Source organism: Stegostoma tigrinum, chromosome 16 (genome assembly GCF_030684315.1).
Source record: "Stegostoma tigrinum isolate sSteTig4 chromosome 16, sSteTig4.hap1, whole genome shotgun sequence".
In the NCBI taxonomy this organism is placed as follows: Eukaryota; Metazoa; Chordata; class Chondrichthyes; order Orectolobiformes; family Stegostomatidae; genus Stegostoma; species Stegostoma tigrinum.
Genome location: NC_081369.1, coordinates 14729624 through 14869084, shown reverse-complemented (window position 1 = coordinate 14869084; position 139461 = coordinate 14729624). Strand labels below are relative to the sequence as shown.

The following is a 139461-nucleotide window of genomic DNA, read 5'->3' as shown; positions in this document are numbered from 1 at the left end:
ATTTCTGGTAGTGCTAACTGCCGCCTTTGCAGAACCTAATCTCTGATTAATGATAAACTTCTGCTACAAAATTTTGTGACTATAATGTTCTTCTTTTGCAAGACCCCACCATTCATCCTTATCTGCAGAGACAACATTTCTAATCTCTCACATGCGGAAACTGGTCATTTAGCCCATTGAGTCCATGCCAACCATCTGAACGGTGCCCTACCCAGTTCCAATCCTTACCCTATCCCTGTAATCCTGCATTTCTCATGGGTAGCCTACCTAGCCTACCTAGCCTGCATATCCCTGACACTTTGAGCAATTTAGCACGGCTAATCCACGTGACCTCCACATCTTTGGACTGTGGTAGGAAATCGGACCACCCAGAGGAAAACCATGCAGTCGCGGGGAGAATGTGCAAACTCCATGCGGACAGTCGTCTGAGGGTGGAATCAAACCTCGATCACTGGTGCTGTGAGGCAGCAGTGCTAACCACTGAGCCACCGTGCCACACTTTGTAAAATAATCATTCGGAAGAAAGTAAGGGTGAACAGCTAGAGGGTTCAAGTGGCAATAACAGTTTAGTCTTGGGCATCCAAATGGAAAATCGAAGTTTCTTGTCTCCATTTTCATTGTCATTGAATTTTAATGGAAACTCATTACTTGCAAAGGAGATCTAATGGCATCTCCTACGATCAGACTGGTCTTTGCTGTTGCATACAATGCCAGCCACCAGCAGATTGTTACTGGAGTAGTTTTTTGCTACCAACCTCTTCGCTTGATGGAGTTTAAGCCTCTAAGGTTTACTGTGGTAGAGGAAAAGCCCTGTGAGTCCTACTGAGATGTTCCTGTCTGAAACAGGGTGTAGTTTGTTGCATGATAGCGATCAAGGACAACCTGAATGGGTACGCAAATAGGGAGGGTTTAGAGGGATATGGGCCAAATGCTGCCAGATGGGACTAGACCAGATTGGTATGTCTGGTCAGTACAGATGAGTTGGACTGAGGCATCTGTTTCCATGCTGTACGACCCTATAACTCAATTAGTTACATCAGTAAGGCAGTAAGAATGTTTTAAACAATCAGGATACATAGCATATAGGTTCCCTTTCTATGAGATCCCAAGCTGATCTGCATTTTCCACACCTAAATCCCATGACAATGTCAGATTGCATGGACCTCAATGCAGACTCCAACATTAAAACTTTCAGAATGATTACTTTATAACAACATCTCCTTCCGAGCTTTTTCCCTCACACATGTATTTAGTTATGTTATTACATTTACCATAAACTCACCCCTCCAAATCTTTGACTTCACAACATCACGTGATCAGAAAGTAAAGAAAGACAAATAAATGCAGGATTTTAATGCACTCAAATTCAGAATTACACTGAGGTAAAATTGGACCTAATGAGATTGGATTAGGAGACAGAATAAAGGAGACCAAGTTAAAGAGTAAACATGTACTATTTTTAAATCTCCAGTAATTGAACGTGCAAGGAATAAGATGATATGCTTGAAATAATAGACTATTTTCAGTGCCAGGGTGATTAGCTAATTAACACCTATCACATCATTTTAAGGAGATTTAGAATTGAAATGATTTGATTTAACCCTCTGTGAAGAGTTATGTTCCAATTGATTCCACAAGCAGAACAATTTCACGCTATTCAGGGTAGTTAGCAAGATGCTGTTTTTGTGACACTCACGTTACAGTGGTCTATTTCAGAAAGCAGTCTTAGGATATGTTAATTAAACCATGCATCACCCACTCAATCAGATTTGGTGGACCATTTACACACCCACAACACCAAGCTCCATCACTCTTACTGTGATTTTGGAAAATCTGGACCAGCCTCAGCGGTACAGCTAACCCTCGATCAGAAAACTGTATTGAGAAATGAATGAGTTGCTGATTGCTTCATGCAATTTGGTGGACAGGAATAGAGAGGGAGAAGATCTGAAAACATTCACCTGTCATTAAATCGTCTAAGCATTGGCAGTGTGAAAGCAGGATGGAAGCAAAGGTAAAAACTGATATTACTCTCTAATTTTGAGTTTTTAAAATATCATTCATATCACAAATAGTTTGTCAAGATTAATATTTCCAAAGGAGGAACACTGTCTATAAATGTGATATATAATAATAGCTCTGTTTTGTTGAGTCAGTAAATTGACAAAGGTCATCGTCCTCAATTTGGGAGAATCAGGATATGATACAGCTAATGTGTATTGCTTAATTACAACAGTCTAAGTGGCATTCACTCAATTAATGAACTGCAAGCCACTTCCAATTGAGGCACGATTAATTATTTAAACTCTGAAATGATTAATGTGTTGGAAATAATTCATTTTCATGAATCTATCAAGAGGAAACTCTTGTACTTTGCGTGGCTATAACTGGTAAAAAGTCAATGCACCACGATCTGAGCTGGGAGTAACTCTCCCCACATTTCTCACGATATCTGTAAAGATGACTGAACCGTGACACACACAGGAGAATTTCTTTATTTCCTTATCTGTGTCAATATTCTTTGTCACGCAGTACCTGGATAGAAATCAAAACATTAACTCACAACACATTTGCAGAAATGCATTTGTACACAGTATACTAGCTGGTTTTCTATAATCATGTGACCTCTACCTTTGCTGTAACTTGCTTTCTTTTTAGTATGTGGCAACCATCAAACAAATAACTTGAAATATGATGTCAGATATCCATCTGATATTGAGTTGAAATTCCAATCTGCAAGGACACCAGTTACTGCAAAGCCAGCATTAAAAAAACAATTAAAAGTACAGCCTGCACCTTTGAAGTGCTGGGTGAGTCAGAATGGCTGTGAATTTTCCACTCACTGCTGCTTTGGAAATGAAAGAGACAAAATTTGCACTTGGTGACAAAACTACGAAATTACCACGGAATTAAATTAAAAGACTGAGCAAATAAGAGTAGCAACCCTGCGATCAGTGCTGGAGAAGGAATGTTACAGGCTATATTGCACCCTAGATCTTACTTGGGAGCAGGAAATTCAGACTGCAGCCATTTTGAAGGCTCTGAAGATATATTTTGAACCCTTTATTAATATTATGTATGAATGGTTTGTCTTCAAAATCAAGCCTCAATGATAAAGGGAAACTATGTGATAGTACTAACCTATTTAGCTGAACATGCGCAGAAGCTCCGAGGTTGTCAGTCATCAGCTACAGACTCCAATTAACCCCAGATTATGGCTTTGGATGTCTCCTCAACTTCTTTAATCTTCTTGCCATCTCCAAGATTGGGAAAGTCACGCCCAATGGAAAAGAAGCATCTATCTCTGTTCAAGCGCCCATTGTGGGTGGGAACAACATTTCCTCGGAGAAGAAACATCACTCCAGGAACCGGCATGTAGCAGACAAACTGACAACAGCAATTTACGCACATGTCACCAAAAGATCTGGACCTGATAGAGACAATGGATGAAATGTGTGTTCACGGACTTACGAGAGTGTGACTGATTAGAATTCTTGAGGGTTTACTTGCAAATGATATTTCTTCTTTACTGATATGTCTTTAGGATAATTTGTACTTGCAATTGAGAGTGAATGCAAACTATAATCATGAAAGGGGTGTGTTTGGAGAAATACATTTCCTGGTTTTCCATATTGGCATAGACTTTGGCCTCCAAAGTAACTCACTTTCACCTTAGTTTGTGGCAGCCTTGAAGAATGCTATTTGAAACAACATACACTGAGTCTGTAGATTCAATCATGCCACTGTGGGAATTTTACTAAGGAAAACCAGACACTTACCACAATAAGAGAAGGAAATAAATCAAAGTCACTTGGTATATACTTAACAGACATGTTATGGAGAGCTGTATGGGAACAAGTCCGCAGTGCTCGGTCTTCAGCTTGAGTCCCATGGGAGGTAAGACAAGTAGAAAAACAAATTAGTAGAAAAAGCATTCCTGTCTCCACCTTTGTGCCTCTCCAGTTGCTACTACTCATATTCCATTTTCTCTCGCGGAATCTGTTTTCATCCTTTCTCTTTGTCCCCTCCATCCGAACTGTAAGATACGATGCAGTCTGAGTTCAACAAGCTCATAACTTTTCTCTCCTGAGAATGCATTAATATTATCACAGGGCAGGTCTCTTTCAGCATCCATTGCCCAGGGGAGGGGACTGTTTTTAAACAGTAGGACCCAGACTATAGAGGTTAGCTCCTACAAAGATCTGGGGGAAAGTACTGAAGCAATTGTTCAAAAAGCACATGACAAGACAAGAATATCACTCTGCCTTAACAGGCAAGGAAGGACAAATATGGAATTGGTTTTAGCTATGATTTCTTTTTATGTTATTAATGAAATACTGAACACACTGATTGAGTCGAATCAATGCCATGTAGCACACAAGCCATAAAGAACATTTGCCATAAAAGCTAGGAAAGCCACATCCGTTAGTTTGTCACAGCGGTTAGCACTGCTGCCTCACAGCACCAGGAACCCAGGTTCAATTCCACCCTCAGGTAACTGTATGTGTGGAGTTTGCACGTTCTCCCTGTGTTTGCATGGGTTTCCTCCCACAGTCCAAAGATGTGTAGGCTAAGTGGATTGGCCATGCTAAATTGCCCCATTGTGTACCGGGATGGGCAGGTTAGATGGATTAGCCATGGGAATAGGGGATTGGATCTGGGAGGAATGCTCTTTGAAGGGCTGGGGCAGACTCGATGAACCAAATAGCCTCATTCTATACCGTAGGGATTTCATGATTACAGGGCATATTTTGCCTAGGATTCTTTGTGAATAGTTTGACTCTAAGTAGACTTTTGATATGCTTTTATTACAACATGGCACCAGTTTCCCCCATTATTCACTTCAATCAGTAGTGCCATTGAAATGTTTGAAGGATTTCCTTTCCTCATAAAAACTTATTCACAAAACAGATTGATTTAACTCGCTATTTACTTTTATTCCAATCTATCTAAAGCTGTGCACGTATGTTAGGATCATGTTTTTGAATATGCTTGTCATTGAATATTTTTAAAGCGGAGGTAGATCAGTAGATTCTTAACCAACCAAGGAATGAAAGAGAATCAGGCATAAGCAGCAATGTACAATTGAGGGCCCAGCCAGATCGGCTACGATTTTAACTACAGATGAGTTGGGCCTGAGGAAGTGAATGGCTATGATTTCTGCTTCTAATTTGTACATTTGTATCTAGTTATTTTCATTTAATCAAAGAGAAAAACATAGGCCCAAACCTTTGTTAGAAATCTCAGTTGATCTCTCTTCAATCAAATCAAAAATATCAGCGTGGTAAATTCTTCGCCCAGTACTGAATATTCCTGATGTTCTCTGGCCATCCACAGAACTAGCAACGAATGACCTCAGGACCCTAAAACTTCATAACTTTGATAGGACTCCCAAGTAATCTGCCAGATTTAACCTTTTATGACATTTCCCTGGGAGCTTTGCTGGTGGGAAGATGAAAAATTTAAGTGGAGTTGCAGGACCATAACATTTAGCAGAGTCTACTCATCAAATTGTGAGTTTCCTACCGAATCTGCATATTTGTTCAGTGAAATTGCCATTAGCAACTTCAAGTTAACTGTCTAAGGATTATAGTACTATCTATTCGTACTCAAACCTTTATACGGTAAGAAGTCAATCAGCAGATGCTGATTCAGATATATGGGAGTATATTTTAGGTTGTTGAAAATCCTTGGCTTACCTATGAATATAATTTCTCTTACTTCCTACTGCACACTGAAACTAATTATGGCACAATTATGCAATCCTTACCGTAGCTGTCTCTGTCTGTACCTTGATACCAGGCCAGAAGAACAGTTTAATCAAATCCATGCCATTGCATCTGTACAACAGACATTTAAACTAGATTAAAAACCGAAAGAATTGTGGATGCTGTAAGCCAAAAATAAACACACAGGAACGGCTAGAAAAGCTCAGCAGGTCTGGCAGCATTTGTGGATAGAGATGAGAGTTAATGTTTCAGGTTGAGTGACGCTTCCTCAAGCCTGCTGAATTTTCCCAGAAATTTCTGTTTTTATTTAAACTAGATTGTTTCACTTATAAGCAATAGGCAGATAATTTATTTGAACCTTACTTAATAGCTCATCACTGAGTCAAATCAAGGAAGACTACATGTGTTTAATGAATTTCATAAGAAGTGATCATTGGAGCTGCAGGTTAATTCATTCACTCAGTATATCAAGAATATATTTGGTATATTTTGTACTTTTAATGTAGCACTGAAGGTTATAACAGTACATAGAATCCAATCAAGTTTGAGGGGTGACCTTATAGAGGTTCATAAAATCATGAGAGTCATAGATAAGGTGAATGGCAGTGGTCCTTTCCCTGGGGTGGGGCATTTTAAAACCAGGGCATTTACTTTTAAGGTGAGAGGAGAAAGACTTAAAAAAGATATGAGGGCCAAATTTTTTTTACAGAGACTGGCCTTGCCAACTACACCCACATCCCTGTTAGTACTTTTAAAAAATGTCCCGGAAGAAATGAAGAGAACTGTGTTTTGGGCAGCAAGTTATTATGGTCTAGAGGATGGTGATCCAAGATTAACTTCCAGAGGAGATTTGGATGCAGACTTTGAAGGTTACAATTCTATGAAGAAAGAGTAAGGGAGTTGGATGAATTGGACGACTCCTTCAAAAATCTGGCACGGACACAGTGGACCTAATGGCATATTTCTCTGCTGAATAGTGTCACAAAATAATTCTCGACAGTATGCTACAATGTTATAATTCTATTCATTAAGAATAAGTGTGGCAAAGAAAGCTATTTTTGAAGCTGTTTAATGATGGGGAACATGCTGCTCATAGATGGAAATCTGCAAAGACATTATGCAGTTCAGATTTAATAATAGATAATTTCAGATAACAGGAGCTCCTGCACCTTGCACCTGACCAATTTCATCAGTACAGTCGCTGTGAGAAACTTTTCAATCAGTCAGCTGTCAATCAAAGCAAACTAATGAATGTAAACAGCATGGAGCGAACATTACATTATATTACCAGCAAGTTTCCAAGCTACAGACAATATTATCCATGGTGATTTCTGAGAATAATATTAATGACATTATATTACACAAATTATAATCTTCCTTCCTGTGTGCAAGAGGTCTGGAATGACTCAGACTGGTCATAACCTTAATTAGTCCTAAATATACAACATAACTGATGCATGACAGTTTATCAAATTATAAAATGCAGATACAGAAGATATCTGTTCAGTCTGTATTCCAACTTTGCCATGGAGATTTTTGTTCTAATTCCATTCTTCTGCTACTCCACAGACCTTGTAATATTTCCGTTCTTTAAATATTTGTCTCATCTCCTTCTTAATTTGTGTAGTTGAATCTGCTTCAACTTATACCAATAAACATTACCTGTAAAAGCATACTTTGTGTTACCAGTTCTAAACCCCTTTCCCTTGATAGCAATATATTGGCAAGTAGAAATAATATTTCAACACTTTCTCCGCCAAATCACTTCTGAATGCTCAGTCTTTCTATTGGCACTGAGCAGAGTTAACAGATTTTACAGCCATAACCTCTCTAATTTGTCCCACTGAATCTACATTGCATGTATCATCATCCCAAAATTCTGCTTATACCCCTCACAATACACCACCTCTGCCCTCCATGATTAATTCTCACTTTTGGGGTTGAATTTGACTCTACTGAGTCAACCCATTGCCAATATTAGCTCTCAGATCTTCTTCCAATCTTCCTGTTGCCCTTACTGTAGAATAATGGTCACATTGAATCTGGGATATTGAAAGAACAACAAAGCATCCAGGATCAGATTAAGTTATACAATAGGCTGCCTGTCCAAAACTGCTTATCATTTCCACCCATATGCCTGCTTTGGTTGATGACGGCCCACTTATGTTGTGGAGTCATTTTCACTTAGTGTTGTCCTGTACTGTGCTGTTGATTTGGACTTCATACCCATTTATACGAAAGGATGGGTCTTAAATCACTCTTACTAAACAAAGAGAAAAAGGACTTTGCATGCTCAGAAACTTTCATGGTCAGAACAAGTAACCGTGACAAGGACCTGGGTGTGGGAAGCCCACCTTTGAAAGAGTAGCAGCTTTAGTTTTATTTTGTTGTTGGTGGCCCATTGGCCTCAGTCAGACTGTAGAAAGCACCAGTTCCAAAAGTTATATTCATTGCCAGCACGTACAGTTTTCTGTCATTATTTTCACCCTCTTCGTCATGTCAAGTATTTGTTCACTTTTATTTCTCCAGTTTGTGTGGGAGACATCACAATGAATGTTTTCCCCTCTCTCTCTCCACAAGATGCAGATCGACTGTCTGTGTAGGTTCACACCAATCTCTGCCTTGGGTTTCTTCTGTTGAGGTCACTCTTGGCAGCCAGGAAAAGAAGACCTCTCATTCTGGAAAGGGTTAATTATGGGTTTAACTTTGATCTGGAATGCACTGGTTGAAAGGGCAGTGGAAGCAGGTTTGGTAATAACTTTCACAGAATCCCGACAGTGTAGAAGCAGGCCATTCAACCCCTTGAGTCCACACTGACCGACCCGGACCCGGACCCTGTAACCCTGCACTTTCTATGGCCCATCCATGTAGCCTGCACACCCCTGGACACAATAGGCAATTTAGCATGGCCAATCCACCTAGCCGAAATGAAATTAGATGTATAGTTGAATACAAAAGGCATGCTCCATGAAAAGAGCAATACTGTGAACGATCATTCAGTGTCTGGGTGGAATCTATTAGGGGGCTGAATGATGTGCTTACATTGGATGGGATTTGAGCCAAGATCACATGAGAAATCCAGTGAGGCCCATCCAAATTATTAGGAGCAACTTGCTGCATATTTGATGCATCTCCCCATTGGCTAAGCAAATCTCTCTCTAGACAGCAGTGAATTGCCAATTAAGGAAGATTATTGCTTGTTTAATCTCTTAGTAATGTCACAACTCACTACTTTAATATTCAACTTTCTGCCTTACCGAAGCATGCAATGTCAAGAATTCTCGACACAGAAGTCAGCGTGGTTACCTAGTGGATTTAGCTCACTGCAGGTTTGAAGGACCCTCCATGTCACTTAGCATCAAATAACTTCTCGGGGAGAGGAGGGCATGATTCATAGACGTCAGCCTTTGCCCACAGACCCACGCTGCAAGGGACAGCAGCAGCTACCATCAAATGAGGCAGAGCTCATTGACTTGACCAGGCTGCTTGCAAAACTGCTCACTAGTTCTCACTCACTTAGCACCTACTTGTGTGCTCACTACTTGACGTGCCATTTTGCAAAACTTAAAGGCTGTCAGTAGTGTTGCATTGGCATATAGACAGGTTGCTTGGGCAGATGGGGTGGAGTATGGTACGTTGAAACATCATTCTAACACTGACAGCATGTGCCATATTTTTTCAACCCAAAGACCACATCAGAAAAGGGAATCTTCAGTCCCCTCAAACAGAGTGCTATATGGGTCTGAGGCCCCAGAACCATTAGTCATAGGCACTGCCCACGCACAGTCCAGGGGTTCGGTCACAATCGTTTGAGCACTCAGGTCGGCTAGTGTTAATGGATGTGTCACTCTGCAGTGCGGGTTGGGGTGGGGCTGTGGGTTAAGCAGTCTCTCAGAGGAATCACATACCATCACTCAGGGAGCTGCAAAGACAGTGGTCAGGGCCAGAGTCTGTCACATCTAGGGACTGCTCATCCAAATTGGTCAGAGGGTCGAGCGAGCACGCTGCTATGGTCTGTGCTTGATCATTGAGGAAGATGCAAGAGGAGTCCCGAGGGACAGCAGGGCAATCACTGCCAAATCTGGTGGGAGCGACAAGTCTGGGAGAATGCAGAGGAATGAATGGAGGCAGGGACGAGGATATATTCAATGTGTATACAGGATGTGCGGAACAGCATCAGAGGGCATGGTAGGACATGGGGAGGGGCTGGCCATGGCTAGTTACTGGCAGTAACCGTCAACAGGGCCTGTACATGGACAGCGCAGAGGAGAATGAGCATCATTAAGGTGCAATGTTGCGTTCAGTGGCAGTGAGGACAGCTGCAGGCATTTTTCAATCTGCTCAATCTCCCACTGGGGGGACTGGGTGGAAATGGGATAGTGCAAGGTGACAGGAGACATGGAGTGCCAGGATGGCGGGGTTGGGGGTAACCTGGTGACCAGACAGGGGCTGGTGCTGATGGTGTTTACTGTAAGCTGCATTCCCTGCCATCACTCGCCGTCCCCTTGATGCGAAATGCAACTGGAGAAAGGCCAGGACTAAACTCAAGGTAGGTGGAGCTGTGTCATTTTGAAGGAGAAAGTACAGCATCTACATCTGCTGGCATCAGGAGATCGAAAGGGAAAATAACATAAAGCAATGTATATGCAAACTCCAGCTACATTTCATTTGCAATAATCTACTTGCCCATTTGCAATGCAGGCAGAATGAAGGTGCTTTGGTGACCCAAGATGGATCACACTACGTCAGTGGTGCTTGCAAATCTAACATTATGATGTTGTGATGAGGAACTTGGCAGCAAAGGTTTAAAAAGAGATAAATGCTGCCAAAGGTGGCCATGACTTGCGAAATTTCCAAGGCTGCTGTGGGAGGAAGACAACACTGTTTCATCATATGTCATGTATCTCCAACAATGGACGTGGCTGAATTCAACTAAAGTTGAATGATCGATTCAGATCTGGCACGGAACGAGGGCTGGAGTGCAGCAGACACTCCCTTTCTGATTTAATACATTGGTCACTTGGGCAGTGCCAGTGTGGCACCTTCACCAAGTTGGTGCAGAATCTGTGACCAGGGCAATTTTGGAGAAGACAATGGGCTTTGGAAGATATGGTTTCAACTGGGTCTGAGGGGCTGTCCAGTACAGTCCAGACATAGTGTGCTGCATCATCCTGGTGTACTGTGCTCTACACAATTGGCGCAGGCAGTGAGGCAATGTGAGGAACTGGGAGAATGGGAGCAGTCTTCCAAAGGAGGGGAACAAACATATTGGGGAAGTGGAGGCTCTCCTTGTCCATGATAGAGCTCTCATGCATTGGGAGCTACAGACCAGACAGGACCTAATGGACAACCTGTTCCAGCCAATGAGAGTTGTGTACAATATAGTTAAATAGACATTGGTCATCATTCCAGCTTTTGATTCACAATGTCAGGGTGAGCTACAGTCTCTATTCATTATATTGTGTTCACCTTTGCTGACTGCAAATAAAAGCTTACTCTTTGGAATTGTTTAATTCCTTGCCTGTTCTCTGACTGGACAATGACATGGTTTGAGTCTATAGCAGACACTGAGGAGATAGTGGGGACTATTTAGACATGTGTAGATAAGGACAAGGAAGATTGTGTGTTCTATTGTTAAACAGGGGCTAGGATGAGAAAATGGTTTTGCATGTATTGTGAGAAACATTTCTTTGCTGCTAAAGTGCCATTACGTTGCCAGTGAGGGGCAACACTGGATTGTCAATGCTTGTCTGAGTGGCACGGGTGCAAGGGATGTCTGGGAGGAGTGAGTTGTTCCAGAATAGCATGTGATAAAATGGGGCTATAATCAGTGAGAGGGATGTCATTAAGGCAGGGTAGGGTGATTAATGTTTGGTAAGAGACAGCAAGAAATAAGACTGGATCTCGCAATAATAACAACATCCAAAAAACTTGACAACTCCCACTTAGCCAAAAAATTGTAAGACCCAGCCCTGCGATTCTGTGATTTGGGGTAAAATGTATTGAGGCAGCCCAAATCGTAACACCAGGAGATATACAGAACAAAATAGCTTACACTGGCACTTCGAAGAGAGTTCATGAAATCCTCTCTGTGGTTTATGGGGACTGGTAAACAATACATAAGCAACTCTGCCAATGTCGCATACTTTAGAACATTAATCATAACTTGAAACACTCTCATTGATACTTAATGGTGAACAATATACTGAGATTGCAAAGTATTTATTCTAGACTTCGATATAAAATTCAGCCTTTGGTATCAGTTTCGTGCGACAGTGTAATGGGTATTAAACATTCCATTGTTTAATTTCAAGCTCTCTCCATTAAAAAGAGAGTGTTAGTGCAGATAACACAGCCATTGAGAGCTTGAGGCTTCATCATAGGCAGGGAATTGACAAGCCTTGTCCTCTTTCCTCTGGCTGTCAAATGATGTGTGATATTGGCACAGGAAAGGGAACATGAGGGAAAGGTTAGTGGGGATCAGCACATCAATATCACCGATGACAGGCAGCAAAGTTTGAAGAAATCGTGCTGCAACTGCCTCACTCCTTTGAGCATCTAATTATCAGGAGACTGCACCTTATATTGTTTGTATGCACACAGCACTCAGAGCAAACTGCATTTGGACTGGGCTTAGCAAAGCTACCATTCAGTCAGAAGGTCTTTAGCTTCTGTCAGCATACAAACATTAGCCAGCAAGTGCTGCACATTGCAGGTCCTTCAACATAGGAGATGTCAGCATTGATTTATTTACTACAAAGCTGTGATTTTATTTTTGTTCCCATAACAAAAGAACAGTTCTGAAAAGAAAAGGGCTCAAAGACCCAGTGGATGCGAAGGTGACCTTCACCAAATAACACATACAGATTCAATTCAGAGCAATATTAAATAGCCAGGCCACTCATTGACGAAGGGTCAAAGTTTCCAAGTTAACTGTTCTGCTCCAGTTCATTCTTTCATGGGATGTGAGTTATGTGGGTTGGGCCAGCAATTGTTGTTCATCCCTAAACGCCTTGGAGATGGCGATGTCAGCTAATGTTTTGGATCTTTGGGGTCCAGCTAGTGCAGGTATCACCACAGAGAAAGTGTGACAGTGAAGAAATAGAGAAGTAGTCCCAAGTCAAGATGTGGTGTGGCTTGGAGGGGTATCTGCCGCAGCTGCTGCCCCAGACTTATAGATAGCAGAGGTTATGGATAGGTGTTGTTGGAGGAGACTGGAGTGTTGTTGCAGTGGCTCGTTTAATGATAAAAACTGCAGCCATTGTCTTTGGCAGCAGAAAATGTGTTTGTGCCAATAGGCTCCCTTAAACTGGATATTGGGTATTGTTGGCACTGCCCTCATCTAGGCAAATGGAAGTATTCCATCGCATTCTTGACTCGTGCTTTGCCTGTTCTGTTTAATAGTGGTCCCCTGGGGTGTGGATTCAGCTATGGGAATGTCATTGAATGTTAAGGCTGGATGGTCAGACCTCTCCTGCTGGAGGCACTGGGACGTGAATGCCACAAATGTAACTTCAGGCTGAATTTTGCCAAAAGTCAGTAATTTGTCAATTTTGTTCAGTTTCATGGGGGTTTCTCTCCCTTAATTGTAAACAATAATATTTAATGGCAGAACACACTCATGAGACCATAGGCCTAATCTTTCTCCTAACCTTTGTGTATGGTATGTTTTACAACATATTTTCCTGTTATAGAATACCCATGACATACAATTTATTATTGAAGCTTTGTTTGGTTCCTTATGAAGGAAAGAGAAGAAACTGAACATCAAAGGTGCCCAACAATAAGCAGCAGGAGCTGGACAATAGCCAAGCAGACATTGACAAACAGCAGGGGTGGAACCTTCCCAGCACATCAACAAAACGGCCAACAAATCCGGTTCAGAAATAAAAACCGGAGAAGTTAGAAAAATGACATTGCCTACATCAAGAACAAAACCAAAGGTTTAAACAGCAAAAGGACAACCTTGTTCTTGAGCAGGGAGTGACACATTTCCATGTATTTACATCTCACAAATATCTAAATCTCACATCATTTATATAGGGGTTTTCATTCTCCCACATGGTTACACATGGACAAATCCCAATGTGAAATTCAGAGCGAGTACCCAGTGGTTCCAGCTCACCGATAGCCCCTCCAAAGGCTCTGTATTGTCCAGCAGCCCCAGTATGTCTGGGCACACTCCATGGATAGTGACTGCTGCCTGTAACTCCCCATCCACACAGACAGAATCACCAGCACCCCTACATTCTTATGGCATGTGCCTGACTCAGTGAAAGGCCATGTCACTGCTTCCTGTCGGTGCCCCCAGCCCCACCCCTTAAAGTGGCCGGGCAGCAGTGTGACACGGTGTATTTGAGTTTGCTCATTTAGTGCTCACTCACTCCGTACCTACTTGGGTGCTCACAGCATCTCCGACTTGACTTGCCTTTTTTGCATTTTGCTGCGTCTTTCGGACCTTGCAGGGTCATCGTACTCCGATCTGGCCTTTTAATGCAGACACAAAGCCTGGCAGCTTGTCAACCTTTCCAGCAATGATCAGGGTGGGCATGTTATGTTATGACACCGTGCAACATCAATGGCACATCTGCACTATTTGTCAGAAACATGTGCAACAAATACACTGAAGGTGCTTCATCCAATTAGCTATTCCTCTAAGTCTGACAGGAGCAGTCTTCAGTCAAATCAAGGGCAACTGTCATCTGTGAGGGGATACTATAAGTCAAAGACATCAGCCAATATCAGCTCAGCAGCTGGGATAAGGTTAGTTGGGTGATCAGGATAGGGGTTTCATATCACCACAGGCTGGGAAGCGGACATTGATCATTTCTGAAGGTCCAGTATAATTAGTCTGTGCATTAGAGGTCACTCAGTCAGGAGATCAATAAGGGGTCTGGTCACGTATGCGTTAAGATTAGACTTCTGGTTCAGTCACTGGGGGGGGGTACAGTCAGCACCAAATAATGACCAGCTGGGCATTAGGAAAAGGATAATACTCCAGGACTAGACAGGATTCTAACACGTCACAGCATTAAGAATGCAGTTGTGTTGCTATTACAGTTGATCAGAGAGGTGATTCAAAATAGCAATAGATTTATGAAGGGGAGATTCTATTACAATTAAGTGTCATCCTTGCCATCTATGTGCCCTCAGGAGCTTTTCCCTCTTGTTTCCCTCCCACCAACAAAACAATGTTGAATTCAACAACAAGGCCATAATGTCTGTCCTCTATTAAGATTGCAACATCCCCGTGCCTCCTCAGCCCTACCTGCCTCGTTTTGTGACTAGTGGCTTTGCTATCAGCAGTGCAGGTGCATTTTCCTTTACTCACTCCTAATGTTTATACCTACTTTACAGCCCTATTGCTCCTTTACCACCATTACTACTCACATCGCTTTTGCTTCCCTCAGTTTACAGCATAAAAAAAATTTTCAGCCTTCTTCAGATCTGAAGAGTCCTACTAATCTTGAAATATTATCACTGTTGTGCCCGCCACAGATGCTGCTAGGCTACTGAGTTTCTCCAGGTAATTTCTGTTTTAAATTCAGATTTCCAGCATCTGTAGAATTTTCATTTTTATTATGCATATTAGGTACACGCTTGTTAGGAAATGGGGTCAAAAGCTAAGGGAGGGTGAGTGTCAAAACATAAACATATCAGACATGATCTTATTGAATGGCACGGTAGGTAACAGGGCCCTGAATGCTTCTTCTCCTAGTTCATATGTTCTTGTTAGTTTATTTTCCTAATCTGATTTTATCCACTATCCATCTTGGATTTTGCTGATTTATAAAGAAAATAAACCACCTATACTTCAGGCATCTTATTCTTCTTGACAACATTATAAACTCCTTAATTTAATATAATCATTATTTTTAGTGACGCTCAGAAGGATCACCTTTTCCATGAATTTCTTATGTCTCAATGGAATATATATTTCTTGAAGTGATGAGATTTTAAAAAAATGTTTGCCATTGTTTTTTCTGCTCTCATAGATCAGGAAATCTGATTAAATGCAAACTTGCAGTATAGCGAAATATACAAATAATGATGGTTTACTCTGATATCAAATAAATAGATCAGAAGAAGAAATCATAGAAGAGAAATAAGATTGATCAGATGAAGAGAGCGGTCCTAGACAGTACGTTTGAGAACTGCATTCAGCAGCCTGTAATGCATGGATGAAAATAAAGCATGTTAAATGTAGCGGAGACATGAAAGAGACAGTTCATCAGAGTCTTCTTCTAAGGTAAACCAATGGCCTCTAAGGATGTATGTGGAGATGGCCACAGCTCAGAGATAGACACATCTTCCCAACTATCATTAACAGCATGTTAGCCTATACCTGGAGTAAAGCATGCCTTCCATCACTCACCCCTCATACCAATGTAACAATTAGGTTACAGATCTTTAGTTTTGATTAGGTATGCTTCTCTTCAACTTAATGAACAATTCTATCAAATTATGATCATTCTTCTCCTTTGCAATTGCACATGCATTGTTCTAAGAAGCGTGTTGTCCTTTAATTCTTCCCATGAACACATCCTCCAAACTACAGTAATAAAGACCAAAAGAACTGCAGACGCTGTAAATCAGGAACAAAAACAAAGTTGCTGGAAAAGCTCAGCAGGTCTGGCAGCATCTGTGGAGGAGAAAACAGAGATAACGTTTCGGGTCCGGTGACACTTCCTCAGAACTCAGATCAAACTACAGTCTCCAATTTGATGTGTCCAGTCCGTCTGAAGATTAGTGTCTCAATATTATTGTATTGCCTTTGTAACAAGCTCCCCTCATTTCTTGATTAATGATCATCTATTGGCATAACAACTGTTAAAGGACTATGAACTATTCCCATCAATATTTTCCATCTTCACCCATACTTTCTACTATTGATCATCAAAACAAAGATCTCCTTCCTCACTAATATCCTCAAGTCATTCTTCGTTATCTGGGTCTGGAGTCACATGTAGGCCCAGACCAGGTAAGGATGGCAGTTTCCTTCCCTAAAGGACATTAGTGAATCAGATGGGTTTTTCCCCCTGAAACAATCAGCAATAGATTCACAGTCATCATTTGATTCTTAATTCCAAATTTTTATTGAATTCAAATTCCATCACCTGCTGTGACTGGATTCAAATCTGGGTCCCCAGAACATTATCTGGGTCTCTGGATTAAACAGCCCTGTGATAATACCGCAATGCTATTGCCTCCCCCGAGTGCACTAGATTTCAAAAGAAACTGTGTTCCTTCTCACATTCTATCCATACAGTGACACAGCACTACATCTTGACCTACCTTCCAAGTTTAAGAAATTACCCCTCACCTGACCTTTATGCTTCTCCCGAAACAGCCAACCTATTTTTAATTTAAAGCTCTGTCTTGAGTCATAGCATCACTATTTCATTTACCAGGATACTGGTCCTAATCTATATTAAGTCAAGCCCATCCCAAGCAAACAGTGGTCTTTCTCTTGTATTGGTGCCAGTGCTCTAGTCTGAAACCCCAGTCTCCCACAGAACTCTATAAGTGACATGTCGAACTCTGTGATTACGCAGTGCGGAGCTGGAGGAACACAGCAGGCCAGGCAGCATCAGAGGAGCAGGAAAAGCTGACGTTTCGGGCCAGGACTCTTCCGTGATCTGTTTCCCTCATGTCCAGTTACCACACGGATCAGGCAATAATCTGGAGATTATTAGTTTTCACATTCTGTTTAGCAATTTTGACCTGTGGTCCTCAGATTCATTTGTCCCAACACTATTCCTCATTCTACCTATGGTTGTTCATTCTCACATGAACCAGGATACAAATGGATCCAACGAGTCCTACTGTTTACTCTTTTCCAGACACTAAAAGAGATTTTTTTTTTAATCCCAGCACCAGGAACACCTGATAAGGGTTGGGTTGAATATTGTTACTCCCCTGTCGCTACCATATTCCAGTTTTGTCCTTCACCATCAGTTCTCATCCACAGTACTTGCAAGTATCTCAGAGTTGTTAAACAACATGAAAGGTTGAAGCTTCACCAATGAATTCCTGGATCCGACTATTTACCTGGCTCAGTCACATCTTCCCATCCCCGACCGCTTACTGAACTTACACAATTAACTACCCTGAAGGGAGTGGCAACCTCTTAGTTTGAAGTAGCAGATTGTGCTTTTATTCCTTGGTATGTTAGAAGGACTACAACTTGGATGTGCCCACATGGAATGCCATCAACATTGAAAGAAATGAGATAAAAGGAATTGTGACAGAAAGACAGTGAAAAAGGCGGGGGGGGGGGGGGGGTTGTGTGAAAGACGTGGAAGGATGAAATAGAGAGTGTGGAAAAGAGCAAGAGAAAACGAGAGTGATGCATTCATGTTTAACTGCATTAGCCTTGCACCTTCCGGTTGCCCAATATCAGCCTTGTCAGGAATAACACCTGGTATCAGTAGCCACATTATTGAAAAGGTTTAGAGAATCCACCTCAGTACTCAGAAGATGGAAAACAGCTGAAACAGTTTGATAGTAGCAATACATTGTGATCTGTTACATGCATTCTCTCCTGCTCCACTAAAGGTACGGGGGTGCGGGGGAAGCTTGTTAGAATAGCTCCAACTCTTGCAAGTTATTTGTACTAAGCTGAAGTGTCAAGTAGTTACCATAAAAGATTCTCAGAGAATCTGGATTCCAACTTCCCTGGCTGCTACCCCAGCCTCAATCAGGAACCTTGTGCTGTTGGAATTCTCCATAACCCCAAAGTTTGTTTAGCCTCCACATCCTGAGACTAAAGCAGATTGTACCCTCTATAAGAATATTCCTCTCCCACACAACTCTCCCCTTTAATATCCTGCTACGCCATCATCATTTCAAAGGCTAAACTCTCCAATGTGCTGCTATGTGTTTCTCTCCAAACTCTAGGCTGAGCCTGTTGCATGAACAATCTGTACCACTGTTCATTGTGGTGTCCGAGCTGTGCTGTTCATTGCACATTTGTGCCACCATCCTCTTCCAGGGCCAGGATCAGTGGGGCCTGATTAATCTGGTGCAGTAGACAAAAATCACAGGATGGCCTAACAGGAAGAGACTGTTGACTTGAGCAAGATGTAGTCTACTGCATGCTAGCAGCTCTATATGAAGTACACTAATGTGATAGGCATTGTCACAGAGACCATGTGGTAGACCCAGATGCTAAATCTTTATCACTCAAGATTCAAAACTGTTCTTTCTGCAAAACCAAATATTATCATATTGGATGGTGCTTAAGGCACTCCTTAATATTAATGCTTTCAGATCCTTAAACCCTTAAGTAACAGATTGAAGGTTTTACAACCACATTTTTGACCTGCTCTTTAAGACCATCAGCCCATCAAGTTTTTTCCATTATTCAATTATATCACAACTGATCTGATAATCTGGAACATCCTATATTTTCTCCGTAATCCTTGACTCCCTGGCTGAAGAACAACCTGCCAATCTGAGACTTGATTATTCTTAATGACCCAATAGCTCTTTGCAGGAAAGAACTCCAGATTCACTGCCTTCTGAGAGAGGTTCCTCATCTCTGTCTTAAATGGTGACCCCTTATTCTGAGATGATGCAGTGTGGTCCTAGATGTTCCCATGAGAGCAAACAACCTCTCGACATCTACCCTGTCAAGCCCCCTATGAATCTTGTATTATTCAGTAAGGTCTCCTCACATCCACCTAAACTACAATGGGTACAGGCCAACCCACTCAACATCTTCATAAGATAATCTGTTCATACCCAGAACCAACCTAGTGAACCTTCTCTAGGCTACCTCCAATGCCAGCATATCTTTCTTTAGATTAGGGGACTAGAACTGTTCTCTGTATTCCAGCTGTGGTCAAACTATAGTTTTAGAAAGACCTCCATACCTTTATGCTTCATTTCCTTTGCAATAAAAAGTCCCACAATCTGTGTGAGGTGATGCACTTTGGTAGGAGAACCGGAAGGCAAAGTACAGGGCTAATGGTAAGATTCTTAGTAGTGTAGATGAGCAGAGAGATTTCGGTGTACATGTACACAGATCCTTGAAAGTTGCCACCCAGGTTGGCAGGGCTGTTAAGAAGGCATACAGTGTTTTAGCTTTTATTAATAGAGAGATCGAGTTCCGGAACCAAGAGGTTATGGTGAAGCTGTACAAAACTCTGGTGCGGCCGCACTTGGAGTATTGTGTACAGTTCTGGTCACTGCATTATAAGAAAGATGTGGAAGCTTTGGAGAGGGTGCAGAGGAGATTTACTAGGATGTTGCCTGGTATGGAGGGAAAGTCTTACGAGGAAAGGCTGAGGGACTGGAGGCTGTTTTCATTAGAGAGAAGAAGTTTGAGAAGTGACTTAATTGAAGCATATAAAATAATCAGAGGGTTAGATAGGGTGGATAGGGAGAACCTTTTTCCTAGGATGGTGACGGCAAGCACGAGGGGGCATAGCTTTAAATTGAGGGGTGAAAGATATAGGACAGATGTCAGAGGTAGTGTCTTTACTCAGAGAGTAGTAAGGGAATGGAACGCTTTGCCTGCAATGGTAGTAGATTCACCAACTTTAGGTACATTTAAGTCGTCATTGGATAAGCATATGGACGTACATGGAATAGTGTAGGTTAGACGGGCTTGAGATCGGTATGGCAGGTCGGCACAACATCGAGGGCCGAAGGGCCTGTACTGTGCTGTAATGTTCTATGTAATCCCATTGCATTGGCTTCTTCAACCTCCAGCAATGTCTCCAGGACCTCTCTCAACATTTTCAAATCTCTCCCTGGCCTTGGCAACCTTTCTTCATTGTCTCCTCCTGTCACATTTGCTTTTGTTCCTGGTCATTACGCAGTGACCTCAATCTCTCCACACAACAGTGTGTTTGTTCAGTGAGTAGAGCCGCTGGAATACTCCTCCCATCATCTCACCCCTCCTCCCAACAGTTGTAAACACCCCACCCCACAACCAACCATTCTTACTGCTCTCCTTTTCAACTAGCCTCTCCCATTTCTCTCACTTCCTTCCTTATTTAATCACAGAGTCCTACAGCAAGGAAACTGATCCCTCATCAATGCTGACCAAATTTCCCAAATTAAACATGTCCCACTTGCCTGCATTTGGACCATATCCCTCTGAATCTTTCCTATTCATGTTTGACAATTTTTTGACAAGATGTGCAAGCTAGGTGGAATGGCTATGCTAAATTGTCCATAGTGTCTAGGGATATTTAGGGTGGGTGGACTGGCCATGGAAAAGTGCCATCGGTGTCCAGGAAATGTGCAGGCTGTAAGGAAAGTCATGGGATATAGGGATATGATGGGGGTTTGGGTCTGGGTGGGATACTCTTCAGAGGGTCTGTATGGACTTGGTGGGACAAATGGTCTGCTCCACACTGTAGGGATTCTATGACATACTTGACAAATAAGCCTACAAATTCAGAAGACCACATAAATGCAAGCTGAATAAACATCAAATCATCTTAGTTAGTATTAGAAGGATCTTCAGTACCTCGGTAACATTTCATAATTAAGTTCAGGGTTGATTCCAGCCAGAAACTAATGAAAGAATACAGTTGGAACATGGAATAGATTTTGTCTAATTACAGAAAATCATACCACATGCTGCTAATGTTGCATGTTAGCTACTTAATTGAATATAGTTCAAAAGCTGGTTTCCAAACTTGTCATCGCTGAACTGGTCTACACATGTCTTGCCTGCATTTACCTCCAAGTCATCTTTATTAAAAAGGTGGGCAAAGAAGACGAGAATCTCCTGCTCAGAGTTGCAAATTGTTATTATAAATCTTTGGTCAAGCAAATGTTCTCTCTTTGCTAACTTGTAGCATAGCGAGTACTTTCAAATCCATGTTCTTGCTGTTTCTGATGTCTTTGGTTCCCAATCCCGGGGTGCAATCCTCACTCAGCTGCTCCCAGGACCAGGGCAATGGTGGTTCAGGGAACAATTGCCCAAAGAAATCAGGGTCCAGTAGCCAGGAAGAAGGTTCATTATGAAATTCATGGAACATTGCAGGCAGATCAAGCTTGCTGATTGCAAGCTTCAGGAAACACATTTTGCGTGCATTTGCACGTCATGCAAACTCATTAAAAAGGCTAGCTCATCAAAATTAAGATTCCCTTCTCAACTGAGATTTTCCATGAGTGAGTGAGTCATATTCATGATTTTATATCAGACGGCTGCAGCAGCAGGGAAGATATTGGAAAAGCTGCTGCTTTGCCCTCATTGCGCAGCCTTCAACTAGAGTGTGTCAGGATTGAGATCGAGTGGCCATAATCTCAGTTGCATAGGGCATGGAATATAATCAAGGGACAGTAATGGGCATGGGTCAAGGAGGCTGGCCAAGGGTGTAATCTGGCTTACCAAGGTAAGTTCAGAATGTTTAACTGAAGGCACCCATCCTGAGAGCCCCAATGGTGCTCTGGGCTGGTAGAAACATTTGGATACCATTTAAGTATGATGCCAGGGCCTTAAGACAACAGCACTGGCATTGACTTCCTGTTCACAGCTTGATACACTGCCCACACAGATGTGACAAGCTGAGAACTGGGTAATGACAGAACGGTTACAGCGCGGAAGGAAGCCATTTAACCCAACCTGTTTGCTTCCACACCCGGTGTCAGACTAACACCTACTTTCTCTGATCCATGTCTGTTTTCAACAACTCAAAGTGACCGGCTCTTGATGGCTTTGGAGTCCATCAGAATCTTCATATGTAAGACTACTGAGCCACTGAGGAGAGGGGGTGGGCAGCATTATAATCCAGGGCGAATCATTTCCTCCCTAGTCAAGGGCTGATATGGACAACTGGAGACAAGTTGGGCACTATCCGCAAGCTTGCACAGAATGTGGGTAAACCAGGTGAATTTCCTTCCCACTCCCGCTGAAATACCTTCCCGTTAACGTGCGGAGATTTCGGTTGATGAAAAGGGGAAGAGATTGCCGGAGTGCTGATGCAGGAGATGGCGAGGGGGAAACAGAAAATGAGATGGGGAGAGGAAGCAGGGGCTCAGGACTGGAACCAAGAGTGTTCCACGTACCCCAGTAAAGGACAGGCATAACTAACATGTACCCATGGCCACATCTTTTATTTGTGGAAAAAATAAGTTCAAGGAAAAATTAAAGGACAAGCAGGCCCAGGTGGAAGAAACTGGTGGTGGATGGGATATTGCTACTTTAACACTGTGTGGTCTTTCTAAGAAGGTGCTGGCTGGCAGTCAATTTTGGAACAGTCACTTAGAAGATCTTGCAGCCCATGGGCTACTTCTATAACCAGTCACACAACAACTAAGATGCAAGATTCAAATTCATCAAGACAAAGAGTCTTGGATGTCCTAGAAGGAACTGCAGTAAGTGAGAGGACATAATTCTTTAATCACTTAAAACAATGCCTGGAGAACGTATCCAATAGCTGATATAGCTTACTGGTAGACTGGGGAGCAGTTCTCCAATTGTGCATTTCATTCAGCTCATGTGTGAGTTTTGCCCTGCCTTTAGTGCATAAAAGTGCAGTTACCAAACACTGACGGTACACAGGCCTATTTTAGGATGGTATACACCTAATGAAGAGGCATAATTTTTCCACAATCTTTCATGAATTTATCTTAGGTTTAAGAGGTGGACAAACAAATTACAATGTAGTACTTTACAGTATTTAAAAATATGTACTATTTTGGGAAAATTACTATTTCATATTCACATGTTAGTGCAGGGCAGCTTCCAGAGCTAACAGTGCGATATGTACAATGAAGGATTAGCATTTACAATAGAAGGAAGAGGAACACACACCAGACACTTAAAAGTCACACTTCTTATACAGGTAATAAAACAGACCTGTGAAAATTAATCTGTGAACACTAGATTTTTTTTTAATATAAAGGTGACAATGAAGGAAGTACACTATTATGTACACACTTCAGTTATCTGCACCAGGGCAGATGTCTACAGTATGCTGTCATATAACGTACATGAGGAAATTCCCCAAACACTGAGTCTCATCAACTAATGGGTTCTCAAGACAACAGTGAGCTAATCTGTAAATTTGAAGGTGGGGTATTGGGTCTGTGCCTAAAAAGGGTATAATCACCGCATGCCTACCCATTTATGTTCCAACATGGTACAGCAGCGAAGGATTTCACAAGTTAGATGGTATAAAGAATGGAGAACTACTTTGAACTTTCTTCCAACTCAGAAAGAAGCACCAAATTGTATTTTACGTTATACCCGTTATTCCGTTATGAGAATTAAAGGGTTATTTTTCCAATTTTGCACTTCAGGTGGGGAGCTGGGTCTATGGATCAATTACTGTTGAGAGTCCCACCACCTAAACAGACAAGTCAGAAAATCACTGGCTTCCAATTTACATCCATGACAGACAGAGCTCCCCACTTTGGGAGTGCAGACAGAAACCAACCTTAAATATCCTTCCTTTCTAATGCCGTACCCCTAGTCTGTAAAAGATGATACATATTTACAACGATTGTGTGTAGATACACACAAACTATACAATTTTTCTTTTCTTAAAAAAAGTACTAAATTACATGACAACAGTTGAACTGTCCAAAGGAAAGGAGGTTTTCTTTAGAGTTCGGTTTGATCTTAAAGGATAGGGCTTTCTCACAGAGTGGGATTTGCAGAATCCGGTCCCTAATGTTTATGTTTTTTGACCGGGTAGGATCAAATTTATTCACAGGGTCTGCACTGCTGTCAATGCTTGCATTGTCGTTTGCCAACCCACTGTTCTCAGCCATCCAGTCAATCAGGTGCTTTGGACTTTCCACACTCGGGCCCTCGCATTTTTGTAGCCCCTGCAATTTGTCCTTGGCCAAGTCAGTGCTAGAAACGATGGGCTCAGTAACTCTAGAGTCTAGGCTGGCCGGACATTGCTGAGAATGCGGGCAAGGGTGGGCCTTCTGAACACTGACGCCGGCAACGTCTACAGGAGCTCTGATGATACCTTTGCTGGTGCTGTTGTTGTTGCTCTCATTCATGAGGTTGATCGGCCGGTTTGCAAAGTAACTGGAGAGCGGCTCACTTTTCCCAGCCCACCTGCTGCAGCAGAGTGGCCCCACTGACCCTGGCATTTCAACTGAGGAGTTCATCACCCCACTCTCCCGCTGGCAGCTCCACATCTCGTGAAACAGTTTGTTGCTGTCTATTTCGGTGTCTTTGCCGGGGCAGCCCAAGGTTTGCTGATTAGTACCGGCGCACGGAGCTTGCGTCACATTTGGCAAGGGTGTAGCTTTGACCTCCATCTCTGTATCTTCTTCCTCCTCTTCGTCTTCTTCACAAATCTGTTGGAGGACAGGCATGTTCTTTGGCATGACAGAGGTTTCCAATGATGAGCGAAGTAGAACCGTCATTGGCGATGGTGTCGCAGAACTATTCTGGGCATTAGTCACAATTTTCGCAATGTCTTTAGTGTTTCCCATCTCCTCCGCATCCTTCTGCTCAGCTCCCGGTTGTTTGTTTGGGACTGTGGTCGGAGTAGAGTGCTTTATTGAAAACCCATTGTGCATTTCAGGCAAGGGGCTACTGTCAGTGGCATCCATAAAGCTGTTTGCTGCTGTTGACAGCGATGGCCTGAAAACAGAAAGTGTACATATTTAGAATCTGCAAAGTCATACATGGACCGAGGTGCGCACGACCTGACTTTTCGCAGTTTGAGCTGCAGTTTGCAATGCAATAAATTTCTGAGGATATTACAGTAAGAGAATGAAAGTTCTGCATTTTTAATACAACAGTGACAAATGCATTAGGGTTATTCCTAGCCTAGCTGAGCACAGACTACATCTCCCTATCCCTTAATAAACCTTAAAGATCAGATAAATGCCTCCCATGATACCAATACAAAATGTCTCACTACCTGTGTTTACCACCCAACTATTTAACAGTGTGTTGTTAAAACAAGGGTGGTTCCTGTCCCATGCACTCACATTCAGCTTGTTAAAGGGAGATTAAAACCATTTTCAAAAGATTGGACAAACTCTACTACCAAGTGCAGCTACCAATGTGGAGATACATCCTGGCAATACATAAAGTAGCTCTACCAGAGGGCAACCGGCCACATGGCTCAGCTTGCAAGAGATAGAGTCCTGGTAAGAAGCAGTGATGGAGCGGCCGGACCTCTCACACCCCCTGCCCCACCATGCTCTAGTCCAGTCCAGGGATCAGCCATTATCCTGCTGAATAGCACAGTAGGCTCTAGGGGCCAAACGGCGTGCTCGTGTCATTTTTCAAATGGTGTTCTGGGGCATCCATGCTGTCCTTTATGTCCTGACAACCGAGGCCAGCTCTAGTTCTGCTCAGCTCTCACACACTTGATCCTCAAAGTGGGAGGTTTGGAAAGAGTTGCCCTTAGAGCTGTGTGTATCGGGTGAATAAATCTGACCTCTATCAGGAGGCCTGTCATCTATTTGCAAGTCAAGAATTTGAAACGCCATCAATACCTATGATATGGAGCAGTAATGCTACGTAAGTTGAACATGTGAACACTGCTAGTCCTTTAGTTGGGTCAGTTCATTGTTTGCCTCCTCATGGGATGAAGGCACTGGTCAAAAGCCATTTGGCCTCGATAACCAATAAAAACATCACATACTTTATAATCTGGCTGCAGGAGTGCTCAAGCTGAAGTTAAAAGGTTTCCCAATCCATTACCTGCATTGGACGTGTGCGCTCCAGTTATAGTCCAGATTAAGGTTGCGGCTGTGGGTGTGCTTTTCCTGCTTCTCCCTCAGTATTCTCTCTGCCAGCAGGAAGTAGCTGGCTGTGATGTGATTGTACTTATCCGCTTCCAGAGCCCTGTAACAAAAGTTAAGTCACAAGATGCTGAGTGAAAAATCTTCAGCCTAAACTATTACTTAGCTTTAGCCTCACTCCAATCAGTTTCTTTTCCCAAGTATGTACAGTCGGAGATTAGTTTAATAGACAGGAATGGGTGCCATTCTGCTGGAAAAGAGGAAGCTCGTGTGAAAGCCAACACAGCGTGGAATCTAGTCGCACAGTGGAATCAAATTTGAAACCTAGCACCAGACCAAATGGCAATGAAAGCTGCTGAATTGTCACAACCAACCAATGGGCTCATTGGTCTCATTTCGGGGAAGGGAACTGTCGTGATGTCAGGCAGGTGAGTTCCCTGATTGGGGTTGTTAACCTGGTCCAGTCAGGGAGCTCTGGAAGACAGATATAAACAGGAGTGTCAAGGGCTCTTCTCCATCTCGGAGCCAGCTCTGAGATAGCAGACTTAGTGTCATGTACCGTACATGTGTAAATAAAGGGTGACTTGCTGACGGGACACTGGCATTCATGGGGTTACTTCAGGAACCTGCAAAACCAAAGTAACCATGCCAACACACATCGGCCTGGTGGCATTATCGCTGGACTATTAACCCAGAGACCCTGATGATAACCTGCAGCTTCAATAAAGAAAACAATGCAAAACAATCCTTAATTTGCAAATATGAACACAGCTAATTAAACCTCCAACAACACCCTCTGAAATTGGGAACCTGTCCTTCTTTAGAACTAGCTGGCAACCTGTCGTAGGGATTTTGGTGTGGAATAGGCCAAGAACAGTGGAAGCTTGGGTGCTTGGTTATGAGTTGGTGAGAAGATCATTGGAGTGCTTCAGCCTGAAGTTTGCAAAAGTTGGAATAAAGCTTTTGGAGGAAGCATTAAGGAAGAACAGCTCAGGCAGGCAATATTAAATCAGGAGTCCATCAGCAGCACACATTAATCTACCAACAAATGCTGCATTTTCTCTTAATCTGGTGAATATGAAATAAGGTACACTCTGCTTCAGTAAAAAAATGTCATTGCATTACGCAGTGTGGAGTGTGTGTTACATATTTATATGTTTTTAGCCTGATTAATTAGTCTGGATAGGATCTTTTCCAGTGCAAATGATGCTGCAATTGAGCCTCCAGTTTTCACACGTTTCTGACATAAAATGAGCTCGAATTACAATTGTTTCGATGTGACCTTGCAGTACTCTCCAAAAGCACCAGGTGGCATCATAAACTAAAATTAGCTATGATATCATCCTTATTGATGGTGCAATATCTGGTAAAGATTAAATGACAAGGTCCTGATTTCTGGCAAAGTGGCCTAATGAATTATACAAAGCTGAAATAAATCCCCACTGTCCCCTTCCCAAAAGGCATGATGTCATCCTCAGAAGCTATCAAGAGGCCGTGGTTACTGAGCTGTAAAGTGCGATTAATGTTACCGACACTAACAAGGTCCAAGAGATGATCCAACATTATCAGCCCGTTATTGTTTCTAATAGTGAGGCCTAATGGTCGATGCAGTTTTCAGCCATCTGCTAGATCATGGCTACTCGGGCACCAGTCAGCATTCAAATTCTCACCTCTCCTGCTGCAGACTGAGGGCCGACAGATGACAATGCCACTTACACACACACAACAGAGAACTGGTGCAGAAATCCATTCAAATACAGTACTCAAGGCTGCCTGAAGCTGGGCATCGAATCTTAATCCTCACCCACCTACCCATCTCATTCCACATGCCTCAGTTAAATTTACTCCCGTTAACTTTACAATTAATTACATGCATCTCAAACAAACAGTTTGGTTTACTCAAATCCCACGTGTTTCTCTGAGGTCCCCCCCTCCAACCCCAAACCCCCATTTTATTTTAAAAATTCTCAGCATCAGTAAGGGGTCCGGTTCTGTCCAAGAAGCTGCGTCATGTCTATTCTTCGATTGTCAAAAAAATACACACACCTGCTGAACATTTTGTTCAGGCCTTCATTGACCGAACAATTCACTGAGCAGTTACTTGAGGAATATGTTAGCTCTTAGCAAGACAGCCTCATTAGAGAGAGCTCTCAGTCTGACTGCCTTGGAATCTGGCTCCCAACTGGCGTACCCATACACATACAACCACTAGCGGACCTCCCTGTGATGGCCACGGCGCTGCTTATCTGGCTCTAGCAAGGAAAAGGAAGAGGTACGCACTGAGTAACACATCGACTTAAACAAAATGGGGAAGTCTGTTGCAAATTTTGGATTGTAAAAGCTCAAGCACGTAAACAATGGACTGAGGAAACAGTTATCTGTAAAACCCAGCTCCAGGCTTTGTTTAACTGAAAATATCCAGACATGCAGGCGTGTTTGGGATGGTGGATAAGATACATGTTAAACTTCTTCCCCTTGATCGTTAACACTGACCTCTCCCAACAGATGTCTCCACAGCATTACAACAGATCTACTCACTCTTGGATCAGCTCCCTCTGTGCGATGTTGCCACACTCCATTGCCTGGATAATTATTTCATGCTCTTCCTCAGAAAGGCTCTTGTAGGAAGTGAGGGGTAGGCTCAGCTTCTTGGCCGGAGAAGGGTCAATGCCTTGGAGCCACGGATGACCCTCGATCTCCTCCAGGGACGCCCTCTTCTTGGGGTCCCTTTGCAGCATCCTGGAGATCAACCTGCAACCAGGGCAAAGAACAAACACTTTACCAGGAGGAACGACTTGCAAACCAAAAGGATTCGAGGAGACCTCGTTTGCACTCTGTTCACCGCAACTTTAAATTTCTCCCTCGGGAGAACACCTGCCTTTTGGGTCAGCAAAGGATGGAAACCTGTTCTGAGGAGGTTGTGAATAGGCATTTCAAGGAATACCCCAGAACTGAGTGTTACACTCCATGACAGCGAGTTAACAGCTGAATCTAACCACTCCCCACCTTCAGCTGATCTTGTCATCACTGTTAAAAATGAACTAGGTTTGAAATTTAAATAACAAGGTGTAGAGCTGGATGAACACAGCAGGCCAAGCAGAATCATAGGAGCAAGCAGTCTAGACCCTTCAAACCCAGCACCTGCAGTTCCTACTGTCTCTGGGTTTGAAATTTACACCAGCACAGCAGATGAGGATTTTGGGAGCACTGCTGTGAAGGAATGAATATTTGCAAAGTACCAGGACAGCAATGAAAGAGCTGCTAGGCTTTTAAAGGTGGACTGTAAATACTAATGGGCGTGAGATGCCAGCTTTCTGTCAGATTACATCTTTTGCAGTATTATCAGAGCAGTGCAGTCTAGAACAAACATCAGTTGCCTGAACCCTGGACTACCAGCAGTTGTTGTGATTACAGTAAATCCTGGAGAAATCCTGCTATTTGTATAAAACTGTCTCAGCTCCAATATCGTCCGCAGATAACCCAGTGCCATGCATCTCTCTGGTTTATTGATGGATGGTATTCTGGATTGCTCATACTGGGGTATCTGCAGGAAAGTCAGGCTTAGCTTTCAAGGTTACTTGGCCCAATAAATGAACCTACCCGACAAATGGAGACAAACTGTGTTCCCCAGAAAAAAACACACACACACACACACACACACACACACACACACACACACACACACACACACAGTCTTGTGGCGAACTTTGCGGCCTCCTAAACAAAGATGTGTCCAAAGTCAAGCGGCTAACCCTTTCAAGAAAGAAAAACACACCACTTCCGGCAGCAGTCAGGATCAAAACTGAATCTCTGTATCCTCCCTACCCTCAAACCAACCCCCAACCCCATTCCCCAAGCTCTCCACAACACCAAGAATAACCAGCAGTTTCACACCACATTCGTCTGGAATTCTGCACTGACATTCTTGACTTAATTATTATCCCTTTAATACAAGGCACCACTGACCTCCCTGTGTACAATGTACAAATGGGAATGTGTTGTTTAATACAAGAATCAGCTATAGGCAATGATAGTGATGTCAGGCACATTCTGCTGCACAGTAAATGTATAGAAACACATGGCATATAGTAATGCATTAAAGACAACAACAGAAGTGTCTCACAGTTACACAGAGTAAGAAAGAAAGGACGTTACATTCACAGAAAGGTATTACTCCTATGAATTCCCACAGAGCTCAGCAAAAGAGACAAGGTTCACCAGCTCTCAGTTGCAGAGATGCAAACAATGGGCTTTTAAGAGCTTTTGCAAATGGCCTAGCGCTAATTTTATCAATGCAGTGCATGGTGAGACCCAGGACTGGAAATTGCTCAATGCAACTCTCTCAGGGTTAATAAGTCAGCTGTTGAATTAGTGAAGTTGTAAGGTTTACAGTTGCTAATCATTAAATATTGACCTTTTGACTGCAGCTTCCATTTTCTGATGTGCAGTGCCAGCAGCTGGACTTGCTTAAGTAGACCCACAAACAGCACATCTCAAATTCATCTCCCATGTGAATACCAGGTCCTCAGTGACACATACAGACCCAACCACATGGTTATTTTCAGCTTGGTTTTGGGAATACTGAAGGACAGTACAAGTAATTTCACAGCAAGTTAAAGAGTGCAATGGGTTATTTTTCCATTTGTATCCGCATTCGTTCAGTACTTTGTAAAACCTGGGAAAATTAAGACGTTTGGCATCTACCTTTATACTGCTGGACTTGGCTCATGGCTGCAATCTCATCTCGGTCACAGGTAGGGAATCCTGATCTCATTCCAAACAAAACCAGCTAACGTGAAGAAATAGAACTATGAAGGTGATTGAACTGGCCATACTCCATATGTTGGACTTCTTAAAATTTCTGTAAACTTTTATTACTCCAGATTTTAGACAGATAGCCCCAAAGCCGTCATTTTACCAAAATGTCTTCAATTTGGGAGTTTGAAGTTCAGGTGGGAAGGCAGAAGCACACTTTGAATTACTGCAGTTTCTTGAAATGGAATATTTGCAAGTTGTCAGCCAGAGTGCCCAGAGGCCCTTACCTGAAATGATGGTCTTTTCCTGCCTACTCTCTAATAATCCACTGGCAATTGATACTGAAAAAGTCTCACATGATTAAGGAATAAAGTTCAAAAAAGGATTTGAAACGCAAAATCCCTAGGAGCAATTCCCGGTCTTCAAGAGAAAGAAGAAGAAACAAGTGGGATGTGCAGAGAAAGTAGGAACTGCAGATGCTGGAGAATCTGAGATAACAAGTTGTGAAGCTGGATGAGCACTGCAGGCCAAGCAGCATCAGAGGAGCAGGAAGGCCGACTGAAGATTTCTGAAGAAGGGTCTCGGTCCAAAACGTCAGCTTTCCTGCTCCTCTGATGTTGCTTGGCCTGCTGTGTTCATCCAGCTCTACACCTTGTTATCTTAAATGGGATGTGCATTTAGGTAGTATCTTTCACATCCTCAGAAGGTCTCAAGTGCTTCTTCGTTAATAAAATCTAATCAGTGTTGTAATCTACGTCAAGATGGCAGCCACTGCATACACAAGGGTCCACAAACAGCAACGAGTTCAATTATCTGCTACTTAAATGATGTTGATTGGAGACTAAGTGTTAACCAGAAGAACTCCCCCAAACTTCCTCAAATAATATTATAGGATACTTTGTCTTCCTGACAGAACTTGAAATTAATGTCAAAAAGTCAGCACTGCCAATACAATAAGCTTGGATTCTCTTGTCAAACCCTAGGATTGATGGTTGAACACACGACTGACTCACAAGCAAGTTTGCACCACTGAGTCAGAACTGACTCATAACGCTGCCATTCAGATTTTAGTCAGGATGTCAACAGCACGCTACAAACTGTTCTCAACCTGCCAAGTCGACACAAGATCAGACCCGCTGAGACGTTGCAAGGAAATCAGCTTTTCCCAGATTCCAACACCTCCAACATTCAAAGAATCTCTGCTAAAACTCTGAAATCCGCAGACGTACTGATTTAACCTGATTAGGTGGCATGTTGCATCAGGATTTCTGCTGCATGCAAAAACGGATTAGATAAGTAGAAGTGAGAACATGTGCTTAAAAGTAACTCAGGAATTCCACTATCTTGGATTCTAAAACCCGCCACTTCAGCATGATGCAGTTCTCACCATCCGTGTGAAACTGTAAATGTTGGTGATCGCAAACAAACAGATAACACGCATGGGCTGATCAATAAAACCCAGGTCAAATGATCACGTGCACACCATCTGATTTTGGCATGTTTATTGGCAGTTCTGAAAGAACAGCTGATTCCCTGTCATGGGGGTGGTTTGAACTTTCTTACCAAATGGAGAAAGTCACCATTGGGATAGAGAGCTGGCTGGAATCCAACAGAAATGCAGCGCAGAGCCTTTTGCCCATGAGTTCCAACCAGCTGCTACATCCTACCCAATGAGGACAATGAAAATGTTTTTCTCAAGTATCCCATGCCAATTTGAACCAACAGTAGAAGGCAGTGTTTGGTCAAAACTCCCAATAGACACTTTTCACATGTTTATTTTGGAAAGGAAGTTTTGCGAAGGCTTTTCAAACAAACAATTATTTTGCGATGATCCTCCTCTAACAGGACATTCCACAGAAGGGGCTTGAACATTTATTTCCTCACGAGTGCATACCAGACATTATTGATACTTTAACACGGGGAGCAAGTTACTGCAGATGCTAGAATCTGTACTGAAAACAACAAATGCTGGAGATCACCGCAGGTCAGGCAGCATTCATGGGGAGAGAGCAAGCTAATGTTTCGAATCTAGGTCACACTTCATCAACTCTAATGAACAGTCATCCAGACTTGAAACATTAGCTTGCTCCCTTTCTATGAATGCTGCCTGACCCGCTGTGATCTCCAGCACTTTAATGGGCTCTGGGTAGCTCAGTTGACTGAATGGTTGGTTGGTTGATGACTGATACCAACAGTGCAAGTTCGCTATAAAGATCCTGCCTTCTCAACCTCGTCCCTTGCCCAAGGCATGGTGCCCTTCAGGTTAAACTCACCAGTTTACCTCTCTCTGAAGACAGATCAGCCCTATTGCTCTCTGGGAGTATGACAGCATCACAGCCTCACTTTAAAGTTTTAAGAATCGTGCAATTTAGATTTTTGTTAGATTGTAAAGTGTTTGAAAGTAATTCCCCTCCTACTTTGAGATCATTGTTTTTCTCTCTTGATCATTTCCCAAATAGTTGGAGAGTAAGCAGCCCCAGTGAGGGCCTAAATGTCCCAGTCCCATGGGGAAGCGGGGAAAACAGTCCAAAACTCACCTTCGCCAGGGCATAACATCTAATGAGGAATTTAAGAAAGCGTTGAGATTACTCAATGCCTCAATCTGTTCTGCCATAAATAATGGGTGAGCTAACCTATTTGTTTATCTAACCTCGAATATACTCGCCAGAGCAAAAAATAACGCATTCCTTTTCCCATCTCCCTCCAACTTGTGAACTGGACTGAGGTTGGTAAACATGATGAATGTTAGATTCAATGTGGCACTCCTCAAATTGCCATTGCAGCGTTTTTTTTTCATGTTGTGTTGAAGTGGTAATTGAAAACAGGCAGGGTTTGTATACAGTATTTTGGCGCAGGAACACAGCTGGTTTGGATTTGCAACCTGCAGGCTATTGAACACACACCAGCCCCAGAGACCATTCTAAGTAAAGCATCGCACTCTATTGCGCCTTCAGTGGATTATTTGCTCAGTGTGTCCCCTTCATCTCTATCCTCCTCAGTACCGCATACTGTGCGCCGGCAGAAACTGAGGAAGATACACATTGATAACCACAGCCAGTGATACAACAGATACCTTCTGAAAATGCACAACAGCTCTCTAAGATACTCACTGAAGCATCAGACCGTCAGCTCTGATACACTGATGCATCCCCTCAGGCAATACATGCTTACTGACAGCTCCAGAAGACTGAATTTCAGACGATTTTATTTACACTGTAAGGCACGTGCTTTCCCTCGTCTTCTCCGGATCTCAGCCTTCAATGCAGCACAAAGGGTTAATTGCAGATACACAGGAGGCAGCCTACTTGCTGCAGTTCCCGGTACAACCCAGCATGTGATTCACCCGTTCCTCTTGCATACCCACCGCCCCCCCCCCCAATCTTGATTTTCAATGGCCAGTAGCAGCTCACTGGACACTACGGAAACTGTGAAGCATCTGTTTTGTCCTGGAATGGTTTCCAGTCCTCACTTGTCAAAAGCATCCCAATCCCAGTCGTGATACTTCCACACAACTCCTGGGAATGCAGTTTGTGCCTCCCCCGGTACTTGGAACTGAGGAGGAAGCTCGTGCTTATTGCACATTGGAGCCCAGCACCTGACAGCGTCGACCTTGTCCTGTATCTAGGCGATGGGGGAACCTTGAGCCCGACGGGGAAAGCCCACAGCTTCATACGCTGCACCTGACCCCCTTTTCATCCTGAATCATCGACAGGCCATCCTTCTAACTCGTCTACATGCTGCACAACCTCCAGTTAAGCTATAGTCTGGTGAAGTGCAATGCTACTGCGACAACAGATACCCCTTGCAAAAGCTAATGCACGCAAATACGTTTCCGTCAACAGCAAACACTTTAATCAGCTGAGTGCGTCCCATAGGACAGTGTGTACAGTTTTCTGTCAATTTGTAATGTCCAATATGAAATGAAGAGGAGACATATGTCGGACCATTTTAATGTCTCTTGCAGTAGCCTGTGACTTGAACCAAATCCAAATCAATTGTTCAATATCATTAATGAATTCACTGGTCCATTTACAGTTAAAGCTGGTTCTCCGAAATCCACCCCATCCAGGTTTTGGTACATGACATGATTCATGCAAACTAGGAAGGGTCCCAGGTTTAGATCATAATTACTTCACTGGTCTCAACCATAGCACTGGAGAAAGGTCAAGCAGTTGGTCTTAAACTCCCTGGAACTCAACTGTCATCAGTGAGAACTCTCACTCCCATCCAGTCACCAGTACTGGGGGGTGGCGGAGGTTCCTGCCAGGCTTGATAGAGATGCTTTCAAAATGGTGTTTCAAAAATCAAATAAATAGTCTTTCAAAAACAAAGTTGCTGGAAAAGCTCAGCAGGTTTGGCAGCATCTGAGGAGGAGAAAACAGAGTTAACGTTTCAGGTCTGGTGACCCTTCGTTAAGACTGAGATTTGGACAGCTCTTTCACTCCTCACACAGCACCTTTCCAACATGTGGCTACTTCCAATTAGAAGGACAAGGGCAGCAGATACATGGGAACACCACCACTTGCAAATTCCCTTTCAAGCCACTCACCACCCTGACTGGGAAATATAGTCACCACTCCTTCACTGTTGCTGAGTCAAAATCCTGGACCCAGGGCATTGTGGGTCTACCTATAGCACATGGACCGCAGCGGTTCAAGAAGGCAGTTGACCACCACCTTCTCGAGGGCAACTAGGGACAAGCAATAGATGGTGGTCCAGCTGGTGATGCCTACTTAGAAATTCAGGTCACAACTGAAGATTAACCATTTTATAAGTTGCGACATCCGCAGCTGGTCCCTATGCAGCAAGTATCTCTATAAAACTCAATTATAGAATTTTTAAAAAATATTATGAACCTAATATAGTGAGGGAAATGAAAATAAAATCCAAATGTTTACTGCTTGGCTAATGTAAATGGTATACAGCACAGATGACTATGTTGCTGCCTCAAAACATCCAGCTGACAACTTGCTGGTCTCTATGCCACTCACTGCTGCCTTGCTAAACTTCAGTCGAAAAGAACAGTTGGCATGTCAGGCAGGGCTGACTTGTGCCAACGCTTCCCCCACCCAGATATATCGATAAGGAGGTGCTGACGGGCTGAGATGCAAGAAAAATTGCAAAGAAAGAAAGCAGTGCTGAGTTATACTAGCACCAGGTCAGTCCAGACCAGCCAACCACCACACCTAATAAATGCTAGCATTCCTGGAGTTACCTTGCGAATTTGTTTATAACAACCAATGCACCAATTATACTAAAAATCGTTTCAACATGGTCCGAGAAATTTAAGTTATTTATCCATGGTGCCCTCCTCAAGACATCGTGTGAGCCATCAATGAACATTGTCCTTGTGTGTCGAGTGCAATAAGCTGTATCCTATTCTACAGCATATTATTTGTATTTACTTTCACTGCCTGGCCAGCGATCGCCAGTCTGTTCAATCAGGAACTGAGATACAGATGTGCACCACAAAGATCTTCCCTATGCAATTAGAAAAAAAAACAGCCAACACTGGTATTGCCACTAACTTTTGAGGTTTGATTTAGCCCCACGCCTGATGTGGCATGACATGGGCTTCAGGCACACCCAGATAATGATGAAATATTTTCATCCACTAGGAGAGTCAAAATAGTCAAAGAAAATAAACAGAATGCATGTCCTACATTTATATATTGCATTTCTTAACTTCAGCGAGTTCCTGAATGTTTTACAGATCTGCTTTCAATTATACAAAAAGTCAATATATGCACAGTAATTTCCCAGAAACAGAAATGAAATAAACTATCTGCTTTAGCAACAATGGTACAGGGATACTGTTAGCCAGAATACTTCCCTGTTTATCTTTTTCAAAATAATCCCACAGCATAATTTGTAAACTGGAATAGATGGATCATAGCACAGCACAACATTGCACCAGAGACAAGGCTATTATCATTTCTGTCCATTCTGTACCACAGGCAATATTAAACAAGGAAGTGTGATAATTATCTAAAGGAGACTTCAATCAGATTCTGATAAAATGGTGAAAAACTAGCTGATGGAGATCAATGTCAGCACATGTAAGGTGGCACATTTTGGTTAACAAAAGGTAATTCGAGGTAGGTATCACTGCAATACATGACAGTACATCACAGTGCACCCTGGTCCAACTCACTACTCAAAAGGAAAACAGCAGTCACTTCAACATAAACATATTTTATTCGGCAATAGAAACAATGCAGTACTAAATCAAAAGGCTGGAATACAGGAATTAACAATCTCATGAACACTTAATTTTCAAAACCTTCATGTAGGACGAATGAAATGCAACAGCTTTTTGAAGCCTTGATCTTAAAGCATCCGTGTGATTTAAATTATTCACAGTGCATTTGTTAAGAGTAAGTTTCCCAATCCTCAACTTAAAACTTGGAGGTAAATTTATAAACCAGCTTCAGTCACTTTTGAACCAAGGCATGACAATCTGTGTTAACCGTCTTCAGCACAGGACACTAAATTACCTTCCTTATTCATGTTCACAGCACTGAATCTTACTGTGGCCAAATACCTTTCTAACTTTAATGTGAGCAGTGTTGTACTTCCAATGTGAGAACAGCGGCCCCCTTGAATAGCAACATCACTGCAGTGATATGCAGCAAGACTAGCATTCTGCCCAAGAATGGCATCTCATCTCTTGAAGTGCTAAGCTACCGATGGTCGACACATCACTGCAAAAGAAGATTGTTGACGTGGCCATAAATCCTGCTGCGATTGATTGAGCAAAATACAGCACCAGGGATTAGCAGGTCAGCCTGAAGGACGACAGCACTGAGATGCTCTGCAATATCCTTTTCAATCCCCTATTCAGTGTTGCTACTTAGTCACAGTTTCTGTTACAATTTAAGATAATGCAGAGTTTTTTTTAAATCAAAACCCTGTGTAGCTTTGGAAATTTCATTTTACTTCTAAGATCCCAATCAGATTCTTTTTTTGAAGCACTGTGTCTCAGAGTTTCTCCTATATCATAGGACAAACTCTCTGGACCTTCACTGTCAATATTATAACAAATCCCTTGAATGCTGCAGCCTCAACTGCACAGAATGTCTTGCTCACTAAGTACGAAAGAATGAATCAGTGAACCGTTTGATGTTTTTACCCTATCTTCATAGCACTCAGACAAAAATAGGTTTTTCCATCATTGGTATTCCCATGTGATTTATTTTATTCACATCTCAGCAAGCTACCTTTGCAGATTATACACATCAGTGATGCTGCTGGCCACCAAAGTACTTTAAAAGAAGTGAACCATCTTTAAATAGTCTCTTCAATGAGATCAATTCAGCGTGATGGCTTCAGCTCAATGCATGAATTTGTATTAAATAGTCCACGTCTATGTGATACTAGAATTTAAAGACTAAGACCTCCGTTCTAATTAGAATCACTTAAGCTAAATAATAACAGAGTAGGTTGAGTGAACCCTGGCCCAAAATTGAATTGAAACTTGCAGCATAATTATGGGGCAATGTCAATTGAGAAGGAGCTCAAAACGCTCATTTTTTCTAGAGCAGAAATAATCAACAAATAATATATCCTAGCATGGTATAAAAACACACGTAAGTTTTGACAGTTTTAAAGTCACACTCAGTTTTTATGCCACATCCCGCCTTCCTCAGACCTACGCACTAATTCTATAAAGCCACTGTCGAAATCTTTAATAATGGAACTCTGCCTCCTGTTGCCTGAGGGTATTAGCTATGAGGACAGTCTGGACAAACGTGGTTCTTTTTCACTTGACCGTCGAGAGAGGAGGGATGACCTGATAGAAATTTACAAAGATTTTGAGAGGCATGGACAGAATGAATAGTCGGGTTCTTTTTCACAGTGTAGAATACTAGGGAACATAGGTACAAAGAAAAAGGGGGTAGGTTTAAAAGGGTGAGATAACAAGGTGTAGAGCTGGATGAACGCAGCAGGCCAAGCAGCATCAGAGGAGCAGGAAGGCTAACGTTTCAGGCCTAGAACCTTCTTCAGAAATGGGGGTGGGGTAAGGGGGTTCTGAAATAAATAGGGAGAGGGGGGAAGGCGGATAGAAGATGGATAGAGGAGAAGATAAGTGGAGAGGAGACAGACAGGTCAAAGAAGCGGGGATGGAGCCAATAAAGGTGAGTGTGGGTGGGGAGGTAGGGAGGACGGACAGGTCAAGGGGGCGAGACGATGCTGGTAAGTAGGAGATGGGAGTGGGGCTTGAGGTGGGGGGGGGAGGATAGGTGGGAGGAAGGGCAGGTTAGGGAGGCGAGGACAAGCTGGGCTGGTTTTGGGATGCGGTGGGGGAGGGGAGAGGGATGGGGTTTAAAGAAAGTGTGAGAGAGGCAAATATTTTACACAGAGGGTGCTAAATGCCTGGAATGTGCTGCTAGAGGAGCTGGCGGAGGCAGATACAATAGCAACGTTTAAGCAGCATCTGAACAGATATATGAATAGGAAGGAATAGAGGGATACAAACCCCTTAGAGGTAAAAGGTTTTTAGAAAGGAGTCATATGTCAATGCAGCCTGGGTGGGCCGAAGGGCCTATTCCTGTATTGTGCACTGTCTTTTATAAATCAGCTGCCACTGTGTCTAACACTTGGGAAATACAAACCTGGAACCTGACAGGCACACATAGAGAGAGAAAGAAACAGATCTCAGATGGCCCAAAGTGCTTTGAAGCCAATTAACTATTATTGCAGCATAGCCATAATAAATTAGGAAATGTGGTATTATATATGCATAACACGCTCCCACGAACGACAATGAGGTGACAGCCCAGATCGTCCGGTCTCTGGACCGTCAGAGACTAGACATACATCCCAAGATCTGTGCAGGAACCCCTCACAAATCCCAGTGCGCCAACTCTGTAGGAACTAGCTGGGAGTTCTGAGCATCAAATAGACAATTCCCCGCTCCTCAGGACCTCTCCTGAGTTAATGTCAAAGATTTTGACAGATCATCCTCTATATCTAGATAGGAAATGTTCTAAACATCCAGGAAACATTAGACTAATTAAAATCTGACCTGTGTCCTGGGTAACAAATAACTGCTACATTTCCCAACTCAATATCCAACTCAGTTCACCCACTTGCCACCTATTATCATCTCCAGCCTCTGCCCTACCCACCTACAACCCTCTCCTCTTCCCTCACCCACCATACTCATACATACCCATCCATTCACCCAGTCACTAACACACTGCAAAGCTGTTTAAAATATCCCTGAGCTTTCAGTGTTAGTGAATGAACAATTACCAGCTAGCACTGTAAAGGAGGAAATGTGGCTTGTCTCCTCTCTGACAGGGCAGCTCTATGAGGAAGGAATTCAATTTTTAAAGCGCAGTCTGAGTTTCTGAAGAGGCTGTGTTCATAGATCCTGGTCAGAGACAGGAGTTCGGTCACAGTGCACAAAACATTGGAGTGGACAGGCAATCCACTGGGGACTGCCACTCCTGGGATGACCCAGTGGATGAAGAATAGGAATTGGCCAAGACAAGAAGATTCAGGCAATATTTAGACTCAAAGACACTCGTGCCACTGTTAGGACAGAACTGATTGACTGCGCCTTTGATGCACATTAAACTGTCCCAGAAGCCAGCCATTACTATCAAAATCCCTTCCACTGCTCACTGTGATTAGGAAGCCCTGCCTGTCGGACGTTTCGCACATTCCAACTTCTCCTGTGCGTTCTACTGCTGCATCTCAAGACTTGGTGAGGAGCATCAGCACTGACAGCAGCATAATAATAGGTATTTAGCTTTAGTTGCTTCACAGATACAGATTGGCGAAGTGAACTAGAACAGAAACAAATGCCGCCCTTGCTTTGTCGCAGTGGCAAAAAATCAGAAATTTATCGTGGCATCTTGGGCTACTTGCTCATTCACGATATCTCTTCACCAATGGCTTGGTGCTTCTGTTGTTGTTAAAAAATAACCTGCCCTCTCTCCACACCGTGCTCCTCAGAATTGTTTTAAACCTGATCAGTACCCTGATGCAATCAGAGTAATGATCCAGGACTTCACTTGTGACGGCTTCACAATCTGAATATCAAGAGGCTGCAATGGACTCATGAGGGAGAAAAATCAGACCTGGCTTTTGATGAGCCTGCCTTCTGACTTGCTGTAAAATCACATTCTGCAGCTTTCAGAACATATGAGGGCAGGTTATGGTCCGCTCCAGGTATGTTTCAGAGTGGTTCAAGGCGCTCAGACAGCAGCCTGTCAGATCAGAGCAAGCCAATTGCTGAGTCAATCTCACAATCCAGGTGTTCAACTCAGCTTTCTCACGGTCTATTCGCTTCAGGGGCGAAAGGCTCCACCTCGCTGCCGAAATTATTTCAGTTATTTGTCATTGTGAATCACCTGAAATATCGTCTGTTGGATGAGACATAAAACCCTAGATAACAAAGTGTGGAGCTGGACGAACACAGCAGGCCAAGCAGCATCTTAGGAGCACAAAAGCTGACGTTTCGGGCCTGGACCCTTCATCATCTGCAGTTCCCATTATATCGGAGATATAAAACCCTGTCTGCTCCCTCAGTAGATGCAGAGTAAACTGCCTGGCAATATTTCAAAGAGGAGTGGAAGGTGGTTAAAACAATTGTCTTGCAAGTTTATTTCCCCCACTATCTGGTCATTATCACATGGCTCTTCGTGGAAGCTTGCTGCGTTCAGATTGGTTGCTGCCCTTCCCTCTATTTACAGTGACAGAAGTACTTCATTGCTTAATGGGGAGGTGATGGCCTACCGCTATTATCGTCGGACTGTTAATCCAGGTAACATTCCGGGGCCTGGTTCGAATCCCACCGTGACAGACGGTGGAATCTGAATTCAATAAGTAACTGGAATTAAGGATCTAATGATGATCATGAATCCATTGTTGATTGTCAGAAAAACCCATCTGGTTCACTAATGTCCTTTAGGGAGGGAAACTGCCATCCTTACCTGGTCGGGCCTACATGGACTTTAGGAATGGGCAATAAACGCTGCCTAGCCAGTGGTGCTTGCATTCCACAAATGAATTTAAAAAACACTTTGGAACCTCCTCAGGTTATAAAAGGCACTATATAAATGCAGTTATGGGATTCGAGCCAATGGCACTGAAGCACATTATACCCACCGTATACCTCCATCCACACAGGAACCCATTGAACACGATGCCAATAGGTTACTCTTCACCTCTACCTAATTCTCATTTGGCTACTGCCTAAAGCTTGCTTCAGAAAGGTGAGTGAGAAATCCACCGCCAGATGTTTCCATGGGGACAGGTACTGCCTGGGATGGTACTGGACTGGACAGACCAGGAACATCCAGTGGGTGCAAGTGCCAGTCTTTGCTGGCCACGGTTAGCATAGCAACAGTGGAGCTACCACAGTCCCTGAGCTCCCTTGGTTGGGAGAAAGGGTGGACAAGAAAAAAGAAGAATGGGTTCCCAGCTACTGGGAGTCCCAATGGAAAGCACTCTTTGGGTACCATTGAACAAGGATAGTGGAGACCCAGGTTCCATCCACAGTCAATGCAAAAGCACTTCATAGAATCACTTTGCACTTGGGTGGCACAGAACGCCTCAGTGATTGGTGCTGCTGCCTCCTCACAATGCCAGAGACCTGGGTTCAATTCCAGTCTCAGGTGGGTGTCTGTGTGGAGTGTGCATGTTCTCCTTGTGTCTGCATGAGTTTCCTCCCAAAATCCAAAGGTGTGGAGGCTAGGTGGATTGGCCACGCTAAATTGCCCATAGTGACCACGGATGTAGGTTGGCTGGATTAGCTATGGGAAATGCAGGGTTACAGGTATAGGGTAGGGGTGGAATGCTCCCCAGAGAGTCGGTATGGACTTGTTGGGCTGAATGGCCTGTTTCTACATTGTAGGGATTCTATGATGTACAATTGAGGCAAAGATATAGCAAGTGGCTACTTGGATCTGATATTGGAGAGTAGCTGACATTCATGGGACCATATTCCAGGAAAGGTCAACATTTCAAGGAAGGCAGTTCCCTGTCAATAATCCCAGAAATACCACTGAGAAAATTTCTTCAAAAGGAATGCTGAATTGTAAACAGTTTGTTGATTAGTACCCACGGACCAATGTCAGCTGCTCTGCATATTTAGCAGTTGGATACACAAGTGCTGTCCACAATCACACTGTGATTTTTCTGTTCTTTTCCTTTCTGTATAATCTTCAACTATTTCTTTTCTTTCTGAAGTATATTCTCCACATTGTCTAGAAAGTGATTAGAATCACAACAGGACCTGGTCTCATTTTCTCTGAAATAGGAATTTCTCTCAGTCAACTGCAGGTCCAATTCTCAGAGAGCCTTCAGAACGCTCTGATCTGTGAGCAGAGATTGGTCTTCTGCAGTAAATACTTGACACTTTCAATTCCCAACTTCTATCGACTTCTGACAGACAAACTGCTGAGAGCGCAATCAGGCATATTTTGTCATCTGGCACCTTTCATCAAGTGATTCCTAAACTAAATAGTGGTTTGGGATTTCTGCAAAAACTGCTCAGTGCTAGCAGAGGGCTTTGGATTTTAAGACAAACTGTACAAATTTTAAGACAAACTGTACTCCTTCAGTTTTTTTTTTACTAACCCCATAAGAAAAGACCCACATTTTCTCCCTATGTCCCTGTCCTGTTTTCCGGAATACAAGAGAGGAAGCTGATATCACAGCGAAGGTTAAACTTTATTTTCACCTCTCTCACTGAACTGTGCACTCATGTCAGATGACAACCTGTTTTCCTTCCATATTGGGCATTTCTATTCAACCACAGCCCGATTTTGAATAGTGTGACGCCGTGGCTCAGTGGTTAGCACTGCTGCCTCAAAGTGCCAGGGACCTGGGTTCGATTCCACCCTTGGGCGACTGTGTAAACTCTGCACAACCATTCTCCCTGCATCTGTGAGAATTTCCTTTGGGTGCTCTGGTTTCCTCCTGCAGTCCAGAAATGTGTAGGCTGGGTGGATTAGCCATGGGAAATGCAGGCGTACAGGAATAGCGGAGTGGGGTGTGGGTCGGGGTGGGATCCTGAAAGGAGTGTTGGTGAGCACTTGATGGGCTGAATGGCCTGCGTCCACACTGTAGGAATTCAATTGATTCTAAGATTAGGAAAACAATAGGCTGGCTCAGGATCCACTAAAAATAATCTTTTGAAATTGATACCGCTCCCTTCACAGTGAGCTCTCTCATGTTATCACAAGGTTTTAAAAGCAAATTGAGTCAGCGTTCCAACAGACTTGTATTTTTAGACCAAGAAAACAAGGCGTAAAATAAAACAAAGAGTCATTAGTTATTAAGGCTTCCAAGAACATAGCTAAACATTCATTATTTTTTCAAATTTCAAAATCAACAGCTAGACCAGTTACTAATGCTGTGATATCAAGATAAAATGGGTAAGCCTGTCGAAAGTTTATACTGGTTACCTTGCTCTAACTTTCACATGCCGTCAGTGAAGGTGCCTGACACCCTCTTTCCGAAGCAGTTAGACTCTTGTTCCCACCCACAGCTTGGTAAATTGTGAGTCAGTGAGAATGCATTGTCACAGCAGCCCCCACACGGCCGATTCCTGCCAGGGTGGGAACACAAATGGGGAACTAGGCAGCTTTCACTCCACTACAGCCTCAGTGGGCATGATGCAGCTCAGTACTAGTCAATCCCTTCCAAGGAATATTGGCGGAATCATAGAATTGCTACAGTTTAGAAGCAGGCCATTTGGGCCATCAAATCCACACTGCCACTTCTGAAGAGCATTCCACCCAGACCAGTTCCCTATCCTATCCTTGTAACCCTGCATTTCCTGCTGCTAATCTGCTTAGCCTGCAAATCCCTGGACACTTTGGGCAATCTAGCATGGCCAATCCACCTAACCTGCACATCCTTGTACTAAAGAAGAGCAGGAGCAAGTAGGAAAGTTGGGAAGTCAGCTGTAAAGTTAGCTTCTCCTACAATCTTACTCAAGCTTCACTTTGCATTCTCGAGAAGGGAAGAACTGAAGTGATCAGTAAAAAAGTACACATCTTGGTTCTGTTTCCATCAGATTGACAGTGGTCTTCTTGCACTGTGTTCTAGTAAGAACACATCCCTATTTACTAAAGGAAAACGGATAGGCTTGCTTTTGCATAGCACTGTTCAGTCAGTCAATGTGCTTTACAGTCAAGTGCGTTGTTTTGCAGTACAGTCACTGCTCTAATGTAAGAAACAGCCATCAACTAGCACTCCTTAACCGTCCATACATAATAATACAATAACGACTAGATCATTTGCTCTTCTGATGCAAACAGAAATATTGGGCAGTACATTAGCTGCCTGGCAAAATAGTGCCATAAGATTCGTTATGTCCATCCCAGAGTGACAGGGACTTGGACTAACATTTAATCAAAAGACTGAGACTGTAGTCAGTACTTAGTATTGCACTCATTTAGCAGCCCGGGTTGTTAAAAATAACATGAATTCCTTTTGAAATAAAACCTACTGCATTAACAGGCCTGCTGCCAAAATGAGATCGCCTGTCCCCTATCCTTCTTATATTGATTGTCTGAGAAAAGGGTTGAAAGGAATATTCTGCCTGCTATGAAAACAATGCTAGAGAAACACAGCAAGTCTGGCAGCATCTGTAGAGAGACAAACAGAGTGAACGATTCAAGTCCAGCGACACTTCACACCTACATGCCTTTTATCTCTGTTACTGTTTCAGGTTTCCAGCATCTGCAATTCTTGGAGCTTATTCTTTTCCAACTGTGCCTCCAGGACTCACTACAGCAAAGAGAGGCTGGTCAGGTTAGCACTTCTGCAACCAATGCAGGGAAAATCCTCAAGAGAACAATCCGTGGAGCTCAACGGTTCAACGCTATAATTGAGAAGCTTAGCCCACGCTCCAAATCCATGACGAGTTTCTGTTTCATTGCAGCTTAAGCCTTAGCCTTAATGCTGTCAAACTAGACGGGATTCAGCCACATCATCTAACTCCAGCACACTTGGAAAGAGAAATGCACTGAGATGGTTAAACATGTAGCCCCAGCCACCACTTTCCCCTTCAGGCAGTGAACTGAACAGCCATCCCCAAGTCCAACCAATTACAGCAAAATGGCATGGATTTCCATGCAGTCCCACAGGTCAGGTGTGGTGAGTGTCAACCAGCCATGACTATCATCAGCTCCCTCGCTCTCAGAACATACTAAACACCGTGGGCTGTAGCACAGGTCAATAAGCAACACAAATATATTGCACTCTGATATCTGATGAGGTGCTCAATGAAATGTGAAAAATCTGCAGCTTTCGTTAATAAGCATCTGCCATACCCAGCCTAATGGCTGAAAGAAGCAGCTTAACAAGCGAGAGAGAGAGAGAGAGAGAGAGAGAGAGAGAGCGCGCAAGAATATGAATATGATAGTGAGGGCTCGGAGGCTATTCATTACTGATTGGTCAAATCAAGTATAAGAAGACTTATCACTAATTCAGCAGAAGTCCACCACACAGCTCTAAAATGCCTAAAGACCGGCTGAATGTTCATATTTTTTGACAACACAAGCACATCAGCAGAAACCTAGCAGTATAATGGGGATGGGTGGGGTCTGCAATTGGTCGGTGGATGACATTGTTGGACACGGGAGGGACACAACTGACTCCAGGAGACACTGTTGCACACTTGATCTTGCATTTGTGATGGTATAACTACAGTCCAGTGTAAACTAAGTTTACGAAGTGCCATCAATCCACCACAGGATTTTCGGATTCCTCCTGTGTTATGTGGAACATTTTACATCTGAGAGAACAGGCCTAGGAGGGCCTGCTGGAGGTTACTGACCATTGTTGACCTGCAGGCCACGCTCATTGACACATCTAATCACAAAGTAAGCACCAGCCATTATCTCCTGGTCTCAAAGCAGATCTCAACACACATAAAAGGGCAGATTACAAACAAGTGCCCCGAACAATCACTGGATACGCTGAGCTCGTGAACCATTACAAATGCAGCCGAGGAAGTGAGTATGATGCAAATGTGAACATGCAACCACACTTCAGTCCTGCCTCTTTCCGAGGGTCAGGGCGGGTTAGTCAGACCGTGAATTACTCTGATCAATTACCGTGTTATTTGAAGTAACTTGTTAAAATTAGCAAGGACGAATGCACTCACTCAGTGAAACAGTGAGTCACAGTTGCCATGGGAACTGGGGAAAGATTGTTTCTGGACATTCGATGACTATTTCACTACACCATGCTGGGAGTGAGGCTGCGGAATTATATGAGCTTCACAAAATCCTTTGTCAGCCCTTTGAAAAAGTCTCCAGTTGGACACCGTTGACGACATGAATACCTGGTGCAGTGTAGGAGTCCACCAGGTCAATGGCAGAGGGTGCAGTATAGTCACCTCGACTCCTATCTTACTGTAGTTATATCTAACAGTTCTCTCTCACACACGCGCATTGCGCACACACACGCAAAATAGGTGGCGAGTTCACCGATTGAAAAAAAAGACCCTTTCACCCGATTACGACCTGGTGAGGAGCATCTTGAACCTGTATATTGTACAGTGTGTGACCATGAGAGCCCCAATCACAATAGCCTCAGTAATCTATGTGACATCATTACACCTGCCTTGCCCTTATGATCTGCCCTGAAGGTACAAACATCAGGCATAATGGACTAGGCAACAAAACAGCCAATAAGTGAAGCCAGCAGTGGCAAAAAGCATTTCAGAAAAGCAATAGCACTTTCAGAAACTCAAGCTAAAAACAAATGCCTCCACTACTGGCAAAAATCAAGCAGATTTTGTACCAGATTTGGTTCAACTTGACTGTTTCATTTTGGATCTTCTGGAAATCTTTAAATTAAGATTAAAAAGCTGAAAGTTTCAATCTACCAGTGTTGGTATTTCTTACCAGAGAGGGACCTGGCCTTGTGAAATCATTAACAGGTACAAATTGGCTTAAGCTGCCTGATTCAACATAACCAGTTCTGAAGAGGTCCCATGGATCCTTAAGGACAAATGTTTTAAAATAAAAGTCAATGACAGTGAAAACACAAAGCTGGAACGTAAGGTAGGTTCTGGTAGCCAACTCTGGTAGACTCTATTCTGGGAGGTTTCAGACTATGACTTTTTCCCTTCAACAACGCTTTTCTCCATTTCCAATAATTGCACAAACAATTAAAAATCAAGTGGAAATAACTCATTTTTTCTAATGCTCCTTTGATGTTTTTATAACTTTGTTTCAATAATACTGAACTAACCAAATATTTTTCCCAATAGGAAATCAAAATGCAAGGGCAGGGCCAGCATTAATCACCTTCAACTTCTTCACTGATGCCTCTCCCTAAGTTCAGAACTGGGGAGGTTCTAAATATTGCCGTATTCCGTTCCAATTGCAGTTCCTTAGATACTGATGAACCATGGCAACAAAGTGTCCCATCTACAACAGGAATTGCAGCAACTCGACAGGGTCCCTTTGATAGTACCTTCCAAATCCATGGCTTCGACCATCTAGACATCCAATGGCAGCAAATGCATGGAAACACTGAGACACCATCCTGGCTTGGTGTCACTATTCAACATTTCTCTATTGTGGCTGCAATCACTGCAGTGAAATTCGTGACCCACCAACGCTGGGGAGGTATTTCCAACAAGTATTTCCGCAGATCGAGAGGTTGGCACTATTTTGTGAACGGCAACAGAAACGGGTTACAAATCTTGACTTAGCCAGTAACTTCCATTTCAGTAGGTGAATAAATAAATGAATGATAATGCTGGACCAGTGTAATGAGACATCAAACGATATTGTCTCCAGTGAATAGCATGGTTTTTTTTTGCACAAGAACACACATAGCAACACGGGCTGGGATAAGGTGAGGTCCGAACAGATGGGCAAGCATTTTTAGTGAACTGCCATATTTATGTTGTAGGGGTTTAATTTTCATAAGCAATCCTATATTTTAAAAAAAAGTAAACTACCATTCACATTTCAGGGCATTCCAGATTGAAAAAAGCTCCAATGACGTGTGATGTAAGTATTTATTATTTCACAGAATGTGGCCATCACTGACCAGGCCAGCATTTATTGCGCACCCCAAATTACCCTGAATATGATGGTGGTGAGCTGCTTTCTTGAGCAATTGCAGTTTTTGAATGTTGGTACACCCACAGTGCCATTCGGGAGGCAGTTCCACAATTGTCACCCCGCGACAAGGAAAGAACAGCAATAATGCTCCAAGTCAGGATGGTGTGGGGCTTGGATGGGACCTTGCAAGTGCTAGTATTCCTATGTATCTATTGCCCCAGTCCTCCGGGGCGATAGAAGTCACAAGTTGGATTCTTCTATGTGGAAGAAGCCTTGATGAATTGCTGCAGTGTATCTTGTAGATGGTACACACTGCTACTACTGTGAGTCGGCCAAATGAGTAAACATTGAGGTGGTGGTGTTGATCAGGCTGGCCATTTTAGCCTAGATGATGTCAAACTGCTCTTGTGCATTTTGAGTTGTACCCATCCAGGCAAGTGGAGGGTACTTCATCAAACTCCTGACTCAAGTCTTGCGGATGGTGAACAGGCATTAGAGAGACAGTAAGGGAGTTACACATTGCAGAATTCCCAGCCTCTGACCTGTTCGTGTAGCCACAGTATTTGTATGGATAGTCCAGTTCAGGTTCTGGTTAACAGTAAACCTCAGGGAATGCATAGTTGTGGATTTAGCAATGGTAGTGCCATTGAATGTTAAGGGAAGACGGTCATATTCTCCCTGGTTGGAGAGTTGGTCACTTTCTGGCAATTGTGAGGCACAAATGTCACTTACCACTTATCAGCTTAAGCCGGAATGTTGTCCAGATCCTGCTGCATTTGGACGTGGTCAGTTTCACTATCTGAGGAGTTGCAAATGATGCTGTGCATTATGCCACCATCAGCAAAGACTCCCACTTCTGATGGAGACTAAGTCATTGATGAAATAATTAAATCTGGTTGGGCCTAGAGCACTATCCTGAGGAACTAATGTCGTGAGTCCGATGTGACAGAAAAGGGTCTGTACCCGTGATCAATCATATGGCAAGTCACTGAAGCAGTGTTGCACTGTAAAGAAAGCAGAAATATTCCACAGGGATGAGGAAGGTAGTGGGAAAATCAGTGGTGGGATGAGACAGAAGTCAGAAAGCATAAAACAGACATAAAGTGCCTACTGCATTTTCCCAGCATTTACTTTCAGGAAGGGGAGAGAGTTCATATTTAACAAAGTGCAGTTTCCAGGCATAGTGATGATTATGGTTATTTGGTGCCACCTCTCTCCAGAGAATAGTCATTTAATGACAGTATCAAAAGACCACAAGTGTCTGGGTAAATCCGAAGCAGTAAACAGTGTAAACATCGAATGCACGGTCCAGGAAGAGAGTACTACTTACTTCCTGCAGTCAGCAGAGATGTGCTGTGGGACTGTGTAACGACAGTCCATAATCATGGTGAGCGTCTCGCTGTCATTAACCTCATGGAAAGGTGGGTAGCCACACACCAGCATATACAGGATTACTCCCAGGCTCCAGATATCTACAGCAGAACAAGGGTGACAGTTAGAATTCTGTTTGTTCACATTATAAATCTTTTAAAAAAAAACCTCTGTTGATACCTTGATTTTGTAAAACATTTACTGCTGCCCATGTACTTTTCGACCACACACTGTGCATCGATACGACAGTTTTTTTTGTGTATTAAGAAACATTTTCAGGATTATCAGTTTCGAAGAGCAGACTGTCTAAGGTTTTCATATTCCCTCAATGTTTCTAACTTTACTGAATCTAGTGTGAACCTGCATTAGTAAACGAGGAGTTGCAGCATTAAAAAACTCTGCCAAAGTTAACTTGTCTGTTTGGGGCCTGATGCAGCTTGTCAAAACATATACTGATTAATACTAAAACTAGGTGGGGCATCCAGTCAGGACTGGTGCTATGTAAGATACAGGCTTTATAGTATTATTTTTAACCTGGAGCGGAATCACAGATGGCTAGTTGCTCAACATCCTCACAGCACGAAGCCTAGGCGATTTTAACACTCACTGTGATACTTTTCCGCAAGTTAAAAATCAGCATTTTTTTCCACGTGGGATATTTCTAGGGCCAAAATGCAATTTAGAAAGCATCCTTTAGCACACATTGGGGAATAGCTGTTCAGTTCACAAATTGCCAATTACTGTATAGTAGTCAATCACAACAAAGCTGCCTAGTAAATAATCCTGCAATCTACTTGAGAAGTGACCTCTTGGCATCCTCAGTGGCTTCACTTCTTTATGAGCACACAAAGCATTGCACAGCGAGGCCACAGCAGTCCAACTCAGCAAAGGCACAAAATTTTAATTATATTTCACAAAACCAATATCAATCACAAAGAGAGAACAGGGCGAGATAACAAGTGGCACCCACTTTGATACGAGAAGTCCCCGACGTGGTCACAAGTTACAAAACTTGCACTATTTGGAACTGGATAGGGACAGAGTCCGCAGCTTCATGCCCATCATTCCTCAGATCCCACAGTCACCATGCCCCAGGGACGTAGTGAGTAAAAGCCAGATACTGTCTCACAGTGAAAAATTCAGAAGTTTTAGTTTGGACAAATTAGCCAATTATTGGTGTGACACTGCAGTGACACATGGAGGTGGAGTTAATTCACTAACAAGTTTTGTCCTTTATTCTGTATGGAACAGGAAGCGGACTCAGTGCTCAAACACAACCAGAAAGTCTCCCATAGATTTCAGTTACAAAGCACCCTTCTGAGCTTGAGTTGCAATAGTCCACACTTTCTCAGAGTCAGCAGGTTAAGTGAATCAGCAAAGTGGTGGCAGATGGCGCATAATTAGGGAAAATTTAAAGAAGGGCCCATTCAAAATAACGGCTAAACATTGTCACTCAGAGGTACCTGGATGTCCTTGTACATGGAACACAGGACGGTAATGAGCAGATGACTGCAAGCAATTCTGAAAGTGAATGGCATGTTAGGCTTTACCTCAATGGAGTTGAAGCAAAACAGTGAGGAATTCTTCATGCAAACGAACAAGGCTGTAATAAGATCTCAGCACTGCTGCATTGTGTGCAGCTTCCATCTCTGGAAGGAAGGACATACTGGCCTTTGAGGGGTGCAGTGAAGATTCACCTAGATCAATTCCTGGATAGGAGGGTTGTTCTACGAGAAGAGTTTGTGTAGAATGGGCCTATATCTTTAGGGGTTCAGACAAATGAGAAGTGATTTCATAAAGCTCGGAGAAGGGTTGCCAGGGTAGCCACTGAGAGGATGGTTCACTTTCACTGGAGAGACTAAAACAAGAGATTACATTCTACAGGTAATGCACGGAAGGTCATCCAATTAGAACTGAGATAACGAGAAAATTCTTTGCTCAAAGGATAGTAAATCTTTGGAATTTGTTACGCAAGACAGTTGTGGATATTCAGTGGCAGCATATCCAGAGTTGAAATTGATAAATTTACAGACTCCAAGAGATTTGAGGACATGGGGATTAGACAGGAGAAGTGCAATTGATGTTGACAATGAAATGTTATCTTTCTGAATGATGGAGCAGATTCCATGTCCCATTCTTGCTTCTATCTTTTGTGTCCTTACATTAAGCTAAAATGTCTCCCAACATCTCCAAATGATGGAAAAAGAGCAGGGTAAAGTCATTTCAGATAGGAAGTTAACAAATGACCAGACTGGATTCCATCTTATTAGTCTGACGTTAAGTACCTGTTTGAACAGAACCTGCTGGAAATAGGCAACATTTGTAGGTTTCCTTTCCAATTACTTCCAACAGATCCCACATTACACATTAGACATTAGATTCTCTCTAACAGTTTGAATTTCGGGCTTACTTTTTCCCAGATAGCCATCATTTATTTGGCTCACAAGCCTAAGAACAGCAAATGTCTATTTCCTAATAGCTGTCGGTAACTGTCAAAATGAGAAGACACAAAATGATACATTCGTTGAATCAGTAAATGGATATATAGCAGAGCATGCTGGGACATCTAAAGTAATTGGAAGGAGACAACTTAGGAAATGAACTTCTGCTGTTGCGGCCTATCACTGTTTTGTTGCTAAGCAACACCTGATGGCTTCCTTTGCTGAGTATCCTGTCTGTTGCTGTGCAGCAACAGGAAGGATTGTTCTGGAGACAGAAAGTAAACGTTGAGTGACACAGACAGACAGTGGCACGTGACGCAGACAGACAGTGGCACGTGACGCAGACATGGATGCATGTGCGAGAGTACAAATGGAGGCGATCGGGCAATACAAAGTGCTTAGCCACATGAGAAAGACAATCCATCCCTAAAACGTGATGTCAAAATGTGAGGCTGGATGAACACAGCAGGCCAAGCAGCATCTCAGGAGCACAAAAGCTGACGTTTCGGGCCTAGAACTCTGATGAAGGGTCTAGGCCCGAAACGTCAGCTTTTGTGCTCCTGAGATGCTGCTTGGCCTGCTGTGTTCATCCAGCCTCACATTTTGTTATCTTGGAATTCTCCAGCATCTGCAGTTCCCATTATCCCTAAAACGTGATGTTTCTGCTTTCATGTGTGACACGCTGCTCATCAAAACTAGGCACCCATCCCCATCCGGGTGCACAGTAGTTAGCACAGGATGGGATTAAAAAAAGTACTGCATTTTTGGTGCCCCAGGAATCCTTTCAAAAAAAACCATTTTACCTTAAAAGAGATTCAACTGTAATACAAAATGATAAGAACAAATAATTATTTCTTCTCAATTCTTAAAAAAAAGCTTTGAGCAGCTGAGACTGTGACTTATACCTACAGATCTTAGTGAAGTACAGCACGGAAACAGGCCCTTTGATCCAACTCATCCATGCCAACCAGATATCCTAAATGAATTCCGAGGAAGGGTCACCAGACCCGAAACATTAACTCTGATTTTTCTCTTCACAGATGCTGCCAGACCTGCTGAGCTTTTCCAGCAATTTCTGTTTATGGTCCTAAATAAATCTAGTCCCATTTGCCAGCAGTTGGCCCAAGTCCCTCTAAAGCCTTCCCATTCATGTACTGATCCAGATGCCTTTTAAATGCTTTAATCTTATAATTTTACCGGTTTCCACCGCTTCCTCTGGCGTCTCGTCCATACACGCACCACCGTCTGTGTGAAAAGTTGCCCCTTTGAAACCTTTTCCCTCTCACTTTAAACCTATGCCATCCAATTTTGGACTTCTCTGCCCTGGGGAAAAAGACCTTAGCTATTCATCGTGATGCGATGTTGGAGTACAAGTTAGCTTTGGAATGAGACTGGGCCCCTTGACTTGTCCCACAGTGTATGCATCTCACAAATCTCGTCAAATTACCTTATTTTCTCTGGAAAGTCACAGTCCTGAAAGAAAACTATAATGGCTGTGGTAGACAGGGGTGTATCAAACATATGAATGTGTGTGGGGAGAGTTAGGTCAGAAATATGTTTGTGGAAGCTCTGGAGGTGTGTGAATGGATGTTGGGAGGGTTGGATGTACATCGGTATGTGTGGACATATGGAAGCTGAAGTGCTTCCCTGGTGTAAGGTTCTGTGCAACGTCTACACACAGTTAAGGGAAGGAGCTCATGAACACACAGATGGAGAACCAACAAACCCCATTCAGAGCAGAATTAGCTGGAGCTGGAATCTTTATAAGGCTATAGGTTGCTTAAATTGAATAGTTGCACAGTTGGGGGGGGGGGGGGGGAGAATAAAAGTTGAGCTCTCAAGCCTATTTTAAATCTCTTTTTACATCAAAAATACTTTGTGGTAGAAATGAAACTGCTGACCCTGCCACTCATCAATTATTAAACGCGTATCAACTATTTAGATATTGTGCAGTTATGTTCTGCTGAAACGATAGGCCTGTTATTGATTTCTTACATGCCAATTTTAGTCAGCGCTAAAAGCTCTATGATTAATGTAATACTGGTGGTGGTCCAGGATATCAGGTTTCTTTGCAGTTGCTCTTCACTTCTCAGGCCAATTTGCAAAGTCTCCATCAGGGAACCCTTGGAAGGCTGCTACAGCCCACAAAGCTTCTGAAGGCTCTGCCAACAGTCTCCGAATAACCTGAAACCAGAACTCTCCAGAGATATTGCTTCATGTGTGAACAGCTCTCGCTTGCTAAAATGTACCGTGTTATGTTCAGAACGAAATCCTTCAAAAACCAACAGCCCCTTAATACCTGCCCACTTGCCCCCCTGGGCACCTAGAAAGTGAGCCAGATTACAAATCCTGTACCAGTGCTGCAGCTTTCAAAGCAATCCATCATCCAACAGGAAACCAGTGTCAGAAAATGTGAAGCTTTCGCGTTCAAAGCAGAGAACAGTACACATTTGGATATTCATTTATGTGGCCTTGTCTGCTTTCTTGCCCAGTAGTATCCTGACCACATTTTTAAACTTGCAGATTCCATCCTCAGATTTATTACTGGCAGGTTTGAATCAGAATCAGAATGTGGACCAGAATGGGGGCTATCGCTCTACGCCAACTGGGAGTGGCCCAATGAATGGCAAACAGCAAGAAATGTTCTCAGGAAAGGCTGACTGCAAAGGTTACAGGAAACATCTGACTAACAATCTCAAAATCGCTGATGTTAGAAATATTACTGTGTTGGAAACAAAGTTTGGGCTGCGTGAGAAATATTCCATCATGCCAAACTTTACTCGCTTTGTTCACACTGGTGAGTAATCAAGAATTGCATCACTGCAAAGGGGCTGGACAGATACACAGGACAAGACAACTCAGATACCTCCCCTTCCCATATCTGTGGATGGATAATTGTCTCATTTTATCCTTCTCCCTGTAGATGATTCTTCCTTTGCTCTTAAACTGTAATTTTCTCCTTGTTCTAGATTTTCCCTCTTCCTCTTCTTGTATCGTAATGCTTCACATAAATAACACCTACACTAAAATATCACTCAAGTCTAGTCTAAGCTGCGCAAGGTGACACATTGCCTCCTCTCAGTCTGTCGAAGCAGTGAAATAGCGATAACATCACTGGCTAGTAATATAGAGCACCCAGACTAATGTTTCTAGGGACATTGGTGGAATCCAAGTTCAATAAAATCTGGAATTAAAAACTAGTCTAACGGCGACTATATAATCTGGTTGTCCGATTGTCTGGATGACTAATGTCCAATACGGAAGGAAATGACGTTTGCCTCGCCTTAAGAGCAAATACTCTTAACTGCTCTCTGAAATGACATTGTAAGTCACTCAGCTATATCTAACGGTTACAAAGAAAAGAATGAAAGTGGATGTCCCATCAACGCACAGAAAATTACAATAGCAAACCCAGCCCTGTGACCCAGTACTATTGTTTGCAAAGACCTCTTCACCAACATCAGGGTTTTATACCAAAATTGGGTGAGGGATCCCACACAGTGTGGTCAAGCAACAGCCTGACACAGTCATACTCATGGAATTGCATCTTAAAGACAGACAAGCTCCCAGACACCACTGTCACAACCCATGGCTACGTTCTGTCCCACCAGCAGTGGCAGCACCATCAGGATAGAATTACTCTAGGAGTCCTCAACATTTGCTCCTTGTGACATCGGGTCAGACATGGGCAAAATGACCTCCCACTGGTCACCATTTACCCTACACAACTTCCCTTCTAGTTGAGGAATCAGTTTTCTTTCACGTTGAGCACCAGTTGTAGGAAGCAAAGAGGACCACAACGTCCATCACTAAGACTGGCTCGGTATTACTGCTACTGGCCAAGTCATAAAGGCATAGCTGCTAGACTGGATTGACAGAAAATACTGCATGAACCAACAAGAGGAAACCATCTACTTAACCCTGTCCTCACTAATCTCTCTGTCACATATTTGTTTGTCAATGACAGTATCAATAGGAATAACCACCACACAAACCTTGCGGAGAATTCTGCCTTTACGTTGAGGATACTGTCCATTGTGTTGCATGACACTACCACTGTGCTAAATGGGACAGATTTCAAATAGATCTAGTAACTCAAAACTGGGCATCCATGTGGCGTTGTATTGTATTTAACTACAGTCTGTAGCCGCATGCCCTGACAGACTCCCACTCTACCAATATCATCAAATCAGGGATCAACTCTGGTTCAACGAGGAGTGCACCAAGGCTTGCCAAAGGCAGCACCGTGCACTTAATTTCAGCCTTGTGAAGCTGCAACACAGAGCTATTTGCAAGAAGTGGAAGCAGCATGTTACAGGCATGGTTAAGCAAACCCTCAACCACCAGATTAGGTCTAAGCTCTGCAGTCCTGCCACATCCATTCGTGAATCAAGATGGGCAGTTAACTGATTCACAGAGGTGAGATGGCTCCACAAATATCCCCATTATCAATGATGGGGGAAGCCCAAAACATCAGTGTAAAAGTCATTACTGAGGTTTGTGCATCCACATTCAGAGAGAAGTGTCAAGTGATGATATAAATTGGGGTCCTCCCGAGATGCCCAGCATCATAAATGCCCATCTTTAACCAACTCAATTCACTTCACGTATCATCAAGAAATGACTGAAAAGGTGGATGCTGCAAAGGTTATGGGCCTATACAAACGGATATTGAAGTTTTGTGCTCCAAAACTAGCTGCGTCCCTAATTAAATTGTTCGACCCAACCATGCGGGCAATTTCCCAGGAACATCCTGTACACAAACATCAGGACAAATCTACCCGACAAATTAGCACCTCACCAGTAAGGTGATGCAAATGGCTGTCAACAGTGCAATGGAATAAGCCAGCAAATGTAGCCTTCAATCAAAAACGGGCAAAGGAATTCCAGAGGTGAGGTGAGATTGCATGCATAAAGGCAGCATTTGACCACGTGTGGAATCAAGCAATGATGCAAAACTGGAATCAGTGGGGATCAGGAACCCTCTGCTGGTTGCAGTCATACTTGTCATGTAGAAAGGTGGTCACGGTTGTTGGAGGTCAATCACCTCAGGACATCTCCTCAGGGTAGTGTCTCATACCCAACCATCTTCAGCTGCTACATCAATGGCCTTCCTACCACCAAAAAGGAAGAAGATTTCCTGAGATTGCACAATGTTCTGCACCAGTCGTGATGCCTCAGAGACTAAAGCAGTCTATGTCCAAACACAGCAAGACCTGGGCAATGTCTAAAGTTTGGGTTGACAAGTGACAAATAACATTTCTGCCAAGCAAGTGCCAGGCAACGGTTATCTCCAACTAGACAGAATTCAACCATGCCCACTGGCATGGAATGGCTCTGAATCCCCATCAACAATCAACACCCTGTGGCTGACCGTTGCCCAGAAACTGAACTGGACTCGCCGTATAAACGGCTATGCAACCAATTTGGAGGCTAGAAATACTGCAGCAAATAGCTTTTCTTTTGTGTTTCCCTAAGGCAAAAACAAAACACTTGTCATTGAGGCTAACAGTCCCTCGGTTTAGGTACTGACAGAAGTTTAATACAGCCTTGGCCCCAAGCGAAATGAGAAGAAAATTAGAGGGAGTTACTTTAACAAGCAATTACATTATTTGGTGATTCTCAACTGTGCGAGTGGCATCCAGTGGCCACATATCAAAACGCCAAAGAGACATTGGCAGCAAGTGGGCAAGGACATGACCGGTAAAATAAACTGCAATGTTATCCATAGTACGGGAAACTTGGAAAAAAAACATTATTGGTGAGAGACCAAGAAATGTTTTCATTCAGAGGATCATGGATATTCTTGTCCATGTAACAAAAATCTTACAATTAAACCACAGCAAGCATAGTAGTTCGCATTACAAAGGGATTAGTGTACGAGAGAACGTTCTACTACAACTGAACAGAGCATTGGCAAGACACACCTGGAGGACCATGTCCAGTGCTGGTCACCTTACCTAAGGGAGCACGCATTTCCCCTACAGGCAGTACAAAGCAAGTTCACAGAACTGGAGAATGGGCTGAGGACATTTTCCACGAGGAGAGTAGACTGGGCTTATATTCCTTGGAGCTTGGAAGAGCGAGAGAAGTCTCACCGACACAAAATACTTACAGAACTCAACAGGCTAGATGTTGAGGAATTCTTCCCTGGCCGGAGAATCTTGGACACAGACTCACTGTCTCAGGATTAAGATGAGGGCAAATTTCTACATAGAGTGGACTGATTGTCTTTGGAATCTTCTACTCCAGAGAGCTGAGGATGCGCAGTCATTGAGTAAATTCCAAACAGAGGTTGACAAATTTTTAGATGCGATAAGAGTTAAAGGATAAGGGGCTGTGTGTGAAGTTAGAGGTCCATAATCTGATTAAACAGTGGATCAGGTTCAAAGTTACAAAAGGCCTACTCCTGCTTCTTTTTATTATGTTTTTAAACATATTTCTATAAATGGCTGTGGCATTGCCTGTGGACTCTTCAAGAGCGTTTCTTTTAAAACAAAAGAGAATGACAATTAATTAATTTGGAAGGCAGACTTCAAAAATTTGCTTTGCAAAGCCACCTAATGGCTAAAGCCACCGATATCATCACAACGTCTAACAAGGCAAGACTATGGAGTGAATCTGTTGCTAAACTAAACTGCCACTAATCTGACTGAACAGCTTCAGATGGCAGTGCAAATTCCACCATGGGAAACGGCGAGTTTAAGTTCAACTAATTAATAAACCCACAATAATAAACTAGGCCCAGTGATGACAACAATAAAGCTACTGGGTTAGTACAAATACTGGTATCACTGGTGTTCCTCAAGTGAAGCAAAGTTGTCAGCTTTATCTGGTCTGGACTGGTCTGCAAGTGACTCCAGGCTTATAGCAAAGGGGTTGATCTTTAACATCATTTGGTTGTATGCAAGAAGCCAACCTTCTCAAGGACGATTAGGAATGGACAACATAAAGGCTGGTATTGCCAGCAATGCCCACATCCTGGAAATTAATGATTAAAAATAAAATGACGGTTGAGAAAGCAAAACTGAATGGGAAATGTTGAGGAGCGGTTATGATGGTAGACGGTGATACAAGGAGGTGACAAGCTTTCAGCAACAGAAATTGTGGCCTGTCGTCAGGAATGGCATGATCTAATTTTAATCTTGTAAAGCTCATTGATGAGGTACTAAATTGATGCTCCAAAATGTTTTCCAAAGGACTACGGGATTGTTAAGTGGAAAGTTCAATGTTAACATTATTCATGAATGAGGTTCCTCATTCCCCTCACCTCCAGAAATAGTAACAAATTGGTCTCCTGATGCCAGACTAGAATAAACTGTGGATCAGAAACAGAAATTAAATCTAGAACCTTGGCTGTCTCTAGTCGTTCCCATGATAGCCATCAGCTAATTTGTTCCCTTATGGCGACGGAGGATAGGGTACTTTCATTTCCACTGTAAAGCATGTATATATTTTTTAATACATAACTAAGTTCTGAGTAGGTTGAACATTAAAATTAAATCCCAAGCCAGCACTAAAGGAACTTCCTCTTGAAGAGTCCAGGAAGTTCCCTCCTCTGCATTTCTCACTTTGAACTGATGAGCATAGCTTGGAAAACAAGCAGCGACTCTGTTGTGCAGATCTGCAAAAAAAAAGTTGGGTGTGGGGAAATTTTACTCAGTAAACCATCTGTAGTAAAACAATTTAAAAAGTTGACATTTTTCCTGAATTTGCTACGACATCAAAGTAAAATGCCCCTTTGGTGTTAGTGTTTAAGTGCTGACTTGCTCCTGTTATTCAAAACAACAATAGCAATCTGTCAAATCATAACATGGTGTCATTCTTTGCCTCAAAGTGGCTGGGTCCAGCTTCATGACCATTATTCTCTTCACTTGACTCAATGAATATCGGTTTGTACTCCTCTATAATCCTTTGCGTTACTGGGTTAGTAATCCAGAGGGAGGATCGAACGATCCTGAAATAGGAGTCCAAATCCCACCAAAGCAACTGTGGAATTTCAATTCAATTAAATGAATAAAACCCGAGAGAAAAGCTGATACTCAGTATCGGGTGCCCACTATATGATTAGATTGTGACTTGGGTGGATGGGGTTAGGGTGGGAGTGGAGGGAGGTGTAGAAAAGTGGGAAATAATTTGGACTTTGCCATTAATTAAAACACTAGTTAAAAATGATTGCTGTGACACCTGAGAACCAACAGGTTACTTGCCCAGCAGTCCTGTGCCTTGAGAAAGTCAAAACTGCATGAACTAGAAGCAGACTAATTGGTTTGAACATTTTTACCTTCCCATTGGCCGCCAAACCGCCCATCTTTACACTAAACCACGCCCCCAGCCTGCTGTACCTTGAAACACAATCAAGAGGTGTTGATATTCAGTTTCATTAACTTTCTTTCCTATCTCTTTCTTCCTTCACTCTACTCTCAGCACTTCAGAGCTGCACGTGTCCTTATTAAAAGCTAACCACCAGTCCTTTGTTTCGAAGTTTGAAATTACAGTAATCAAGCAGTTTTTTACAGATGTGAACACTCACATCAGGAGCTCAACAGACATTTCAGCCACAAGCTTGCTCCACCATTCAATAAGATTGTGACAGGTCGGTTTGTGTTTCAAATGCCACATTCCCATCTCGCAGATAACACTAGATTCCTCTGCACAATTCGATCCAGAATAAGTCAGCCCTCACTCTTCTAAACTCCAGTGGAAACAAGTCTAAACCTGTACAACCTGCCTTGAAGTCAGCACCCTCATTTCAGGTATCAATCTCATAAACCTTGTCCATCTTTCTGTATTTACATGTTTACTTGTATTTACATCTTTCCTTAAACAGGAGACCAAAACTACACTCAGAATTTGGGATGTGGTCTCACCTCTACAACCAAAGCATTGCATCCTTCCTTGTACATTCAATTCCTTTCACTCTAAAGGATAGCATTTCATTAGCCCTCTTTATTATGTGTTGTACCGGCACACTTGTTTGTGAGCAAAATGGGCAAATGATCTCCCACCTCAACTTAATACCCAGGTGACCAGTTGAGAATTCATTGCAATATTGCTGCAATACTCAGTTCCATTTTACATGAACGTCAATTCAATTCAACTCCTTGGAAAATGATTTATCCTCCTCTTAAATAAACCCTGAATCAATGACTCTACACACGTACAAACAGATTCAAGAACAGCTTCTCCTCCACTGTTATCAGACTTTTGAATGGGCCTCTTTAAAGTTAATGTTAATCTCTCTCTGCACTTTCTCAGCAGCTGTAACACTGTATCCTGCACTTCATTCTGATACGCTGCCGCAGTTGTATAGGACGATCTGCCTGTAAAGCATGTAAGACAACACTTTTCACTGTACCTTGGTACATGTGGCAGCAATACATCAAATCAAATGGCTGAGAGTACATTAGGTGAGAGTTGGGTCTCAATGATAACACACAGTGAGGCAGAAGTTGCAGGCTCACTGACATATTAAAGGGGTACTGCGCTGTTTGCAAACATTATTTTTCAGATGAGACACTAAGCTGGAGGTCCAGGCTGCCTTCTAAAGCAGATGTAAACATCAAATGGCACTTATGCAGAGCAGGTACGTTATCCCCAGTATCTTAGCCAATATGTAGCCTTTCAAAAGCAATGATGAAATAGATTGTTTGTTCTTCACTATATTGCTGTTTGTGGGAGCCTGCTGCATGCAGATTGACTGATGGGTTTCCTACTTTACATCAGTCGCTACACTTCAACAAACATACTTCATTCATTGTAAATCACAATAGGATGGTTCCAGGGTGTTGACAAACATTATAGATCCAAGCATTTTCTTCCTCCTTTGAATGGTTTCCTGGCTGCCATGATCTCCAGCAATTTGAACCAAACTAAGCAATGAGCTGAGGTTAGCGCTTCAAAGCTTATTTACGTAAATTCTCAACTCCATGATGGCTAGCCATTGATTGCAGAAAAGCATGCAAGGCGATCCCCATTAATGTGGTCGCCACACAGCTTTTCATGAATGCAAAACACACTGTAGCTATTAGAACACAGTGGAAAACTAAAAATAGTTCACTCAGGGGTTTATGGGATGGAAAAGAAATATCCCACAAGCAAACTAGAAAAGGGTTTAGTTTCCTCCTCTTAAATAAACCCTGAATCAATGACTCTACACACGTACAAACAGATTCAAGAACAGCTTCTCCTCCACTGTTATCAGACTTTTGAATGGGCCTCTTTAAAGTTAATGTTAATCATGGCTGCCATGATCTCCAGCAATTTGAACCAAACTAAGCAATGAGCTGAGGTTAGGTCGTACGTTTCGTACGTGGCCACAGAACCCATCTTCTCATTGCAATGATCAATACAAGTTAGTCACAGCATATTGCCCTGGGAACTGACAGATTGTTTTGACCAAGACCGAGGACCCTTTTGCATTTTAATCTGAAACACTTAACAGGTCTGGTTTCCTGCTTCTTTCTGCCATACGTCTGTCATCCTGCCTCACGGCGCCAAGACATCTGCCAACTATTCACTTATCTCACGAAACCTTGCGTGTGACTGGGCTATCTAGCCTCAACCCCATCCCTCCCCCACCCTCTGCTGGAATGAGAGTGTGATGCAGCTAGATAAATATCAGAGAAAAGGCAGTTTGGTTTCCATTCACATAATCCACTCTCGTTCCCAGCACTCAGAAACTAAAAGGCTGCCTAAATAGGAAACAGATGGTACATGGACACACACACACACACAGACACACACACAGACACACACACAGACACACACACACTCCAAATAGTAGCCACTTTGGAGAATATGTCCCAATTTTACCACAGAAATCAAAAGATACAATATATTGAGGCTAATTTGCACGAGCCAGGGATTGGGATGTGAGGTATTTATTTCCATTTATTAATTTTCCACCCTTTCCTTTTATGTACTACACTAAAATCTCATTCTCAAGCTTAAAGAATTCATGGACACATTCCAAGGTTTTGGCCTTTGATTTCCTATGTACTGCATTCCTCTTACCTGTATTGCAACAAATTTCCAGCAACTTCTTTTCACTTTCATGTGCAGCGCACATTGCTCAGTGGTTCAGAAACTCAACTGAGCAACACTCTTTTAAAAAGGAGAGAATTATCTTTTTGAATGTACCCCTTGGACATCTGTACAGGGTCTTGTGATAAATGTTTTGAACCACATCCAAATGTTGCAATGTAGCAGAGTACGAAGAATGTAATGTTATATTCAGTCTTTCTTCCTCCAACTCAAATTCTAACTAGAACAGTTGAACTTAGTTAGTACTAGGGATCGTATACCTAGCTTCATTCAAGGAGGATTCTGGGGGCAGGATGGAATTCAAATGTTATTTCGCTTCTATCCCTGGATTTGTAGGAACTGGGTTCAGCACGTTTTGTCTCACATGCCGGAAATATTTCAGGAGATTTGTTACTTTAAGCCCTTTCTGACACACTGGGACCTCAGGCAAACAGGATGTATACAGTGTACCCCTTAATGGGATCCTTGGAAATTAGCTATGTAAATCAACATGTTGATAGGGGAGATAAATATTCACCAGAAAAGGCTCCATTTAATAAGTGCATTGAACTGTTAGAAAGACACTTTAATATTGTGTGGAGGAGTTCAGTTTTGAAGGTTCTTGGAGAAAAGAATTCACTTTAAGTTTGGTGGACATAAGTGGAGAACTTTGAGGATATTGAATGTTCACTGCGGACAGCAGAGAGTATCTTCTTTTAAAAAAATAAACAAGATTTCCAGGAAATCACAAGCTTAGTGAGAACTGCTATCTTAGTGTAGACCATGCTGCTAGACCATATGGAACAGTGACTGGCTTGGAGAGCTTTTTGTTTCATGTGGTTCAGTCAGAGGAAAGTCTGCAAACGACAAGCCAAGTCGGAGGAGAGCATGCTGAGTACATTTGGATTTGGAGGAAAGTTTGCAGAGCACAAGCTGCCCAGCTGATTCCTCTCATTTCTGAAAATTAAACCTTCAACACAGTTCAGGTAGAAACTTCTTTGTACTTTTGAAACAGTGATCAAAGAGCATTTCAAGATTGTATTTTCTCAAGAAACTGAGTCTGCAAAGCTTAAGGATATTTTTAGGCAATGATTAGTGAGGACTACATGAAAGAATATGACTGCAGACTTCAGAACATCCTATACTTTATCCTTTTTGCCTTCAAGAATAAGCTGTTGGACATTTTCTTTCTCAAAGAAAACCAACTGCTGCAGAGAAATCATGAATTTCCTGTTTCCCCGAAAAGTACACGTGTTTGTATGTATGTTTTGGCAATATTTATGGGATAAGCATTGAAACTTCTAGGCTGCTGGCTGTGTATGTTAACTTATTCAGTAAAAATGTAATAATTAGTTTTGATAATAGCACATCACTGTATCTATTGAGAAGCCTGGTTGATAGACATAACAGTGTGAAGCTGGAGGAACACAGCAGGCTAGGCAGCAGAGGAGCAAGAAAGTTGATGTTTCGGGTTGGGCCCCTTCTTCAGAAATGGGGGAGGGGGAAGGGAGCTCAGAGAGAGGATGGGTGGGGTTATAACCCCACTACAAAGCCTCTTCTAAGGATGCTCACCTTGAACAAGTTACCCTCCTCCCTCGGGAAAGACTTCAGTGGATCTCTCTCTCACTGCAACCCTCTAGTAATCTCTTCGACTCTAAAACTACTCAAACACATACTGAAGCACCCTACTTGCACTCGTCTATCACCATCCCACCTACCTTCCCAGCCCCACGTCTCCTCTCTCTATTTATTTTACAGTTCCCTTCCCCCCTCCCATTTCTGAAAAAGGGGCCCGACCTGAAACATCAACTTTCCTGCTCTTCTGATGCTGCGTGGCCTGCTGTATTATCTCGGGCTCCAGCATCGGCAGTTCTTACTATTCCTGGGTTGATGGACGTTTTGTTTGAAACCCATTTTGGATTTAATTGGCCATGCTATCAACTTGCTACTGGGAAGAAACATTGTTACTTTATGTTGTGATCCATGGAGTGATGTAACTAAAGCAACATAGCACTTCTCCAGCCTAGACCGCAACAATACAGTAACTCTACTGGTAGCAACTCTCACCTTCTCCTGCTATACTTCTACGTTGCTGCACCACATTATTAGCTTTCAAAGATCTATTTGATCAGCAGACAATTATTTGCCATTCCCATGCTGGACTGGAAACATAAGCACCCAACCCCACACCTCCATAAACACTTCAGGCGGCGGGGGGTGATGCTTCCCTCCTGGGGTTTCTGAAATCGCTTGGTAACGTGAAAGCTGCTCTACTCTAGTCACAAACAGTCTGAGCAACCAGTCATTCCATACAGACTGTGGATCAGTAATGTAAGATTTCCATCACTGGCCCCATGGATACTCCTCGGCCATCAGGATATGTTGATGAAGAAGCGAAATGAAACCACACAGACACGCTTTCACATTCCCCAAGGAGTACAACTACATGGGACAGGCTAGCCTGCAGGTCATTGTGTTGACAATGCGGTTGACTCTTAACTGCTCCCTGGGCAATCAGGGATAGGCAATAAACGCTGCCTAGCCAGCAACACTGCCCATGAATGAATAATACACAAAGTTGTTTGTCTATTGGCATTAGTGCAGTGAACTCCAGGGCATCAATGGCTTACATGTCTAGCGACAGATGTGAAGAGTTTATTCTGGTTTTCCACGTACTGCAAAACTATTCACGCATTCTTTCTGAATAAATTATAATGGCTCCATGCATAAGGGATCAGACCCCATCTTCCAGTTCTGCTGTCCCTCTTCTCTTGCAATAATGTAGTAACCAAATTGCTAAGCAGGTAGATTGGTGTTGCCAACCATAAAACACATCTCAGAAGCAAATACATCAAACAGGTGAGCTCAATGAACAGTTTTAAATCCAATCAGTGCTTTGCATCAGCCACCAGTCAGTAACTCGCAGCTAAACCCAATTCCAATAAGTTCAATTGTCATAAAGAGCAGCAAAAGGCTTTCTGTGTGAATACAAGATTTTTAAAAAATCTCTTTATACCATCGAGTCAATCAGAACAGACCACGGGTGTATATAAGAAACATTAAACTGGCACCAAGCCCAGAAACAGCAGCCTCCGTTCCCCACGGATTCACCAATTACCTGCAAAATTCAACTTTAGAAACTGCAGTAAAATAGAGGAGATTACTCGTCTACACAATTTATTTTGAAAAATAAACCTTTGGCCTGGTTAGTGTAGAAATGTTTTAAATTGACATTTTTAAAAAAAAACCTCATGTTTCCTTTGGAAAGTCATGTCAATAATAAAAAGAGAGCAGCTTTGAGACACCCCGATGTGCTGCAATGTCAACATCACAAAAATCGACTTGACAAACATCATGGGTTTATTATTCAGCATGTGCACTGCAATTTTTAACGCATCCTGGACTGCTCCCTCCCCATTGCAGGTAAAAACCTAGCCATCAGGTGTGAGACACTATCTCTGTTTTGTTGTATATCACGCCGGTCTGGCCCATTCCCTGAACCTGCCTGTTGCAGTCACCCAAGCCATCTTTAATTCATCTGGACATCTAAGATGGAGTGTGTCCACAGGGACACCACGTACAAACCTCTGAATAATGCTGGGGAGGTAAGAACACAGCCTATACCACCCTCCTCCTGATGACCACCTTTGTGTGTGGCTGCATCAAGCTGCGTGTAGACCCTCGATACGCAAACTCTAAACGTCTTTTCGTACCAAAGCTCTGCCTGTCCCCAGTGTTGTGAAGGATGGGACTGATCTCGTTGCCTTGGAACACTCCAAGTATTTTGGGCTATTCTGTATCTCCTTTTCTTCGTGGAGAAATTTGCAAAGAAAGATACCTTTGTCCGCAAGTCTATCGGGAAGTGGTCAGCACATAGCATCCTCGAGACTGCAGGAAAAGGAGACGATGGATCCTATCACTTGGTTCTCTGAGCAGACTGTCAAAGTCATCTGGCAGAATGTCTCACCACCAGAACTTTCCAACAAGCAGCAAGATGTTGTTCGGCTGGTGGTGAGAAGCTGAGAGATCTTTCACGTATGCCAAAGCTCTCTGCACCACCATACGTTGCCCTCAAAGTGGCTGGAGGAGGGAGGTACACACTGCCACACATCTCCTTTGGGAATGTGCCTTTGCAAACAAAGTCTGGAGAAAGATGCAGTGGTTTGTGTCAAGGTTCGTCCCGAGCAGCTCCGTGACAGCGGACTCTGTGCTCTACAGTCAGTTCCCCGGGACGCGCACACAGACGAACATCAACTGCGTCTGGAACACCATTAACTCAGTGAAAGATGCTGTTTGGCCTGCCTGAACCTTATTGGTCTTCCAGAGCAAGGAGATGACTTTGACTGAGTGTTGCGGACTGACACGTTCCAAGGTCCAGGACTACGTGCTTAGGGACGCACTAAAGGTCGGGGCAGCTGCCACCAAGGTGCAGGGGGGAAAGACCACCATCTAAGGTCTTTCTGCCAAAATTAAATGGGGGTCCATTCAGTTAACAGACAGCCGCAGTGCCTCAAATATATGTAAATATAATCTTGTACAAGAGAGAATGCCTTTGGTTTGTTTGTTGGATAGAGTCAAAATCCAATGTTTGTTTGGTTCTTCATATGCTAATGTACAGAATCAAACTGCTTTGGTGACTGTGTCTGTAGATAGATATTTTTATGAACAAAGTACATTTTTGAAATAAAAATATTAGTGTCTCCTGAACAACATTTATCCCTCAACCAATATTCAACAAAGCAGATTCGAACATAGAACAGTACAGGTTCTTTGGCCCACGATGTAGTAACTAACTTTTACCCTAAACGTAAGATCTATCGAACCTCCACGCCTACATTATACTATCATCCAAATACCTAATAGCCGCTTAAATGCCCCTAGTGAGGCCAACTCCACTACCCTCTCCAGCAATGTAATCCATGCCCCTACCACTCTCTGAGTAAAGAACCTCCTCTGACATTTCACCTATATCTACCTCCATTCACTTTAAAATAATGCCCCCTTGTAATAGCTACCTTCATCCTAGGAAAAAGTCTCTGGCTGCCCACACTATATATACCTCTGATCATTTTGTACACCTCTATCAAGACACTTCTCATCCTTCGTTGTTCTAAAGAGAAAAGCTCTTTTGGCATAATCACAATGATTTGTTGGGGCTTCCTGGGCACAATTTGGCTCCTGAGTTTCCTACATTGCATTGATGGCCACGGTTCAAATGTATTTCATTGGCTGAAAAGGCTTTGATTTATTCCTGAAGTGATGAATGCGGCTATATAAATACAAGCCTATCCTTCTTTGTTATGACCCGTAACTTTGATGCAGACATTCTCATCTGGATGAAATTGAGATAATGATTTAATAGAGCTCAGGATAATGTTAGCAACCAAATAAATACCCAGCACTACATTTACACTGTTACAGTGGTTGCTTACTCCCTGCTACCAGTGACCATAAACTTCAACGAGCTGCTACTACAGCTCCTGTCTTCCACTTGTTTACTGCAGCAGCAGTTCAACACTTCACAACAGTTTTCACAGCCTACATTTGTATATGCAATGGGAGCCCAATTTGCCATGAATTGGCAACAGGTCCAAATCGACCCATCCTAAAGCCCAGAAAGACAACTTTGCTCTGCCTGACAGCTCCTTAGATAAACTCGCAAAAATCACTACAAATCTTTACACATTTCTTTCTTTGAGGGAAGGAGGATTCCCATCTGAGCAAATGCTTTCCTCGATGATGTTCTTCATACTTTACCACCATGCTTCTGCTTGCCCAATGACAATGGAAAAAAAGTGCTGGCCTTATGCTGCCCAAGTGACCACTGTCAATTGTCATTAAAGCCCATATGATTGACTACTAGTTTCTCAGAAAGGAAATCTGCTGTCCTTACTTGGTCTGATTGATGCGACTCCAGGTCCACAACAATGGTTGACTGTTAACTGCCCTACAGCTGATTAAGGATGAGTAATAATTGCTGATCTGGCCAGCCATGCCCTCAAACCTTGAATGAATAAAGGAAATGTAAGTATTTTTTACTTCTCATTCAATGTCATTCTTCCATTTTGTTGTTGCCACAGGACTTAAAGGGGGTGGTTAAAATCTGGATGATCTGAACCCTCACCTTTGATCTTTGTCACACATTAATGATCTTCACCTTCACAGCAAGGTGCAATATCTGTAATCAAGTCAGTTTGATGGATTTTATATCCTGTAAAATAAACCCCTAATAATGTCAAATCTGCAGCCTAATCAAAGAAATTGTGGATCAGGAGAGGATTTGTGCTATTACATTGGGAAAACCTAGCTTCCACTTATTCCAATTGGGATCTGAAATAATGATAGATGCTAATGCCAAGCTTAGTTCAAACTCCAATTCCTAGTCCCAGTGGGTCATTTCCACTTACCTCATTTCCACATCACTGCATATTAGCATTTCCAGATTTAGGAGAGAAAGAACAAAATTTTGAACGCAGAGATGTCTAATGATTTTGTTGATGAATGCACAATAACAGCCTGCACATCCTTCATTCAACTCCATTTTCACATTATTTCCTAATGATAATTATTCTTAACCCACCGGGGGGTCAAAAGCTTTTGACGGTTTTCTGCCAACACCATCTGGAGAAATGACACTCATCAAATTCCAAAAACAAACCTCTGGGAGTTGTTATTGCAGCCTGATTTACATACGTTGAATGACTATGTAAAAAGTCTGAATTGCCGTGATTTGAGGACAGTGTTGTGTAAGCCGGGAACCTATTGCTTCTGGGGTTTATGCAATGTAGCCACGTCGCTACCAAACCTCCTCTGATTACCACCAACTTACACCCAATCTATTTGCTGTTTGAGATATTGATATCTCTATCAATCTCACCTTCAAATGCAAATCCAATTTGGAAAAGTTTATCCTTCAATATTTGGGAGAGAGCATCAATACGTTCCAATGTGATCTTTGCCTCAATGGATCACTACATGCAATACAATTTAAGGGACAACTGGGCTTACATCAACATTTCCGCCACAGCCAGGGGTTAAGGGAGTTAACCTTTTGTTTACTGGAAAAAAAATGAGTTGTGGAACATAGCTCAGGGTACCGAAGAATCAAAGATTAAATAGGTGATTAACAAGATTAATCAGAAAGTAGTAGTTAGATGGCTCTAATTTTGAACGCACTAGGCTCTAGACTGTAGATGGAAGAGGAAATAAAGGAAGGATGGAGTGTTCCACGCTTTAAGTTGGATTCGGATTCACTTGAAGATTAAACAATGCATAGGGTGAGGATTTCAGAGCAGGAAGAATACAGGAAACTGGAGGACAGCTCGTGACCTTCCTTTGAAAAAGAAAATCACATGTTGTAGAATAACCAAAGAGGACAGTCATTTGATATTTTTCCCACAATGGCTATTAGTTTTACAGGCTATGGAGGAAGACGGAGGTTTGTTCATAAAATCTGCACTACACAATTTAAATTGGTTCCATTTGTGTATTATTGTTGCCAATAAAGTGGGATTTAATTTTCAATGAGAGCTGGAAAAGAAAATGATGCAAATACAATGCAATTCAGCCAAGGAGAAGAGGAATCAGGTAATGGAGATTCATTTTTAAATATCACTTCCCCAGTATTTACCTTTAGGCTCAATTTTAGGCATGCAAAGTATGTCCCACACAATTATTTCAGTAAAAAAAAATTATTGGAAAATCTTTTTCATTGTTATACTAATCCAGGTATACTGCGGAAAAAAGTTTCAGTAGTGGAGGAATTGGTCAATGTTACTGGGCTTGAAAAAAGATGGTCTTGATGCTGGGCTGCTGGAAACTGACAGTGGAAATGATCATCAGGTGGATGAAGAATGCAGCCAAAGCTGTGCTTTGATTGGGCTCTGTGGAGGAAAGGGTTTCTCTTGCACAGACTCTGAGTTAAACACTCGACCTGATCCTTGGAGAACAGAGATGGGTAAAACTGCACTAGGTTTCATTGAACAGAAAAGAAAATTAGTGGTATCTATAAATACACAGCAAAATATAAATGCCAGTTTAATAGTTGAGTGGCATGTCCTTATTTGTCTTACATTCATGTGCGAGATATATTTGGAGAACCTGTTTCTTTCTAAAACTAGCTCTATTGATTTGGGGACTGTAATGACTAATTTTTCACTTCTGTTTAACGAAGGCTTACCACTGCCGAACATGAACCCGTCAGAAAACAAATGAAACAGATGAGTAAACTTGTCAACTCTAGAAACATTTTCCCAACAGTACCTTTCCCAGATTCGATTTGAAAGATGTGTCATTAAGCAAACCTTTAGAAAAGGGATTACTGTGGTTAGCTTCCTAAAAAAAGTTTTATCATCAGATACTGGTGCTACATAAAGGCCCAGAATAACCAAAACAAGCACAAGGAAGTACAATGCTTCACCACTTCTGGTTAATTGACATTTGGTTTTCTGCTATCTATAAATTGTATTAATTTCAATGTTTTCCATTTAATTTGATTAAAACGTATACATGATCCAGAGGCATTCATGATCCAGGAATAACATTCCATTGGATCTTTTTCTTTAATCTATGTAGAAATCTTCATCTTCGCATGCAATTTCCTGGTTGTTGAGTTACACCTCAATCCAGGCTCACATCTGCTTAAATTCTTTCCAAACAATTTTAAAAGCAAGAATAGCAGAAGAAGAAGAAAAAGAAATGAGGCATACAAATCAGGCATATGCTTGTGCCTGCAGGCTGGCCAGGAATTACCTCTGTTTAAAGCAAAAACTTGCACTTTTTTAGAACTTTCCAATGATTTTACAGCCACTGTCAAACTATTGTTTGTATCGTAGGAAACACAACAGCCAATTTATCTCAAAAGTTACAATGAAATACAGGACCATATCATACGTCTTTGATTTGGTTGAGGAATAAATATTTGCAAGAATACTGAGAACTTACTAGCTCTTCATTGAATAATGACACAAATTATTTATTTCTAACCTGGATGCCAGACAGATATCAGGTTAAATGTTTAATCTGGAAGCCAGCTCAGTACCAGCCTCGATTGTATGTTACGATAACAAACAGCAGAACAGTTCTGAAGGAGGACATTTACAACTCTACAGATGCGTCATAGAAAGCATTCTATCTGGGTGCATCATGGCATGGTACAGCAACTGCTCTACCTAGGACAGTACGAAGCTACAGAAACTCCATTTTCACCTCTTGTTGCTGTAGAAAGGCAACCAACATCAAAGACCCCTCCCACCCTCGTTATAATCTCTTCCAACCTCTTCCATCAGGCAAAAGGTACAAAAGTGTAAACACACATACCAACAGGTATGAGGACAGCTTCTTGCCTGCTGTTATTAGACTGCTGAATGGACCTCTAATTTCAAATCTAATGTTCATCTTGCTTCTTGTGCAACCGTAAGCTTAAAATGTCTTGCTCTTCACCCTACGATCTGTACATCCTTGCATGTCATGGTCTGCCTGTACCGCACTCAAAACAAAAAACTTTTCACTGTACTTAGATAGATGTTAAAAAATCAAATCAATGGGTCACTCGAAATGTTAACACTGCTTTCTCTCCATAGACGCTGCCAGACCTGCTGAGTTTCTCCAGCAAGTTCTGTTTTCGTTTCAGATTTCCAGCATCCCTAGTTCTTTGGTTTTTGTCAAGATCGTGAGTTGTTTGAGTAGTTCACAAAAATTTTTCGCAGAAACAAGAATTCTGCACCAAAGGAAAGTCTGATTGTTCCACATCATTGCTTTCACTGCATAAATGTCACTTCAGAAGCTGCATACAATGTTATGTGAACAATTGTGACATATATCTGTCAATACATGCAAGAAAGGTTCTTCAGAAGATAATATCTCTTTAAATTCTGGACATTTCCAGTGGCTGATTTGATCCTCGAGAATGTATTATTTTGTGATGATGCAGTAAAGTGTATTGATGCACTTAAAATGGACCATTTAAAAGCCCATCATCTTGTGCTGCCAGATGCGCTCAATGTGAAAAGAATGATGATACTGCAGAGACGAGAATCTAAATTGATAGCTTTCACAAATTGACAAAGATTGTGTGGGGTTGGGAATTGCTGAAATGGGATGCTTGTGGCAATCGGGCCACATTCTGGAATGTACACATCCCAATGGAACAGTGTAACCCTGCAACTTGGAACAAAGCAAGTACATCAGAAATCATTAATGTTAGCTTTGAACTGTCTCCGGAAATGCAGCCTGCAGGAGCATAGTTAAAAATATTCTGACACAGGCACTCCATGCATTAGCAGTTACAGGAAAGATTCAAAGATGTAATGGAAAATGTCCCTCAAAAAGAATAATGATTGGATTGCTCTGCTCTGCTGCATCTGCCCGTATCCCTAATCCCTGCCACACAAGTCACAACATTTGAGAACTAATCAATGGTAAAGAACATTGCTGAGCGATTCTGACCTTCAGCTCTACAAACATTCAGGGAGTGCTACATAAAAAGGTAATGTGGTACTGCAGGCAACTGCTGTTACATAATGGTGCCTGCTGTAAATGTTCCTGTCGATTGGAATTCCTCTCTGAGAAATTTACAAAATCACATTGTTACTGGTCTTGAAAGATGCATGAAATCAGGGTCACAAATTACTAGGGTGGCAACAGTTGGAAGAGAATTTGTAAACAGGAAGGAGCAAAAATAGGCAGCTAACCCATTATTGTCAGTTTCTGAACAGATGGGTTTGTTTGAAATCTAACTCTTAGGCTTTAGATTTCCAAAAACAGTTAAGTCTCAAAGTCCACGGTCACTTTATAACTGACAAAGATATATCCTGCCCATTGATTCCAGCCCAACATCTGCAACACCTCTGACCATACAAAACAAAAGACATACTCAATAAAACACAGGTAGCAAAAACTGCCGATGCTGGAGTCAGAGATAACCCAGTGTGGAGCTGGAGGAACACAGCAGACCAGGCAGCATCAGAGGAACAGGAAAGCTGATGCGTTGGGTCAGGACCTTTCTGAAGAGGGTCCTGACCCGAAACGTCAGCTTTCCTGTTCCACTGATGCTGCCTGGCCTGCTGTGTTCCTCCAGCTCCACACCGTGTTATCACATACTCAATAATCACTTATTGTATCACTCAAACACATCTCGAAGCAATTCATAGATAACTAATCTCTTTGGAAAACAGTGGTATCGTTATGTTGGTAAATAATGCACAATTAATATTATATTACCTCTTCATAGGGAAAGTGTTGGGTAATGGAGGTTTGTTGCCAGTATATTGGCAGAGTTCACTGCTCCAGTTTAAATTGTACAATAGATTCTTTAGTTCCCACTGGAACCAAAGAGGGTGAGGTTAATGTCTCATCCAATAGGTTACACATCCAATAGCACTTCCTCTTGTGGGAGCATCTAGAACCAGGGGTCAATATCTTGGAATTGCTTCAGGCACATATTTACAACAGAAAAGAGGAGGAATATTTTCTCAGAGGATCGTGAGTCTTTGGCATCCTCTTCCTTTAAGGGTACGGAAGGCCAAGCCGTTAAATACTTTCGCGGCAGGAGAGATAGATTCTTGTTGAGCAAAGGGATGAATGGTTATTGGGTTGGCTAAAAAATGTGAGGTAATCCGATCAGCCATTAACTTATTGAGTTACAGAGCAGGCTCAAGGGGCTGAGCAGTCTACTCCTGCTCCTAAATAGTATGCCCTATGTAATGCAACATCCCTGGGAACATAGGAGCAAGTATTGGCAATTGAGTCCCTTAAGACGGTTCCTGACATGCCATGTGGATATAAGACCACAAGTAGGCTCACCTCTGTCTCCCCTTCCACCCTCTACAAGGCACATATCATGAGTGTGATGGAATGCTCTCTACTTGCCTGGAAAAATGTCAATCTTAACTCCAAGACACTCCATCGACCTCCTTAAAAATACCTTCACTACTGAAGGACCATGGCTACTGTATGCACCATCTACACGCTAAACCGCAGCACCTGCTAAAACTTCTTCAATAACAATTCCCAAACCAGTGACCTCTACCATCAAGGAGGATAAGTTCAGCGACATATGGGAAGATCACCACTTCCAGGTTATGCATCATAGTCACCGCTGCTTCAATATCACCATTTCAAAATCCTGAAACACTTTAAATCACAGCAAACAACCAGCTATGAGAATATGTTCAGCACATTAACTCTTGCAGTATTGAACTGGCTGATAATGTGGAACACATCTGTGTAGCAAAGGCTAAAGGTGCCAACATATCTGAAATTTATGCTTCAGAACTAGCTGTGCTCTAGCCAAGTTGTTCAAGTACAGCTGCAACAGTGGCATTTATCCAACAATTTATCCAGCTGCATCTTGCAAACAAAAAGCAGGGCAAATCCTATCACGCCAATGACTGCCCAACCAGAATAGTCTTAATCATCATCATCACAGGGGTGGTAGAAACTAAGTGGGAAGATTTGGAAGAGGGATTGTGCGTCATGCATCTAGCCAGGCTGACTATGGTAGTGAATGCCCAATCCTGTTTTCTGCACTTATTGTTGGACTCTACCAATGGGCAAATTAGGGATGGACAAAAAATGATGGCCTTGCTAACATTAGCCACATCCCATGATTCCATTAAAAATTCCCTTTATGTCCATTAATAATAAAATCCCATCAATCTGAATTTTGAAACGTTCCATGGATACAGTCTCACCAGCTATCTTTTGTAGAAGTAGGAGATTTCCACCACCCTGCAGGAGAGACAGTGCTGCCTCACTAACCCAGGAATGAAATAGGTCTCGTTTTAAGTACTGCCTCCTGGTTCTAGATTCACCCAGTCTACTTCTCTTATTTGTTCAATCAAATCCTTTAATCATATAGGGCAACTCAACTAAGGTTAATCTTCTATACAAAGGGAAACCCAAGGCCGGTCTGCGAAAACAGTCCTCAGATTACAACCCATTTTAATCCCAGTTGGTATGCAGCCCAGATTAAACTTCCTATTGTTAAAGATTATTTCAGAACCAGAGGGAAGGAGTCAGCTAGTCGAACCAAGCTGAAACATTCAGTAATCACATTTGGATTTTTCTAACATGCACCCTCCCTCATTCCAGAGATCTTGAGATTATTTGATGTTGGACATTCTAACTTTTGAATTCTACTGCAGGAGGTCATTCTGCTTTTGAATAAAGGCCACTGGTGTTGAAATGCCCTGGTCAAAAACTCTGACCCAAGTTTAATGTGTTTCTTTTTCTGTTCCAGAGGTGTGTGTGTGTGTGTGTGTGTGTGTGTGTTTGTGGGAGGGGGGGGCGGGTGAATTAGAATTCGCTCCCATCGGGGGTCTCATGAACCACCTACCATTCCTGGAGTTATTAGATGGAGGCTCTGGCATTGGACTGGGGTGGGACAAGGTCAGAAGTCACATGACACCAGTTTATAGTCCAACAGGTTTATTTGAAATCACAAGCCTTCATAGCTCAATCCCTTAGTCAGGTAAAGTTATGAACAGAGACTCCAAATCAAGCTCCTTCCACTCTGCCACACAGTGTAGTTTAGTTCCAACAAGAGAGAAAAAAATGCTGAACTGTGCAAAACTGCCAATTCACGCACTACCTGCTCCTGAGCCTCATTCCCTATTTGATAATTTGGAACTGATTGGACAGTGTGGAGGAGATCTCTGCATTAGCGAGGTAGGCAAAGGTTTGATCCTATCACAAGCCATATCGATGCTTTCCTTTAGTGCTGCTAACTCGTTACCCCTACAGATGCTGGCAAATACTCTATTCTCACTGGACTAGGAGTGCCTTAGTGACAGCTTGCGTTTAGCTCTTAAAAAAAGCACATCTATGCATCACGAGTAATTAATGTTGGTTGACACTGAGCTATTGATCACAGCATATCACAGTCATCAGGAAGAGTGAGTGCAGTGCAGCATTCTCAAGCTAATACGTTCTCTCATTAATGTTTTGTAGATCAAACATCAGTAACAGTTAAAAGCCCTAAAAATAGCAGACCATTATTCCTCTACATTCAGTTCCCGGTCTTGCTTAGTCACAGTGCAAAGTCACCTGGATCTGTCTCTCTCATCTGTATAGCCAGTCCGAGTGAATATTCAGGGAAAATTATAGCTTTATGAGACCAAACCCTGCATGGTTTCTGGTTTTATTTATTAGGTCATAAAAATCACTTTTAAAGCTGTCCAAAGATAGCACACAAGCTAATCTTAGGCAGTTTTAAAATCAAAAACAAAAACCTTCTCTCGCCAGGTTGAAAGGCTGTGGATGGTATTTCCTTCAAAACACACGGCATAACCTTCAAACAAAACATGCCCCGTTTTTGACTGGGCGCGGTTAAAAACGGACTGCAATAAAAGGACTGAGCTGGTCACATTTCGCTCGGAGTTTATTTTGCTAGAATAACCGTGCAAATATTTTTAACCACTAGTTGGCGCTATTTTATAGCAGGAATAAATACCCCAAGGGTGAACAAATTTTTCATAGATGCTGGAGATATCTACTGGTAGATCAGAGATACTGCAACAAATCTTCCAGGTTGAGTCATTATGCTAATAACTTGTATTTGCGGGTAACTTGTTGAGCAGATGTGGAGAGGTCGATTCCTCTTCTGGGGTACTTAAAACCAGCGGGCATTATCTCAGATAAGGGGTCACAGACAGCAAGACTAGCCGATGCTGGAGTCTGAGATAATGCAGCGTGGAGCTGGACGAACACAGCAGGCCAGGCAGCATCAGAGCAGCAGGAAAGCTGATGTTTCGGGTCGGGGGCCTTCTTAGAAATGTTTCTGAAAAAGGCTCCCGACCCGAAACGACAGCTTTCCTGCTCCTCTGATGCTGCCTGGCCTGCTGTGTTCGTCCAGCTCTACACTGTGTTATCTCAGATAAGGGGTCGCCCACGTAAGACAGAGATGAGGTACTCTGAGCGTACTGACTCAGTGGAGCTCTTGGCTGCAAAAGACTGTCGAGGCTGGGTCCATAAGTATATTCAAGGCTGGTTTAAGAGAGATTTTTAATCAGCAAGGGAATTAACGTTTCTATGGATAAGGCAGGAAAGTGAAATTGAGGATCATTATTTCAGCCATGATCTTACTGTAAGTCAAAGCAGACTTGATGGACAGAATGGCCTACATCTGCTCCTATGACTTATAGTCATATCCCTGTGTAGGAAAGGAAACCTTAATAGACATGCTTCACCACATCTTCCTAGATTTAAGATAGATTCACTACTTGCCTCTTGGACATGGACGGATGAAAAGGATCAAGTTTCGAGGAATACAGAATTTAAAATGAACCTTCAACAGAAAATCTCCTCAGCCAACTTCCTCATATGCCTCAAATCAGATGTGCTCTCCTATTGCAAAGGAAAGCATAGTTGGTGAAACTGAATAAGGAACCCCTCTGTACCATTACTTAAAAGTTTCTATCGAAATTGTTATTTTTTTCTTCTGCTGAGAGTTCACTAGTCTAACGGGCTGTCTTAACTATAGTTGATGGGGTCACTCTGCTTTGATCACCAAAACCTTGAACTAGTTTCCAGTTTCAATCAGCTGCCTGCCAAGGATGCCACAGCTAGGTAGAATATCTGAATAAACGAGTCCCATGCCATTACATACACAAGTTCAAACAGGCAACTGAGCTGAAATGAAAACTAGCTACAGTCACCGTAGATCTAAGAGAGAAACATTTTACCAATGGAGTGTTTTCTTTTCCTTTTTATTAACTGAAGCCACAGGGGACCACTGAAATGGCACTGTTCAATGGGGTTTTGCAAGTCTGGATGGCTATCATTAAGCCTAAAGATGCAAAGATTCACTGACCAAGAATTCTCTACCCCACCTCCACAGTACATTTCCACATTTAGATCAAGCTCCTGGTAAGCTCACACTCAGCATTTGGGCTAAGGACCAACATGCAGCACATCACCAAGCGGAGGCCAGCAGACTGGTGGCTAAAAGCCTGAAAGCTGCAAGAACAACAGATTAGGCTCAGTGATAATAAAATGTGAGGCTGGATGAACACAGCAGGCCAAGCAGCATCTCAGGAGCACAAAAGCTGACGTTTCGGGCCTAGACCCTTCATCAGAGAGGGGGATGGGGAGAGGGAACTGGAATAAATAGGGAGAGAGGGGGAGGCGGACCGAAGATGGAGAGTAAAGAAGATAGGTGGAGAGAGTATAAGTGGGGTGGTAGGGAGGGGATAGGTCAGTCCAGGGAAGACGGACAGGTCAAGGAGGTGGGATGAGGTTAGTAGGTAGCTGGGGGTGCGGCTTGGGGTGGGAGGAAGGGATGGGTGAGAGGAAGAACCGGTTAGGGAGGCAGAGACAGGTTGGACTGGTTTTGGGATGCAGTGGGTGGAGGGGAAGAGCTGGGCTGGTTGTGTGGTGCAGTGGGGGGAGGGGACGAACTGGGTTGGTTTAGGGATGCAGTAGGGGAAGGGGAGATTTTGAAACTGGTGAAGTCCACATTGATGCCATATGGCTGCAGGGTTCCCAGGCGGAATATGAGTTGCTGTTCCTGCAGCCTTCGGGTGGCATCATTGTGGCAGTGCAGGCCTCCCACCCACCCTCCTGCAAAAATTCCATCCCCTATTCCCAATTCCTCCGCCTCCGCCGCATCTGCTCCCACGATAAGACATTCCACTCCCGCACATCCCAGATGTCCAAGTTCTTTAAGGACCGCAACTTTCCCCCCACAGTCATCGAGAACGCCCTTGACCGCGTCTCCCGTATTTCCCGCAACACATCCCTCACACCCCGCCCCCGCCACAACCGCCCAAAGAGGATCCCCCTCGTTCTCACACACCACCCCACCAACCGCCGGATACAACGTATCATCTTCTGACATTTCAGCCATCTACAATCCGACCCCACCACCCAAGACATTTTTCCATCCCCACCCTTGTCTGCTTTCCGGAAGAGACCACTCTCTCCGTGACTCCCTTGTTCGCTCCACACTGCCCTCCAACCCCACCACACCCGGCACCTTCCCCTGCAACCGCAGGAAATGCTACACTTGTCCCCACACCTCCTCCCTTACCCCTATCCCAGGCCCCAAGATGACATTCCACATTAAGCAGAGGTTCACCTGCACATCTGCCAATGTGGTATACTGCATCCACTGTACCCGGTGCGGGTTCCTCTACATTGGGGAAACCAAGCGGAGGCTTGGGGACCGCTTTGCAGAACACCTCTGCTCAGATCGCAACAAACAACTGCACCTCCCAGTCGCAAACCATTTCCACTCCCCCTCCCATTCTCTAGATGACATGTCCATCATGGGCCTCCTGCACTGCCACAATGATGCCACCCGAAGGTTGCAGGAACAGCAACTCATATTCCGCCTGGGAACCCTGCAGCCATATGGTATCAATGTGGACTTCACCAGTTTCAAAATCTCCCCTTCCCCTACTGCATCCCTAAACCAGCCCAGTTCGTCCCCTCCCCCCCACTGCACCACACAACCAGCCCAACTCTTCCCCCCCCCACCCACTGCATCCCAAAACCAGTCCAACCTGTCTCTGCCTCCCTAACCGGTTCTTCCTCTCACCCATCCCTTCCTCCCACCCCAAACCGCACCCCCATCTACCTACTAACCTCATCCCACCTCCTTGACCTGTCCGTCTTCCCTGGGCTGCCCTATCCCCTCCCTACCTCCCCACCTATACTCTCCTCTCCACCTATCTTCTTCTTTTCTCTCCATCTTCGGTCCGCCTCCCCCTCTCTCCCTATTTATTCCAGTTCCCTCTCCCCATCTCCCTCTCTGATGAAGGGTCTAGGCCCGAAACGTCAGCTTTTGTGCTCCTGAGATGCTGCTTGGCCTGCTGTGTTCATCCAGCCTCACATTTTATTATCTTGGAATTCTCCAGCATCTGCAGTTCCCATTATCTCTGATACTAGATTAGGCTCAGTGATGTGAAATGTATTTAAGGCTTAAGATCCTAAGTAAACAAGTTAAATTGGGAGAGGATCTAATGGATCCAATATATTGAAGATGCAGTGAGTAACAAGATCACAGAAGGCTTGGCACAACATGGACAGTTAGTCAAGGCCGATCCATTTACAAGCACAAATCCACATGGAACAGTTTACATTCCTCAATACTCCTATGCTTCATTTTTGCCAGGCTTTAACAAGAATATTTTGTTTCTTATAATTTTATTTTGTTACAAACCGATAGGTTATTCTTTTGCTTTTGGAATATAAAGAGAATGAATTAGTGCGTGGAAACTGTTCTCTTCAAAAGGATGCTCCAATTAACTTTTGCATCTATTAACCGACACCTCCTGCAGATTGCTAATCCCAAAAGCCTTTTGTCTGCAAATTACAATTGGGTCATGTCCTTCTAAGGAATGGCTCTACCCAGAGCATGTATGTTCTATAAATAGTCTTTTAAATGAGAACTGCTTACTTTTCTCCCTCTCAGGCATTCATTCCTGCAATATTTAAGCAGATCTGTTTTTAAAAACATTCCAATGTATTCTAGCTCTGGCTTCCACTTTGGCTTATGTTTATATGAAGTCTGCATATTCTCAGAAATGCAGTAAGGCAAACACAAAAGCAGGCTGCCATTCTCAATCGCAATAAAATATTTGGACAGCGTATAACTGGATAACATTAATATTTATTTAGCTTTATATAGAACATGAAATATTGCATGTTGTGGTTTCAAGGCCAAATTCTACCAGATCAAAAGCCTATTCAGACACTGCTCTATTCATAACATAGATTGTTCAGGCAGATATAGTTTTAAATTTTACCAGGGCAGTGTTGCAAAACAAAAATGAACTGAAATATTGCTAACAGGCACTTGTTAAAAATGAACAACCACAACAAAATGGATTTATGTTTTCACCGTCTAAGCAAAAGATGTCCTTCTGTCTTTTCAACTGCACAATTATGCCTATTTAGAAACAAAAACAGAAATTCCTGGAAAAACTCAGCAGGTCTGGTGGAGAGAAAGCAGAGTTAACGTTTCCAGTCCAGTGACCCTTCCTCAGAACAACTACGTCTGTTGCCTGATGCAGAACAGAGGCACGTTTGCCAAGAAGGTCCCAGCTTTAACCTTTTTTTAAAAAAAAAATCAATCTGTCCAGAGATGTTAATACACACCTCTGGAGCAGGTGGGACTTGAACCCAGGACTCTCAGTTCAGGGGTAGAGATACTACCACTTCACCATTAGAGGGCCCTAGGTCCCAGCTTGGCCTGCCAACAACTGACCACAGTGATGTATCCCATTTATCGAAACAGGAGTGGGTCATTCAGGCTCTCAAGTCTGATCTACCATTCAATTAAGATAATGACTGATCCACATCTGATCTCAGTCCCACTGGTCTAGCCATTTCAGGAAGAGAGTTCCAGTTCTCTGTGGACCCTTACCTATAGGTTAGTCAGTTAATCAGTCCAGTTGTAAAGTAGATATGTGGGCATCAAACAACAGTAGGTTCAGGCTCAGAGACATCTGCATGCCACTGTAGCCCAGAAAATATTGCTGTCAAAAATATAAAAATAATGATTTTAAAATCAGCTGGTGATATATTCCTATTTTAGAATACATATGGTTTTGAAATGTCTGCCACAAGTCGTAGATTGGAAATAACAGTGAAGAACCACTGGACCATTTTATCTTGAAGGATCCTGCTCTCTCAAACGTACCATCCAGCTGTTTGTTCTCATTATGAGAGTAACAGCTTCCTGATCTCACTCCTAAATCAGCCTTTCTTGGTCTACTTTAGCTTTAGCTTGAAGCTTTGTTTTCGATTTATCCATTTCTTCATGTAACAACTGCTATGATTCTATAATCAGGCTTCACTTGTACATTTAGCTGCCATTCTCTCCATAGGTTTGTGATTCCACAACATCTACAATCAACCTGTCCTTTGTGGAAAATTGTTCAAATGTGCAAATGTATTAACAACCTTCTCTTCAGCTAAAAGCTCAATATTTCTGGGTTGTTACTGTCAAAAATGGAGATCGCCCAATAAGAGCAGCATTGTGTTCACACTGTCTTTTAAGACATTGAGACCAACTGAGAGTCAGCACCAGTTGATGTGTACTTTCACTAGAGATTTCCTAACAGAGAAGTGACAACTTGGCTGAGAATTTTGCTTCCAGGGGGCTTGCTTAGTTGAATAGCACTACAATATTAAGGTATTTCACTTTTAGAATAGTATAGAACATAGAACAATACAGCACAGAACAGGCCCTTCGGCCCTCGATGTTGCGCCGACCTGTGAACTAATCTAAGCCCCTCCCCCTACACTATCCCATCATTATCTAGATGCCTGGACTGTGCAGTATTGAAAATACACAAAATTGAGCAACTGGCTTACAAGAACTCATTATAAACACATTACCATCTCGCTACCCACTGAGGAGTCGTTAATTTCTTGCCTGTTTACTCCCCAACTTCTGTACATAAGGAGATGGGACATTGCCTTTACACCTAATGATCAAGTAAAATCTATTAAGAAGCAGAGGTCGATTTCCCTCTGCATAACTAAAACTAAAACACCTAGCGAACCTCACCTCACTTCATAAGCTGTTAAAGGAAATGTGAAAAGTGCCTCTCACACCCCCACTCTGTTATATAGGGGAGGAGGGGGGAGGGAAGGCAGTAAATGAAATAAATTCCTGACAGTCACTCCTTTAAAAAGAATGTATTTATCTAACTCTTAACAGTGAACAAATTAACAGAACTAGCAAACCGAACAAATCCTCCCAACTACTCCCGAATAAGACAAAATCCTAATGGTACGCTGTTCCAATAGATACAAATCTCACCTATTTAAACCAAATTAATTAAATAAAAACTTAAAACTTAGTCCCTCAAAATTACAGCTGGGGCACATCTTCCTGAATGTTCGGTGTCTTCTCCACTGATCATCAGTCAGGAACACCGTTCTCCATCAAATTCTTGTGCCAGGAATATTAGCTAAGATTGCCGCTGCACCTTTAGACAGTTGATGGTTTTCAGAAAGCTTAGAGAATTCTGAGAGAGCCAGCGATGTTCTCTTTAGGGCAGCTGCTTGTTAACTCTAACAGATGGCAATTTTTTTCTGGAGAAGGGTCTCGACCCAAAACGTCTGCCTTGCTGCCCCTCTGATGCTGCTTGCCATGCTGTGTTCATCCAGCCCTACACCTTGTTATTTCTACTCCCTGGGTTGCTAACTACACAGCCTTTTGATACAAAGGTTTCAATTTCAGGAACTCCCTGTACCTGTTGCTGCTCACAGGCCTATTGTTTTAAATTTCCAAACCGAGAAAATGCACATCACCTTTTCAACAGGACCAACGTACTCATCCCCCGCCCCCCACCCTGTCATTTTACAAACAAATTCTAATGTCCTGCCTTCCAATCCACAAGTACTCTACCCAATATCACAACAAATCTAGCATTCAAAACTTGACCAGAGTGGAATACCATCTGCTCATCCCGCAGTCAGAGTCTGCGAGTACTTAAAGAGTATGTATTTAGAAACAACTAATTCAGCATAAGCTGAAAAATGTTCATGGAATTATAGAATCCCTACAGTGTGGAAGCAGGACCTTTGGCCCAACAAGTCCACACTGATCCTTGGAGCGTCCCACCCCGACCCATTGCCCTATAACCCACCCACTCTACAGACCACTGAACACTACAGGCAATTTAGCATGGCCAATCCCCACCTAGCCTGCACATCTTTGGACTGTGGGACGAAACCGGAGCACCCGGAGGAAACGCACGCAGACACAGGGAGAATGTGCAAACTCCACACAGACAGTCGCCCCAGGGTGTAATTGAACCCGGGTCCAGCAGGCTAGACTACCCTAACGTTGTCAATTCAGGATTTCTCCCTCTCGGAGTCCACTCTCGATAAACTGGCTGCATCTTTGGTGATCTATGCTCCAACTATCAAATTTCTGTTACTTAACTATTGTAATGGCAGGTCAAGGAACAGGAGGACAAGCTGCTGCCTTGTGCATTTTAGTTAATGCACATCCATCAATGGCTTGCCTCTGATATTAATCAAACATAATTGATTTACAGCAACTAGTCAATTAGCTCAGTTAGTTGAATGGCTATTTTGTGATGCAGAGTGACATCAACAGTGTGTGTTCAATTCCCTCACTACGAAGGTCCAACCTTTTCAACCCCCACTCCTTGCCCAAGGCATGGTGACCCTCTGGTTAAACAACCAGAGGTTGCCCCTTACTCTCTCACAAGAGAGCAGCCCTATGGTCTCTGGGACTTTGGCGACTGGTATAAAACTTTCAGACAAACCTAAAGGGTTTGTCAAAACTAACTGGAAGGCCCAGCCAGCTGAAACATTCCTTTGTTAGCCTAACACACAAAGACTTCCTGCCAAAAAGACCGGAATTGGGATTATAGCTGTAAAAGTAACAAAATGATTGCAAGAACATTGTGGAATCAGACGAAGCTCCTCTTTCAGTCATTGACCCATTCATAAGGTTTGAAACGGTCTTCCCCCTTCAATGTGACAGTTGGCTTTAATGGTGTGACAGCAGCACAGATCCACTTTAATTAAGAAAACACACACACACACACACACACACACACACACACACAATTGCCTTCAAACATCTGTAGCTGGAACCCAACTAGAACAAGAGGAAATCCAAACGGAATCTCTTGGATGGTTCAACAATTCTTTGTCCTACAAAAATAAGAACCACGCAAAAAAAATTAAACAAATCCCAGTGTTTGGCAAAGTGAACGATGTGAGCCAAACTAGAGTTGCAAACAGCAGCACAGGAAAAGGCACCAAAGTAATTCACTGTATGGGAAAACAAAAACACTTAAACTCATTAGTTACTATTTACACGAACACATTTCCTCTAACGGATGCAGATAGAGTAGAAATTCAAAATAGTTGCAAATTGTTGCACCAGATGCATTTAATCCGTTTTCATCACTGCTTATATACCAAAAAGGAAAACTGCTAGGATAAATTGCTTAAATACTGGAAGCAGCACAGGAAATTTCCTCCACAGACAAAACACGGGACAGAATTCCAAATGAACTTCAAAGACGGGAACTGTAGCTTGCAAGTTTATTTCTTTGTACAAATATTCCAGGAACTGATTTCTGTCTGAGATTCGGCTGTAAATATTTAGGTATCTTTATCTCATCACGATCACATTTAAGGGAGAGAAAGGGCTCGTCTTAACAATCACCAGTATCCTTTCAAGGCATTGGAATAAATTTATAATGTGAATTGTTTTTTAATGAATATATTTCTGTACCATTGCAAAAAGCAAAACATCACCAATGCACTGCCTCGGGCCAAGTAACGGTTCTAATGTCATTAGTTCTTAGCTGGACCATTTCTTAGGTGGTCCCTATACGAATGTGGTTGTTGTCACACACAGCAAGTTAACCATATCTAAGCAGAGTTCAAGTCCATCCACATTTTTTTTTACTGAGAGCTTTATTTGAATTAGCTACACCCCATAAAACGCACACCTGTATTTATACAACAATTCATGCCCAATTAACTCGACTAATATATTCATCATGTGTTCACCTCATTCCATTAGGTCTCAGACATTCCTTCAGCCCATGCTAGATGTTAACAGTTGTATCTTTACTGCCCTCTGAGAGGGACTAGGTTGTATTGAAGTGTGACTTAAAGTAAATAAAGGATGGTCAATAAATGTCAGCCTTGCACTACGGTCTATAATCCATGAATGAATGTTAACAGAAATGATACTTAGACAACGAGAGGGTTGAATTACACTAATGCAATGAGACAAGGAGTCACAGACTGCATGTGAGTGAGAAAGAAGAGAACAATTATTTTTAGTTGGAAGGTGATTGTTTCATCCCTAAAAGTGAATCCCTTGCTAAGAAAGAAGTCTTAGTAAAGAGAACAATTGCGCTTTACAAAAGGAAGATAAAGGAACACTTCTCTTTCCTTGTCTCATTTGAAATTTAGAGCGTGACCATGTAAAGCATATAATGTAGTAACATAATGTAATAATCATATTCTTTATACCCTTGGTATAGAGTGCACTCAACCTTCAGCCTGTGAGAAGAGCAACTCTGAATCCGTATTTATGTGAGCCACTAATCCAAAACGTATTTCTAAATCTTCATTTTAATGAGGTCTTACTACTCGCTTTATTTTCTGGTCAACCAGTCCTAGACTTAATCTGGCAATGCAATTTTCAAAAATGCATTAATACCAAATGCTGCACACTGTACAAATCTAGAATCCTGTACATGTGTGAACAGCACCAACGTGGACTGGCCCCTACTAAATTAAACCTACCCCCGCTAAATACCTCATGCCAAAGGATTAGTGAAGGGAATATTGGGACCAAGAAAAGATAGGTTTTTGTTCAAGGCAAGTGGGGGATTTTTAGGAGGCGGGGGATGGGGTTGTAGGAAGGGTGACTCCACGAAATGGTATAATTATTGGAATCCATTTGCACTAGTAGTCAAAAATGAACCTTGAGCATCATGACACTTGTTTCAAAATCCAAACAAGCCCAATGAGGATTCAACATTCAATACAGAGGGCCAGAAGATATTTCACTAGTAAGAGGGACATAAAACCAGTCTTGCACGAAGATTGAAATGGTTGCTCACATCTGAGATTGTGTGAAGGATTACAGGCACACCTGTACCACACTATGCTTCATTCAGCATACAACAGATGGGGATTATTTAACCCCGTCTCCCACTGCTGTGTGTATTGTCATTGTAACAGACTGGAGTCAAGAAGTACTTTCAGGCTAATTGAATTTTTAATTACCACGTGATTTTTAAAAGGAAGCCATACTGCCAAAAGATGACCAGAGATGTGAATTCAGTGACCATCTGGAGAGGAATCCTGAAATATTACACTTTAAAGTACCAAGGGAACATCAAACAACCCTTCAAAGGGAGAGGGGCAAGAAAAAAACAAATTGGATAGTGATCCCAAGGCTGCCAAGATCATGATCAGCTGACTACGCAGACTCCTCCTACAGCAAAATATCCCAAACTGCAAACATGTTATATTTTACCCTTCCAGGTATATACAAAAGGAGTTGAAAACTAATGCTAAATAAGACTGTACCAGATTGTTTAACACTCTGTACCAAATGTTCTGAGTCTCAAGTTCTAAATGCTGAATAATCACAACCAAACCCCTGAGTGTGTCTGTTAGTGGCTTGATGTCCTACCGTGTTATGAAAATCACAGCTTAAGAACAGCCATTAAACACCTATACATTGCAGGTAAAAAGAAAAAAGGGGAATATTTCCTAAGCTCAGATGGTCGAAGAGTTGATCCACTTTCTAGCATTTCAAAGAACCATGCATCAGAGTTCTGACATGAGGCACTACCTTGGATTTTACATTTCTGTTTACTGGAATGTGATAGTACTTAACTGAAGTAATACCAATAAAAGATGTTTTTCATCAAATCTTTATGTCTTGTACTCTTCAGGACAATTCACAAGAACACCAACAATTACACTGCATGTGTAATGGAAGCTGCATATATGAATACATGAAGCCCTGTTCTTTGCATAAGAGAAAGCATATGTACACACAGTGCACTTGTTTTAACTCAACAGAATCAGGAACAGCCATTCGCTGGTACATTTCTTTGGGAAGTAGGCTGACCACAGTTGACCTGCCTAGTTCAAAATGTAAATAAAGACCAGCTGTTAACTGTCAATAATCATTAATCAGTGTATTTTCCATGGCAACAACTCTATCTGAGTTGACCTGCTAACTAATCAGCATTCTCCTCTCATGCAGTATAACATTAGTTTTCCCTCAGATTTGGTATTCTTGTGAACTGCTTTGATGAACAAGATGAAAAGTTATGACAAAACATTTTTTCAGTGATACTTAGTGGAATTTCTTGGAGCTACGAGAAAGCTCCAATCAACTCAGATCTTTCCATTCAGGAGTGCCAGAACCAGGGTTTGTTTGTGAGCAGTTGAAGACTATCAGTACATAGTTGTATCAGTTAATTGTAGACGACATTTGAAAAATGTACTAATAACCAACTAAACAGATGGGCTTTGTTAAGTGTAGGAATTTGACAAATTTGCTATCTCACAACAAAGTCACATTTCTAAAAAAATGCTTAACTGAATATAAAGCACTTTGAGACGTTCTGGGCATTACATAAATGCAAGACTTTCATTCTTTCTCTGCTTGAATTATGCAGCTGTGAGTACAAAAACTGACTGAAACCTTCATATGGATCATCATAAAAGCAAAAAAAAACAATGATTTGTTTGGTTCGGACTGTTTTCAGTGCACTATGTATGATACAAACTAACTTTGGAAAGTTTTCCCTTCTTTGTTTTTCTTTTATACAATGCAGATTCCAACATCTAATAATAAAGCAAAGAAAAAACAGTGGAAATTAGTGACATAATTCTCAGGCCTTCTAGGGATGAAATATTCTGTTTCAGTTTTATTCCCATTAACTGACTACTGTTCCTCTTCACTCAAGTCCCATATTGTCTATATGGATGTCAATAATCACAGCACTTGTTCACATTCAAAGCAACTTCCATTCTGTGTAAAAAGTGGCACATCACAGAATATCTCAAACGCATGATATTTGGGAAGAAATACACCAAGTAGGAAATGGACAGTATTCCCCCCCCACCCCACAAGAGATTAAAAAGGAATTCGAAAGCTAGAAGAGAAAGAGGAAAGAAGATAAAGTGGAAGGGGAAAAGATAAGAAAGAAAAGCAGATACTTATTTTTATATGGTGCATATGCAATAACAGGATTCCAAGCATTTTGCAGTCAATTAAGTTCATTTGAAGTGTAATTTCTGTTGCAATACAGGAATTATTATGGCCAAGTTGCAGACAGAAAGCTCACTCAAAAAAGATAATGAATTGATCATCTGTTTTTGGTGATGTTAATTGAGAGACAAATATAAGCCTTCTCCACAACAGTGCCATGGGATCTTTTCCATTCACCAAAGGTTTACAGATCTTCATTTACCATCTGAACCATGTAGCTTTCTTTCAGCACTGCACCGATGTGTCAGCCTAGTTTGTGTTGACATCTCTAGAGTTGGACATGAGCCTGAAGAGGTGACAGTCTACTGCTAACTGGGCAATGGTTGATCCCAAGGTTTTGTTCAAGGATAAAGAAGCTCTCTTTACCCTTAATTAGCCCAGATAGGACAAAGGCTAAGCCTAACAACAGGGCAAGGCTTCTTCTTTTAACTGTCAGTCAAAATGAGTTTGTTTCTCCAACAATTCTCCCTCTAACATGCAATGCTCCAACGTCACAATTTTCAGGTCACTGGTTTCTATTGGGAACAGTTTGAAATGGAACTGCTGCCAACACTAATGCTTTATTCTGACACCAGCCCGTTCTTTAAAAACAAATGGCACTCTCAAATGGTACATGGATGACACAAGTCTTTTCTTGTGCTGAGGTTTATTGCTTTTCTAATCATATTACCAAACAATGCTTCTTCTTGTAATGCTTGATTGCTAGTGCTCAAACAACATCATAATCAAGGTCATTAGTGAGCAATTGCATTAATCATGCATCTGTGGTGTGCCATCAAATTCTTTTATAGCAAAACCTAACCTGTGCACAAACAGCCTTGCTAAATCAGGCAATTTAATTTATCAGTCATTTCACTAATAGTCATTGACTGACAGCTGGAAGAGATGGGATAACACAGTCAATGAGTTGCGCAGTGCCTGCATTCAGTCAAAAATATTCTGCTCCAACAAAACATCTGCATCCCTGAATTCTTCAGCTCATCACCCCAATCGGCAGTGATGATGCACTTTGCGGAAAGGACAGTAATGGGACAATAACAGCTTCCTGGAGCTGAACTAGAATGAATGGTTTCAGAGGATATAATTAAGAGAATCACTTTTGTATGCAGGGATGAGGTTGTAACTTTCAGTGATCCATAAAAACAAATTTATTTCTGCTTAATGTGGTACGATATGGAATGAACAATTTAACCGATCAATCTAGAGCATTATTCCATTCTTAAATTAATTAAATTAGGACACTTCTTTAAGTTGCTTCTCTTTGGGAGCAAATTCCATTCTGCAAAGTGTTAAAGAAGATTCATGGATATTCAGCAGTTTACTCACAATATTCTGATACAAACGCACTTTATAATATAAATATATTGGCCTGAATTATGAAGTACAAAGATTTTATGTTGCTATGCAACATTCACAAAGCCTGTACTGAAGTGTGACAGTTGACATTAGTAAGATTTGATCCCAAACATGAGATTCCATACAAATAAAATCACTTCTCATTCATTCTAGCCAGACAACAATCCAATGAACCAAACCATCTCTTTTTGTGCAGACTTTGTGATTCAAGAAAATGATATTCATCTCGCTGTCGAGTGAGTTAAATACAGTCAATAACTGGTCTAACTTGCTCCACAAAAACAACAACCTGTTTTCAAATCATCGCTGGGAAGAAAGGCACATGTCTGTTAATAATTGTATCAGAGATAATGGGAACTGCAGATGCTGGAGAATCCAAGATAACAAAGTGTGGAACTGGATGAACACAGCAGGCCAAACAGCAACTCAGGAGCACAAAAGCTGACGTTTCGGGCCTAGACCCTTCATCAGAGAGTGGGTCTAGGCCCGAAACGTCAGCTTTTGTGCTCCTGAGATGCTGCTTGGCCTGCTGTGTTCAATCCAGCTTCACACTTTATTATCTCTGTTAATAATTGTATGGTTTCACTATCTTTAAAAAGTGATCTGTATTTTTTCTTAGTTTGAGACTACACAGAGTCATACAGCATGGAAACAGACCCTCAGACCAACCAATCCATGCCAACCACGTTCCCAATCTGCCTGTCTTCTTTCCACCTATCTGCTCCACTATCCATCTTCTATCACCTCCCGTTCTCTCTACTTAGTTCAGAGCCACCTTCTCCTCCCCCATTTCCCCAAAACGTCAGCTTTCCTGCTCCTCTGATGGCGGCTGGCCTGCTGTGTTCATCCAGCTCCACACCTCATGATCTCAGACTCCAGCAGCCCCTACTATCTCTTCCCAATTTAAGGTAGCCCCACCGGTCTGCACTGGGCCCACATCCCACCAAATTGTTCCTATTCTTGAACTTGTCCAAATGTCTTTTAAATATTGCAACTGTATCTGCATTCACCACTTCCTCCAACCGTTCATTTCACACACAAACCATTTGCTGTGTGAAAAAAATCAGCTGACCATCATGTCTATTTTAAATCTTCTACCTCTCACCTTAAAAATGTCATAAAATCATGGAATCCCCACAGTGTGGAAACAGGCCCAACAAGTCCACACTGAACCTCAGAGCATCCCACCCAGACCCAACCCACTATAACCCACCTAATCTACACATCCCTGAACACCACGGGCAATTTAGCATGGCCAATCCACCTAGCCTGCACATCTTTGGACTGTGGGAGGAACCCGGGGCACCCGGCGCAAACCCACATAGACACAGGGAGAACGTGCAAACTCCGCACAGACAGTCGCCTGAGGCTGGAATCGAAGCCAGGTCCCTGGCGCTGTGAGGCTGCAGTGCTAACCACTGAGCCACCGTGCCACCTCCAATTGATGTCCCCTGGTTTTGAACTCCCCCACCCCAGGGAAAAGGCCCTTGTTATTCACCTTATCTGTGCCCTTCATGATTTCATAAATCTCTAAGGTTACCCCTCAACGTTCTACAAAGAACTTCAAATTCAACCATGGTTCCAGTACAAGTTCTTTCTAAACGCAATTATTCAAGCAGATTTGCACTCTCATCAATACGTTTGTCTCAGCCTGACAGTGTATCCAAATTGATTTTTATCTTCTTGAGTTGCAGATATTTTCTAATAAACCTATTCATACACACCTCTGGAGCAGATGGGGCTCTGGCTCAGAGGTAGGGGCACTACCGCTGTGCCAAATTAACGCTCAAATCTCCAGAGTTTCATGGGTTTTATATTAACCCACAGCTTAGCACAAACAGCGTTTTCCATCTTTTGCTTCTGGAGTTTCCCTATCCAGAAGCCAACTTCCCACTGGGAATGACATTTCTGATCAACCTGTTTTGACATGTTATGACATTCATCAAGAGCAGATGGGACTTGAACCCACACAGCCTCCACCCAGCTTGCAGGCAGGGTTACTGCCACTGTGCTCCAAGAACCCTTAAACCTCCATAGTTTCATCGCCTTGTCCGAAATGGGAAACACCACCAAATTTTTATCGAGCAGGGCCAATTGTTTCTGGCTCTTGTTTCAGTTCATTGCAGTGTGACACACCATCCACTTTGAGCACAGAATTCAGCCTCCTTACAGCAAAGGCAGCATCTGATAGGAGCAATGAAGCTAAATGCACTTGCCCCACCAGCAGTTCCTCAGTGTCTCAGACAAAGAATCTGCTTTCGATGTCAAAGGTGATATTTATCTGGCTTTCGACCAGCAGCAAACACAAATATCTTAGGCAGAAACCACATTCTCAGGAAATCATCAATTCTGCAGCACCTAGCGACATTAAAAATAGCACAGTGCACCATGATTGCAGTGAAAGAATGGTTGGAGTACATATCTGATTTTCGTTTTCCTCACCTCTGGTATACCTTCAGCTGAAAACGTTTGAGAGATCAGGTAAAAGTCTGAATAAATGACACTACGAAGGAAAAGCTGCAGAGCACAGCAATGTGCAAACCACTTTTTACAAAAGGCCCCAGCAGCTGCAGCTTCCTTTCTGAAACCCCTACAGCGCTCCTCCCTGTGCACCACACAGAATAAATTCACACTGGTGAGCGCTGAGGCTTTTCACAAAAGGTTATTATTTGCAATTGTTTTTCCAATTACTACCTCTTTTAAATGATTGCTGCTGCTTGCTGACATTAAGTTCACTGAAGGCTAACCCAGAGTGGTAAAGAGTCCACAACCGAATCCTTAAACTGCAAGTTTCTGTCAATGGTTACAAACTGTGGCACCTACCCACAAACAAATAATTTCCTGCTCCTCTGATGCTGCTTGGCCTGCTGTGTTCATCCAGCTTCACATTGTGTTGTCTCAGATTCTCCAGCATCGGCAGTTCCTACTATCTCTCGCTAACAAATAATTGTTCTGTTAGCTTACTCTGTAATACAAGGATTTCTGATATTTTTTACTTGGCCTTTCACACTTTACTGACCTTATGTGAATTTGTACAAAATCCTGTTCGCTCATTATCACCAGGCTACATAGGGTCCAAGTTGACTTAAATTCTCACCTTCATTTTCAAATCCCCCCAGGAGTTCTTATCTCTACAACTACCTCAAACCCTAAAACCTTAATTACATAAGTTATGGTTCTTCAATTCTGGCCACTTGTAAGTTGACACGTACAGCCACAACATGACCACCCAACTCTTATACTCAATGCATTGACCAATAATAGCAAGCATATCAAAAGCCCTCTTCACTATCCTATCTACCGGTGACTCCTCTTTCAAGAATTATGAACCTGCACTTCAAGGTCTCTTTGTTCAGCAACACACCCCGGGACCTTACCATTAAACATATAAGCCCTGCCTTGATTTGCCTTTCCAAAATGCAGCACCTCACATTTATCTAAATTAAACCCCATCTGCCACTCCTCGGCCCATTGGCCCATCTGACCAAGATTCCATTTTAGTCTGAGGGTAACCTTCTTGGTTGTGCACTACACCTCCAATTTTAGTGTTATTTGCAAACTTACTAACCATACCTCCTATGTTCACATCCAAATCATTTATATAAATGACAAAAAGGAGCGGACCCAGCACCAATCCTTGTGGCACACCGCTGGTCACTGGCGTCCAGGCTGAAAAGCAAGCCTCCACTGCCACCACCCTCTGTCTTCTACCTTTGAGCCAGTGCTGTATCCAAGCAACTGGTTCTGCCTGAGCACTGGAACCTCTTCCAGGAAAAATAACAAGTGACCTGTACAAGGCCAGCAGTTTGCACCTGATTGGAAGCGGACTAATATGCTGGCAGGGAGATTTGCTCAAATTGCTGGGGAGAATTTAAAGTAGTATGAGACGGTGTGGATGTGTTGGGACCCAGGGAGACAGTGAGGAAAGAGAGCAGTTTGAGACCGGTGCGGATGGGAAAAGGAGTAATTCAAAACAGTCAGGGCAGGCAGGAACAAAGCAGAGAATGAGGTAAGACTGATAAATTGAACTGCATTTATTTCAATGCAGAGGCCTAACTGGTAAGGCAGATGAACTGAGGGCATGGTTGGAAATGTGGTAGTGGATTATCATAGAGATTGCAGAGACGCGGCTCAGGGATGGACAGTACCAGCAGCTTAATGTTCCAGGTTACAGATGCTACAGAAAGGATAGAAATGGGAGCGAGATAGGAGGGGGAGTGGTGTTTTTGATTAAGGATAACATTACTGCTGTGCTAAGGGAGGATATTTCTGGGAATATGTCCAGGGAAATTACTTGAGTGGATCAGAGATATATAAAAAAGGGATGATCACCATATTGGGATTGTACCATAGACAACCCCACCCCCGCAACAGTTAGCAGGAAATTGAGAAACAATTCTGTAAGGAGGTCTCAGTTATCTGTAAGAATAATAGGGTAGCTATGGTAGTGGATTTTAATTTTCCAAACACAGACTGGGACTGCCCTAGTGTTAAGGGCTTGGATGGACAGACATTTGTTAAGTGTGTATAAGACAATTTGCTGATTCAGTATATTGATGTACCTACTAGACAAGGTGCAAAACCTGACCTGCTCTCGGGAAATAAGAGCAGGGCAGATGACTGAAGTGTCAGTGGAGGAGCAGTTTGGGTCCAATTTGGCATTTAACCCTATTTGGCCAATAGGGTTAAGGATAATCCAAATAGATTCTACAAATACATGAAGGACAAAAGGATAACTAGGAAGAGAATCAAGATCAGCAAGGCCACCTATGTGTGAACCGCAGGAGATGGGGGAGATGCTAAATCAGTATTGTGCATCAGTGTTTACTGTGGAGAAGGATATGGAAGATGGAGAAGGTGAGGAAATAAACAGTGACATTTTCCCAAATGTCCATATTAGAGAGGTGGTGGTTCTGCGTGTCTTAAAATGCATAAAGGTGGATAAATTCCCGGGATTCACCTGGTCCGGTGTACGCTAAAACTCTGTGGGTAGCGAGGCAAGTGATTACTAGGTCCCTGGCTGAAATATTTGTATCATCGATAGCCACAGGCGAGGTGCCAGAAGACTGGAGTTGGCTAACATGGTACCACTATTTATGAAAGGTGGTAAGGAAAGGCCAGGGGACTAATAGACCGTTGAGCCTGACATCGGTGGTGGGCAAATTGTTGGTGGGAATCCCGAGGGACAGGATTTACACTTATTTGGAAAAGCAAGGACTGACTAGGGGTAGTCAACATGGCTGTGTGTGTGGGAAATCATGTCTCACTAGCCGGACTGTGTTTTTTGAAGCAGTAATAAAGGGAATTGATGAAGTCGGAGCGGTGGATGTGATTAAAAAGGAAGTGATGTGAAAAGGATGAAGAGCAGAGAGATTACAAGTTATCACCAGCACATCTCAAAAGTGTCACTACACTAAAATGCAGAACCTTAAAGAACTTGCACTTATATAATGCCTGTCACAACAGGTTAGTCCAAACTGCTTGACATCTAATGAGCTTCTTTTGAAAAGCAGTCAAGGCTGCCAAGTCAGGGAGTTGACTGTTCTGAGACAAAGAACCACATCAAGGTTTAATATCATATCTCAGCACACAGTTAAGAACATTTTTTTTTAAGTGTAAAATACAACAGGATTCCCGTTGGTGTAGTTATTCCAACCTTTTTTGACAGGTGGGACTTAGATCTCAGAACCTTTGGCCCAGGAGTAGGGACCCTATCATCGCATCACAAGAACCCTTACAGGTTTGAAAGAGCTCAACTGAGTGAAGATCAAGTTGGAGCTGCTCAGCAATTTTCTAAATTGCATCAGATGTGGCAAGTTACACCCAGTATTCATTAAAACCAGCTAAAAAGGAGTGAACTCCCAAATTAGCAAAACAAAAAGACAATCTAAATTCGGAGTACACTAAACGGCTTTCAATCTTCTTGAACTTGCACATTTTATCAAAAGAAATTACTTTCGGCATGAAGAAGGGTTCAGTGCGTGTGCGCATCTGTGTGCATGCGGTGGTTGCATAGAACAGGAGAGTACCAGTGCAGAGTTGACTGCATGATTTCAATAGCACATTACGTTGAGTATGAGAGTTTTGTTGTGTTAACATGAACTGCGAGAAACAACCAGTGCTATAATTACATATGCAGCTCCATTTTCCAGCTCTGATCTTGACGGATGCAAAATTCACCAGGGACACATTGAAAAAGCTTTAAAAAGGAGACTGCCTGCATTTATTTACCACTTTCCATGACCACGGCACTTTGTAGCCAATAAAGTATTTTGAAAGGCAGTCGTTATCGTAATGTTAGAGAAATGTGGCAAACAATTTTTGCATGGCAAGAGTGCACAAACAGCAAGAAAACAGCATCCACATAATCTGTTCTCATGATATTGAGAGGTAAATATTGGCCAGGGGAAAGTTCAATCTTCAAACAATGCTTTTACAATCGAGACTGACACTTCAGGTGACAAAGTGTGAAGCTGGATGAACACAGCAGGCCAAGCAGCATCTCAGGAGCACAAAAGCTGACATTTCGGGCCTAGACCCTTCATCAGAGAGCTGATGAAGGGTCTAGGCCCGAAACATCAGCTTTTGTGCTTCTGAGATGCTGCTTGGCCTGCTGTGTTCATCTAGCTTCACACTTTGTTATCTTGGATTCTCCAGCATCTGCAGTTCCAGTTCCTATTATCTCTGACACTTCAGGTGGATGTATGCTCAGTTCTCTAGAGTTCGACTCAGTTGCACAAACCTCTGAATTCAAACTACCTTGAAAAATGACGACATCTGAGATGTCGGGAGTGGAATCCTGGGAGCAGATGCAGCGGAGGCGAAGGAATTGGGAAGTTCCTACTATCTCTCGCCAGAGTTCTTACCACAGGGATTTTCCTTAATTCGTGGTCACAGCTTTTTTGCTTTAGTCACCGTCTTGATCATCTCATTTCATCAGGTTTGTGACAATGAGATGGTAACTGCATAAACATCTTTGCAATCCTTCCTTGTCCTCCACACTTCAGATGTCCTTGCAGTAATCTACCAGTCGCGAGAGGGTCTTATTTCAGTAAGTCACTTGGCTGTCAGTATCCCAGCTTCGACTGTTGAACTGAAATTATTTTATAAATTATAAAGCAACAAGTGCAACATATCTAGTCTCTTCCAAAAATCATGTAGTTATTTGGGTGTTTTACCTTGCTTGTAGCTGTAACAACAGTGGAGTTACTAAGTACGCAGGGCAATTAATGCATCAATTTAACGTCTAACTGGACTCAGACACGAATTAAGGAAAATCCCTGTGGTAAGAACTCTGGCGAGAGATAGTAGGAACTTCCCAATTCCTTCGCCTCCGCTGCATCTGCTCCCAGGATTCCACTCCCGACATCTCAGATGTCGTCATTTTTCAAGGACCGCAAAATCCCCCCCACAGTGGTCGAGAACGCCCTCAACCGTGTCTCCCGCAACTCATCCTTCACAGCCCCCTCCCCGCAATAACCATCAAAACAGAATTCTCCCTCGTCCTCACGTACAACCTCACCAACCTCCGGATCCAACTGATCGTCCTCCAACACTTCCGCCATCTACAATCTGACCCCACAACCAAAGATATTTTTCCTTTCCCATTCTTATCTACTTTCCGGAGGGATCACTCTCTCCATGACTCCCTTGTCCGCTCCACACTCCCTTCCAGCCCCACCACACCCGGCACCTTACCCTGCAACCGCAGGAAGTGCTACACTTGCCCCCACACCTCCTCCCTCACCCCTATCCCAGGCCCCAAGCTGACTTTCCACATGAAGCAGATGTTCACTTGCACATCTGCCAATGTGGTATACTGCATCCGCTGTTCCAGATGTAGCCTCTTCTACATTGGGGAAATCAAGCAGAGGCTTGGGGACCGCTTTGCAGAACACCTATGCTCGGTTCACACTAAACAACTGGACCTCCCAGTTATGAACCATTTCAACTCCCCCCCCTCCCATTCTTTAGATGACATGTCCATCCTGGGCCTCCTTCAGTGCCATAACGATGCCACCCGAAGGTTGCAGGAACAGCAACTCATATTCCGCGTCGGAACCCTGCAGCCCAATGGCATCAATGTGGATTTCACAAGTTTCAAAATCTCCCCTCCCCCGACCGCATCCCAAAACCAGCCCAGCTTGTCCCCGCCTCCCTAACCTGTTCTTCCTCTCACCTATCCCCTCCTCCCACCTCAAGCCACACCCCCATCTCCTAAGTACCAGCCTCATCCAGGCCCCTTGACCTGTCCATCCTCCTTGGACTGACCTACCCCTCCTTAACTCCCCACCTACACTCACCTTTACTGGCTCCATCCCTGCCTCTTTGTCCTGTCTGTCTCCTCTCCTCCTATCTTCTCCTTTATCCATCTTCTATCCACCTCCTCCTGTCCCTGTTTATTTCAGAACCCCTTTCCCTTCCCCCATTTCTGAAGAAGAGTCCAGGCCCGTAACGTCAGCTTTCGTGCTCCTCTGGTGCTGCTTGGCCCGCTGTGTTCATCCAACTCTACACCTTGTTATCTCAGAACTCTGGCGAACATAGTTACCCATTCCTCCCAAGCAGGCTTACACTTACATGTCTCACACAGATATGTACAGGGGGTCTAAACTGCTAACCTGACAGGATAGTCGACACAAGACATGCACATGCATTGCCTGTTTGCTAGAAATGTAATTACTGCTGCACAGAATTCAGAATTCAAAGACAAAATGTGCTGCTCTAACGCTGCCAGAGTGACCCAGTTTGTGACTGATTGCTGCCTAATACACAAACAAATGCTTCCAACTCAACAGCATGCGGTGAGTGCTTTTCACTTCAGTTGGCATAGGGCCTGGGTACAATGCGGTTGCACTAGGGAATTGCCAAAAGAAAAGTATTTTGTGTAAAAATTAAAAGATCCCATGTAGCCATTTCCCACCTTCACTAAATACAGTTTCACACAATAAACAGAACAAGGTACATTTAATGAAACCTCATCTGGGCATGCACACATCATGAACAAATTCTAGAATGTACACTTTCAGTTTGTCTCGCTCTGCCCTAACAATTTTTAGCTTGTTACACAGAATTACTTAAACCAAGATTGCTGTTATCTGGCAATGATGAGAAAAAGTTGGAACTTTCATGACCTTGCTACATCTACTTACTTCAGTAGCTTCCAAGCTGATAAGAAAGGCTTTTACTTTCCCAAATAAATTCCTAACAACTTGGTCAAGGTTAATCTGTATTTACTGCGAGTGCAAGATCTTTGGGATCTGTTACTCTAACACATTGTAACACATTATCCTCATATCACACTACATCGACCAACTTGTTCAAGTTGGCAAGTTTTGTGAACTTGCATTAGTCAACAATTTTAACACAGCAATGTGACAATTTTCATCATCTTAAATAAACTTCAGGACGTGGTAGGCTCAGAGACTCTTTGTTCTTCAGATTCATGCAAGTTTTGCTTTGTCACAACTGTTGTATGGAAACCAAAACAATACAGCATCTTTGATACGTTACATCTTACAATTTCCTACCCTTCCAGATAACTTCTCCAGTGCAAATTCCCATGGGTGTTTCTATAACATAAAATTACCTGTATAAACAACTACCCTTTCCCTATGGGGGGTGCAGGAGGGTAATATACTTTGATGTGTTTATATAGGTAGTTCCAATTATACCATGTGGACTTGGGAACGTACAATGGAACTTTTAAAAAAAAATCCAAAGCAGCGCTTTGAAATGGGAATTGAAATCCAACTGCAGTCCCTAGTCAAATGATCCAACTTCTTCAAAAACCTTCTTAAGAGTGGGTCATAAACAGGAAAACAAAGCATAAAATCAGATGGCCAACCTGTTCCATTATCCTGAGTAGGAACTTTTTATGAGCACTCAAGGCAGTGAAAATCTTTTCCCCTCAAAAAACTGCTGGGGCTCAGTCAATTAAAAATTTAAGCTAAGAATAATAAAGTTTTGATTGAAAGGAACATTAAGGGACGCAGTGCCAAGTGGTTGAATGGAATTGAGGTGCAAAATTAGCCATGATCAAATTGAATGGGGGAGAAAGAAACAGAATTTAAGAGAGATGGCCTAATTTGTTCGTTATTTCATTACTTTCGTGAGCAGTATTATCGTACATTTTCCAACTGAGCCCATTATCTGAATGATCCACAGGGGGATGTTTTTGTTGCCATTTGTTAAAAGCAAAAACAAACTTTAAAGTTTAGGTGAGATAGTAGGAATTGCCGATGCTGGAGAATCAGAGATAACACGGTGTGAAGCTGGATGAACACAGCAGGCCAAGCAGCATCAGAGCAGCAGGAAAGCTTGGCGTTTCGGGTCGGGACCCTTCTTCAGAAATAACTTTCTGAAGAAGGGTCCCGACCCGAAGTGTCAAGCTTCCCTGCTCCTCTGATGCTGCTTGGCCTGCTGTGTTCATCCAGCTTCACACTGGGTTATCTCTTTAAAATTTAGGTTCTTTATTTGGCCACGGTCTGTGACACAGACTCTAGAAATATCAGGCTTCCACCACCACTAAACTTTTATTTTTCTGCTTGTGTTAAGCAGCTTGGAATTAAGAACTGGATGTGTTTAAATCTTGGAGTAAACACTGATTAATTCAAGCTGGTTAAGCTCCATTCATGATTCATTTGGCAAGTTCTATCTTCTCAACAAAATCTTGGCTCAATTCCTCAAATATTGTCATGTATAGCTGCATACTGGTAGGAAGAAGAGGGACTGAAACTTGGCTAAAGCCCATGGAAATACAACATATTTTAATACTATTTACAACTATCAGCTACAAGTTAGACAGGGAACATTGCAATAAAAGTTTCAGACATAAAATTTACCAAATAGAAGTTCTAACACATCCTGTGTGGAAGTAGTCTTAGCACGTTTAAATAGCTTGTCTTCTACAACATTAGTCACCATCAGTCTGGTTTCAGGACAGAAAGAATTTACATTTATATATCACCTTTCACAACATCTGTAAGCAATTTCTCACCAATGAAATACTTTGAAAGTGCACATGTTGTAATGTCAAAAATAAAGCAGCCTACTTGTACACAACAAGCCCCCAAAAACAGCAAATGTGAAGAAGGGTCCCCACCCAAAATGTCAACTTTCCTGCTCCACTGATGCTGCCTGGCCTGCTGAGTTTATTCAGCTCCACACCTTGTTATTCCATAGTACTGAGATGTTGTGTTCAAACGTCCTGACTTCGGGGGAAACCCAAAGGCTTCAGAGATGTAAGAGCTGCCAGAAGCACAGCAAGCCTTCTAATCAATAGTCAGCTGCAGAGACAAAGCAGTATTTGAGTGGTCACAGAGAATCCCAGGCAGGGGTCATCCAACAAAGTAGTGTGTTCTCAATGAGCAATACTTAGGGAGGAAAACGTCTCTACATCAATAGCGAAATACCGTGGATGCTGCAGACAGAAACATAGACAAAGTGCTGGAAAAACTCAGCAGGTCTGGCACCATTTGTGAAGAGAGAAAGTGTTCATGTTTTGAGTGTATAACCCTTCTTTGATAGTCTTCTCTCCGCAGGTTTCTCCAGCATTTTTGTTATTATTAAATACCTCGCGGTAGGTAGCTGGTCTGTAATTCGTGGCTTGGAAACTTGAACAGAAGCTGGATTATTAGCAATGTGTAAATCAGCAGTTAACAACTGGCTTTATTTCTCCTTTTGTGCACTTTCAGGAAATTGAACTGCCCACTGGGTCTATGTTCTACGCTGTATTTTATCTAAATTCTAATGGACTTCTCCTGGCTTTGCAAATGGGAAATTCAATGATGCAGTTTTAAAAAGCCGACAATGTTATATGCTTTCAATTGCACAGTGCATTATTCTGCCGTATTTGAGCTTTTCTTCTCTTCATCCGACCTTTGTTTCATGACCTCCAAGCCAGCTAACATTGCAAAATGCTCCCCTCGCATTGGGTACACACCACCCCCTTCTTTAGAAACACTGCCACCACTTTCAAATCTTCTGATCTGGCTAATTATCATTCTACCTCCAAACTTCCTCCATTCTCCAACATGATAGAATCCCTACAGTGCAGATAGAGAGGCCATTTAGCCTATTGCATCCGTGCTGACCCTCCAAAGAGCATCCATGCAAGACCCACATGATATCTCCCCTGAGCTACGGGCAATTTCCCTGGCCGTTCCACCTAACTTGCACATCTTTGGACTGCGGGAGGAAACCCCCGCAGACACAGGGAGAATGTGCGAACTCCACTCAGACAGTCACTTGAGGCCTGAAATCAAACCTAAGTCCCTTGTGTAAATAAAGGGTGATTTGTTGATGGGATACCAGTCTCTGTGGATTTATTTCACACCCATTTCCAGCCAATCTTCAACTCAACTACCAACACACGAAGATATAGGAGGGCAGCAGCAACCCGAATGGGCTCTGATTTCCAGGTCTACTTTCCATCAGCTCTTTTGACACATCCACTGCCTTCATGCTCTTACACGAGTGAGCCAACATCTGGCTTTTGAGAAACTGCAATTTTATTCCAGCCAATCACTGACAAGTTCAATGACCTTGTCCTCGGTCCTCACCACTGCAACCACAGCCTGAATAAAGGCACTCTCTCCCCTTTAACCATTCCCCAGGCTGCAGCAGACTACTTGACAATCCTGCTCAACTCTGAGCTGGGCTTCCCACCCCATCATCCAACCTCTGCTGCATCTGACATTTTGTCCATCTACACGCCTACCTCAGCTCATCTACCACTGAAGCCCTCACTGATGCCACTGCAGTCTCCAGACTCTCATTACTGTCATTGTTTCACCTTAAACCCTTAGACAAAATTCAGTGTTACACTACTCAGTTGATGTGTGTGCAGCCAAAGATGCAAGGCAACTGCACCGTGTGACTGTCCAGTTATTGTACAATGTGTTTGAGGAAGTGCATGGAATTCTTTTCCGAATAGCTTAAAGTTGCAATCTGCACAAGCTTAAGTAAGCAAAACTCCTTAAAACATCAATAAACACAGCAGTTCCCATCCCCGTGATAATAACAGCATAATATTCCCACCAGCATGTTTAACCCTCACATATAAACATACCATTTGTAATTTTCTCATCATTATTAAAAGGCATTAGAAAAGGCAACTGTGGAAAAGGGCTAGTTTCCATCAGTTCCCTTAAATTGTTGGGTTCCCCAGATACCTTTGAATTCAGAAAACTCAGAGCTGGAGTTTTTACACTATGGAAGGAGACACTTTGGTCCATTGCGCCAGTCATTAAGTATCTCTCTGTTCTAATCTCCTTTTCCAGCATTTGCTGTAGGCCTTGTACGCAATGGTTCTCAAATACACATCTATATACTTCTTAAAAGTCTTAAGGACTCATCTTTTAAGTTTGATCTAAGGTAAAGATAAAAGCAAATCAAAATTTGTGGGTTCAGATTATCAAATGAACTTCCATTCTTCCTAATCAGTTATCCAGATTGCCACATGACAAAGAATTCATTTTTGTATAATAATTTCCAGTTAACATATATTCATACACACACAAATTGAAATTAATTTATTTCACATTAATTATACTGAATTCAATCACCAGGGAGCTGTTCAATGGTTACATCTCTGGCATTCAGCTTCAGAGATGGTATAAAAAACGGGATAAAGAAGCTTAGAAATAAGCTGATGATAAGCGGCAGAAATTAAATACCGGCTTCATCATTAGGCTCAGGAGGTCTGCTGCCAAGGTTAAAGCAAGGGACAATCACCTGATAAAACATGAGCTGACAGCACGCCTCTCGAAAGGCAATTCTGTTGGAAATCACTAATTGATGGGGAAGGCAGGAAGGGGCTGCAGTCAGGAGTCCCAACCTTTCACACAGCAAGCAAGCAAGGAAAATGTGAAATGGCATCTGGGAGAAGTAGCACAGAATACAATACACTCTTTGATGACCTTGACAGTGTATCTGATGTTCCTTCTGTACTACCTAGGCACTGGCAAAGCAAGACAGTCATAATTTCTGCACTGATCAAAAATGTGAACATCCAATATCTCTGAGAAGCAGTAAAATTGGAGGATTTTTTTTCCTTTCTCTCATGGGCATTGGAATTTTGGGTTCTGATAACTGCTTCAGTAACAGTTTGAAAACGCTTCAAGTGGAAAGGGACATGCCCGAGAGCACATCCATATTCAATTCTGTCTGTCTTTGAAGTCCGATCTTAAATCACCTTTTCGAAAATTCATATCTTTAGGAAGTGCACATCTCTAAAGGCTGCCACTTTGTTTGATGCTGTAATGGTGAGGCTACCCAATGTTATGAAACAGAGAGCGAGAGAGAGAGAGCGAGAGAGAGAGAGAGAGAGCGCGAGAGAGAAAAAGCGAGAAGTTTTCCTGTTTAATATCTTACGCCAGAATTATAAAGTCAGCCATCAAAAGTCAACTGATGCAGCAAGACAGCTGATTATCAGAGTAAAAACGATTAGGCAAAATTTCATGCTCAATTCCCCATCTTAAGTGGCACCGCCATTTGCTAAATCAAACAGTGACACCATGGTCCTTTCACTTAATTATAACTCAAACATTTGTTTTTAGCTCTGAAACTAAAATAAAGCTACTGGTAGGGGAAACAAAACTGAAACAAAACACTGGCTTTCACCAATTTCCTACCATTGGAAATATTTTCAAAACAGTTCAAGGGCAAACTGTTTGCAGGTGCCTTGTCAATCACCATCTGAGACACTATTGATGAGGATTGGATAGAAAGCTGCAGATTCAGAATTTGTTTTTCAGGTAATTGTCTCAAGGTGAGTGCCAGCAAGATTTGGAACTTACTGTCCAAAATGTAAGCTACCCTCAAGAAAGTAGTGATCACCAATCTTCTTAAACCACTGCAGCAGTGAAGGTGCTCCCATAATGATGCACATTTGAGAATACTAGAACTTAGCTGTTTATCCTTCATTATTGCCGAGTCAAAAACAGCACTGGGAGTGACCTGAAGGGTACTTGAAGGTGTTGGTGCTCCTGTGCACTTGCTTTTCTCTTTCTAAGGTGAGCATAGCTGGTTAAAAAAAAATCACTTCTTGCAGAGTGCAATGCATGAGTAAAAAGGTTCAGAAATTCTCTGGTAATTCTTGGAAGAGCAGCAGAAATTACTTTTCCACTGTGCAACTTCTTTTCACATTGCTGTTAATATCTTACTAATACAGGAATCGTTTTATCATTTTTATCTACTGCCTGCTCTATCGAACCGGTCAACTGGGATGAACTTACATAGTGTTAAACAGAAATATTTGCAATTTGAGCTGATCTTTCTCCCCCTACTGCTTCCTGCTGTTAGTATTGCCAATGGATTATAGTATAAAGAACATCGTCCGGACAAGTACATCACGTGGTCACTTCATATGCAGATTTGAACAGCTCAAGGAGGTAGGGAATGCACAAGGGAGCTGAACCAGAACAACTCCCTGACGCATTAGCTGACGAATTTAATGATCACCAACCACAAAGAAGCTGTCAATGTGCTTGTCAATAAACTCCAGTGTAAGAGTTTAGAGTTTAATGTGACCAGCTCCCATTCAAATCAGGCCCTGCTTCTGTTCAGTCAAATCTCACTGAAAGGTGAAAATTCCTGCCAAATCACGATCTGAAGAGTGTAACAAATAGTCAAAACTCCAGCACAGTAGAAACCACAGACTGCAAAGCAAGCGAGTTTAAAACAATTGTTCCACCACCATTTCCTTGCTGAAGGTAGTGACTGATCCTGGGGTCCAAGTTTCACAAACTATGACTATCTCATTCAAAGTGTCTGTCCTTCATAAGTGGGGCCTAGAAGATTTGATCATGGAGTCCAATCATCGGATGTCAGATGTGACACAGTGGCTTCCAGCCAGAGGGCTCTGTACACAAGTCCCATTCCAGAATCGTGAACACAAGGTTTAAGTCAACACTAGTGTAGTACTGAGGGAATGTTGCATTGTTGGAAGCGTCATTGTTTTAGTAACGCACGTAAACAGGCCTGTCCTCTCAGGGAGGCACACAAGAATTCTAGAGGCAAAGAAGAGGAGGAAGGTTCTCACTGAGGGATATACATTGGTCAGAACAGCAATTAATATCACTAACGTGGCCACTTTGTTACTACATTCTGCTTGGACAGCTCAGCAGAATGCTAATTGGTCATCATTTTTCCCACAATACAACAGTCATTACATTTGAAAAATACTTCTTCATTTGCAAAGCACTTTGGAGCATCCTGAAAAGTGGCACAAGAAAGCAAGCTTTTCATTCAAGCACACGTAAGTTCCAGCAGAGGTCACCAGACAGTGTTCAGGGACAGGAGTCTCACTCTATTCTTTCTCTGCCTCACTAATGAGAGGGCTGAGGTGAATTCCTGCATGTTTGGCAAGGGAATGGACAGGCCAGAACTTAAATATGGGACCTCACTTACATGGTTCAGTTGTACACCACATGGTGCACCTAACCTCTGAGCCCTGCCAAACCATTTTGCCAGATCGAGATAAAATCTGGACTTGAGCATTCTCCGAGACAAATCTGTTTGCAGATGCACTTTTCTTGCCACTTTTATACTTCTGAGCAAATGGTCAACTGTTACACTCTTATTCCTCAATGCTCCAGACCATCATTTCAGTTATGATGGTATCTCCACACACTCAACATATTAGAAAGAGAATCATCACCCTTTTGGGGAGAACAGTGAGGTAGAGTAAGAGTCAAGAGTCTTCACACCACTGTCAATAGGAGAGGAAAGCCATTGCAATACTTTCAGTAATATTATCCAATTATAATTATACAATACAGTTCTCATATTAGAATAGCATACATTCAAATAAATACTCACCGGCTGAAAGTTTAAAATTAAATTCACTCTCTAAAACTGGACAATTTTGGTCCATCCGAGGCCTCAACTAAACAAATTATTTCAGCACTTTGGGTCAGTGGTTAATGGATTGCTCTAAAACAGCAACTCTTTCTAACATGTCTCGAGAGCAAGCAAGGCAACCAAATTAAAAAGAAAGAGGATCACTTGGCAACCAAAACAGAGACTGGATGGTAACCGGACCTTAAAGCCAAATGGGGCATTTGTGCGAAGAGTTTAAATGACAGATGACTTCCGCTGTGGCATATCAGGAACTTATCGTACTTTCAGCACTGGGTTTGCCGAGGATTGATGGTGTTCGGAAAGTACAAGTGAGACAAAGGGAAGCCGGGCTCTGTGCCAGGAGTTAAGTTAAAGTTAGCAGGAAAGTTGCCAGGCTACACAGTTGTGCGTTAGCTTTCTTCTCCAATTGACGACCTAAAAGGGATCATTACTCAGAGCATCAATTTGTATGTCACTGGGTAAATAATCATTACCTCTTCTTCCTCAAAATAAACCTCAGACATTGAACTCAACCACAAATGAAAAACAACATTTTTGGTTCACAGGAAAGCATACATTTCCTCCTTGTTTCACATGGCCTTGATAAATGGTCCCCTCCCCTTCCCGAGCCAGGCATTTACACATCATATTTGTAGGTTGAAAACTTTCTTCATCAAATAATCTCAGGATATGTCCAAGCTGCGACTGGCTATGTTCAAGGTGAACAGCCATAACCTGCTCCAAAGCTAACTACCAGTGAACAATACTGTGGCAAACCTGGTGAAACATTGGCCTAGAAATATTTGTTCCATCGATTACTTTGAATTATCCAATCGGAAAATTCAACCAGTATGTTTGATTTTGATTTATTATTGTCACATGCACCTAGGCACAGTGAAAAGTTTTGTTCTGTGGGCTGTACAGGCAGATAATGCCATATAAAGTGCATAAGCGTAACAGAACAAAGCAAAGAATACAACATAATGGCTGCAGAGAAGGTGCACAAAGAACCGAGGTCAACATGAAATTTGAAAGGTCCATACAGAAGTCTAACAGCAGCAGGGAAGAAGCTGCCCTTGAATCTGTTGGTCTGCATGTTTAAACCTTTGCATCTTTTGCCCAATGGGAGAGGTTGGAAGAAATTATAACTGGGGTGGGAGGGGTCTTTGATTCTATTGGCTGCCTTTCTGAGGCAGAAGTATTGATGGAGTCAATGGATGTACAATAAAGGGCCACGATGCTGTTAAATGGTGGGGTGGGAGCTGACAACAATGGCAGTCAGTAAAATGGCCCAAAATGCAGGCAATACTACAATTGTAGAAGGAGGCCATGTCTTTGCTGCAGTCATCCGTTTAGTTCCATATATACCACTATACTTTATTCCTAGCCCTGCCAGTGTTCACTCCTTAAGTATTCATCCAAATCCATTTTGAAAGTTACAATTGAAAGCGTATTCAGGTTGTGCATTCCAGATCATTACAACTCACTGCTTAAAAATAAATTCTCCTCTTCGATTATATAAAACCCGCCCAGATCCACAAATCAGAGGAATAAGACGCGAGCTAGAAAAGTTTCTTGAAAAAAATGACCCAGCGAATACATTTCACATGCCCAGACAAGGGTCCCAAAAGGGCAACATCAGTCCAACTTGTTTGAATGCGCTGCTGGAATAGTTTCCATGCTTTTCTGTTATTTGTTCGGATAGGCCAATAAAGGAATACAAACAAGCATTATTTAAATGAGAAACAAATAGTGATTCAGAAAGAAGTTGTCCCTTTACACACAAAAGCTGATAACTGCCACCTCTCTACAGAAACGGCTAGTGTTGCATAAGAAATTAAGTGTGCGCATCACTGCTTCTATTTTTTCCAAACTCTCACTTCACCATGGGAAAAGCAGTTTGGTGCGATGTGCACACAAACACAAATGAAATTTCTCCAATGTCCAGCTATAATTACTGAGATGTGAGTCACTGTAATAGTCCAAATGTAATATTAAAAAGGTACTAATCTTTGCAGATGGCCATCAGGATAATATTGTGGAGTACTCAGGGGCCAAACAATAGAAATGTTTGTACGTTAGTGGCATATAAGACTTAACAACCTGGGAAGATCTCATATATAGCCAATGTAATGCAAGATGACATGAATGTACTTTCCTACTTAAATGGGTCTGCAACTGAATTAGTCCAGCATCTATCAGTAATTGGCCATGATAAAGGCCAGTCAGCTGGTTCATTCTTTTCTGTTTTGATTAACAGATGCAAAAAAAAATGTTTATGCTCATAAAATGGGGAAGGTACTGCAGAAATGGAACACCATATTGGATTAAATCCAAGACATTGTTTACTTGGGTAGTGCTCTGGTTTTGAAGTCAAAAGGTTATGGGTTTGAGATCCATTGCAGAGATTTGGGCACCTAATTCTGGCTGAGTGGAGTCATGGTAGAAGGGTGCTACAACCATCCCCTTTCCCTGCCTGGAGCTATTGGTTTGCAGTGACAGAGAAATCACCATTGGAGTCTCATTAAATGCTGAAAGCAACCAGGTACAAATTATACTAACCAGTTACACAGAGATCCTGTGATACAGGTCTTCACTCCATGAGGCCCCAAGATATTCTGTTTTATCACCTCCAAGGCCTGCATAATGACATCAGACTAGCTTAATGCAGGTCTCCAGCATTAAACTTAACCCTTTCAGAACCATCACCTTATGCAAAAGGCTGGAATGCTGGTGCATTGCAGAGTGAGCGTTCTATTGTAGGAGGGACAGTTAAATGGATTCTTGGGTAGAAAATCCGCATCGCACCATTATGAAGAGGAAGAAGAGTCTTCTGGTATCGTATCCAATATTTAATTGCTCAACCAACAGCTCTGAAAAATACAAATACATTCTGTTGGAAACTGGGGTCATTGGTATCAGTTTTCTGGGTGTTATGGCTGTCCTTTGAGACCCTTCAAAATGGCATCCAGTCCATGCGCAAACTCGGAGTACCTCAGGTTGGGATGTCACACTGGTGCGGCATTAACATGCAGAGAGTGAACATCTTCAACACATGTGCAGAGTACACTGCGACATCAGTGAGCGTGTATTGACTATTTGATGCCAACACTACCAACTAGGGCTCACGGCTCTGGAACCAGGCCTTCCCTTAACCCCACACATGGCTACACTGCGGCAGAAATATCAATGGCAGGTGCTGAAGGTGCTTTGCACACATCAGTTGCTCCCCGGCAATGGGACGGCTATCAGTCAATTCCCTGGGAATACAAACATGATGTGCAGCATGGACAAATTTCACACAGAGCAGGAAGGAAGAGGGGGAGGAAGGGAGAAAGTCAGGGTCCTCATGGAGCAATTCTCTTGCCTGAAACTCATTGAGGAATGGTGTTCAAATTGCCTGTGCCTGTGTAAGGACGCCTCACAGAAATCGGCCACCTTCTCTGGCCAGAACGGAGTAGGTCATGGGGGACAGTGCCTATGAAGGTGACTGCAGCACCTAATTCCTTTAGGTATAACCAGAAACATGTTATAAATGTCTCCGATTCCAGCTACTTTTGCATGAAAAAGTCCACAAAAGGTTATCTGCTCAGACAGCTAGCTTCATTTTATTTTCCTTCTCCAGAGACCAGCAGGGAAGTAAACACACAGCTTTGTGACAATTGCAGCTTCCTCCATACCATTGAGTGCTTGGCAATTCCTTTGCAGGCACTCTCTACTGGAATGCAAAGGAATTACATTTCCCCAGTGTCCAGTTGGCATGTTTCCATAAGCAGGTAAAGGCCCTATACCCTGGTATCAGTCATGCCATGTGATTGACAGGTGAACCACCAGAAGGTGTTTGGTGGTTAACAAGAATTATCCACTGATAACACAGTCAACGACTCAATGTATGTAACCCACACTCGAGTGGCCAGCACTCAACAAGAGCCACAAGAAAAGTGGCTGAACAAAACCACCAACACACTGAAATAACATTGCTGCTGCATAGAGGAACCCAGCAGAGCAGGGCTCAAGATTCACAATAACCTGATGCATGCAGAATCTTCATTCATTGAAGGCACAGACCAGCTGCAGGTGGAAATCTAGACTATCCTTTTCTGCCCGGACTTCAGCAATTGTGGGATGAGGGGAATGTGGGATGTGAAAAGGAGAACTAGGTCACGGAAACTGTCACATATGATAGTTTCAGGCCGGCCACCGGTCAGAGTTTCAACAACTGTAATCCCAGTTCTGGCCAGCCATGAGGGATTAGGGCATGGAGACACACTTGTGCCCTTCACTTAGTTGCTATTGCTTCTGCTTGCAGCGCAGGGTGACAGAGAACGAGAAAGTTGGGCTTGTCTGTTGTGCGTATCTGCTCAGTTACATGATTGGTTGACATACCCAATAGCTGGCAGTGTTTGAGGTGCGGGTGTATTTCACACAACAGGGATAAGTGTGTAAATGTGAAGTAAACTTTATGAATACAATGTCTGGCCCCGGACTGATAGAGATCGTTGTTGGTGAGTGATGGGAATCTGCAGCAGGCATCAATATCACAGTTTGAAGAATTACGTTACAAGTATGATATTACTTTGTCTTCTGAAATCGTCACAATCTTAATCAAATGCTTTGTTAATCTGTGCAGATTGTAGACTGGATCCTGCATAAACATTTTAACAACCCAATCTCAAGCTTTAAAGAACCGCATCCCATTCTCAAAAGCCTCTGCTACAAAACACTCACAATCATAGAATTCCTACATTGTGGAAGCAGGCCATTTGGTCCATCTTGTTCATGTATATCATTTGAGGAAGGCAACTTTTCTCTTTGCCTGGTTTGGCCCACATGAGACACCATACCTAGTTTGGCTGACTCCTAAGTAGGCCATTTCAGAGGACAGTTAAGTCAAACAGTTCAAGGACAGTTAGAGGTGCGCAGGACATGTCAGCAAAGCCCACAACCCATGAAAGAATGGAGCAAATAGAACCATTTGCAGCTTTCAAAGCAGCATGCCCTCTCCAATGGAACACAGCCACATTATCCAAAACAAAACAAACGCAACAGTACATTTTGCTCTGATTAAATTAGCGATGCCACGAAATCTTAAGAGTGCATTAGAATGTTTTGGCCAGCCCCACTCAACAGTTAGTAACCTAAAAGGAAACACAGGACAGGTAAATGCCCTAAACTACATCTAATCCTGTCAGGAGCATAGCTTGTTTTAACTGCTGATTGAGTCAATTACTTGGGCATGGGTCTGGGATCTGGTTGCAATGGGGACTCAAGCTGTGTGAAGTTGATACACTATTCTCAGCGCAGTGCTCAATCCCTCAGCAGTAGCTGATCCTCAAGTCTCGCACAGCCAAACTTCAACAGGTCCACGCATGCAAAACTGGAGCCAAAGTGCACATGACTGTTTTGTGCGCAAATTGAGGAAGGTTGTAGCAGCTCAGTTTAGTGTAGAGACTCGCAGACGTTCCAACACAGAGGTAAACAGAAATGACTTGGGTTTCCAAGCAGGGGATGATCTCCAGGCTGCTAAAGCGAGAGGATTCCAATCCCCTGTTCCATCAGGCCTCACCCAAAGTTCACCTTTTCCTAGAGTTCAAGCACACAGTAACATTCTATTCCATCCCTGCTTGCTTCCTCTTTTCGACACACAGACTCAAATCTACTGCTTCCCACAACTAGTGGTTAGAAGATGAACCTTCCAATGTCCATCAGTATTACAGGGTGGTGTAAAGTGCGCACGTTCACATACACACAAAATCACTAGCAGCATTACCAAGGAGGCTTTCCGCTGCCAAAAATAAATAAATAATAGATGGAATAAATTCAACACAGTTCAGCTCACAGATAATACATGTCAAAACCACTAATTTTAGAGCAAATTTGAATGCATACTAACCAAAAACAAAACAAAATTGTTACTCATGTACTCACAGGATACAATTTGTATTATCAAGTGATTGCTTGCAAGAAATGTTTAAAAATAAAAAGTAAACCCAGCACTGTTTGGAGCTAGAAGCTGGATAAAGTGAACTGAAGTTCTGAAAAGGAGTCTCAACTCTTAAACAAGGTGGTGCATTGCAAGGTAATAGTAATGTCAAAGAAGTTGCTGCCATTCGATCCAAGAGCGTTCTGCAGGTCTGCAAGCACTCATATGAGCTCAAATAGGCACATGTGTCAATAGGTGCATGATTTGCTCAATATTTTCACTGCTCCTCGCTAGAACCCATCGTGTCAGTCTCCGTTCAGTATAGTGGCAGTCTCACCTCTCAGCTGCAAGATTGTGAAATCTCAATTCAAAGTTTTTGAGTAGATATTCAAGGCTGATTGTTCTAGTACAGTACGGAGGTTGTAGTGCTCTTTGGGATATGCTGCCTTCAAGGAGACATTTAGCTGAGGCCCCCAACCACTACCTCAGGTGAGCAAGTAAGACTTGCCAGCATTTTGCAAAGATGAACAGAGGACCTAACCCTAATCCTAATCCTGGTCCTGGCCAACATTTGTTCCTCAATCAAAAAAACAGGTAATTTTATGATCTACTACATCACTGCCGTTTCTTGTTTTTTTTCCCCACAAGTTGCCATATTCACTACATTATGACAACAGTTGTGATCCAAAAGATACATTTTACAGCCAATTAAGTTTTGAAAGGTTATGGGATAGTGGAAAACAAAACAGAAAACAATAAAGAGAAGGTCCAACAACCTCACTTTCACGTTCAATGTTGAAAGCCCTACCATCATAATCCTGGGGTGCTACCATTGATCAGAAACTTAACTGGGCTGACCACATAGTGACCGTGGTTACAGGAGCAGGTCAGAGGCTGGGTACTGTTTAGGTTTTACAAAGTCTTTGGAAAGGCCATCAATCTACAAAGCACACAACATTTGCCTGGACAACAGCACATCCACTAATACTCAAGAACTTCAACATCAGCTAAGACAAAACAAAGGAATCGATGAAATGCCAATCAAACTATTTAAAATGGGCATTCCTCTACCGCTACTACACAATGGGTAGCAAAGGGATGCTTGGCAGCACCTCTTAAAAATCTCTGCAACACAGAAGCACAAGAGCAGCGAACAGATGGGAATGCCACCACCTCCAAGTTATTAACATACAAGTGCCATTTCTTTACCAATACTGGGCCAAGACCCTGGGACTCCCTAAGTAACAACAGAGAATACTTTCATTGCACAGACTGGGGAGGTTCAAAAAGGCAGCTCACCACCAACGTGAGGGCAGTTGGTGCTAAATAACAAACAGGAGAGGTGATTGCCTAGTGGTATCATCGCTGGGCTGTTAATCCAGAGACCCAGGTAACATTCTGGAGACCTGGGTTCGAATCCTGCCAAGGCAGATGGTGGAATTTGGATTCAATAAATATCTAGAATTAAAAGTCTAACAATAACTATGCATTACCAATTGTAGGAGAAACCCAACTAGTTCATTAATGTCCTTTAGGGAAGGAAACTTCCATCCTGCAAGTGACTCCAGACCTACAGCAATGTGGTTGACGCTTAACTGCCCTCTGGGCAATTAGGGATGGGTAATAAATGCTGGCCAACCAGCGACGCCCTTACCCCATGAACGAATAATTCTTAAAAACTGATGGCATTGCCAGTGACGCCCAGGTCCTGTGAACGAATAAAAATGTAAATGTAATCAATTGGAGACTTTAATTACAGCCCAAAACTTTTCACATAGCTATGACAGACGTTACGGAAGGAGACATCTTGAAATATTTTATCACCACTGTAACTAGATGCATTCGCAGCAAAGAGACCAGTTCACTACAGCAGACAGAGATATCACTCGTCTATACACGGTGCTACAACTTTGTTGATTCACAAGGGAAAAAAGCAAGAGTTCAACGCCAATCGATATTTGTGGCCTTGACTTGACAAAGGAGCATTCACTAAACAATCAGCAGGATGCTGAGACTGACCCGTCTGAAAGAACATGTGGTTGATAATGTTACAAAGATCCCTCTGTCACAATCAAGGAAACGTGACTGAATTGGTGAAACCACCACAGTGCAGCATGTCAGGGACAGCTGTAGCAAGGATGGGAGGTACAATAAGGGCCTATGTCATCAGCAGATTGTTCATTATACAAGGGAAAGCTGGCACTGACACACATTATTAATAGAGGGAGCTTTATTGGAGTCAAGAGCTTTGATTTAGAAAATATTCACAGGCCTTTGGCAAAAGTTACAGAAGTCATATTGGGAGTTTACATTCCCAACTATTTGGGATTCTTGTGTTTAAACTGTATGGGTTCCATTTCCCTCCATTAGATAGTATTGAGACGACAACTGAATAGCAAGCCACCAACTGAATTCAGACAGAATCATATCACGTTATAGCACTATTGGATTAATGGCCAGAGCAACACAATCATCAGGAGGAATCACCTCATCATCTCAGCTCAGAAACAATTGGAAAAATGTGGCAGACTATATTTAGGACCCCTGGTCTGCAGGGAAGAAAACAGGTAAGATCACAAACTAGCAGTTCACAACTAGAATAACTGGTGCCACAAAAGCTAGTACGTGAAAGGGATCAACTGAAATGGGATACTGTTGTGGGCCAGACTGGACCCCTCAAAATATTTTAAAATGGCCTCGGCCCTAACTTTTTCTTACTTTAAAGGCAAATGTAACATGCTGTGATCCAGATGCAATTTGACTGGTTGACGTTAAGCAAAATACCACCTATTCAAACACTACATTACACTACAACAAAAGAAGGAAGAACTTAGAATCACAACTTTATTGGAAAACCTAATAATAGATATAGTAGCTATTACTAATTAACTGTTCCAATATAGTAACATCCCATAAACATACCCCTTGGCAAAAAAGCAAATTCAGAAAACAGATTCTGTCTCACAGGTAACCAAGCAGCAGAGAGAAACCTCAGCTTCTATCTGTAACTGAGAGAGGGGAAAGATAGCTTATACTTCCTCACAGCTCCAGCAGCTTCTGCCCTGTTGAGACTCAAACAGCAACTGCTTAAAGCTAACCCTAAAACTGGGGAAGAAATAAACCTAGAAGTCCTGGCATAAGAGAGCTGGCTGCACCTATTAAGGATGCTTCTATTGTTCCAACTTTAAAATCCCAAGGCCGCACAAGCTGTTTTCTTGGCTGGCTTTCCAAGTCAACAGCTCAGGACCTCTGTCTTAAAACCTCTCTCTAAAAACAAAAGCAAGATAAAATACACCTCTTAAAGCCACAGGATCATCACAATACACAAGGGCGTCACTTAAGATGTCTTGAAGGTACACCTACCAGGAATCCTTCAGGAAAGAAGGGAAGAAATTAGCCATGGTTCAATGGACTTGGTGGGGTGGGGGCGGGGGAGGTGGGCAAAGTGAGAGGATAGGCATTGGGAATGTGGTAAACTCTCGCTCCAAATTTCGCTCTCAGTGGCTATGTCGACTCACATTTAAACGCCAGCACACAAATCTCCCACGTGTATCAAGTCCTACAATCGGAGATAGAGGTCAGCATGGCCTTACAGTCACCTCATTGAGATTAAGGTCAAGGGTTTCACTTTGTGAAACTTCCAGAGAATTTCTTCAGCTTAGGCTTTGACCCAATTCATCCAGAAAAAAGAAAAGAAAATACAGTATTTATTCTGTTCCCATCAATGACAAAGTCAATATTTGCTCTCAAAAAAAAAAGGAAGCTACACTAAAAATATAAACTCAAGGCATTAACCTTCATGTGTGAAACACATTAGCACAGCAGGTACACAGAAAGAAGGGCAATAGACTGCCAAGGTTCAATCAAAAGCAACAACTAAAGACAGCTGCCTGCCATCTCATATCCAACTAACCTCATATGAGACACAACAAACTCATGAACAGCCTGCCAGCTATCCTTGCCTTCAGCTGTCCAGACCCACAGCCACTGGAGACTAATCTGAGGGATTTTCCAGATGTAGATGATGAGCTGTAGCACCCCTGCACAGAACAGTCCTTTGACCAGCTGCTATGCTGTTCCTAACCAGTTTAGCTGGAAGTGCCCACAATCGGGTACACATCAGAGTGCATGGTGTGAAATTGCATACATGTGTACAGGGTGAAACAGAGGTCAGAGATCCAGCATGTTTGGAATTGTGGGACAACTGGCGCCAGTGGAATGATGGATTGGAGTTACACCAACAGTCAGACAAGATCAAAGCAAGTTTGCCCAAGTGACTGGCACTTTGCAGATGACCGCAAACTGAGCACGGTCACTTCTGATCGGCTGTTCAGGTGAACTGCATCCTCCCCACCACACTGCAACCTCAAAATGGGTATCACCATGCACACTGCCTGAAGCAAACTGTGCCAGGGAAAACAGGAGGGTGAAAATCAGGAGTTGTGAAAACTGCTCAAAACAAGGATATTTGATCCAACGTCACCAATTGAACAAGGTTCAAGGTTAAAGAAATGCATCTCCTAGTCAGGGCAAATGACCAAGCAAGAGCTGCAAACGAAGGCACTAGTGACGGATGTCAATTTTCTGCTTTCTCCTTCCATAATGAAATAAAATCAAGTTTTTTTTTGTAATCTCACAGCTTCAAATCAATACAAGCAAAATGAATTGGGGCTGGGAGACCAACTCAATAAATGGTCCAGCAAGGGACCCAAAACACAAAGAGTGCAACTCAATCTGGGCAAGTAATAATAGCTCAGTGCTGAGTGAAAAAAGTCAGTACTGGGTCCAAGCTGGAAGAGAAAATAAAATCAAAGTCGTACCGATGCCTTGGGATTTTAAAGTTGGAGCAATAGAAGCATCTTTAATGGGTGCAGCCAGCTCTCTTATGCCAGGACTTCTAGGTTTTTTCTTCCCCAGTTTTAGGGTTAGGTTTAAGCAGTTGCTGTTAGAGTCTCAACAGGGCAGAAGCTGCTGGAGTTGTGAAATAGTTGGATGTTCTTATGAACCAGTTCCCTCACAGTCACCTCATCTGAGAGATTTAATTCAGGTCAGTTCTTGTGGACCTCAAGTGAGCACAATGCCAAATGTTTTGTGACATGAGAAGACAAAATTATGGCCACGTGTACTCTCAACAATCACTTACAGTCATACAGCTTGGAAATAGATTTTTTGTTCCAACTAGCCTATGCCGATCATTTTCTGTCCTACCTGCCTGTGCTTGGCCCACATCCCTCCAAACCTTTCCTATTCATGGACTTATCCAAATGCCTCTTAAATATCGTAACTGTATAGGCATCCACCATTTCCTCTGGTAGTGCACTCCACGCACGAACCACTCTCTCCGTAAAAAAAGTTGCCCCTCATGTCCGATTTAACCCCAATTTTAAACTCCGCACCTCAAGGAATAAACCCTTGCCATTCACCTTATCCACGCCCCTCATGATTTTATAAACCTCCATATGGTCTCCCCTCTATCTCCTATGCTCCAGTGAAAGAAGTCCCAATCTTTTCAGTTTATTTTTATATCCTAAACACTTCATACCCAGCAACATCCTGGTCAATTTTTTCTGAATCCTCTCTTGTTTAATAATAAGCCTCCGACAACAGGGCAACCAGAACTGCACAGAGTATTCCAGGACAGGCCTCCTTATCGTCCTGTGCATCTTCAACAATATTTAGTTAAAGTTATACCATTAAGAGCCCTCTATGAGCCTTTATTTTGTTAAACACAGCTGCAAGGTAAGGGGTGGAGTCCACTAACTGACATTAACAAGCATTTACTAACCACAGAACATGTCAATATGATAGATCCCTGTCTATGATGTTTCAAGTCAAACACTGAAATTGTGCACTAATACTGTAAAAGCCACAATTACCCAAACATACAGGACTCATGATCGGAAACGGGTGAAAAGCTAGTCAACAAATGAAGTACAGCAGTTAGAGACTATAAAAGAACTTTCAGGCAGTTAAAGTATGGATAAATATCACTTCATTTACAAATTGAACTGTTATGGAACCACATACCCAATTAATTTTAAGTCAGCTCCCTTCTCCTCAATCATTTTTTGGATCCTAACTAAAAACCTGTATGCTGTTGATAATTCTGTTGCTGGACAGTTTCCAGATCTCAAGGGAAAGGGATTATTCCGGATAAGTTTTAACATCTCTACAAATGCTGCTTTGCCTTTTCCCTACTGTTACTGTCGACATATCATCGCTTGGGTTCAACAACATCTGCAGGTATGGAAAACCAAAGAGACCCCAGGGGCAGCTGTGAAGCAGACCCAGCACATTGTTCAAAGCTGCCAACGGCTGCAGAAAAACACTGGGCGTCATTTGGCCATCCTGGGCAGTGCGTTTGACCTATCTATGCCCAGAAGGTCAGTCACTGGCATGACGCACCCCCCCGCTTCACGCATCAGCACTGAAAGAGGATGCTGGCAGAGGTGGAACGATCACCTGCTACTGAACATGCTTCAATGTAATGAATTGTGAGCACTTGTTTAGATCTCGTGAGTAAGAGAGATATGAACCAGACATTACAAGGTTATTGTTCAACGCAGACAGCACTTATACATTGCTATAATTACATTTACTTGCAAAGCTGCATTTCATACATTTGCGTAGCCCTTCCAGATTGCAATCAATGTTATGAAATGCCGAACATATTATCTGTCTCGTACTTCAGAACTCCTTGCTCACGTTTGGTCATACTCCCACTGTTTCAGCAGTAAATACAAACTCCTTCCTGCTGTTAAGATCCAGCGGTTAAGATGGTGGCTATGATTCAGTGTTTTGAGCTGAACACACAAGCTACATGGGACTGCTGTGTGTGTCCTTGTGCGCCTCAAGATTTTAATGCCTCTGACATAGCAGTACAGAAAGATATTTTTGCATGTACCTATAGGTTTTTCTCTTACGTTGATTGAGAAATTTTCTCACCCGCACAATTCAGTTTGCTGCTGGTAGTAGCAATGGCCAAGTTCTGCCTAGTCTTTAATCAATTGGGAAGGACAAGAAACTATGGGGAAGTCTGCTGTCTAAACTGTTCAAGAGATAAGAGATGGGATTTATAATCATCTTGAAAGGAATAATTTGATTAGGGATAGTCAATACGGTTTTGAGAAGGGTAGGTCGTGCTTCAAAAACCTTATTGAGTTCTTCGAGAGGGTGACCAAACAGGTGGATGGATGGTAAAGGGGTTTCTGTGGTGTATATGGATTTCAATAAAGCATTTGATAAAGTTCCCCATGGTAGACTATTGCAGAAAATATGGAGACATGGGATTGAGGGTGATTTAGCAGTTTGGATCAGAAATTGGATTGCTGTAAGAAGACAGAGGGTGGTGGTTGATAGGAAATGTTCATCCTGGAGTTCAGTCACTAGTGGTGTACCGCAAGGATCTGTTTTGGGGCCACTGCTGTTTGTCATTTTTATAAATGACCTGGATGAGGGCGTAGAAGGATGGGCTAGTAAATTTGCAGATGACACTAAAGTCAGTGGAGTTGTGGATAGTGCGGAAGGATGTTGCACATTACAGAGGGACATAGGTAAGCTGCAGAGCGGGGCTGAGAGGTGGCAAATGGAGTTTAATGCGGGAAAGTGTGAGGTGATTCACTTTGGAAGGAGTAACAGGAATACAGAGTACTGGGCTAATGGTGGCGTGGATGAGCAGAGGGATCTCAGTATCCATGTGCATAGATCCCTGAAAGTTGCCACCCAGGTTGATAGGGTTGTTAAGGTGGTGTATGGTGTGTTAGGTTTTATTGGTAGAGGGATTGAGTTTTGGAGCCATGAGGTCATGCTGCAGCTGCACAAAACTCTGGTGCAGCCACACTTGGAGTATTGTGTACAGTTTTAGTCGCCGCATTATAGGAAGGATGTGGAAGCATTGGAAAGGGTGCAGAGGAGATTTACCAGGATGCTGCCTGGTATGGGGAGGGAAGGTCTTATGGAGGAAAAGCTGAGGGATTTGAGGCTGTTTTCATTAGAGAGAAGAAGGTTAAGAGGCAGCTTAATAGAGACATCAAGATGATCAGAGGATTAGATAGGGTGGACAGTGAGAGCCTTTTTCCTCGGATGGTGATGTCTAGCATGAGGAGACATAGCTTTAAATTGAGGGGCGATAGATATAGGACAGAAGTCACAGGTAGGTTCTTTACTCAGAATAGTAAGCGCGTGGAATGCCCTGCCTGCAACAGTAGTAGACTTGCCAACTTTAAGGGCATTTAAATGGCTGTTGGATAAACATAGGGATGATAATGGAATAGTGTAGGTTAGATGGGCTTCAGACAGGTGTTACAGGTCGGCACAACATCGAGGGCCGAAGGGCCTGTATTGCGCTGTAATGTTCTAAGACTCCTTTAGAAGAGGCTGGTCTGAGGAGTATAGAAAGAAGGAAGTCAAACAATTTGTTCATTGATGATACACTTTCTCTTAAATAAAAATGTTTGGCAATCAATTGCTTAGACATTTTCAAGCACAAACAAATGCTTGGGGCTTTGGCACGTCTAAAGATAACAATCTTGTTTCTCCTAGATACTGAACATTTTACAAAAATGTTAAATATCCAAGCAACACAATGTCACGTGGGAAGTATTCAAAGGAGCAATAAGCCAGGAAAGAATCCAGTCATACCGGGCTGTAGGAACACCTCAGAACTTTCACTGCTCAGTCTCTGGAGCTGAGATTTTATTTGTCACAAATCATTACTAACGCCATTGAAGTAGCTGATCATTTCTGACAAGTATAATGATAAATTATTGTATGTAATGTGATGCATGCAACAGTGAATTGTTAAACATCCCACGAAATGTGACAGCCCAGTTTTCTTAGCTCACCTTATCCAGAATGCAGAGCATCCCATCCACCCCAGTGTACTGACAGCAAGTGACCATAATACATAACAAGGGACACTGTACTTTCAAACGTGCCATTATTCTCAGAGAACAAAACTGTGGAAATGCATCATGAGTGAAAACGGAAATTGTTAAAAATAAAGTGTGGTTAAACACAGATAAGAGAATAAGCCAGATGGATAATGTCTTAGTTCTGCTGGTAGTTAAAAATGACATCTGCTTGAATATTTTTAACGTTTTCTGCATAAGCTTCATATCTGGGGTCAACTAAAACCAACTAGCAGCTGAGCAAAGAACTCAGAGCTCCGTACATCCGCAAGTCAATGAAGTAAAATCCCCACAACTGCCATAACCCTAAGTCTTGGTCTGTTCCTCAATCAACTGGAGAGCCGTCTCAATTGCCATAATACAGGCATATGAAATAGGCCAGAAGTAGGCCATTCATATGGCGAGGTAATGCCACAGTGGTACATCACTGGGCTGGTAATCCACAGCCTTAGTTCAAAGACTGATTAGGGATGGGCAACCAGTGTTGACCCAGCCAGCAACATCCACACTATGTGCAAGACTGGAAACAAATAATTCAGCCCCTTGACCCAATGATTCCAGATATTAGTCCATTAAACCTCATTTAAACTACCTCCAATGTACTTACATCCTTCCTTAAAGTAGGAGTTCAAAACTGCACACAGTATTCAAGATGTAGTCTCATCAATGCACTACATAATTGAAGCCTAACATCCTTATGGTGATTTTCAATTCCTCTTGTGATAACTGACTGCAGATAGTGTGAATAATTAACAGTGCTTCAACCCTCCCTCAGGTATTGTTTAATCAGCCAGAGCTTGAAGGATGCACACTGAATAATCATCAGTGTCCATCAACATAAAGAAAAGCAACAAGGCTCATTCAGCTCAGAGGAACAGTGTCTTCCAAACATAGCATGCAATTCTGGAGACTTCTGACACAGCAAATAACAGATCACTATTTCTCATCCAAAACCAAACAGCTGCTTGAAGAAAATGCTTCCCTCACCTCAGACCTGTGATTTGGCTCATTGGAACCATGCAGCATTCTCCATCTCCCAAACTATCCACTGCACAGAGTGGGAATAAGATTTTGAGTTTAAGAACAACTTGTTCTAAAAAGTGTGGACTTGCACACAGTAAGGGGGGATAAAAAGTGATACTGAAATTTCGAGAAATAAGGTGAAACAAAACTGTGATAAAATAATCTGATTATACAAAGCATCAGCCCTGAAAATTAGAGGAATTACAATTTCCATGTCATTCACTTAAAGGGGAAAATAATATTGCGTTAGTCAACTACTTAAAGAAAAGCCTCACCTAGAAAACTCTTCAAGACTGTTCACGGAAAAACACAGCACAAGGGTGGAACTCCATCCTATTACTGAATTAGGAACTAGATGTGCTTTCCACTTCCTACACTTCCCTGTCCCTTATTGAATCACAGACAGACAGTCTATTCTGGAAGCATCCAGCCCATCAAGTCCATACTAGCTCTGCAATACAACTCCCCCCCGCAGACCTTCCCCCATAGTTCTACAAATGGTCACCATTAGATGTCTGCCAATTTTCTTTTGCAAGAAGCCTTGTTTGAAACTGTTCCTCACACTTCTTCATGAAAGCGCCAATTGCCCCTAGGGCCTTGTGTTTCCTCAATCAGTGATATAGAAAGCAAATTGTTTACCCATCGATTCATGGCGAAAGAGCCCAATTTCATTCTCACTCAACGTTTACTTTCCAGTAAGTGTCAGTATATACAGTGTCTCGTGATCAAAGGCAGGACAATGGATTTACTTTACCCTCACAGTCGGACTGAAATGTTGAGATCCCTTTATATCACTCCTTTGGGTTATTAAAATCAGTCAATTCAGCACAGAGCAAGGATTTTTGCTTTTTCTTGATCGCTCAGCATCATAAACTGATGGACAAGGTTATCAACAATGTTAAAACGCAATGCTTACTCAGCAACAGCCAGAGAGCACTGGTTTCTCAAAATGTGTGCTGATGCTGTTAATCCAGAGGTTCGAGTACAGGCTCCTCCAATATGGCAGCACTGCCCTTTAAACTAACACAGCAAATGTAAGGAGTGCACCTTATCTGCTGTGCAATTTGCATGGGACCCACATCACTGAAACTGACCACTAGGTCAGATTATTAATGTTCACACTTCAGTCGCCTCTTCCCAACTGCTCAAAAATATCTTTCAAATCCTTTCTTCTTCACATACTTATCATCAGTCCTTTTTAAATATATTTAGGCTATCCATTTCAACTACTTCTTGGAGTAGGAAGTTTCACACCCTAACTACCCAGTTACAAGACTTCAAAAATGTTTCATTGACTTAGTGTTTTTGGACAACCTGAGGTTATAAAAGACATGGTATACAAATGTACGTCTCCCAAGAAACTTATACGTTGGCAACCCTAGGACAGAGCAGATAGGAATGCTGTTACTGCTGTCAAATGATCACATTGAGGTGACTGAGACTTGTAATTATTAAAGCTCATACTATTGGAGGTATGACTGGCATGCAGCCATAGTGCAGCTTTTGTACGTTTATTAACCACTTAGACAACATTGTTATGTCTTTCTTTTTTGGAAATGTCACTTGCTGACGATCAGCTGGGCACCACTTCACACTCAGGCAGCTGTATCTGTCTCAGTGACCATGACAGTATCTTATAATATATGCTGCTGCAACATTACAGATTTAACAATTGCAGAAGAAATTAAGATAGCTTTAAATCAAAATTTAAAATATTTTCTCCTCTTTTTACCAGTTTTAGGTGTCATCTGTGTCGAACACCACATCTGCAAGTTCCTCTCCACGCCACTCATTGGAAATACATCACTGTTCGTTCAGCGTCGCTGGGGCAGAATCCTCGAACTCCCTCCACAACAGCACCGTCAGTCTAACCAAACCAAAGTGGACTGTAGCCGTTCAAGAAGGAAGCTCATCAGTTAAGCTCATCCTCATATTTTGCCCTTCAGATGGGCAGAAAGAAATGCTGTCCCAGATAGTGAGTAAAACAAAAGGGTGAATTGAAGGCAATTGATAGAGATCTGCACGAAACAAATGATGGGAAGTTGCACAACAACAATTTTTAGAATATCTTTACATGTCTGACTCGAATTCCCCTCCTAATAGTTGAGGAATGAGGAGGTGGGAAGTGAAGGTCTCTGGTTTCTCCAAAGTAGGTTGGCTGAAATCAGGAAGAGAGCTGGCTTGGGAGAAATCAGAGCTGATTTTTTTTTGTGGGCACTTGTCAACGGTCTGTGTGTTTGAAGATTGCCTTCAATTCATCCTTTTATTTTACTCCCTCTGGGATGTGGTCATCCCTATCTGGGCCAACATTTCTTTTTGCCCATCTGAAGGGCAAAATATGAGAATAAGCTTCCTTCTTGAACTGCTACAGTCCATTTTGGTTTGGTTAGATTGCTCTTCAAACACTCGGAAATAGTTTCAACAAAACATTGATCAAAGCTTAGAATCAAAGCCGACTTTCACACGTCCACCTCATCTACGTCTAGTCGATCTTTACCGAGAAACTGCAATATTTTACCTCACTGTGCGTTAAGAGAAACCAAGAGCAAATGTGGAAATGCAATATTAGAGACTTTATTAGCCAGATCATTTCCATATGGGATGTCAAGGCAAAAAAGGCGATTCATTTGGGAATACAAAACTCAACAATTCAGCTACATTGGTCATACAGAATGAGAGATGCATTGGATCACTGATAATTGGGCATGGTGGACAAGTGTGGAGACGAAAAACATTTCACCATCTACATGGAGAGATGGAGATTACACTGAAGTACATGTTCAGAAAATAATTGCACTGTCTCATTAATGTATCAAGAGTGAATGTGGACAAAAACCTTCAGCTATCAGAATTCAAGCCACACCACAATCTGGCCCCAGTCCAGCTTCTTTACATAACTAACTTTTTGTTTGAGAAAGAAATGGTTCTACTGTCCTCTAACAGCATTACTTCTAAGCAAGCCTAACACAAGCTTGCAAAACAGTATGACTGTGTTTTGGGACCCTTTATGAAACACGCATTTAAGGGGCATTTTTAACAGGGTAATATAATCACAAGGCGCTTGACAGGAGCACAATCAGATAAACAAAATAACACCAAGTCATAGAAGTAGCCATTAAGTACAAAAGACTTGTGAAAGAAGTAGTAATTTTTAACGTCAGGAGCAAGCATTGAAGAGACTTATAGGAGGAATGCCAGAGCTGAGAGCTAGACAGCTTAAGATGTAATCATTAATGGTGGGATGGAAATATTCAGAGATGTACAAGAAGCCAGAAGTGAAAGAAGTTAGAGAGACTGGGATAGGTAAGTCTATGGAAAGAATTGAAAGCAAGAATTAAAATTCTATATTTGAAGTGCTGCGGGACTGAGAACTTGCACATGTCAGTAAGCACAGGGATGATGAGTGTGTTGGACTCGACGCAAGTTAGAATGAGGGTAGCAGAATTTTGATGATGTTTCAGCTTATTTTATACCGCCATAATTGTATCTCAAATAAAAAGAGATGGGAAAACACATAGCAAATGTCTATGCTCTGCAGCTATGGATAGAAACACAGTAAAACTCAACATCTGCTTTTCAGGGATCAAATTCCTAAATTGGGCAAGAAAATAATTGCTTAATTTGTTTCCACAAAACAATGGGATAGTATTAGCAGAATGTTCTGTTATGAGCCTGTATTAAACTCCCCTCCACCCTTCTCTTCTACACCGCTGAATTAGTTCAGCTTGATAATGGTAAACACCTGCAAAACTATTGCAGGTAACATTCATTGACATTTCAGCGCAATTTCTTTCAACCTCATGCAGAAAATGAATGAACTTCAATGCTTAATCACTTATTCATGTAGAACAACAATTATCCAGCTTGTAAAAACATGTAGACAATCAAGCACAGAAAAATAAAACACCATGGACACCAAAAATCTGAAATAAAGTCAGAAAATGACAGAAATCCTTAGTGTGCCAGATGGCATCTGTGGAGAGCAGTTAATGTTTCAGATCAGTGGCTGATGTTCTGTGAAAAGTTCTTTGACTTGAAACCAGTCAGGGAGCAATCTGAAATGTTAATTCAATTCCTGTCTCCATGGATGCTATGTAACCCGAGTAATTCAAACATTTCCTCTTTGGACAATTGAGAACCTTATAATTTCTGTATTTAAAGAACAATTTCCACCAAGTTAATTTTTGATGTATTAATTTTATAATTATTTTAACTAATGTTATTGATGCTGGCTCAAGACAACTGGAGCACAATAATATCAAAATAGAATGACACTCTTCCTGATGACTGTGACAATGCAAGTTCTGAATCTGTGGGTGGTAGCAGAGTCTTCTTGTCTGACATCCTACTGCCATTTAATGTTATCAGCAATCAAGGACATATGCAGAGCTTATCAGAAACATAACTTTATATTTCTTCATATGCATAACTACATCTCAAGATTTCTGAATTGTCTGTAATAATCTAGCAACAACTTTACAGAAAATCCTTAATTAAAATGCTGAACTCTCTCAGAAATGACTCAGCTAGAGATGTTTAAGTAGTTGGAGCCTAGCCCATAGAATTATAGCTGCAGATTAATGGCACCTTCTCGAGCACTAAAATTGACAGATAGAAATGGTGGCTTTTTGGTAGCTTTTCTGCGCAAATTGTGGGATGTTCAAGTTGTAACAGGGTACACTTCCCTATTTCTGGCCCTGAGAATTAGCATGCAACATTCCCAGGGACAAACAGCTCCTTCCCTCTGGTTTATTCCAATGTGTCTTAGTTTTAAACTCAGTGGTATGTTTATTAAAGCTCTAAATGCATCCCTGTTTCAGACTTGGACATTTCAGCATGAATACAACCCATTGTTATCAGTGTGGAGGTATATTTGAATTATACGAAGACACTGCACATATAATGCTACTCGGTACTCAAAGAAAATTGAAAATCCAGCTGCAGATTGTCACTCCATGTCATGGTTTTTGACATAATTTTTATACAAGAAATTTCTACCTTGCTGTTTATTAATAATGTCACTTATGTTAAATAAATGCATAATAACCCAGCCAATCCAAATGCAACAAAGACAATTATCCTTGAAGTACTGCATTGAAATAGATCCTTAACTATTACTGTGAATAAATGATGATGCACAGAGAAGTGCTACCATTGTCAGTAACTGGATTTCCCCAGTCAGAGTGTTTCTGTAGCTGATCAATTTACAGCATCTTACAACAAACTCTAATTATTTGTTAAATGGGAATGGGGCAGGCAGTACAGCTGATTGCACCTCGGCAGAAAGAACTCACTAAGGATACAAGTGACCCCTTTCTGCACTAAGTCACTGTGTTAAGTCTCAGGAAAGGCATGGTTAAAGGCCATCTGCAAATATGCTTACTTATTAAAATCAAAGGAAGGGTGAAGAGGCACCGCCCAGAATTATCCCCTTCGGTCCCTACAGAGCTGCTCATACTAACATACAAATTAGGAGGAGTAGGCTACTCAGCCCCTCGAGCATGCTCTGTCATTAATAAAATCATGGCTGATCTGAATACTCCACATTCCAGCTTGCCTTGCAAAGCCTTTTACCATCACAGCTCCCTTGCTTGTCAACAATCAATTTCTACTTTAAAAATATTCAAGGGTTCTGTTTCCAGCTTTTGAATGAGAGACTTCCAAAGTCTCTAAACCCTCAGAAAAAACATCTCCTTATTTCATCTCAGATGTTCAATTCTACTATTAAATCACTGGCCCACATACAAAAGCTTAGGTACGGGCTACACCTGCGTTTGGCCCAGCTCATGTAAGTCAAAATTACTCAAGACTTTTTAACCAAGTTACAAGTGGCTTGGTAGGATAAAAAAAACTGGTGGGGAGGTGCTGGGAAGATAGTCACTGATATTGCTTTTGCTGCAAATTGATCAATAAAATCAAGACAACTTTCAGTCGCGTGTTTGTGAAGCGAAGCAAGAAGATAGTGTACTTTAAGTGGGGGGGGGTGGTTCGAGCTGTTACATTTGCTTGAAAAGATCAATGTCAGTTATACATTAGGAGCTGCAAAACCTTTGCAATCTCTCCTCCAATGCCCACGAGTCCTCAAGGAAACATTGCCAATAATCCCAGAATTTTCATTCAACTTCCAATATTACTACAATGTTACTATCCTGATTAAACCTGATTGGCAGATGAGCTCCCATTCATATTTCTACAGTTTTGTGTGTGTGTGCGTGTGATTTCCCTACCTCAGTAAAGCTGAACTAAGCTCGGCTGCTCATATGCCAATAGTCACACCTAGGGTTAGCATAGGCAAGTGAGTGAGGGTCACACAACGTGCCTACAGCCTGCTATCCGCCGACAGTTAAAGTCTGCGCACTGCTAATTGTGGTGTGGTTCAGGCACAGGCTGCATTGATTTGCGGATCAAACGTGCATGTCTCTTTATTTTCTAGGATGTGAAAAGCTGAGAGTGGGCTCCAGGAGCGAACCCCTCAGCTGGTTTACTCACCCACCGCAGGTGCATCGTATTCCTCTCCCAGTAAGATCTCGGGCGCCGAGTAAGCCAGAGAGCCGCAGCTAGTGGTGAGCATCTTGCCGGGCTGGAATCGGTTACTGAAGCCGAAATCAGTGAGTTTGACCACCCCTTGGTCTTTGAAGAACACCACGTTCTCCGGCTTCAGGTCTCGGTGCACCACATGTAACTTGTGGCAGTAGGAGATAGCGTGGACGATCTGGGCGAAGTAAGTCTTGGCCCGGTCCTCAGAGAGCCCCCTCTCGTGGTTCATGATGTAGTCGAACATATCGCCGCCGTCTCCCAGCTCCAGGATCAGGTAGAGTTTGGTCTGGGTGTCGATCACCTCGTACAGCCTGACCACGTTGGGGTGCTGTACCAGCTTCATACACCTGACCTCCTGCAGGAGGTGCCCTGTCGCCGATTTGTCCAGCTTGGTTTTGTCGATCACTTTGACGGCCACTTTCTCCCCGGTGAAGACATGCCGGGCCAACTTCACCACGGCGTAGTGACCCTTCCCCAGGGTCTTGTCCAGGTCGTAAAGCCCGGCGATCTTACCGTCGTAGCAGTGCCTCAGGCCGGCCATGTCGTCCTCTCTGAGGGTGCGCGGCTGTAGTGGTCGGAGGGGGTTGGACACTCACCCTTTCCCCAGGGATCTAGAGAGGGAGGGAGAGAGGGAAGGAAGCAGCAATAGGTGAGGAGAGGGGTGCATCGCTCCTGGACAAAATGCAAAGCGCCCTCTTCCCCTCAGGTTGAACACTATCTGACTCAATCTCAATGTCACGGATTGCCTTAGAATCGGTGCTAACCTCGACCTTAGGAAAAAAAAACTTTCTTTCAAAAAAAATAAACCGCTGAGTTGAGTAGAATTGGAGCGGGGGTGGGTTGGGGGGAGAGAGAGAGAGCCCGGGGGTTCGGGAGATGCTGAGAGTTTTCGGAAGCAAACAGCAGCCAGTGCCCCGGGTAAAGACCGAGCACCGCTTCAAGTGGGGAGGCGAACTTACCTGCAGTGCGGTGCTCCTGGTCTCTCCGTCCGCTTCCAATTCAGTGACAGCCGAGAAACTGGCAGGCACGGCACCCTCAACCCCTGCTTCTTGCAGCCATTGCTGTCATTTACCCAAGACAGCAGCAAGCAAGCAAGCCTGGGATCTCTCTCTGCAGAGCTCCGTCTGTCTGTGTATGTATTGCTGCTTTGCGGAAATCCGAGCCCCACATCTGCGTCTCCCTATTGACGTCAATGATAATGACCACTAGCGGTGGAGCAGGGTTCGAGCCTCACACTGTGCTCCCAAACAGAGAGACTCAGCACAGCGCTCCTTCTTCACTCCCTCCACAGCCCCAGACCGACATGGTGCAAGGGGAAATTTCCGCACACGCTCCTGGGTTAGAGCGCAGAACCCACGGGGAACTGTACGCCCCAGTGTCAGAACAGCCATCAGCTCATCCTAAACTGTAGCTGCCAGATTGCAGGAGTGGATAGACACCTTAGGCCCGAATGGCCTCCATCTCACTATCGCTACAAGCGCGGTAGGACGCCATTCAGCGTGACTGCCTCTGGCATAGGACTTCAGTTAATGCCATGCCATTCTCCTGCTTTCTGTAACCCAGCGCCGCCCTCCTTTTCAGCTAACTATGTGCCTCTTGAATGCCTCAATTATACGCTCCCTTTCTCTGGCAATGCATTTCCGATGCAAAGATCGGCCATGATCCCACTAAATGGCGGAACAGGCTCGATGGGCTGAATTGCCTACTCCTACTCTATAGGTGTAGCCATTCATAGTGTGACAAAGATTGTTGTCACAGCAGTTTTTGCTGCGTTTGCTTTAAATCTGTGCCCTCACAATCTCGATCCTTTCCCATGGGAACATTCTCGCCCTATTTACTTTGTCTAGATAACAAACTGTGGAGCTGGATGAACACAGCAGGCCAAGCAGCATCTTAGGAGCACAAAAGCTGACATTTCGGGCAGATCCAGCCCCACACTTTGTTATCTTGGATTCTCCAGCATCTGCAGTTCTCATTATCTCTGATCACTTTGTTTAGACCCTTGTGAACACTTCAATTCCGATCTCCCAGCGTTCTCATCTCCAACGACAACTCGCCCATCACCCACATTTTCTTCCTCAATCCTTCACATTTTCAACCCCTTTCCTCCTATTAAAACTTTGTCCAATCTTTCTCGTTGCTTTCACCTCGCCCTTCCTGGTAAGATGTGCTGGACGCTACACTCTGAAATTCTCCACTCAGGACATCATGGTAGACTCCGTTCATTATCAGTGTGTAAAGTCGTGTTGTGTTGACATTGCAACCCAGTTACGAAACTCCATGGCTTCCCGCAGCCTGGGCACGGATGATTGATCTGAATCAATTGGGACTGCCCAGTCAGTTTGGCATATTTGTTATTTATTTCCCTTACCTTCCAATGAAAAGACACCACTATTTGCGATTCTAGGTAACAAAGTGTGGAGCTGAATGAACACAGTAAGCCAAGCAGCATCTTATGGAGCGCAAAAGCTGACATTTCGGGCCTAGCCCCTTCTTCAGAAAAGGGGGGAGGCGGATCGAAGATGGATAGAGGAGAACATGGGTGGAGAGGAGACAGACAGGTCAAAGAGGCGGGGATGGATCCAGTAGGGCTGATTGTAGGTGCGGAGTTAGGGAGGGGATAGGTCAGTCCAGGGAGGACGGACACGTCAAGGGGGTGGGATGAGGTTGGAAAGTAGAGATGGGGTGGGGCTTGAGGTTGGAGGAGGGGATAGGTGAGAGGAAGAACGGGTTAGGGAGGCGAGGACGAGCTGAGCTGGTTTTGGGATCCTCCCTTTTAAAGACACAACTGTAATTGTCAAGGATAACACAATGTGGAGATTCCTGAAGAAGTGTCCCAACCCGAAAGGTCAGCTTTCCTAGATAATAAAATGTGAGGCTGGATGAACACAGCAGGCCAAGCAGCATCTCAGGAGCACAAAAGCTGACGTTTCGGGCCTAGACCCTTCACTGATGAAGGCCCGAAACGTCAGCTTTTGTGCTCCTGAGATGCTGCTTGGCCTGCTGTGTTCATCCAGCCTCACATTTTATTATCTTGGAATTCTCCAACATCTGCAGTTCCCATTATCTCAGGTCAGCTTTCCTACCTGGCCTGCTGTGTTCTTCCAGCTCCACACTGTGTTATCGCTGACTCCAGCATCGGCGGTTCCTCCAATCTCTGTAAAGGTCAGGGATTTGGTTACCATTTCACTTTCTTGTGGTTCTGTGTATGGTACTCCTACCTCAGGTTCCAATGCTTGTGGGTTGACTGTTGTATTGTCACAGGGGCTTGATTTTTGGTTGGGATAGCACAGCAAGGATGTGTCTGCTTTCTTGGCTGCAAATGAAATAGGAATTAGGAGTGGGAGTAGGCAAATCAGCCATTCGGCCCCTTCCTGCCGTTTAACATGATCATGGCTAATCTTATCCTGGTGTCAACTCCACTTTCCTGAGCTGATTTCTTTATGCCGCTTTTCATCAGAAACATATGGATTTCTTTCTTGAATCTTTGAATCGTTTCTGCCCTCACTGCTCTCTGGTGCAGTGAGTTCCACAGGTTCACAACGCTCTGAGAGAAGTAGTTTTTCCGCATCTCATTTGAGTGTACCTCTATGACCTCTCGTTCGAGACTGTCCCATAAGAGGAGCAAACATCTGTTTAGCGCCCACCTTATCAATCCCCTTAAGCATTTTATATAACTCAATCAGACTTCCCTTTCCCGTCGCGTTCTTCCAAACTCCCGGGAGGTATAAACCCGAACTATTCAACTGCTCCTTGTACACAGCCCTTTCATTCCTGGAATTAATCTGGTGAGCCTCCCATAAGTATCCCATGGCACTATGTGAAAGAGGAGCAGAGGGAGTGATCTATCCTCAGCGTCCAGGCCGATTTTTATTCCTCGGTCAACGTCACAAAATGTTAAAATTAAACAAAGAACCGCGGATGCTGACGATCTGAAAGAAAGAAAGGCAAATTGCTGGAGAAACTCAGCAGGGTTAATGCTTCTAGTCCAGTGACCCGTCAATCTCAAAATGTTATGTGCTCATCATTACATGGTGTTTGTGGAGACAATGTGTGTGGAACGGCTGCCCCGCTTTCTCCCCCTCAATTGCACAGCGACTCCCCAGGACGACACGGCGAGATCTTGTACACGGCCCTTTCATTCCTGGAATTAATCTGGTGAACCTCCCATAAGTATCGCACGGCACTATGTGAAAGAGGACTGTGCTGAGGAAGGGTCACCTGACTCGAAACGTTAACTCCGTTTTCTCCTTCACAGATGCTGCCAGACCTGCTGAGCTTTTCCAGCAACTTTGTTTTTGTTCTTGAGGCGAGACCTAGGCAAGTCTCAAACAGGAGCAGCTCCGTTTGAAGGCGGAACAGGGATTAGGACTCCTTGAAATGCTGATGGGCGACTTAACCTTCATCTCAAAAACTGCTGCAGAAATACCCTTGTGAAAGGGTTTAGAACATAGAACATAGAAAAGTACAGCACAGTACAGGCCCTTCGGCCCACGATGTTGTGCCGTGGAATAATCCTAATCCAAAAATAAAATAACCTAACCTACATTCCCCTCAATTCACTGCTGTCCATGTCCAGCAGTCGCTTAAATGTCACTAAGACTCTTCTTCCACGACTACCACTGGCAAAGTATTCCATGCACTCACAACTCTCTGGGTGAAGAACCTCCGTCTGACATCTCCTCTATACCTTCCTCCTAACACCTTAAAACTATGACCCCTCGTGGCAGTCAATCCTGCCCTGGGGAAAGGTCTCTGGCTATCAACTCTATCCATACCTCTCATTACCTTGTACACCTCAATCAGGTCACCTCTCTTAATCAGGTCACCGCTCTTCCTCCTTCTCTCCAGAGAGAAAAGTCCGAGCTCAGTCAACCAGTCCAGGCAGCATCCTGGTAAACCTCCTTTGCACCCTCTCCAAAGCCTCCACATCTTTGCTATAATAGGGCGACCAGAACTGGACACAATATTCCAAGTGTGGTCTCACCAGGGTTTTGCAGAGCTGCAGCATAACCTCACAGCTCTTAAACTCGAATCCCCTGTTAATGAAAGCCAAAACACCATATGCTTTTCTTAACAACCTTATCCAACTCGGTGGCAATGTTGAGGGAGCTATGCACTTGAACACCAAGATCCCACTGTTCCTCCAGACTGCTGAGAATCCTGCCTTTAATCCTATATTCAGCATTTAAGTTCGACCTTCCAAAATGCATCACTTCGCATTTATCCAGGTTGAACTCTGTCTGCCATTTCTCAGCCCAGCTTTGCATTCTGTCAATGTCTTGCTGAAGTCTGCAATAGCCCTCGATACTATCGACGGCACCTCCAACCATTGTATCATCAGCAAACATACTAATCCACCCCTCAACCTCTCTCATCCAAGTCATTTATAAAAACTACAAAGAGCAGAGGCCCAAGAATAGAGCCCTGTGGGACACCACTCAGCACTGACCTCCACGCAGAATACTTACCATCTACAATCACTCTCTGCCTCCTGTCAGCCAACCAATTCTGAATCCAGACAGCCAAATCACCCTGTATCCCATTCCTCCTGACTTTACGAATGAGCCTGCCATGGAGAACTTTATCAAATGCCTTGCTGAAGTCCATGTACACCACATCCACCGCTCGACCCTCGTCAACCTGTCTCGTGACTTCCTCAAAGAACTCAGTAAGATTTGTAAGGCATGAACTGCCCCTCACAAAGCCATGCTGACTCCCTTTAATCACGCAATGCTTTTCCAAATAGTTATAAATCCTATCCCTCAGAATTCTTTCCAAAACCTTGCTGACCACAGACATAAGACTGACTGGTCCCAGTCAGTATCCATACTGTTGAAATGCCTTCCTACAGAGTGACTGACTTTATCAACTTCTAAACAGATGTAGCCTCACAAACGCAGAGGGCTACTGGGTTAATTTCCAAAGTTAAATTCCACCAAACTTAGAGTGTCATGGACTGGGCACATCAAGGCACCAACAGAGAACTCAGTCAGCTTCATGAACAGGGAGGAGCACCATTCAATAAGTGTGCATAAGTTTTGCATCCTTGTGAACATTTTACTGCACATCTGTGCATGCTTTCCTGGAAGGTTCCAGGATAACTGTATATTCTTCAAGTCAAGACTACCTCAGCTATTTTACCCCATGCTTTCATTACATGGATGGACTCCAGTCACTAAGAGCTGTCAGATATAAAGGTAGCTTCAAACTCTACTAGACAGGGAACAAATTGCGGAACCCTCTCCCCATCCCCCTCTCTGAAGGGTCTAGGCCCAAATCGTCAGCTTTTGTGCTCCTAACATGCTGCTTGGCCTGCTGTGTTCATCCAGCTTCACACTTTATCTCGGATTCTCCAGTATCTGCAGTTCCCATTATCTATGATCACAAATTTCGGAAGCAACGGGTTACATTTTGGAAACTGACTCTTTAAATTATAAAGTACTGGGGACGTCTTGAGGACAGTAAAAGTGCTTTGTTAATGAATTTTTAAAAAAAAAAACTATACTGATTTTTGTTTCTTATGGATCCCTTGGGATACTTATTCAAAAGTCGTGATTTAAATGCAGTCATTGCTAGATGATGATCAGTCATTGGTTTCATTTTTGTTTAATTGGTGCAGATACAAATCAATTTAAGAATCAAACTAAAGAAACAACGTTTTGCGCCCTCTGCTTATGTCCTGCATATTATTCTACACTCGCTGTCTGTTTAATTTTTAGAAATCGTACAGCATTCACCACAGCAATAGGAAATCTTCCCATTGGAAGCTCCTCACGGACGTATTATTGAATTATTTAGTGTTTTGTTATAGCCACCGTTAAATATCACTCATTCGCACTTAGTTTACATAACACCTACCGCCTCCTCATGGCGATTAGTGTTTTTATTCCAAAAGATTACTTTCTAGTCAAACCGCTGTCTCTGATCGGGGCAAGCTTGATTTTAGGCAAAACCGGAGCGTGGGGAGGGGTTCAGAAAGAAGTCTATGTCCAGGTGCCGGGAATTGTGGCTAGTGATTGTTAAATGTGAATAATCCACAACTCCCAAGCTTCCTTAATAAGGGAACAATGAGATACATCCTCGGGCGGGCGCTGATCTAATAAGTCGGTGGTTGAAAGTGAGACCCACTCGGCCTGACGTGTAATTGAACTTCAACAGATGCGATTCTGCTTGATTTTTAAGCAGTTGAAAGGCGTGTTGCTGTTTACAGTAACGTGTTCAGTGGCCCAGCTGAAAGGCGCCTGCATGCATGTGCGAGAGACATATTATTGTTCAAGGAGATTGCGGGGGCCTTCGGTTATACTTACTTTCGCCAAAACCAACGTTACATTGGATAAGGCTGTTGACAGTCCTATGTTTAGATGGAGACTAACTCTTGGGTAATTGGCTTTCCCTTGGTGCTTCGAGGTGTATTCACCTAATTGTTCATTCCCCCCACCCCCCCCAAACCAGAGCAAGTTGTGCTCTCATGCTGAGCTTGCGCTCTTACTGACGACGGCTCTTTCGGAAACGTTTCCAGTGTGCGTTTTTGTTTTTCAACTCGGCGAACAAGTAGCGACACGTTTACGTGAAAATGAATGCTTAAGGGCGAGCGTGGGAACGCCAGCTAAAATATTGGCAGCGCGCATTTTATAAATTGTCCTCCCGTTCCGGGAGGACCACAGCTCCCGTGAAAGAACCGAGTGTCACATCAGTCCACATAGTTGTTATGAAACACTCGCATCAGCTCTTCCATTAACAGAGCTCTTATTTATATTCAGTCAATGGTGAGGGTTGCAGATCATCTGTTTCAATGTATCATTAAGATTTAACTGTTTGGTTTTTATAACAGCAAGTTCCCTATTCGGTGTGATAGAATCTGGAATTAAGTCCAATGATGATCACAAAACCATTGCTGATTGTCAGGAAAACCCCAGGGAAGGAAATCTGCCATCCTTACCTGGTCTGGGGCTTACACGTGACTGCAGATCCACCACAATGTGGTTGACTCTTAAGTGCCCTCTGGGCAATTAGGGACGGGCAATAAATGCAGCCTAGTCAGTGATGCC

The 139461-nt window shown here is 42.8% G+C and overlaps 1 protein-coding gene across 1 annotated transcript; it reads right to left on the bottom strand.

Annotated features, from left to right (window-relative positions):
• Positions 1-23310: 23310 nt before the first annotated feature.
• Positions 23311-132669, bottom strand: snrkb (SNF related kinase b). Its single transcript, XM_048547206.2, has 6 exons — positions 132370-132669; positions 131363-132021; positions 50556-50697; positions 28956-29168; positions 26377-26520; positions 23311-25302 (listed from the first exon to the last, which is right to left on the bottom strand). The coding sequence occupies exons 2-6, from the start codon at positions 131949-131951 to the stop codon at positions 24252-24254; spliced, it is 2139 nt and encodes a 712-aa protein (XP_048403163.2). The 5' UTR covers positions 131952-132021; positions 132370-132669; the 3' UTR covers positions 23311-24251.
• Positions 132670-139461: the final 6792 nt, after the last annotated feature.

Bases quoted from the DNA above. Each gene is read 5' to 3' on its own strand.
- snrkb (XM_048547206.2), bottom strand. From the start codon at position 131,951: ATGGCCGGCCTGAGGCACTGCTACGACGGTAAGATCGCCGGGCTTTAC. The intron at 50,698-131,362 runs GTGAGTAAACCA...GTTCTGCTGTAG, and splicing joins ATACGATGCACCTGCGGTGG to ATATCTGGAGCCTGGGAGTA. The intron at 26,521-28,955 runs GTGAGTAGATCT...CTTTTGTTACAG, and splicing joins CAGAGGGAGCTGATCCAAGA to GGCTCTGGAAGCGGATAAGT.